The sequence below is a fragment of the Lontra canadensis genome, unplaced genomic scaffold (assembly GCF_010015895.1).
Source record: "Lontra canadensis isolate GAN:19392208 unplaced genomic scaffold, GSC_riverotter_1.0 scaffold34, whole genome shotgun sequence".
In the NCBI taxonomy this organism is placed as follows: Eukaryota; Metazoa; Chordata; class Mammalia; order Carnivora; family Mustelidae; genus Lontra; species Lontra canadensis.
The window spans coordinates 9,341,237-9,485,415 of record NW_022631028.1 but is presented as its reverse complement, the minus strand read 5'-3'; the positions used below and the strand labels follow the sequence as shown (position 1 = coordinate 9,485,415).

Below are 144,179 nucleotides of genomic sequence, written 5' to 3'. Positions count from 1 at the left end.
TGGCTCTGCTGTGTGTTTCTCTTCCCATGGCCTGGCTTCGTTTTCTGCTTCTTTCTCTGCCTCCCCTCCGCCTCTGGAAGCCCGTAAGGAAATCCAGGTTTCCTGGCTTCCCGCCTTCCTGTTTTTATCCCATGGACCTCCGGAGGGTTGGCAGGAGCGGGAGGTGGCTGCCCGGAACGGCTCCGGGCTCCGGAGGAAGGCTTGCCGGGGGGCCAGGGCCCAGCTGGGGGTCTGGGGGCTCGTCTGAGAGCCGTGTCTGTCACACAGCTGTGCTCTCTCTTCCCTGGCTGGTTTGCTGAGGGTGGCCGGCGGAAAGGATGGGAGGTTCAAGCCACGCTTGGCATGGCCCCCAGCAAAGCCAAATTCTTGCCTCTGCCGCCTCCCCACACCTCAGAATCGCGTCCTTGTCAGCACTGTCCCGGCCACCTGGTTCTGCGATTCTGCTCGTTCTCGGGGCTTTGGTGTCACCCCGGGAAGCACAGAAGCAGGAGGCTGGCAGAAGTGTAGACCTGGTTCAAATCAGAAAGCCCCCAACACAGAGCTGGGACTCCTTTCATTTCTGTCTCCTCCAGCTCTGTCGCCGCTCGTTGTTCACTGGAGGTGTTTGATGTCGCTCTCCAGTCCCCGTTGACCGTGTTGGCCTGGAACAGAAGCGGCTCCTACGGAGGGGACGGCGCACCCCTGTTGCTTCATTTGGCACCACCGGTCTAATGAGGTGTAAATCCCACAGATGCCGCTCGGGGCGGCCGACATAGTAATTTATATCAATTGGTGTGATTAGAGGAAGCCCTCAATCATCCTGTGGTGTCTCGTTGCAATCTGTCATAGCCCTAATCACATGAGCTCCACCCTGAGTTTGTGCCGGGAGGAATACACTGCTCTCCGGGGTTCCGCTCAAGAGCCCGCATGTCAGATGCAGAGATGGGCCCCAAGAGGTAAGTCACATTCCTCCCATTTGCCTGGGAGGCAGCCTGGCCAACTGGACCCATGTCTGCCTGCAACCTGTTAGCCTGCCTGCACATGAGCTTTCTGGAACACTGAGGCTCAGCCACACTTTGGGCCAGGAATGGGCACAGTGAGACCCCCATGCTCAGAGCCTCTGGGTCCTGAGCAGAGCCACAGGCCTAGGAGCCAAGGGTGCCACCGCCCTCTTCACCCTCTGCCAGAGTCTCTGCGGGTCAGGCGCTGATGCAGGTGTCCAGGAGGGGTAAAGCAGACCCACACTTGCCCTCAGGGAATTTCTATCCCAGTCAAGGAGCCTGACTTTCACCCACTGTACATGATGCAGTGGTTAACCAAAGCTGTTAGAAGTGCCAAGAGGGAGGCCTATGGAAGGCTGCCTCTGAGTGTATACAGGCGATCTGACCTAGTCCAGGGGGTTAGGAAGATTCCCTTGAGGAAATGACTTAACAGAGACCTTAAGGAGAGGAGAAGTACAAGAGGGGGTGGGGGTTGTGATTCCATCAAAGGAAGCAGCTGTGTGTGTGTGTGGCCCAGCCCGGTCTCTGGAGGGTAACATTACCAGATGGGGCTGGGGGAAGAGGAAGAAGCTAATTTCATCTGCCACGATGAAGACTTAGAACTGTTGAGAAGCATTATCCAAAACATAGAAATACGGGAAAAAGGAAGAGTATAGATTCTCAGTATCAGGCTTGAGCATTATCTACTAGGCCCACCCAAGGATGACTCCATTCTCTGTGGGACCGTGCCTTGATTTTGCTGTGTACTGATTTGGGCTGATCTCTGGGAGGTCACACGTATGTGCATAAGTGGCTGTCGCCCTGCAGGGAAGCCAGTGGTTTCTGTCTGATGGAGAAGGTAAGCCGAGGGGGTATCACTGCACCACCCTGAAGGACTTTAGTCGGTGTTGTTTCTAAGTTGAAAGATGAGCAAGTGAGTTAAACCTTTCTTCTGTCCACCTTTTCTGTAAGCCCCTGTCATCAAATGCTGTTTGAAGCAGATCTACCATATCCCTCGTTCTCTCATGAATGAGTTAAATAAATGTTTGTCACATATTTATTCTTTATGGATCTATCCACTTATGGATGGATAAAGAGAATCTGGTATATATGCTTATATACTATATATATATGTGTGTATATATACACGCACACAACTGAATTACACACACACAACGGAATATGGCACAGCCACATAACAGAAGAAAATGCTCCCATCTGTGACAACATGCATGGACCTTGAGGGCATTATGCTAAGTGAAATCTTATTCAGACAGAGAAAGACACATACTGCATGACCTCTCTTACATGTGGAACCTAAAAGAAGCAAACTTACAGAAAGAGTGACCAGACCCATGATGGTTGCCCTGGCAGGTGGTAAGGGGGAGTGAAGTAGATGAAGGTGTTGAGGAGACACAAATTCTGGGTTATAAGATGCATGAGGTCTGGAGGATGTTATGTCCGCTTACTGTGGGCACGATTTTGTAGCATTTACAGATATCCAATCAGTATGTTATATACCTTAACTAATACAGTGTTCTATGTCTACTATCTCTCAGTAAAACTGGAAAAAAAAACAAAGTTGGGTTTTTCTCCTTGGAACATTACTCTTAACAGAACTTCCTCCTACCAGTGATGAGAACCTGGAGGATTTGAAGCCAGCAACTGCCAAGGTCACATTTGCCTGGGGACACAGTGTTAATGTTCTTTGGAGAAAATTAAGAGACCGGCTCCTACTTTTTTGTCAGATGGGGGCTTTCCCTCTCGGGACAAATAACTGGTTTGGTTGAAGACCAGTCTGCTGTCGTTATCATCCAGCGCAGGTTTATTCTAGAGCCCTTCTACAAACAGAGGAGACGCTAATCATTGTGATGTCCATTTGGTTAAGATTTAAAGCCGTGGATAATAATTTATTGTAATGGGATCTAAACTAATGAACTCCACTTACAATTGAAATGTTTTAGAAAGCTTTCTTTTCTCCGGGGTCTCCCCGGGAGGCCGAGCTCTGGCAGTGGTGGAACCACTCTGCCACCGGGCACGTTGTTCATCAACTGTGTCAAGTGTCAGAAGATGGGGCCATCTCTTTAAAGTGCTTTAAAAAAAAAAAAAAAGGAGGGGAAAATACCAGCATTCATTTCCATAAATTATTGAATATGAATTTAAAATCATCTAGTTGGAGAAGTGTTGAAATTACACATGCTAATTGGCAAGTCGGGGAAGTGGTGTTGGCGCCGCAGAGAGCAGAAGAGTAATTGTTGTTTCTGGAGCGTTGGTGGTCAGATGGGGGAGGCGGGGGGCGCCGTGCAAGGTAGGGCAGCAACACAGATCCAAAGAGGTTCTCAGGAGGAAAGGTGCCAGCAGTGAGGCTAGGACCTTACCTGTGGTATCTTCTTTAGTCGTTCTTGCACTCCTCCGGGACCATTATCTCTCTGAGAGGTGGAAGGCCCAGCCAGAGGTCAGTAGCTGATAGGTGGCCAAGGTGACTTCTGAATTTAGGTGTTTGGGAGTCAATGTCAATGTGCCCACAGGCCTGCCTGTGATTTGTAAACATTCTTCACTTCTGTTGTTGCCTTCTCAGTGTTTATACTGCAGCGTGATCAAACCAATACAGTAGAAAGAGCATGGCATCCCCACAGCCAGCCCTACCCCGCAGAATGAATGCTCATCAGTTTTAGGCAACTGACAAATAATTACATGGGGAAATTATGATCCCTCCTTCCCTGCCTCTCTGGTTATATTTCTTCCTTTGTCTTGTAAGTATGTATCCTTCAAGTTTTTCCTCCAACATCATCTACTCAGGAAAATCTCCGCTGGCTCTAACACTTAAAATTGCAACCTGTGGGGCGCCTGGGTGGCGCATATGGTTAAGCATCTGACTCGATTTTGGCTTGGGGTTCGTGAGATCGAGCCCCGTGTCTGGCCCTGGGCTCAGTGTGGTATGTGCTCAAGATTCTCTCTCCCTCTCCCCTTCCTGCGCATGCTGTATCTTTCCCTTTCTCTCTTTCTTTCAAATACATAAATCAATCTTAAAAATATTGCAAACTGCCTGAGCTCTGACTCAGTAATCTTGTCTATCACCCTATTCTATTTTTTTCTTTTTGCCCCCACAGCATTTACTAACTTCTAACTTAATAGATAATTTATTTGTTATCTTTTTATTATTTGTCTTCCCCTAATAGAATTTAAATGTCAAGAAGGCAAGGATCTTCGCTTTGTTTACTGGCGTATTTCTAGTGCTTAGAACAACACTTAGAATGTAGTAGGTACTTATTAAATATTTATTGAGTGGATGAATGAATGAATGAATGAATACCTATTATATGGCCATTTATAATTTAATGAAAATCAAATCCAATGAAGAAAGCAAACAATATTGTTATGCACACCCATGTTCTAAGTGTTTGCATATATTTTCTTTAATTTTATAACAATTGTCATTATCACCATTTTAAAGATGAGGATACTGAGGCCTGGAAGAGTAAAATAACTTGCCCAAGGTTACCCAACTAGTACTCTTAAATCCATTTTGTTGAGGGATAAATCTCATATAACAAAATATGCCCATACTTGACGAACAGTGGACAGGGGGATCCACCCATGTACCCATCACCCAGGCGAGGTGTGCCACCTTCCCTGCCTCTGGAACTACTATCCTGTGCTGTTCTGCAGTCCGTTCCCTCCAGCCCCTGGGAGCCCCTCATGTTTTCTGTCCTTATCCTTTTGCTTTTTCTAGAATGTGGTATAAAATGGAATCCTACAGCAGGTACTTGATTATGGTCTTTTGCTCAGCATAATAATTATTAGAGATACATCCGTGTTGCTGTGTGGATCGACAGTTTATTCCTTTTCTTGGTGCTGAGTAGTATTCGATTGAATGATTATACCACAAAGTCTTCCTCCGTTTGCTTGTTAATGAACACACGTGCTGTTGTGGCTCTTAGAAATAAAGCTTCTGTGAACATTGAGGTACAAGTTTCATGTCTTCATTTCTCTTGGGTCAACACCTAGAAGTGAAATTGCTGCACTGTATGCTCACTGTCTGTTTAACGTGATCAGAAATGGCCACATGGTCTCCCAAAGTGTTGTACCACTTTGCATTCTCACCAAAATACAGGAGGATTTTTTTGTTCCCCATCCTCATTGGCATTTAGTAGGACTGGTCATTTTACCTTGAAATTAAACTCTTTAACTTCAAGCATTGAAGTGGGTGTCCAGCGTGGTCTCACCATGGCTTGATTTTTCATTTTCCAAATGATTAATGATATCAAACATTTTTCATGTGCCTCTTGGCCAATAGTATGTGTTCTTTGGTGAAGTGTTTGTTCAAATCTTTTGCCCATTTTTTTTTAAGATTTTATTTATTTGTTTGACAGAGAGAGATCACAAGTAGGCAGAGAGGCAGACAGAGAGAGAGAGGAGGAAGCAGGCTCCCTGCTGAGCAGAGAGCCTGATGCGGGACTCTATCCCAGGACCCTGAGATCATGACCTGAGCTGAAGGCAGAGGCTTAACCCACTGAGCCACCCAGGCACCCTCTTTTGCCCATTTTTAATTGAATTGTCTTATTATTAATTTTGAGATTGTCTGTTTATTAATTTTTTCTAGTCATGAATTAATTGATTGCCTTATTAATTTTGAGATTAAAGAATTCTTTTCGTAAGCTAATTGTTTTTGTTAGACATATGTAATGTGTGTGGCTTTTTATTTTTCTGCTGCGTGGCTGGCCTCTTCATTTCCTAAATGGTGTCAGAACTGTTTTTGAACTAAAGTCTGTCCACCCTTCCTTCCTTTCCATTTTCTCAAGTGAGGTTCATCTCGAGGAATAAGATGGACAAGTTTGACAAATAAATTTGCCACCCTTGAGGGGTAACAAAAAGAAAAAGAAAAACAAAAATAAAAAAGAAGTAGTAAAAAATAACCAAAATAGCTAGAGGAAAAACAAAATCTTGGCCTGTGTTTGTGCTGAGAGCTCAGAAACAAATTACCTTAATAGGAGGCTGAGGGAGGTAGAGAGAAAGTTAATCACTAACCCAGGCTCAGCGTTACTTTAATTAAGCATAATAAGAATAATGAAATTATGCACCTCCTAGGATTTATGGCTTAGCTATTTGTATGGCACCAAGAGGATTTCAGGAACAAATAGAAATGATGGAATCCCAGGGACTGCTCCTGTCTTGCTAGATTGCCCTTCCACACCAGTGTGGGTTCCTGCAATGGGCTGGATGCAGCAGTATGGGTAGGGGCTCAGGAGCCCTGGTGTGGGATGCGGGGCAGACGCTCCACTCCCTGTGCTCCCATCTCCTTATATAGGGAGGATTTGACACAGCAATGTGCTACTGAACATTCAATGCCTAATACATGCCTCTCTCCACCAAAGTACATAGATATGTATATCTAAACTCACACGTAGTGCCTATTTATTATACATTTTACTAATATTAGTGATGTATACTAAGCAATTTAGTACAAATAAATATAATATTCTATGCAATTATGGTGTATAAATATACTTCACAATTTAACATAAATTAAACAGACACTATCATACATTCCACATAGCCTGATGATTTTCACAAAATGCTTTTGGTGATGTTTGCCTAACTCCCACCTCAGTATCCAACCAGGAGTTGCAACTGACAAACAGATGCAGCTCCAACATGAATATGGGTTGATAATTTTGCGTATGTTGAAGAGTGAGATGGAAGTGAAGCAGTGAAGACATTTGTTTTCATCAGTGGCATGAGTGACTTCCTTGCTGAGCTGGATAGCAGTGTTCGAATACTGCAAGAACCTGTCCTTGGTTTTTGTGCCATTCACAATGTGACATCTATATATACGATGCGCTTAATTACTGACATTTTCTCAATCGCTTACATACGTCTAGACCGTCAGCACAACAACGGATCAAGCTCTGAGTCAGAGTGTTTGCCAATGTCTATGATGTAAATACACCTGCCTTGACCTAACTTATGCTACTAGCGTGATGTCACTGAATGGGGATTTGGGACGAGACGTGCAGTTGTGTACCACTCTGTGGTTTATCTACTATGTGGATACACGATTGTAGTAAAATACTTAGAAAGGGGTGGTTTTGAGTATTTATCGCCTTTATTTTTGATATAATTTATTTAATAAAAGTTTATGTAATTTACTTTATGATAATGATGGTGCTTGTTGACCATTTTATAGTCAGCTCTCAGATACGTGTGAGCCAGTGGCCTCACAGCACAGGAGATCCAATCCAGTGTTTGCTGTCAGATGAGATTTCCGAGAGGGGCCCGTGTTTCAGACCTTTCCTCTCCAGAGTCTGTCTCTCCCTGCTAGGGCCAGACCTACTCCCATTCTGAGAGGAGCAGGTACATAGTGAGTTATTAGTCTTCTTGGGCTGCCATAACACAAGACCACAGACTGGGTTACTTAAACAACAGAAATTTATTTTTCAGTCCTGGAGGCTGGAAGTCCAAGGTCAAGGTGCTTGTAGCACTGGTTTCTGGGGAGGCCTCCCCTCCTGGCTTGCAGACGGCTGCCTTCCAGTTGTGTCCTTACTTGGCCTTTCTCCTGTGCAACACACTCCTGCTCAACACACTCCTGCATCTCTCTTCCTCTTCTAGGAAGGACACTAGTCCTATTAGATTAGGACCCCACCCTGATGACCTCACTTAACCTTAATTAGCTCTTTAAAGTCCCCATCTCCAAACAAAGTGTCCTCGGAGGTGAGGGCTGAAGCCCTCAACATATGAAGTTATGGGGCAAATAATTCAATCCCTAATAAGTGGTTTCCATTCTTCTGGGGGAGAGGAATAGAAGCAGAGAGGTAAAGAGGCAGTACTTGATACCAGAGGTAGGTCTGGGGAGCTCCTTTCTTGGGGTCAGGACCAGAGGCTTGGCCCTGAGCCAAGGTCAGGACCAGAGCATGGTCAGGACCAGAGGCTTGCCTGAGGGAGAGAGTGTACCAAGACCAATGCAAGACTGAGAACCCAAGCCCGAGGGAGATGGGGTAGTGCCCATGGCTCTCCCACTGTGCCATGGTTAAGACCCTTGCCATTGGAGCCCTGTTGCCCTGAATGGGCAGTGGAGCATAGCGGTCAGGGCCATGGACACTGAGCCAGGCTTCCTGGGCTTCAAGTCCCAGTTGCACCATTTACCAGCTGGGTAACGGTGGGCAAGTGACTGACCCTCTCTCTATCAGTGTTTCCATCTAAAGAGTGCAAGTAATGCTAGTACCTTCCTCCAGGGTGGCTATGAAGAGTAGATGAAGAAAGAGATATATTTACAACTAGAATATAGACTTTCGCTCTTAGTGAACACAGCATTGTGAGTGATATATCGGGGTTAGCAATCACAGCTGCAATTAGAGTCCGTTTCCCTCTCTCAAGTGTGTGTCTTTGAGAGGATGGATCCCTTGTCTCGTCTGCCTCTGAACCCTCTGCCCCTTGCCCAATATCTGGCACTTACTAGATACCTAATACGTGTGCTGAATTACAAATAAATACCAAAGGGTACTGGAGTGATTAAACAGTCAGGAAACAAGAATATTCATTCATATGTGGAATCATCCAATTATTTAATCATTTATTCATTTAACCAATAATTTTTAACAGCTTTATTGAAATAGAATTCACACAGCATACAATTCACCCATTTAAAGTGTGCAATTCGTGGTTTTTGGCATATTCAGAGTTGTGCATCCATAACCATCACCAGTTTTAGAACATTTCATGACTTTGAAAAGAAGCCTAAAACCTATGAGCAGGCATCATCTTCTCCCGGTGTCCCAGGCCCAGGCAATCACCCATCAACTTTCTGCCTTTGCCTATTCTCAACACTCCATACAAGTAGCATTGTGTAGAGTGTGGTTTTTATGTTGTAGTAGGTATTGGTACAAATGATTTTTAAACGTTTTCAAAATACTGTGAGATACACCAGAGAACCTGCCATAAAAATCTTATAGTCTAGAAGACTCATGTTCAGAGGCACCTGGTGGCTTGGTCGGTTGAGTGAGTCTCGATTTTGGCTCAGGTCATGATCTCAGGGTCGTGAGATTGTGCTCAGTATGGAGCTGCTGGAGATTCTTTCTCCCTCTGCCTCTGCCTCTCCCCACGCTTGCTGTCAATCTCTCTCTAAAATAAGTAAATACATAAAATCTTTAAAAACTTTTAAAAGAGAAGACATATGTTCACATACAGGACTGTACATGATTGCTCTTAGCAGCTCGTTCCTAATAACAAAAAACTAGAAACAGTCGCATCAGTGACGAATGATTAAACAAACTGTGGTCTATCCATGCAACAGAATACTGCTCGCCAAGATAAAGGAACAAAATATCAATACACGATAACAATGTGAATGAATTTCAAAATCCTTATGCCAAGTGCAAGAAGTCAAACACTGTGTGATTCCATTCGTACGAGCTTCTTAAGAAAGGCAGAGCTTTAGTGACATGAAGCAGATTAGTGGTTGCCTGGGGCTGGGAGTCCTGGGAGAAGCCCAAATACCAAGGGCCTTGAAGATGCTTCTGTGGTGCTCTCTCTATCCTGATTGTGGTGGGGATCACACTGGTGCACAGAATTACCGAAATTCACCACACACAATACTTAAAATAGGTGAATTTCATTGTACTTAAATAAAAAAGAAAATACATTTATAATAATAATAATAATAATAATAATAAATAAAAATAAATAATAAATAATGTATAACCTATAAGCTACTATTTATTAACTGTTACTTAATAAGGACCAAATACTATAAGAACGTTACAGCATTATCTTTTAATTCTCACATTAACTGAATAGGGTAGATGCTAGCAGCTATGGATCAAATTGTGTGTCCCCCCTGCCAAATTCATTTGTTGATGTAACTTCCAATGGTATTCAGATATGGAGACTGTGGGAAGGAATCAGGGTTCAATTAGGTTATGAGATTGGGGTGCCCATATGAGATTAGTGCCCTTCTTTTTTTTTTTAAGATTTTATTTATTATTTATTTGACAGAGAGAGATCACAAGTAGGCAGAGAGGCAGGCAGAGATAGAGGGGGAAGCAGGCTCCCCGCTGAGCAGAGAGCCCAATGCGGGGCTCGATCCCAGGACCCTGAGATCATGACATGAGCCAAAAGCAGAGGCTTAACCCACTGAACCACTCAGGTGCCCCAAGATTAGTGCCCTTCTAAGAAGAGGAAGAAAAAAGATCTTTCTCTCCACATGCATGCACATAGGAAAGGTCATGTGAGGTGAGGACACAGCAAGAAGGCTGTCATCTTTGAGCCAGGAAGAGAGGTCTCACCAGAACCCAGCCAGGCTGGCAGACACCCTGATCCTGGACTTCCAGCCTCCAGAACTGTGATAAAATAAATTTCTGTTATTTAAGCTACCTGTTATGGAATGTTAAGGAATCCTGTTATGACAGCTTGAGCTAAGACTACAATAATTCCCATTTTACAGAAGGAGAAATTGAGGCATGGAGAAGTTGCTCTTTGGTCAAGCACATCTGGAATCTATCCAGACTTGTACTAACTATTCCCTAATTTCCTTGAAGAACCACCCCTTTCCCCACTGTCAGTGAATGTGCTTAGAAGGTGGTTCTATCCCCAACTGAGACTTAAAGCTCATGGCTTGGCCCAAGCTCATCAGCTCATCAGGATCCTCTGACCCCAGGGATTGGCTCAGGGTTCAGCAGAGATCCCAACAGAGCCACCGAAACATAACACAACTTCTACTGGGACTGCTAGGGCTGAGACACCTTCCTACGCACAGGATCCTGGGAGCATGTGTGGCAGAAACTGTGGCAGACACGTTGCCTCTATGAAGGGAAACTGCATCAAGGATGGACCCAGTGGTCTGGAAGCAGAGCCGTAAGAGATGGAGAAGGAGAGAAAGGACCTGAGCTCCTGGATCAGACCAGATCGAATGCTGGCCTATCCCTGGATTCTTCAGTTAACACCGCCCGTATATTCCCTTTTTTGCTTAATTCAAGGGTGTATATTCAAGGTCACATGGCTAATATGTGCCCAAGGAGTGTGGGTTCAAGCCCAGGTCTCATTCTACTGTGCGCGCTCTTTTGGCCATTGAACTCTAACGGAGGAGAGAAGGAGGGGTGTCTGTGGGGTACAGGAGGGTGGAAACTTGGAAATATTCGGCTGCTTTGGGAAACTAGAGCAGGACTTGTGAACTGTGAACTGTGTCTCTGACAAGGTACCCCATCCCTTGGAGCCTCAGTTTCTCCCTCTGTAAAATGGGGATAATGAAGCATCCACCCCCAAGAATGATCACGAGATTTACACAAGATAACGAAGAAAAAATGTTCGGCACTGCATTTAGGAAGCTCCCCCCCCCCCCGCCCCCGCCAACCCAGTAACTACTGTTATTGACTTGGAACCCCTGCAGCACCCATTAGTATCTGATTACAATGTGAATGTTTTATCTTATGTTGTTTTTACTGAAGGAGACTGAAATTTTTGAGTTATTGTACTGATTTTAGCAAGACCAGCCTCCTCTCTGGTAGCTTCGAATTAAAAGGCTGCAAAGAACAGAGGGATCCTTGGGATCAGAGGAATCAGAGGCAATGATCCATGACCATGTCCTCTCCCCAAAATTTCATTGCTCCTGGAACACTCTTAATGGATCTGTCCTGCTCTGAAAAACCTAGGCTGTATGGCTTCATGAGCCAAAAAGGGGCAGAAAAAGAGTCCCAAGGGTCAGAGCATCCTGCTTCCAAACACCACCCCTGGGGGGTGGGGTGTGCCCTGGGCAAGAGCAGCACCTACAAGCTGGAGAAGCAGCATGGAGGGAGCTGGTTTTTCTCAGCTCTGCCCCCCTTGCCCTGCCTCTCTAGGGGCCCCGGGAAGTCTGTGTGAGGCTGTTTGTGTCGTGGACTGCCACAGAGGCTGAGCAGAGTGCCACAGTCCTCCTTCACTGTGGCTGCCCTGGTGGCACTTGGGGGTGGCTCTCTGTCCCTCCAGGACCCGGCTCTGCATCCTGCCTTTCCCACTGCGAAGTTTTGTGACAGGTGAATTAATGGCTCTAAGCCCCGATTTTCTTCTCACTTGCCAGATGAGAAGAACACTGTCAGGCGTCGGGGTCATTTAGGAAATGAGAACTCTGGCCTTGCAGTCTCCTCTGTCCAAGTGTTTCTATCTTCCTCCCCTTCTTTGCTTCTTCCGCTCACAGCGGGCTCCCCAGACCAGCAGCCCCAAGCTGCTGCAGGGAGCTTGTTGGGGGCAGAGGTAGAGGTGCAAATACAGGGACCCCACCCCAGGTCTACTGAGTGGCACACTGTAGGGCTGGGTTCAACAGGCTCTCCGGGGGATTCTGATGGCATCAGTGTGGCAGCATTGTCCTAGCTAAATCTCTGTATTCCCATCTCGGATGTGGCTGCGCCAGTTAGGCGACCAAAAATGTGTTTCCTAGGGGTGGCTGGGTGGCTCAGTGGGTTAAGCCTCTGCCTTCAGCTCAGGTCATGATCTCAGGGTCCTGGGATTGAGCCCCTGCAATCAGGCTCTCTGCTCAGCAGGAAGCCTGCTTCCCCCTCTTTCTCTGCCTGCCTCTCTGACTACTTGTGATTTCTCTCTGTGTTAAATAAATAAAATAAAGTCTTTAAAAAAAAAAAAAAAAGGTGTTTCCTAGCCCCTCAGGCCATATTCAGATCTCTTTGTTCTGCCCACAGCACATCTAGGACTTAAATTGAAAAAAAAAAATTCAGCACACTTTTAGTTATTTCTTATTTTACTACTTGCTGAACAAATAAATAAATCTGTGGTTATTTATGGAAACAATAGCTTTCCGTTATGGTTAAGAGTATACACGCTGAGACCCGACCCGCGGTGCAAATCCTGGCTTGTCCATCTGGTTGCTGTGTGACTTGCTTCACCTCTCTGTGCTGCCTTCATTCTCTCAGTGGCAAAATGAGGCTAATGAATGTACGTATACACAGGGTGTTGAGAGGATTAAATGAGTTAATCCATGTAAAGTGCTTGGCTCCAGGCAGGGCGCATTTTAGCAACTAATGGCAGCCCTGCTTAAGCATTTCACATTATTTTGTTTATTCCACTTACCTTATCGATGAGATAGGTATTACTGTTGGCCCATTTCACAGATAAGAAAACCAAGGCTGAAAGTCCTCACCTGGCTAGGATATAATCAAGCTAGAATTGCCACTGAGTTCCAAAGCCTGGCTATGCTGTCTCCCTTCTAGCAGACAAAATGTCCAACAAGAATATTCTGCAGATTCATGTAAAAACTTGCTGATTGAAGCTGCGGTGTTGTCTGTGTTCTCAGATTGACCCATGGGCTGTGGGTCTATGGAAAATTACAAGAAAAGGAAGGCGCAGGCTCTGTCAGCTGTTCTAGCCCACCTGCGGGAATGGGTCTGGGTGGATGGAATTAGCTTCATTTGTGTCTCCTTTCCCAAGACTAATGTTTGGCAGTATCTTCCCATCTTTACTTACCTTGGTGGGAATTAAAAATGAATGTGTGTGATACAGTGAGTCCAGCAGCAGACCCCGGGATGCCTTCTGGAGCCCCTTGACACCGTGATCCAACGCTGGGGAAGTGAGTGGTCAAGGTGTCTATTCTAAAGAATGATATTTCATCAGTGACACAGGGCCTGCTTTGAGCCCTCAGCTTTATGGACCCTTTAAGAACAAACAAGCAGTGCTTTATTTCAGTGTGCAGACACCGGAAAGGAGAGTGTCTCAAGGTCAGGTCATCCTCAGGAGACGACAGCACACAGCTTGACCAGGTCATGACAGGAGACGTTTACCTTGGGATTCAGTTATCACAGGCCCCATGGGCTCAGAACTCCGTTCTGCCAATTGCAGTGTTCCTGGGAGGCCAACAACAGCCAGCCAAGCGAACCGATGAGTGTGGCCTACAGAGCTTTCACTTCCTGGACACCTGCTGCACACCCAGCCATTCATGGGCCGTGTCTCTGACACTCACTGCCCAACTACCCTGGTGACAGGCACTTTCCCTATGAGACACTGAGGCACAAGAGATGATGTGACCTGTTCATGCTTCCACAAGTGGGCAGTGGCAGATTTGGGATTTTTAACCCAGCTGATCTGGCTTCCAGGCCAATGCCAAGTGATTTGGTGACAAGAAGAAATAGAAACGTCCAGTGGATGGGAATTTGTAGCTCCCTGTGAGGATGAAATACAGACTAGAGTCACAAACTGAGGATGTGCGTCTAATCTGCCTGCAGACTTGTTTTGTTGGGCCTGGAGAGTGTTTTTTGTTTTGTTTTGTTTTGTTTTTTTAATGTTTGAATTCATTGCTAACTTTTAGAAATAGGGAGTTTTCATACAGGATGCAGATTTCTAGCTTCTCTTGCTAAAGCAGGTGTGGGAACAGTCTGCTGGATCTGAGGACAGCTACCCTCTGTAAAAGGAACTAGAGCCTTCCAGAGTGCCATAGCCTGCACCCCACCTGGGCCTGCCCCACAGGAAGTCGACTAGCTCCACAGCACCATGGAAGGCTAGATCCAGTAGAGGGAGGGTCTTGGATACCAACACATACAGTTACCAGCCTGTCATGTCTTCATGAGTATGTTGGTTTGCTTGGCCTGCTGTAACCACGTACCACAGGCTGGGTGACTTAAACAATAGAAATGTATTTCCTCTCAGTTCTAGGGGGCTGCTAGAAGGCCAAGGTCAGGGTGCTGGCAGGGTTGGTTTCTTGTGAGGTCTCTGCTTGGCTTGCAGATGGCTGTCTCCTCCCTGTGTCTTCACATGGCCTTTCCTGTGTGTGTCTCTATGTTCATCTCTTATAAGGACACCGGGTCATATTGGATTAAGGCCCGCCCTAATGACCTTACATTAACTTGATTGCCTCCTTAAAGACCCTCTCTCCAAACAGTTACATTCTGAGGTGCAGCAGGTTAGGCCTTCAATATTCAAATTTGTGTGGGGACACAATCCAGCCCATGACAATCGGATATCGATTATCTCCCACAGGGACAGTCCCACTTTTGTAGGGTCCAATGTTCAGACCACGTTGGAGGTCTTCTTGATAAAAGAATATACAGTTATGAATGTAAAATTAGGTGCCGGGAGCAGAGCTGCTGGTGTCCTGCCCACGACGTCCCACAGGTCCTGGCATTTCCATATGTTCTAGCCATTTCGGCTGCCAGGACCTCTTTCTTTCTCCAAAGCCTCTTCTTGCCCACCAGGAGTGCTGGGGAAATAGCTCCCACCACCACCACTACCCCCGAAAGCCCTCAGCCAGTGGCTGCCTCGCCCCTGAGGTGGGATGGCTCTGTGGTTCGGTTTATACCCTGTGCATTAACCGTGTCTTTATTTTCTGTGCTGCCATGGTTTCGATTTCTGGGACCTTGCTGACCCTGGTGGGAATAGTCCTCCCAGGGTTAGTCAAATAGTGAAAAAAAAACTCACCCTAGAGTGTGTCTTTCAAATGCACACCAACCACTCTAGAGCTTATACCCCCCACCACCTCCTTTATTGGGTTCTGAAACTCCAGGCCACTGTCCACTCTCCATGTGCCCTCACCCTCTGAGGGCCAGGTACTGGACAACCAGGGACAACCCTATGTCCCAGAGCCCTTCGGGATTGTTCAAACCGGCCCAGCAGAAGCCCGCTCAACTTTCCTCCCCCTTTCTTGGGGCGCCTGGGTAGCTCAGTGCGTTAAAGCCTCTGCCTTCGGCTCAGGTCATGATCCCAGGGTCCTGGGATCCAGCCCTGCCTCGGGCTCTCTGCTCAGCGGGGAGCCTGCTTCCCTTCCTCTCTCTCTGCCTGCCTCTCGGCCTACCTGTGATCTCTGTCTGTCAAATAAATAAATAAAATCTTAAAAAGAAAAAAAACAATAAAAAACTTCCCTTCCCCTTTCTTTCCTGCAGAAACCACAGTAAAGGCCCTCCACACTTCCCCTATCCTCTGCTTCCTGCTCAAAGCTGGAGCTTCCTCCTGTGGCCCATCACAGTGTGGCATGCCCTGTCCTCTTGCGAACCATGGGTGACAAGCTGTCTTTTCAATGGCAGTCGTCCACTGATCTGCTGTCCTTTCCATACCTAAATAGTAAAAAAACCTATATTTTAAATCATCCCGTCCCCACAAAGGCCCCCATAGGATTAAGCTCCAGGTGCTCACCCAGGGCACTGGCCTGTGTTGGCCAACTGCCCTCGCTGGTCGCCCTTCCCACTTGCCGGCCACGGTTTCCTTTCCCTCCCAGGGAACCCAAGTGTGCCTTTGTCCTTGTCCCGGGGTTTGCTTCCCAGGGGACCAAGCCAAGTCGGCACAGTTGGGATTGTTCATGTTCAGTACAGAGATGACATCGAAGTGGAATCGGTGGCCTTCCCTGATGGCTGTTGCTGTGTCTTACACTGGCGCATTTCACAAAATCGTGTGGTCACACGAATGCATGTGACAGCTCTTGGAGGGTCCCCCTGCTCAGACTTCATTAGTTCACAGCGAAGCTGCCTCCTGAGGAGGACCTCAGCTCCGTGAGTGCCAGACAGGGCTCAGCTCAGTGGCTGGCCCATAGGCGGTGCTCTGTGAGTAGAGGGCTAGTGAACGAGTAGCCTAACAGGGTATGCCACAGGGCTGAGCAGAGTCGGTGTACCCACCCCTACCCTGGGTGGTGCTTGGATGAGCGTCCTTTAAATCCTCTTTTTTTTAAATCCTCTTTTTGAAGGCTTCCACTAGTGGCAGCTGAGCTTCCTTCAAAGGGACACAATTTTCTTTTCTTTAAATTATTCTTTTTTATTTTTATTTATTTTTTTTTTAAGATTTTATTTATTTGACAGACAGAAATCACAAGTAGGCAGAGAAGCAGGCAGAGAGAGTGGGGGGAAGCAGATTCCCTGCTGAGCAGAGAGCCCGATGCGGGGCTCGATCCCAGGACGCTGGGATCATGACCCGAGCCGAAGGCAGAGGCTTTAACCCACTGAGCCACCCAGGCGCCCCTCTTTAAATTATTCTTGAAATATGCAAATACTTTCATTCCTACAGACCTAGATGTGAGAGTATCCTTTAGAAACACCTTACAGTTTGCTGATCTGATCTTGTATGGGCTGACTATGTGGTTTAACTCCCAGATGGTGACTCTGTCTTCCTCATTTCCAAGTTCTCTGGGGCACTGGGACAGATAGGTGGGACATCTATCCCCTGTTCCCCTCCCCCACCCCACCCAGGTATCAGTGTATACGGTATTGATTAATAGATGATGTGGAGCTGCACAGACCCAGTTGGAGGCCCCTCAATTCCCTGGCAGAGAGATTTGGGCAAGTTACTTAGACTCTGGAGCCTCAGTTTTCTCATCTGTAAAATAGGGATAATGCTGGGAACCACCTTCCCGATTAATGTGAAGAGTCAATAAGATAATGCGTGCAGACCTTTCAGCACGTCTGATCCATAGTTAGAGCTCTGTAAGGGGATCCTATTTATGGGACATGTATTACTGTAATACTATGCCCAGAGACTGTTAACCCCATCAGCCTGTGTTTCAGTGCTAGCCACAGGCCTGGGGCAGCATGGAGTTGATCCTACAAGTGACATTTTACCAGTCTCTGGGAACTTATGAGGCAGTTGGGCAGTGCTTTGATGTGAATAAGGCAGCATACATGATGTGCTTGGTTTCCTGTGAGGTGGCTTCTAATGCCTCTCTCAGGGCCCCGTCCCCTCCTTCCCAAACAGTGGGCTTCCTGAGGGAAACTGATCCCTCCTGTGGTCAGTCTGTCAATTATATACTGTTGGCCTGGGATGTACTTTTTACCACCAACAGCTTCTGGTAACACAGAGGTAAACTTGGAGGATCCATACAACAGAGAGGCAGAAGAAGAAAGAGAGACCAAAGGAGTGAGAGAGAGCAGTAGAGAGCTCTCTTGGCAAGCTAAGTACAACGAGGATGTAGTCTGTAGGAAATTATTTACAGAGATGAGGAATGTATGTGAAATATGAAACAAAGAAAGAGACAGCCAAAGCCCGGAAATGGAGTAAATAACAGAATTGATAGGCATACATACCATTTTTCTGTTCCTGTGTCTGCGGCAGACATCACTAATCGATCACAGTGTTCTTTCAAATGATCTGAAACCCAGCCTCAGCATCCTCACTCAAAGAGCCGGGTTATCACGACTCATCCACTGGAGTCAGTGTTTGCGTTGAAACCTCTTCCTGTCTGGGTTGTAAGCTCTTGCCTCACATTTAGGGGGAAAGCTTAGATTTGAAGAGCAGACGGAGGCACAGAAGACACAAGAGCAGTAGTAGGTAAGAGGTGTTAGAACTGGTGGGTTCCTGACGGAAGGATAGAAGAATGGGCTCTTCACATTCCCTGAGACTGAAACTCTGTCTCCAATCCTGCTCCACTTGCCAGATAACCCATTTCTCTGGCAAGCAAGTAGAGAGAGAAAGGGGCCACACTGAAACCAGATCCTCAGAGGCGCATATATGAAATCTGTGAAGATGGAATATAGGGAGAGAAAGATTTGTTTTAGTCATTTTTGGCAGTGCTTGGAAAACAGTAGATGCTCAATAAAAAACTATTGGAAGAATTGAACAAGGAATGCTCAGCGGTGGTAAATACAGGGGAAAGAACTATCCGTTCACCACTGTGGGGAGCGGTGTACCTTTTCTGGAGGATGCAATGGTCCTACATAAATCCTTAAAAATGTGTAGAACTTTTGCCCTAGAAATTCTATTTCTAGGAGTTTATCCAAAGGAAATAGACCATGGAAGTGCATAATATTTCAAGAATGTTCATTTCAGTGTTGTTTTTAATATTGCAAAAATAATGAAAGTAACCTACATGTCCAACAGCAGGGTATCAGTTAAATGAGCAGCAGTATATTCAGGACATGGAAGACTACATAGAGATTTCATGGGATCTTGTGTAGGGATGACATGTGACTGTATTTATGATATATAACCAGTGAGTACAGCAACTTACCAGAAAGCAAGTACTTTACAAAAAAAAAGAATTAAATATATTTATGTGCACTAAACAGCCCTAGAAGTACATTGGCCAAAATGTTGAAAAATATTTTTCTGTAGGTCCTTAGATAATAGGTGTGGATGTTTTTTCCTTCTACTATTCTATATTAAAATTTCTTCTAGAATAAACAAATTACTCTTATAATAATTCACGTGTTTAAGAGTGATGGGCAGGGACATATATACCTGGTCATTTTACACCTAGATATGCACCTGTCCACATAGTGTATGTGACTCCTTAGATGTTTGAACTCTTTGGGCTACTTAATAACTGTACGGAAATATCTAATATTTGATAAAGATGAACACTAAATAGATAAGTACCAGGTATTATATTAAGCTGTTTTCATATTTGCCTCTTGTAACTTCATAGCAGCCCTGGGAGGGAGGTTCTGCTTTTCTCTCCTGTTCTAGACCTGATTTAACTGAGGATGGGCCTGAGTTACCCAGCCCTGAGGGGTGGGGCAGGATGCGAAGGCAGGCAGGTTGTCTCTAGAACCCGCACGTTCAACCTCCTTGCTACATTGCTTCCAGTAAAACAAAATCTTAGCCAGAAATTTTTGGAATTCTAAGATCGAACCAAGGGGTATTAAGAAATCCCATTAACAATAATTTTGAGAGCCCTAAATTAAACTAGATTCACATTTTTGTGTATGTGTGTGAGCTCATGTCAGGACCAAAAAAAAATGAGGGAATTAAAGTGTCTTGAAAAGATTCCTTTTTGTAATTAAGCCTTCCTTGCCTGCTTTCTGTTACCCACGCTGACATATTATAGCAATAAACAGCATCAGAGCGTCACGGCAGCTCCTGTGTTATGTCAGGGTGTGAAGGATGAGAGATCTCACCCAGGCAGCTCCCTGGATTTGTCAGCAGTTTTCTGGGTCCCACATGCACATCCTTAAAGTGGCCCACGGTGCTGGAGATCCATCTGGATACATGCATTTTTTGTCTCTGGATGGCATCTGTAGTTCTGGAATCTTCCTGAAGCAGTTCAGAAGGAATTGGGCTTGAAGGGTGGACAGATGGAGGAAAGTCCTCTCTGCCATTGGAGCTGATCCCTGTGATGACTTCGTCTCCCCTTGAACCAACCAGAGCGGCCATGGAGGGAAGGCCACTCTGTTAACGCCCCATTCAGGACAGCCTCTTCTGGAAACCGGGGTTTCTTCAGTCAGAAGTGAAGGGTCAAGGGCTATATTTAGGAACTGGGAAACGTACGGCTGCAGGCTTGCCAGAGGGGAGCATTCATGCACCCAGAAGGAAGAAAGTGTGAAGGAGGGAAAAAAGGGGTTCTTCAAATCCTGGCTTTCACCTTCATGAGCCATGTGACCTTGGACAAAGCATTTCTTTGACCTTCAGTTTCTTCATCTACAGAATGAAAGAAATGCTTGTATCTTAACTTCCCTTCCCGTGGCTTCTTCTGTACTCACCTCTTCCCTCCCTTCCTTCCTCTTCCTCCTTCCTCTCTTCCCCCTTTGCCTCTTCTTCTCCTTCTTCTTTTTCCTCCTCTTCCAACCCCCTCTTTCTTCTCTACCCTCTCTTCTTCTTCTCCTCTTCCGTCTTCTTTTTCCTCCTCCTCCTCCTCCCCCTCTCCCCCCTCCCCCCTTCTCCTCCTCCTTCTCCTTCTTCTTTTCCTCCTCCTTCCTCTTTTTCTCTCTTTTAGGAAGTGAGTAAAATGCCACACACAAAGGAAACACCCAACAACAACCAGTAAAACAGCATACGTTCATGGATATGGCTCAGGGCTCTGGAACCCAACAAAGACAAAAATATGGTAGACAGAAGAAAGTCTATGATATTTCTCTCCCGAGTGGTCACATCTTTGTCCCTGCCCTGCGTCTGACTAGGCTCTCTGACAGGCTTGAAGCAATGCTGTGCCCGCTGTGGGCTCAGGCAGCTTCCATGTGGAGCCCGGAGCGCTGTTACCCTGAGATGGCTTTGCAGGTGAGAGCACACCTCTTCCCTCTGGTGACAGTCCTCACTGAGCCGCCCAGCCTCCCTCCCTGCCAAGGCACCAGCGCAAGGTAAGCCGTCTCAGAACCCCCGGATGAACCCCTCCCCCAGCTAGATACCCAAAGTGACCCCAGTCCACACTGCATGGAGCAATGCCCTGCCCGCATGGTGGTTGTTCTAAGCTGTTACGTTTTGGGGGTAATTTGTTACACAGAAGCAGATAGCTGGAGCATTGGGGTTCATGTCCCTCCTTCATCACTTGCTAACCAGCAGATTGATCGTCAGCTATCACCTCCCCCAAGCTTCCATGCCCTCGACTTTAAATGCGGACAGGAACATCCCTGCCCTGTAGGAGCTTAGCGAACGTTCACTGAGGCAACTCCAGCAAGGGGCTTGGGGCAGGGTCTAGGATCTAGTAAACACTCACAAATGCTTTCCCTGGTACTGTTCCCTTCCCAGACATTGCCAGCAGGACAACACAGCAGTGGCCAAGGGAAGAGCTCAGCCCACGTGCATTTGAGGGCAGTGGGCCTGGGCAGCTGCAGCTGTCTATTTTTCCCAATAAATAGAACTGTCATAATCATACTTAATCCTGTTCTCAGGAAGGTGTTTAAAATTGGAACTGTCATTTATTTGGTCTCCTCTGAAAGAGTTGCCCTAATGAGCCCATGTCATTTGCTAGGGAATGAAGAGACCCTTCTCATATCCTTAGCTCACAGAACGCATCCCCCCGCCCTGATGTGTTAGTGCCGGTGCGTGGGGCTGTCGGCACAGTTGCCTTCTTGGTTTTCTTTCTCTCTTTACTCCAGGGACTGTTCTTGGAGGGAAACTGTTGCTGCTGACTTCTGGCTATAGGTGAGGACCTAGGATGTTTGTCTGGCACTGTGACCTGGGACCCTACCCCCGAGACTGTGCCTGCGTCCTCCTGAGGCAACTCACAACCTGCCTTGGCCTCCTTTTACTACTGACTAAATCTCTAGGAAGGTGTTCTGTCAGGCTGTTTTGCTGGGTAGTTTCAGAGATGGCTGGGCCTGGGATAGGCAGGCGGCTGGGACTGAGGGAGAGGCAGCAGCAGAATACGGCTGGAAAAAGACCGCAAGGGCGCCAGGGCGGCTCGGTCAGTTAAGTGTCTGCCATTGGCACAGGTCATGATCTCAGGGTCCTGGGATCCAGCTGAGCCTTTCGTTGGGCTCCCTGCTCAGTGGAGAGCTTGTGTCTCCTTCTCCCTCTGTCCCTGCTTGTACTCGGGCTCACGCTCTCTTTCTCATAAAAATAAAGAAATAAAATCTTTTTTAAAAACTTATAAAAAAATATCCTAGCATTTTGAGGTCATTCCTTAATTCAACAGCTATCCCTTCAGCACCCTCCAAGTGCCCAGACCTAGGCTAGGCATGGTTCTAGACATGTTTGGGTCTGATGCTCTGCCCCTGTCCCTAAAAGTTATCTGACATCCACCCAGCAGAATGTCTAGAACAAAAACGAGAGCCAATCCCCGGTCATGAGGCAGTAAAGCACATGGAACTTCCCTACTCGGCGGTGGGAGTGTCAATGGGTCTAGCCACTTTGGAAAGCAGAAATGGATACGTGCCCATGCCCATGCACCAGAAGATACGCTCCGGAATGTTCCTAGCCGCACCATTTGTAAGAGCCGCCAGCTGGCAACCAGCCAGAGGCTCAGCTCCACAACAGAGAGCCACTCCGGAGTACTATGCTGTGACTAGCCTGAACACACTGGAAACACATGCAGCAACCTGGGGGAATCCCACAGGCGCAGGGTCGCAGGGCGCAAGTTATGGACAGAGCAGTAAGTCCAACAGGATCTCATTTATGAGCATTTGAGAACAGGCAAAACGAGTTTATGGTGTGAGTCCGAGCCATGGTTGCCTTTGGGGGTTAGTGAGTGGCAGGGACAGGACAGGAGCTCCTGGGGGGCTGATCAGGATGGTCTGTGTCTTGAGGTCTGCGGTTGAGCTGTTGGTCCCATGGATGTGTTCATCTGGCGAAATCGATCCAGCGGGTAATGTGTACCTTTATAATGTATGCTTTTTAAAATGTAGACTTGTATAAAAGGTTAGAAACCCAATAGCCAACGTTGATCAAACTGTTTTGCCTCTTAATCTCAGTTTCCTTGTCTATAAAATATGGATAACACAGCCTTCATCTTAGCTCTACAGAGATTTCATGAAGGTGAACAGGATAGGAATTACCTAAAAATGAACGATGGCTGTCATTATTGTTACTTTTGTTACTAGCAATCTCTTTATCTTCAATCTCTCTGGATGCCTGTGGTTTTTGTTGTTGCTTTTTTGTTGTTTATTGTTTGTTTGTTTGTTTTTAACAATCTGGGGGAAATGTCATTGTTCTTCAGCAGAGGAAGAAATTTTAAAAAAACAGCCTTAAACAAGGTCTTTCTGTGGGTTGAAGTTGTTTCATGATAGGTGTCAAGTCCCTGCAGAAAATGAAAAATAGCTCCCTCTTTTGAAAATGCTCATTTTCTTTCTGTGTTCTTCAAATCCCCTTTCCTAAATGTTCCCTGAGGGTAAAACTTTGGGGAGAGAAAGTCATACCACCTGGAAGAAATTTCCTTCCTGCCTTTTCTCCACACTTTTAGAAAACGTGACCCAGAGCAGATTCTCCAATTCCTCAGGAACCAAGAACATGTTGTAATAAAGTTCATCCCTCTCGGCCAGAATTTTCCCTCACTTTCACAGGACCATGTGTCTTGAAAGGGTTTAGCAATGGAGACCATGCTCACCATGGTCTAAACGCGATCTTCAGCCCCTGCAGAAATGCCCCATGCTTCATTGCCGGGAGCAAGTCTAAAGCTTTTACACTGTGGATATTACATTTCATCAACTTAGAAAGTGTAATCCTGGAATTAGCCTTTGGCAGCTGAAAAACAGACCAGCTGGTCCCAGCTGAGGGAGGAAGAAGGCCGTGGAAGGAGGCCTGGGCTACAGCGCTGGGAGACCCAAGGAAGCATCACGGCTCGACTACAGTCCTGCTCTGTTCCAGATGCCCCAAGAGACAGAGCCAACCTGGGGGCCGGGGGCGGCCTCTGCAGGGTCCAGGGTAGAGATACCTGAATATTCCGCTTATACACTTGGGCAGATGTGATTCCAGTGTCCAGGCAAGGTTAATGTGGCTTGGTCACAGACTGAGAGAGGGTGGAGCCTTTCCTGCCCCCACGGGACACTGGCCATCCAGCTCTTCCTTACAGAGATGGGACTCCAGAGGCCTCACCCTTGTGGCCTCAAGGAATAGCTTTGACAGTTCCAGGCCCTCCCCACCAAAGGCGAGACCAATTAGCTCAGAGAGTGCCTAACTGTGTTTGTGACGGCCAAGAGAAACCAGAATTCTCCCATCTTGTGGGTGGTATGGCATTTCTGGAGGCCAATGCGATAGTATGAATTAAGTCTTTAAAAAGTGTAGCCCTTCCGACCTTAGGAATTTACCCTAAGTTTTTGAATAAAGTATAGCAATATTTAGTGACATTTCTGTTCACTAAATATTTTGTAAGTGCCTGGGAAGTGACTGAGCCCTACCAGGTGCCAGGGCCCCTGCTGGGACTTCACACATTCCCTCAGACCCCGCTCAGGGTTCCCATTGTACAGACAGGAGACTGATGCCTTTGGCAGTTAATGAGCTAATGAGGGGATGTGAAGCCCGCAGAGCGGACTTGGGAGGATAAACTCTGTGACATTTGGTCTCTGAGATTCAGCCCTGCAGGGGAGGCTGACACAGCACCCCTCCCTGTGGTCGCTGTCACAGGGAGAAAAGCACAGGACCCCACAGAGACGGGCAGCTGGAATCTTCCTGCAGCCGTTGATCATCAGCCTGCGAGAAAGGAAATAACCTGAACGTCTGACGATTAGGGCTTGGCTGGATCACATTATGGCCATACTTTGGAACACTGAGTAGCATTAAAATGAATGTTGCAGGGCGATGTTTATTCACATGGCAAGATGCTCCTGTCACATTATTAAAGAGAAAACGGTGATTATGGTAAAACGGGGGGGAGGGGGGAACCTGTGTGTGAGTGTGTGTGTGTGTGTGCGTGTGTGTGTGTAGGCATAGGAACAGCACATTACTAGATTTTCTCTGGGTTTGGAGATTATTTATAGGTTTTGTTTTTTTTTTGTTCTTTCCATCCCCGACCTTTCTGATTTGGGGGGTGGGCAATGAGCATGTTTTACACATCGAATTGGAATACCAAGCTATTTCCATCTGAGGGCCAGATAGCTGCAGCATCTTCGGACACACACATGGCTCGGTGGCACAAAAGTGTTTTATTCCTTATTTCTTACCAAATGGAAAGGAGTGGCCTGCAGGTGAGGAAGGCTGGTCCACGTGTTGGTAGATCTGTGGTCCTCCACCTGTGGCCTGTGGATCTCCTGCTTCGGAATCACTTAGGGCTGCTTGTCTGTCCCCCAGGGCTTCCTGGACTCCACTGTGATATTAATAATAGGTCTCATTTATTGAACGCGTATCGTGTGCTGGCCACTGTTCTAGGTGCTTGCTTCATACTCACTAACTCATTTCATCTTCACAAACCCTATGGTATGTACACAATTATATCCACTTCCCTGATGAGAAGGCTGAGGCACAGAATTAATGGGTGTGGTCTCAGTTACAAAGCTGCTGGTGGCAGAAGGGACACCAGGCCCAGTTCTTGTCCCCAGGCCTCAACTCAAAGTCACTACCCTAAGAGTGTGGGAGTTCAGGAATCTGGATTTTTTAATAAGCTGCCAAAGGAGCTGGGTACACACTAAAGTGTGTAACACTGCTCTGAAGTATTTTTTTTTGTTAAAGATTTATTTATTTATTTTAGAGAGAGAGAGAATGAGAGTGGGTGGGGCAGAGGGAGAGGGAGGGAATCTTAAGCAGACTCCCTGATGAGTATTGAGCACAGAGACCAACGAGGGCCTCGACCTCACCATCCTGAGATCACGGCCTGAGCTGAAACCAGCAGTTGGGCAATTAACCACCTGTGCCATCCAGGGACCCCACTCTGAAGAGTTTTTTTACCTCAGAACCACCTGCATTGTTTAGGATTAAGAAACAGCTGATCCATTTACCCTATGTCAGCTGTTAAAGGACTTTCTCTCCTTGAAGCCATTAGAACAAAAATGCCAGTCGCAGGTTCTCGGCTATGGGAGAGTCATCAAATGTAAAAGGTAGACGAGCTTTAACAACCACCCCACTTCCTCTCTTCCAAACACATCCTTATTTAGAATCCCACCTCTTAAATGTTGAGGAGCTGGGCTGTCCTCCCTGAAGTTATGATGTGGAGGGGGCTGGTAGGCAGGGCCCACCTGGATGCCCTCCCTCTCTGGGGGGACTCTGACACAACCTTGGAAACGCCATCTGGAAAACCAGGGATGGCTGGAAAGTGGAGGCCAAGATTGCCCGTGGGCCCTCAGACTTGGTTTCCTGACTCCTACTTTCAAAGACCAGCTTAGTGTGGCTCTTTGAGGTTGTCCTGATGTGTTAAAACACCCACTGGCTCAAATGGTGGCTGCAAAACGTGGCAGAGTGGCTGTGTTCTAGTATCAGCCCTAAGCCGAATGACACAGTTCAGAGGCCCCACTCACATCCTGTGAAGGGAGCTGGCCTTTGGACGCGGTTCGCATATATTGCAAAGTGGCTCGTGAAGCACCGAGGATCCGCCCTCAGCTCCTCCATTTTGGAATCAAGGTGAAGGTCCTGCTGGGTGAGTCGCTCCCAAAGGAACAAATCAGCTTCAAGCAGTGGAAATGATGGTCCTGAAAGGCAAGTCTCCCCAACCTGAGGTGGCGAACCACAGCAATGGCCCTTCCACTTCACCACGTTCACCCGGTGCCTGCGATGGAAGCTGCAGCGCCGGACGCAAGATCAGGGCATGGGCAGTGGGGTCAGCAAACAGAGAGCGTGAGGAAGAGTCAGTGCCTTTGCTTGGGGCTGAAGAACGGGCCCGAGGGCTACTGTTGAGAAAAGGTGCGCCACCGCAGGTCACGACTTGATGGAACGTGCCTGTTGACATTTTCGCTGACTGGATCACCTCTGGGGCTCCCCTGAGCCCTCTGAGGTCATTCGCTAAGGCAGACAGATGTTATTAAAATTTGTCAGATTTTATTATTCTCATCTCACAGGTTAGGGAGCTGAGGCTCAGAGCCTTGTTTGTGACCACACAGCTAGGAAGAGACAGTGCCACTGGGACATTTGAACCTAGAGGTTTTTTCCTTCTGAGTCAGTGAATGATGCCAGAGAACAAACATTTCTGGGCTGGATTAGAAGACAGCAGAGTGGCTTTTTCTCCCTGAGGAGGTGTTAGCTTTACATTTCCTGGAAGGTTTCCCCAACATACAGCATCTCCCCGCTGCACTGATGATCTAGACCGGGCTGAGAATTCTCTATATCCCTCCCCTACCTCAAGACCTGACTCAGCTGCTCCAATTTACACAGGGAGTAAAGGAATTAAAAAGAAAACCCTCTTAAACACAAAAGAAGTCAGTGTTTCTCCAAAACTAAAGGCTTTTACAGGAGTACAGGGGGGAAAAAAAAAAAGCAAACAACAACAACCAAAAAACCAAAAGACCCTGATGGTTCTTGGCAGCTTTTGAACAAATTAGTGAACTGAAAGAATGGCTGAAAGAGTCAGGGGTGTGTCAGAGGAGAGGAAATCTGCGAGCTCCCCAAGCGAGTGCCCTCTGCCTGCTCTGTCTGGGAAGTCAAGGGGTAGTGGAGGAGTCCACTTGGGAAACATAGCCATTTCCGTTCCCATCTCAGTTTGAACCACACCACCCCAGGGGGACTCCTCTGACTCTAGACCAGACTGGTCCCTCCATCTCATGTGGTCTGCCAGTCCTCTGCACCTGACCTTTCTAACCCAGATATTACTTGTAATTTTTGTTCAGCACCTGCCTCCCCCATTTGACTTTGAACTCCATGAGGGCAGAGGGTGGGTCTTTCTTTTCACCACTTGTATCACTCGGGAATCTTTTGGTTGCAGAGGACAGAAGACCCAACCCATGGGTGCCTGGGTGGCTCAGTGGGTTAAAGCCTCTGCCTTGGGCTCTGGTCATGATCTCAGGGTCCTGGGATCCAGGCCCGCATTGGGCTCTCTGCTCAGTGGGGAGCCCTGCTTCCCCGCTGCCTCTCTGCCTACTTGTGATCTCTCTCTGGCAATAAATTAATAAAATCTTAAAAAAAAAAAAGTAGTAGAAGAAGAAGAAGACCCAACCTAACCTGGATTAAGCAAAAAAGGACACTTTTTTTTTTCCTGCCCAAGTTTAGAGCTGGCTTTGGGAAAGCCTGGATTCATAGGTTCTGCCATATTTGATCTCTCAATCTCTCTATTCCACTTCATTTTCCTCTTTGGGATAGTTTTATTTTCAGGCTCCTCATGATGCCAAGACAGCTGTCACAACTCTGGCCTTGGATGTTTTCAGGAGTAAGCACCCCTTCCTGGTGACCAAAGCAGTATTCTTAGGATTAACTCGGATAGGCTTGGCTTGAGTAATATGCCTGTCTGTGAACCAGTCACTGTCATCCAGAGAGCTTCGTATTGACTGGCTAGCGTCACACACACAGCTCATCGTCCACCCCAAAGCCATTCCCCTCTTCTTCCTTGCTAACAGAAACCCATCAGTTATCAAGCAGGTGGGAAAGATGCTCAGGAAAAATGACTCCTCCTCAATCCAGATAACCATTGACAGTAATCCTGTCCTCTTGGCAGGATTGGTTTAAAAGTGTGCACTGACCCACTTCTGGCAAATAGGACATGATGCCAAGTTGGAGGCTTCCAGGAGAAATCTACCTTCCTCTGACAAGTCACATCTGTAGGGGACGAGCTTCTTTCCCACCTGTTCTTGCCTTTGGATATTGTTAAGAGCAGGTGGGAAGTTCGGTGCTGCTATAGCCATTTTGCAACTGTGAGGTGAGATATTGCTGTGATGTATTGGGGATGGCAGAGTGGAAAATGTTGCTCTTGGCTTCTGTGGTGTTTCCTTTCTACTGGCCTGCACCTGTGACTTCTTCTGAAGGACTGTCCACAGGCTCTTGGAGCCGCTTTACCTGCACGTGTAGAGCACCAGGTTCCCTTAGATTTTGGTTCCTAGGGGAATAACCCATACCAAGAACAGATGCACAGGTGTGAAAGCACAGCTCCTTGGGTTTGACCTGGAACAAATTCTGAGGCGTACTTCTCACTCCAGAGTTCCCTGCAGGATCAGGCCAAGGCTTGGACTTGCTTGACATCAACCTTCACTTGGCATCTTCTTCTTCCCTGTCCCACCCTCCCCCATCTCCCCACCAGATGCCCCCTGGGAGCGGTTCCTTAATCAATCGCTTGCACACAAATCGTTAGCTCCTTCTGGGGGACCTGTGGTATCACCGGGGCTTGCACATCCCAGCTGCTCTGTAAATATTTGTTGCCTGAGTGAATGAATACGTGAATGGATGAACAAGCTGGGGAAATCGCAGGCAGGTGGAATCCGAGCAGGTTATTATACTAATTACAGGCTGTCTACTTTTTTTCCCTTTGCTCTGTGAAACAGGTTGGCCCCTTGGGGAATTTCCCCAACGCTTTTGAAGCAGACAGGGTGTCTTCTAAACCATCTCGTGGGCTTCCTAATTGGGCAGTCCATTAGAAGGTGAGGTCATCTCCCCTGGGAAGGAGGAGAGGTCTTATCGCTCAGGACGAGGGGCCTGGGGTGGGGACAAACCGTGCCCCAACATCTGCAGTGTCTGTCTGTTATGGGAGCGGCTGGAGGGAATGACCATTCTGGAATGAATCAACTAAACCTTTGACCTGAACTCCAGTTTAATTCACTCTTTCCCCTCCATTAGCTAGTGTAAGGGATGAGGGAGGCAGAAGGGGAGGGATAACATATTTTATTTTTATGGCATTTTTATTCCAAATGACCTGCTGGGTCATACCCACTCTTCTTTCATGAATTATACATGAGAGGACTCCTTTTGTTTTTCTAATGGCTTGAGTTGAGTTCACCCTCTAGAAAGATTTTTAAACAAAATCAGGGATTTCAATTAAAGAGTTCACCTCTTGCCATATCAGTTGACATAGTTTTGATTGGGTCATCCCATAAACGCATCTCCGTTAGTAGAGTTTTCAAGCTTCCTAGGGTGTTAGAAATCCTCCAGCCCCATCTTCTGACTTTATACATGGGAAGACCAAGAGCCCAGAGATGGAAAATGACATGCCCAAGATCACACAGCCAGTGAGAGTCAATAACTATTAAAAGATAGAAATGGTGGTGTATTTTACCCTCTCTTTATTTCTAGCCCAGTATTCTTTACTGCAAGTAATATAGTTGCCATGGCTGCAGAAAAAATTACTCTGAAACCTAGTGGCATAAAGCAATCCCTCATTATGCTCCTAGTCTGTGGATTGGGAATTTGATAGAGCACAATGAGGATGGCTTCTTTCTGCTCCACGGTGTCTAGGCACTCAGCTGGAAGCGCCAAAGGCTTGAGACTGCGTTCATCTGAAGTCCTGTTCATTCACATGAGCAGAGGTTCTTGCTGTCTGTCGGCTGAGACCTGCTGTTGGCTGGAATGTCCATGTGGGGTCTCTCCATGTGGTCTGGGCTTCCTAACAAACATGGCAGGCTGGGTTCCAAAGGAAGAGTTGAGAGAGGGAGATGAGGGAGTGGGGAGAGATCCATAGATTAATGAATTGGTGGAAAGTGTGTTACTTTTTATAGACTGAAAGTCACACTGTATTACTTGCCTAACGTTCTGTTGGCCAAAGCTTTTACAAAATCCACCTGGTTTGAAGAGGAAGGGTGGTGGACCCCATATATCAATGGAGGAGTGTCAGTTAGGTCATGAGAGAGCGTACTGAATTGTGTGTATATATTAGTGTGTCCAACTTTGGAGAATTCACTCTGCTACAAGGGGGTTAGGCCTAGTTCCTGTTAAGTTTTGCTGAATTGTTTATTTAGTTTCTATCTTTTCTGCCAGATTATAATTTCCTAAAGGGCAAGATATTTGTCTGTCTTGTTTGCTAATAGGCCTTAGTGTCCAGCACAGCTGCAGCTGACTCAGGGTAAGAACTTAGCACATTTTTGTTTGGAAAATACGTGTCAAAAAGAAAGTATTTATTGGCTAAAAATAGACTCATAGATTTCCTTTATCCTCTTGTGACCTTTCCTTGTCATGGAGAACTTGAATACTAGGGGCACCTGGGTGGCTTGGTCAAGTTGGGTGTCTGGTTTCAGCTTGGGTCATCCTGGAATGGAGCCCTGCATCGGGCTCCCTGCTGCGTGGGGAGCCTGCTTCTCCCTATCCCTCTGCCCCCTTCTCCCCATGGTTGTGCTCTCTGTCTCTCTCTGTCAAATGGATAAAGAAAATCTTAAAAAAAAAAAAAAAAGACCTTGAATACCTCCATCATCTTCTCTAGAGAGCTGATTGATTGATTGATTGATTCATTAATTCATTCATTCATGTTTGACACATGGAAGAGGCGTTTAACTAAGTCTTGGAGTGGGCAGAAAAATTGTGCTGGGGGGGAGTGATGGTTGTAAGAGGAGAACTAGAGGATGAACAAGAGGAAGCTGAGTGAAGAGGCAAGAGGAAGCTGAGTGAAGAGGCAAGAGGAAGGGCACTCCAGGCAGAGGGAACAGTCTATGCGAATTGGAGACAATCATTCGGTGTGGCAGGTGTGTAGAGTTTGAGAAAAGAATGGCTAGGGGTGAGTGAGGCTAGAGGGGCAAGCAGGGCCTGGGTTGTAACCAGGCCTTCAGGGCCACCCCAAGGAGTCTGACTTATCCGTTAAAATCAGTAGGAAGCAACCCAACAAAATTTGTGTTTAGAAGGGCATGTCTGCAGAGTGGGTGATGGATTGGAGTGGAATGAGGTGGGAGGCTCGCTGGGGCATGGTTGGCAGAAATCCAGACATGAGATGATGGAGGCCAGAGCCACAGTGGGGACGGTGAGAAATAGGGGTATTTCCAAGGAGGCCCAAATGATGAAATGGATGTGGGGGTAAGAGAGAGGCTGGGCCAATTCTCGGTCTCTGGGTTAGGCAAGTGCGAGGCTGGCAGTACTGGGCCCCAAGCCAAGAAACCCTAGGGAAGAAGTAGCCTTGGGGCGGGGAGGGCACTGTGAGGAGTTCAGTATTTTGGGCATGATGAGTCCAAGACTCCAGGGTGATTGCCTGAGTGAAGGTTCCAGGAGGCACTTGAATTCACAAAACCAAAACTCAGCAGAGTGGTCTGAGCTGTGAATCTGGCCTGGGGACCGAGGGAGAGATGGAAACTGAAGCCAGCGGAATTGCATGGGCTGGCAGTGGGAGAATGAGCACAACAGAGGGGCAGAGAGCCATGGAGAAAGCAGTTTTCAAAGAGGGAGGCAGTCAGTGGTACCCAGTGATCTGAGAAATGACTGAAGGAAAGGAACGACATTGTCCACAGGACTGAACAAAAGAAAAGTCATTGGCAACTCTCACAAGGACAGCTCCCCTGAGAGAGACAGGAAGAAGCCAGATGACAGAGTCGAGGGATAAAGAGGAGGTGAGCGTGATGAATTCAAAGCATGAATGAATAGTGTTCTAGTGAAGTCTTGACTTGCCTCCTTCCAGGTCTGGTAATTCTGGAAACACTGGAATGGATTTGTCCAATAAACTCCCCAAGAGCAGCCAGGAGGGACCTTTCCCACTCCGCTCTCTCTGTCCTAGAAAATAACCTATGTGTGGGCTGTCTTCTGCATCCCTCCCTAGCAACCAGCATTTGTATTTAAATTCTTGGGGGAGGGGCGTTCTCATTTTTCAGTCATCAACACAGTTCTGTGGTCACATCTGTTGTTTTTGTCTGCACAAGAACCATTTATCAGCATTTGGCTAATAGCATCCCAGTCTGGGGCGGGCTGAACCCTTTTCGTTGGTTCCACCGGTGGCACCTGTCCCAAACCCCATCAATAAGACTCAGGGCTGAGATTTTTTGGAAACTATTGGGGAGGAGACGCACTCTTTAGGCAGGGGTGGCTTTCACATAGAGACAGCCTGCCTGCACTGAGGAAAGCAAATCAGGGACAGGGAGAAAAACAGTTCTAATGACAATTCTTGAACTCCTGGATCCAGCCTTGCCTGAAGACACTTAATCCCTGGATTTTTCAGTTACCTGAGCCAGCAAATTCTCTCCCTCCTTTCTTCCTCCCTCCCTCCCTCTCTCCCTCTCTCTGCCTCCCCCCTTTCTTTCTTCCTCTCTCTTTCTTTCTTTCTTTCTTTCTTTCTTTCTTTCTTTCTTTCTTTCTTTCTTTCTTTCTTGTCAGAAAGAGTTGCATGAATTCCAGTGCTGAACGAGCTGTCCCAAGAGGGGCAACTGCCAAGACATGGGGCCTCGGGGTGGGATTGGTGGAGGAAGTTTACTTGATTTTCTCAGGCATTTCACTGGACATTTCACTCACCAAGATGCTCCCACCTTAGGAATCCTCCCCTTTTCACAGTCAGCCTGCTCATTGTTTCAACTTGTAGTCTTACCTTTTTGCACATCCATCCTTGCTCAAAAACAGTACCTGAAGTGCACAGATGCTGTGCCAAAGGCAGGCCCTCTCCCACTGCCCAGAGGCAACACACGTGCTTATTATCGTTCATAGGAGAAGCTCCCAGAGCCTACGCAGGGAGACGGGGCGTTTGCAGGGATCCCTCCGTGTCCAGTGTCTGTGCCTCCAGTGACTTGCTGACAGCCAGTGCCTGATTCCAGATTCCCCTCCCTCTGGCCCCACCACCCTGCTGTGTGCAACAACCACTCCACCGGTACAAACTCGTGTTCATTTGTTCAGAACACGAATTAGTCATGCTAGCGAGATTCCTGGCCTCTGGACCAGGTTTTGCTGTGTTAGCAATAAACATCCCTTCATCCTGTCACCACAACCTGAAGGGAAAACAGAGGTCCAGAAGTCTCCGAGGCAATGAGGGGACTCCATGGGTCACCCATGGCAGAGGGAGGTAGTGACACATTCTTTGTTTTTCCTCCTTCCTCCCCATATCAGCTGTGATCTTGGTTTCCTTTTTTTTTTTTTTTCTTCTGAGTATGCTTCCTACCTAAAGGCTTCAGTTGTGTGGATCACGTTTTCTGTCCAGCCTCCAGTCAGAGGGCTCGCTGTTGGCGTGGACCCATAGCATGACATCTCCTGGAGGGCGGGGCTTGCGTGTTACAGCTCAGGGCTTGCCAGAACCACCCAGCATCATTTCCTAGCCCTGCTCATTTGGAATTCTCAGGCTTAGATGGGTTTCCCCCTCCTCCCTCCTTTCTTGCCTCCCTCTGACTCACTCTACTTACCTCTTCCTGTTCTTTCTCTTTGCCCTCCTCCTTCCTCTCCCTTTCTCCTTCTCCCTCCCACCTCCTCTTACAGCTTTATCTCTTCCTCACTTCCTCCCCTCTCACCTCCATCCTTCTTCTCTCTTTCCTTCCCCCTATTTACTTTTCCTGCTTCTGTTTTCCCCTCTCTCTTTCCTTCTTTCCATCCTTCTTGTTCCTTTTCATCCACTTGCCCCCTCCCCCGACAATGTTCACCCTGTGGTTTCAATGAAATGTGAACGAAGGGAATAATACTGAAAAGCAGCCAGGCTCAGCCAATAAATCCTCTAATGCTTGCAATAGTTTCATGTTCTTCATGTTCATCCTAGTTTAAGAGTTTAATCAACATCTTGGAAATACTTGTGATTTACTCTGTGAGCTCTAATTTGAGGCATGGCAAGTCCCTCCCTGTCCTCCTCCCTCCCTCCCTTCCTCCTTACTTTCCTCCCTCTTTTCCTTCCTCCCTTCCTCCCTCCTTCTCTTTCTTCCTTCCCATCTTCCTTCCCTTCCTCCTTCCCTTCCTCCCTCCTTCCCTCTCTCCCTCCCTCCCTTCCTTCCTTTCTTCCTACCACTTATTTAATGATTATTTTTTGAGGGTCTATTTACATCAAGCCCTGGGCTAAGTGCTATCTATAGTAAATAGAAAAAAGGACATTATCCCTGCTCTGATGTGTTTACAGTCTACTGTGAGAGGCAGATTTTCACCATAGATCACAAATGAATGTATTCTCATAGCTTCAATGAAAGTTCTGAATTTCCATGGGGATCTAAGTGGATGGAGTGACCCTGACCATGGAGGTGTGGAGGCTTCCTTGAGGAGCTGATTGGAAGGATGAATTCTCTAGGCAGAGACAAAGGAATGCAAATGCCAGTAGAGAGAACGGAATATGCAAATGTCCTGGGGTGAGAGGAAGCAAGTGAGAGAAAGCATTCTGTGTCACTTTCTCAAAATTTGACAAGAATAGTGTGGCTGGGACAGAGAGTGGAATAAATGAGCCAGGGGTCAGCAGTGGTCAGATGTTCAGAGCTCTTATCTGAGGTGAGAGTTTGGGTCTTAGCTCCAAAAACAAGGTGCTGTTATTGAAGAGTTTCACCTGGAGGCAGAGATGTCATAATTGCTTTGGCTGCTGGTGTAGTCAAGCTCGGGACAGGTTCTTTGGGTGAGCCTTCTCTAGTCTTAGGTGATCTCGGTAAGCCGGGAAGAAGCAGATTGGGCCAGACACAACATTAGTGTCCCAGGGCTTGGACTGGAGTCAAATAACTGGTCTGCCTTCCCCAAAGGGTGATTATTCTGCCTGCAGACCTCCTGGTGAGTCAGAGGACCCTATCCGATGAGGAAGGTGGACAGCTAAGAACTTTGGACCTGGAGTCAGCCAGATCTGGCTTTGCTGTTTATCAGCTATGAGACCCTGGACAGGTTTACATCTTTATGGAGACTGTTTGCTCTTCTGTAAAACAAGGATAATAATAGTAATAAATGTGTTGTTTTTGTCTGCCTATCATCCCTTTTTCATGTTAATTAGGAAATTAACATTGCATGTGGTTCTGGTGGCACTGGTAATCACTGTGCCTCATCTACCCATTGGACACATGATGCATACCCATCCAATCAGGGTGCCCCATCTCCCTGTCCCCAGGCTTTGGTATAAGGGTGTAGCCCAAGTAGGGCCTATTAGAGACCTACCATGGGATCTGATCTGGGGCTGTTGGGAGCAGAGGGTCTCTCTTGGTTTTAGATTATAAGCTATAAGATGAGGTGCCTGGGTGGCTCAGTTGGGTAAGCATCCAACTCTAGGTTTTGGCTCAGGTCATGATTTCAGGGTTGTGAGATCAAGCCCCACATCTGAGTTCTGCACTGGGTGTGGAGCCTGCTTAAGATTCTCTCTCTCTCTCCCCCTCTCTCTCCAGCCCTGCCTCTCTCTATTTTTACATACCCCTCCAAATAAAATAAGATAAAATAATGAGCTATAAGAGCATAGGCTTGCCCAGGGAAATGAGTAGGGGAGGGAGAGAAAGAGAGAGAGAATAAGTGAGGGAAGAGAATAAGAGAGAGAAAGGAAGAACTTTCACACTCTGGATGCCACAATTCATGAAGCCTGGAACATCCCTTGCACTTCCCAGTTAATGAGGCCATCAGTGCCCATTCTGGCTTAAGCCAGTTTGAGTTGGGTTTTGTCACTCGCAGTGGATGTGTTATGACCAAGGTGCCGTGTCACTGCGTTTTTGTGAGTGTTAATTTAGCTAAAGAACCAAAAGCAAAACTAAAGGGCCTAGCATGCAGAGTGCTCAATCACTAGCTAGGGGTTTTGTTTGGATAATAATTTATAGCTGTAAGATACATAACTAGAGCGTATCCTGCTTCTCCCTCTGGTGTGTGGTCTCATACTGCCCCACAAAATGCTATGTGCCACCTTAGCAACCTTATATAAAAGCCTCAGATAATGACCTGAGGTCCTCTTCCAGACCTCCCCTTCTCCCCCAAAATTGCTGACTCCTTTGTCCCTTGGGGCTTTCTTAAAGTGACAGTGGCAGCAACAAGAGAACACAATGACCTGAAGGATGTGACTGTGTTTAGACCATTCCCCTTCTACTTCAGACCAGCTGGTTTCTCATGATCTTTTTAATGAAGTGTATTAGTTACCTATCTCTGTGTGATAAATCCAAACTTCCTGGCTTAAAGCAAGCAGAGATTTATTATCTAGTGGCTTCTGGGGATGAGGGATGCAGGAACAGCTTTGCTGGGTGCTTCTGCTCATGAAGCAGAAGTGAGAACCCTGGCCCCAGGCTGCCGTCATCTGAAGGCTTGAGTGGGGCTAGAGGAGCCTCTTACAAGATGGTGTACTCACATGGCTGTTGGAGGAAGACTTTAGCTCCTGGCTACATGAACCTCTGCACAGAGTTGCTTGAGTGTCCTTAGGATACAGCCCCCAGCTTCCCCTAGAGTGGGTGATCCAAGAAGGAGGAAGATGGAAGCAACATTCATTTGACCTCATCTTCGAAACCATGAACATCATTTCTGCAACATTCTGTTGATTATACAGTTCAGCTGTATGCACTGTGGGAGAGGGCACACAAAGTTGTGAATACTGGAAGGCTGGGGTCATTGGGGACCATCTCAAAGGCTCTGGTGGTATTTTTAAGCATCACTAAAGTTTCTTCTTAGCCTCATGGGAATTGTCTTCCTCAAGGAGGCCTTTGGATGCTCAAGATAACATGGCATCTTCAAGGCACTAAAAACACTCTTTCCAACAACCTGTGTTTGAAAGTGCTTTTTTTTCAGAGCTTGCAAAGAGCTCCTTAAACTAGTGAAATGACTAAACTAATTTGCTGGTCTGTAATTTCCTGGCACGTCTGGAGATTTCCTAATAAATACTGGCTTCGGGTTGGCTATCTGCCAGTGTCACGGCCTTCCCCTGAGTGACAAACAAGGATGTGTAAAGCATCTTGGAGGGTTGGGAAGTTTGGTGCATTGCAGGGATAGAGCACAGGATCCGGAGGCTGGATGTTGGGGTCTGAGAGTCAGTGCTGCCCCTTACTCACCATAATACCTGCCAGCTCTACCAATACCTATCATATTTCAAGCAAAACACTTTCCTTTCTATGCCTCAGTTTCTCCTTCTGGGAAACGTGGTGATGTTTCTCTGTGAGTCACGTGACTATTACGAGGTTTGAACGAGCTGATATAACATTTCTAAGAGGGAGGTCCCTGGGACACTAGCACCATGGGCTGTTAAGCCCAAAAGGGGTTCCGTGCTGAAGTGAGTATGGAGAACTGTGTAGAGTAAAGTCCAACTGTTTTCCATTTTTCACGATGGCAGGTAGGGCCAGCCCCATGGCTATTGCCCAAGCAGCCACACTGGGCCGCTTGTTAAGAAGGACCCTACACTTAGGGTTTCATGTCTTGAAATTCTTAATAATTTTGTGTTTGACGATGTGCTTTGTAAGTGAAACTTGAAGGGACAAGAGAGCATGTGCCAGCGGCTTGGTGTCTCAGCTCACAAGAGTGCCCCTCTCCTGCTTCCTTAGGGTAAGCTCTTGGCTGCCGGCTTCTCTGCCCTGCCCAGAAACTGGGTCCCCACGGTACCCAGATCATGGTGCTCAGGAGAGCAACTGGCTTGCATTGGCAGAGTCCTGGGAGGGAGGCCCTATTCTGCTGCTACCCTCCCTGTCCTGGCGGGCCTGGGCCCATGGGAAGGGAGGGCTAGAGTCAGTGACTGCCCCTGGCGTCACAGGGCTGGGCAAGGAGGCAGCCTTCCCAGGGCTGGGCTGGTAGAACCCCTGCACAGTTAGCAGGCCTCTCAGTGGGGGCCTGTCACCGAATTCTGACCCAGGTACCAAGGAGGTTGTAATTCCTCAGGGGTCACCCATCTGCTCTGGGTTGGAGCACCATGGGGAGAGGAGATCCACTCCCCCACCACCAGCCAGGGCTGTGCATTCTCACTTTGCTCTGGGTCCTGCTCATTCTGTAGCTGGTCCTGCCTGCAGGACTTGTCAGATCTTTAAGTAGAAGAGAGAATAAATTGTGGTGGGTCAGAGTGCTGACTTTTGAGCTAGACTGTCTGGGTTTGAGTTCTGGTCCCACTCCTTACCAGTGTTGTCACCCCATTTTCCTACCCTTTCTGTGTCTCTGTTTCCTCGTCTCTGACACAACGATCATGTTGTTCCTACCTCAGAGGTGGCTGTAAGGATTAAATAAGGATGACTAGCCCCCACCATGTAGCAGGTGTTAGCGGATGTATTTGATGCTAGCTTCTTAGGAAGGACCACGGTGCTCCTGGGGCAGGAGTGCCGTCCCTAACATGCTGCAGTACTGACTGTAGACAGCCAACCCCGTGAACACTTGCTGAATGAACGCATCTCCAAGGGGAGGCTTCCAGCAGAGTCCCCGCCCTCTCCCCCTTTTATTCCGGAGAATCAGGAGCGATCAGCAGTCCAGCTTCCAAGGCCGTAGAGACACAGCCTCTCATCCCTGCTCAACCCCGGGTTTCCCGACGCTGGGGGCAGAGCACAGGGACACTTCAGAGACTCTCGCCAGGCCTCCTCTCAGGGCCCATCTATCCTGCTGGGAATAGCTTTCCTAGACCCCCCACGGGGCACGCGATAACTCACTCCGCCTCCCTAGCCTCTCCGTCCTTAATTGGACCAATCTGTCTGCCTGACACTCCGCTCTGGTTCGCTTTCTTCCCAAAGCTGTCTCTTGTCAGTTGACAGATTCTCCACTGTCTTGAGCACATATTTCAATGTGTGCTCTTTCGGTGATTTCCCAAGCAGGTTTCTGCTCTTTTTAAAGCTACTTAATTTTATAATTTCCAAATGATGTTCCTCACCTGCCATGATTCTTCTCCACCCCCACTCCTTGGCTTTTTTCCCATGACTTGCATTTTCTCAGCCCTGAAGCCATGCAGGTGTGTGTGTGTGTGTTTGGCGGGGGGAGTTGGGAAACCCTTGAAGGAAGCCTGATTTTTTTTTTTTTTTTTTTTTGGTCCAGCTAGAGGGAGGATGACCGTCTTAGTTGGGGTCCCTCCAAAAACTGGTCCTGAGATGAGGGCGTGATAGTTTATTTGAGAAGTGATCCAGGAAGCAGGAAGGAGGGGGAATGCGATAGGGAAGGGAGAGGAGTTGAGAATGTGCTTTATTTTCTCGTGACCCACTGGGTACAGCGCAGGGGAACTGTAGACAAGGAATGTTGCTTTGCATCGTCCCACAAGAGGGAGGGGAGACTGACTACACCCCTCCCAGCCCCCACTGGAGGGTTGTCTCTGGAAAAATGTACTTCCCTGAACTTCTTTCTGTGCCTGTGCAACTAAGTGACCTCAACTCATGGAGTTGGGATTGTCTCTTGGAGTGTGGACTCCTTCATTCCTCCATCTTCTCTGGAAGGCCCTGATCACCGTGGTCAGGGCAGACTCCAGCCAGCTGCTTCCCTCGCAGGGGGATGGCTGGGGCCCGGGTAGGGAAGGGCCATTCAGCCAGGCAGTTCTAACAGTGTTTCCATCTCTGGGGATCTCCATTGGATCTGGAGATCCGGCTCTGGAGAGGAAGGTGTTGATGTTTTCAGAGGAGATGAAGGAACCTCTCTCCCCGTGAGTCCCAGGGCCCCTGACAGCATTTGGGTGGGGGCCAAATTGCAAAATTGACGAAAGGTCCAGTACTCCGTGTCCTGACGAGTCCGAAGATGATAAAGCACAAACATGAATTTGACAATTTTTCTTCAACTCATCTGACTTCTTCCCATGTCCCTTAATGACACCCTGGATGGATCCCATAGGCGTCTGCTCTCTTTGGAAAGGTCCAGCTTAAATTTCTAGTCTCCTTTCCTCCCTGCTGCCCTGCCCCGGTTTGACTCAGCCTGAGGGAGTCTGAAGGGGAAAGAGAGCTTGCTCTGCCCAAAGGATCCCTTCACCTCCTCCCCCTCCTCTCTCATCAGGCAACTCGGGAGCATCACTGACACGGTGGCCGGCCCTGGGACAGCCTTCACCCGGGAGACTCTGTGACAGATACTCCCTGGGGTCTGTGTGCTGGGACAGGGAAAAGGAACTGGAGAAAAGAAACACGTTTGTCTTCTCTCAGCCAACACTGGTTCTCCTGCCTGCACGGTGAGCTCCAAATGACTCCGTTTGAGACTTTTTTGAGGTGCGTTTGTGTGTTTGTGGGCAGAGTGGGATGTGGGGAGCTTCTCATCAATGCACCATTCCCCAGCATCAGAGAACCACTCTTGCTTGACCTTCTCCTACTTTCCCTTCAGCAGGAACCCCCCTTCCATCCCTAGCCACTGGCTTCTGGATTCTTGCTTTGGGGCCTCCTTCCCGGTTGAGACTCAAGCCTGTGGGGTCCTCTTCACCAAAGGAGATTCCCTGGCTCATCCCCCTTAGTGGTGGGAGGGTTGGCTGCACCCTTTCTCTGCCTCATTGTCTCCAGTTCTCTCCTGGCCCTTCTTGAATAGGTCTGAAATTCCTTCTGTTCATGGCAGTCCAACCAGGAAGTGAGGCCCCCAGCTCCCCTTGCAAGTGCCCTCTCGGTCTCTATAAGCTACTCTCCTGGAACGTGCCTCCCTTGACTTGATGGAGACACACTCCCTCCACCCCACCTCCAGAAGTCACAGTCCGGCTTGGATCTCCTATGTCTGTTTGTACAAGGTAGAGAGAAGCCCGGATGCACTCTTGGGCTTGCTCTTTCTGGCTCTGCCTAGGAAAGAGGTTCTTACCTTGGACGAGAAAAAGCCTTAATTTTTATATTTACTAATCTAGAAATGGAAGTCAGCATTTCTTTCTGTTCAAAATTATATTAGTCATGCCTCTGACTTGGTGATACATTGAAATCTTTCCATATCACATTACAGGTGTCATAGATATCTGAAAATGACATTTTGTGTTCATTTCTATTTAAAAATTACAGTAGTAATTAGACCTGCTGCTGGATCTTGTTTTTCAATGTGTTAATAAAGTAGCACCAGTATCACTATATCACAGATTTGTTCAATATTTTGATAGCCATATAACTGGTTTTCTCCATAATCCTACGTATTTTATTTTGTGCATTTAAAAACCATTATTCTGCAAAGGGACCATCATTTCAGTGGATGCCAACACAGGAAAGGTCAGAAGGCCTGCTCTGGAATATGTGTTCTTTGTGCCTAATGTCTAGCTCTGGGGCTTTGAATGTTAGAACTCACATATCCTTCTAGATAATTTTCTACCCTGGCTTTCTTTTCTTTTCTTTTCTTTTTTTTTTTTTTAAGATTTTATTTATTTATTTGACAGAGAGAGCTCACAAGTAGACAGAGAGGCAGGCAGGGGGAGGCGGGGAGCAGGCTCCCTGCTGAGCAGAGAGCCCGATGTGGGGCTCGATCCCAGAACCCTGGGATCATGACCTGAGCCGAAAGCAGAGGCTTTAACCCACTGAGCCACCCAGGAGCCCCCCTGGTTTTCTTTTCAACCAGGATCCTGTTGTCCCCAGTCTGAGCCAATAAGAGCAAACAGATTTTAAGTGGTTTTCTGTGCAGGGATATTCCAAAACCCTCTACGTGCATTAGTTCCTTTAATTCCCATCTTTTAAGGAGGAACAGAGAGGTTCAGTGACTTGCCCAAGGTCACACAGCTAGTAAGTAATAGAACTGGGATTTCAACCTGGACAGTCTGACTCTAGAACCCACATTCTTAAACCTCTAGATTGTAAACTAGGTAAGAGACAGCTAGTTTTCCAAAAAGCCCATGTTCCTGGCTTTAAATAGTATGGGCCCACTAGTTCACTCTTTATCACTGCAGGGTGGCCAAAAAACCTTTTCAGCTCCCCAGCTGAGAAATGAGCATTGAATCACAGCGCCCCCTGGCTTACATAGCAATTCTGATTGCTCTCTCTAGGGTCAAGCTGGTCCACAGAAATTTAAAACAAAACATTGATTAGGCACCCACAGGAAGGCAAGCCCTCTGTTGGGCACTGGGGATAAAGAGAGAATACCTATAGCTTCCACCTCCCAGGAATTCCTGCAAAGTCAGGAGAGACATACCCAGAAGTTGTGTTGGAATAAAGAGAGCTGAGCTCTGGTGGACGGTGTGTGGACACAGAGCCCCTTGGATGTTATGGGGAAGGGATTTTCACAAGATTGGGGAAAAGGCTTCAGCTGTCTTCCGGCCCCCTACCCTGATGCCATGTTGGGCCCTCTTTGCCTGGCCCAAGTGCCACAGTTTCCGTTGGCCCTTCCTCCAAACTGTGGTCCTTACAATTCTGGGTCTCCCTGCCTCTTCCCTCAGTATGCTCCCACATGGCTGCTTAGTTCATCTCAGGGCCTCATTCAAAGTCAGTGGCTAATGACTCCTGAATTTTAACAAGAGTTCTCAGTGCTGTAAACCAGGGATCGCAAACATGAAGGGCTGAGGGTCGGGCAGATAATGTCAGTGAACTAAGCAGGCCAGTATTTGCATGTTAAACATGAAGGAATATTCTCTACTCCCACAAAAATAGACACTCACCTATGTTTTTCTGAAACACATTGTCTTCCAGAACTATCTTTCCTTTTCTTTTCACTTTTAATAAAGCTCAAATATGGTCAAACATTTCTTGGCCAGAAGAAAAATGATAGTGCATGTTGATAAAGGCTTACTATTGTGTGGAAGACTAAAGGAGCTGGTGACTTTGGCTGCCCCAGATGCAGATTCTGAAAGGAGGAGCTGAGTGCAGGTAGTTTATTATGAAAGTGATCCTGGGAAATGTTGGGCGGGACCTGGGAACCAGGACAGGGAAGGGAAAGCAGCCTGCTGATAAAAGCTGCATTATGGAGTGAGTTCTACTCTGGACAGCTGGGATGCAAACTCTGGAGGCCAGTGTAACAGGTGTCATCCAGGTATCCGATCTGAGGAATAGGGAGCTGTGATATTTGCATATCAATTCCCATCCGTTGTTGTTTGGGGCCTTCTGGAGGTGGTAGTGCTTTCACTTTCTAGTCCCTTGAGCTAGGCAGGCTCCAGGAGACCAGAGAAAGTCCTCAAGCAAAGGGACAAAGGTTCTAGGTCTTGGAAGTCAGGTCATTGGCCCCCGAACTGGCAAGACCCAAGAGCACAACAATGTCTGTGACAGGCATCGACCATGATGAACCGAAGCAGGCTAGCAGCTGGATTTTTCCGAGCAAGAACGTGGCCCAGGGTTGCCAGACCTTCCAATTTCTCAGGAAAAGCCGAACGTTTAGATTTTTAGGCGAAACTTCTCAATTTTAGAAATATGGGCAACAGATCTAAAATTTTTAAAAATACACTAAGGGATCAACCAAAGCATACTCGTGGCTGGATATGGTTTACCAGTGGCCAGGTTATGAAGGCTGGTCTGTCCTAGAGGTACATCCGATCTTGTCTCCTGTCAGTTCTTGCTCAAGGCAAGCTGTGAAGATGAATTCTGAGAAGGTAAGGTGGATATATTAGGGGGTAGATTGTGAGTTAGGGAGTAGAGTGTATTGATGTAGTAAGAGACTCCGCCCCTCCCCCCCAGGGGGTTTGGAACCAGGCAGAAGTGTGTTCTTTCTCATGCAACAGTCTGGAGGTAGGTGGGTGGTCCAGGCCGGCTGTGTTGCATGTCAGGGACCCAGGTTCCTTCTATCTTGTTGCTCAGCGTGTGATCTTCATCTTTGTGGTCAAGGCCAGCGACCCAGCTCCTTATGCACATTCCAGCTAGTACAGAAGGGAAAAGAGAAGCTCAGTCAGTCTTGGTAAGTGCACAGTTCACTTCCTCTCCCATCACACTGGTGAGAACTTTGCCACATGGTCATATGTAAGGGATGTTCAGAAATGTTGTCTCTCTCTGTCTTTCTCTCTCATTGGCCATAGGTTCAGTTTCAACTTGGTGTGTTTGTGAGAATTTGTGTTATCATAGAATTAAGGGAGGGCTGATATTAGGGGACAGGGAGAAGCCTCTGCCACAGTGAGGGAAGGGTCTGGAAAAGAGGATGGGTTTCAAGCCTGAGGTAGGATCTATCTGAGAGAAATTTTTTCTCTACAAGAATGAGAAAAGTCTGGCTTTCCTCATGAGCTCTCTTTGTTTTGCCTTGGTCAGTCATGAAACCTTAGTAGAAGAAACCTCTCTGAAACCTTAATAGAAAATTAGCCCTACAAGGAAAAAGTCTATCATAATATAAAAGAAGCAAACATAATGAGCCCCTACCAGATACAAGGGGCTTTCACATATATGATCTCAAGTAACCTTCACAATTATCCTATGAAATCAGTATTATTATTCCCCCATTTTGCAGATGACAAACTGAGGACCAGAGAAGCAGGTTGACATTCAGGCTCTCTAATGAGGGTCAGAGCAGGGGCGCTGGCCAATCAGAGCCGCCGTACAGGTTTGTCCCCTCCAAGAAGTGAAGGGCCTTGGCCAGGATTTGAAATGAGGCCCATATGACTGCAAAGCTCACATTCTTTTCTCTGCAATCTGATTTCCTTGCACCAGCTGCTTCCCCAGAGACAGCAACAGCAAATCTACTGGGTTGTTGAGAGGGTAAACAAACCGTGATGAATGAATCTCCTCTCCTAATATGAATGTCTTATTGTTGTTATTCTTCATGCCCCGACAGAGTATTTACAGCCTCTGCTGTTGCGTGGCTTCTGTCTGGTGGATTAAGGAAACTCAGAACTCCGGGCCCTAGCAGAAAGTTACAACCGGGATTTGAGTTAATGAAAAGTTGAAGGCTCAGCAAGTGGCACTTGGCTCCACTATTAACCTGGACAAGGCGATGAACTATCCTGTAATTAACTGGCTTCTTCCATGACACCCTGTTGCCAGGGAAATACCCATATGGGTGTACCCCACATTAAACAAGCCCACCTACGACAACAGACCTGGTGAAAAGAAAAGTGGGAGATCATCATTTAATTAACTACAAAAGACTTGGTTTTGCAGAATGGGATTTCTGTATAGCTATTTTCCAAATAAATACTGAAAATTTGATTCCGGAAGAAAGGGAAGATACAAAAATGCATTCGTTCCCTCCTGGTCTGAGAATGTTCTGGAATAGATTAGATTTTGAGAACTCTGTAATGATCAGAAGGAACTTGTGAAATCTGGATTAGGCTGAGGGTGATTTGTGGTGGGTACATTCTGGGAACCTGACATGCCCTGTCTCTCCTCTGAGTATGTAGTTGCTCAACCCCACTGGAACAAAGGGGGGGTGGTGTCTAAGCAGCCACGTCTATACCATGTGACTGCCACACCCACCCCTTACCACTAGTTGGATCCTGGGTAAAGTGAACCAGTATTAATCCATAGGCTCAAGCCAGCTTCTGCCTTTTAAACATGTGAACTAGAGACACACAACTCCAATTAGCTAGTAAGAGATTGTGCAGAGCTGGGTTGAGGGACTCTAAAGCCATGAGCAATTTCTTAAGAAGGCAGGACGAGAGCACACCAGCCTGTAAAGGCAAAGAGGGAAGGAGCTGACACCCAAGCAGTGGCAAGGCCTGGCTTCCTTCGTTTCTTGTTGTTGGGTGTCTGTCCACAGGACTGCCTGTTGTAGTCTTAGCACGAGCGTTCAAAGTTCCCACTCAGCAGGGATTCCCAGCTGGTCCCAGCTTATCCACCTTGGTGGGGGTGAGAACTATTTTTATGCCCCTGTCTGCTTTCAGTGGATCTGGAGGGCTCCAGGGCCCTCTCTGTCCTGGGAGGCTTTTGTCCTGGCCATTGGTTGGGGAAAGGGTGTTGTCCCTGGGACGCATCCTTGAAAACTGGATGATTGATAGGGTTTGGTGGTCTTTGTCAGGTAAGAGAAATGCCTTGATGTCAACTCAAGGAACTCCCAGATCTTTGAAGCAAAGCTGATCGAGGCTGTGATCTTCATCTTCCCACGGTGCTCCCCTGAGTATAAGGGGTTTTGCTTTGCTTTGTTTCCTTATGGAGTAAGCAACTCAATTGGGGGTGAGTTGGATTTGAGGGGTGGAGGGAGGGAATGAAGTCCTCAGGATGCAGCAGGGAAATCTGTTGCGAACAGAGAAGGGTTGGGTGAACCCACAGTTAATGCCTCGAATGTTACCCCACCCCCGTAAGCGTGGGTGGATTTCTGTTACTGGTGACCAAAGGTGGCATGCAGCATACCAGTATAGTAGTCTGTCCCTTGGTTGTCCCTCTCTTCCCTCCTGAATTTCTACGGGAAGCAGAAGCCCTGTCTGGCTACCCAGGAGCCTTGGGAACATCCTATCCAGATTTACGTCCCGGCTCAATCAAAATCCATCCTGCCTTGGGGTTTAGCAGTTGTCCTTTGTATGTTCATAGGCCTTTATAGACATAACTAACTTGCATTTCAATATTGTGAAAGTTTCTTTTCCAGGGGGTTGGCTGTCCCCCTGACCTCTTTATCTGATCCCTTCCTCCTTTTAATCTCTTAGTTGAACAGCTTCTCTCCACCAATCCTTTACCCTTCAGTTAATAGTATTCCTTGTGTGTTTTTGTCCATACTTTCCATGTGCCCACCACTGTGGTAAATGATTTAGAGATACCCTTCTGTTTAACTGTCACAAACCCCTATGGGGTAGCTACTAATGACCATCCCCATTTTATGGATGGTGAAATTGAGAGGCTAGGTCACTGATGTGCTGTCAAGGCCGGAGAGTTTTACACCCTGCCTGGTTGTCACTCCGGCTTCCCTGCAGTGACAGTGAAATTTCCTCCCATCATTCGAGGTGGCTGAGGGGGAGAAGGCCCAGGTGTCCTGCCTGGCACCAAGGCTCCCAGAACTTGGCTTTTCTCTTTCCTCCTTCCCAGCCAGCACAGCTGCCAACCTGGAACTTAGCCTTTCCAAGAAAGCCCAGGAGAGAAGCCAAATGTTGACTCACCTGCCAGACACGGGGACATTGCAGCCAAGATGCCTCAGGCCACGTGCAGGAGGATTGGCAGGGCAAGCCCATGGTGGGGCTCCGGCACGCGGCTCTGTGGGGCCCTCCAAAGAGCCAGGCCTTCTTTCCCGAGGGCTTCAAGTTCCAGAGGCGAAAGAGATCCAGTTGGGCTTGTCCCCTCTCCGTCCTGCTCTATCCTGCAGCCTTGGAAGTTTCTGGAGGAGACTGTCTTCTCCTCATTTCCATTTGGATGGCAGGCAGGATTCTAGAAAAGCCCCCATGATCTTCTGGCCCCACCACCACCGGTGTGCCCTCCTCACAGGATACCTGGGACTGTAACGGACCGCACCGCCATGATTAGACGGTGGCGCACGATACAGTTGGCCTAGAGAAAAGGAGATGATCCTGGCCGTCTGATCCAATCACCAGAGCCCTTTAAAGGCAGAGTTTTCTCTGGCTCAGAAGAGCACGTGAGAGGTTCCAGGCTGGAGGGTTTGACCCTCCCTGTCTGGCCTGAAGATGGAGGGAACCCGGTGGCAAGGAATGTCGGCAGCTTCTAGAAGCTAAGAGTGGCCATCAGCCCACAGTCAGCAAAGAACCAGGGACTTCAGGCCCATGATGGCAAGGAGTTGTATTCTCCCAACGATGAACATGAGCTTGCAGGTGGATTCTTCCTCAGAGCCTCAGACAAAGGCTCGGTCCTACGGGCACCCCAAATTCAGCTTTCTGACAGGCTGAGCAGCAAACCCAGCAGAGTGCCCCTGGACCTCGACCTACAGAACTGTCCGCTGATGGGGTTGTTCCAAGCTGCTCAGTTTGTGGTAATCTGTTACACAGCAATAGAAACCCAGTACACCTGGGATCCTTAACAGGCTTCTCAAACCTCACAGTCCTACCCATTCCCACCTGCTCTTCACCATCTTCCCCATCTGGTTGACAACAGCTGGCTTCTTCTTGGCTCACTCCAAATCTTAAAGTCTGCCTCAGCTCCTCTCTTCTTGGAGACCCTGTGTGGGTCCATCAGCAAATTCTTTCAACTCTCTTTTCATGAAGGATCCAGCCTTGGACCGTGCCTCACCACTCCCAGTGTGCTGTTTTAACTCAGCCCTGGCGGCTCCCAGATTTATTATAGCTGCTGGGAGGGAGGGTGTCCCTGGGCTGAGCCTGGCTCCCCTCCCCCTCAGCGTCAGTGCCGCACCCCGGAGCACCTGTATTCAAACACAGGCAGTAAGCGGAGGGCGGCAGAAGAGGAGGCTTCCATGCTGAGGCCTATCAGGGAAAGTCAGGGGCGGGATTCAAACTCTGGCCACCCTTGGCCTTGGGAGCTGTCAGGGCAGGCTGCCCTGCACATTTCTGGGTAGAACACAGTTATCACCCCAGAGGAGTTCCCCAGCCTGCTTCAGAACCAATTATGCTCGGAAGTCGTGCTGTGGAATATTTCCCAGGGATTGGGATTTTATTTATTGTTCAATATTTTGAGCCAAGAATGAAAAATTATTGTTGATGATGACTGAAGAATTCCCAGGAGGCCTGGAAGAACTTACAGGCAACCAGTCTCCTGGAGTAGTTAAGATTTATAGCTGTCAAGTGAGCCAGAGTGTAAGTCCAGCTCATCCTTTCTAGTTGGGTTTCCTGGGGCCTCAATTTCCTCAGTGATGATTACATGAGATCAGTTTTCTCTCTGGTCAAACATTTAGCACAGCACCTGGCATACAGTGAGATCTTATTCAGTGGTGGTGATTAGGCTGATCTGTTGTCCATGATTTATTTCTAAAGCCAAAGCATAGATAATATGTTACGTGTGCTCGAGTGTGCACGTACATACATGTGTATGTGTGTGCATGTGCGTGTTAGCTTCCATTCACACTGGAGGGGCAGTTAGCTAACATTTGAAAGATCACAGTCCCACACTCCAGAGGAAGTTACCATAAGTGCTCCAATTATCTGTCTTAGCTCTGCACCCACGGGTGTGTTAATTAGCATAATGGATTTCTAAAATGGTCTTTCATTGATGAAAATAATGGTATGCTGGAAAGGTAGATGGCTGGAAATGTTCCACGGTGCGTCTGCTTTGCCTGAGCTCTGCAATCTAGCAAAATGAATCTAGCAAGACCAGTTGCTTGTTCTATTGGAAAAGCACTGAGCTCGGATGTCCAACCAGTCCAGAGTCTGGATGTTAAAAGGTTGATTTTATCACCTGCCTGAGTAGGTTAGCTAAATACTGCACTGACAGTATCATCACATCTGCCTCAAATGAACTTTTCATGTAGGAGGCTGTTGAAGTGTCTCAAAGGACAGCTCCCTGAGATGTCCCCAGGCTCACAGAACAGCTCAAAGTGCTGTGTATGTGCCTGCTTGCTAATCACTGTTCCCTTTTTGGTGGAATTCGGGCTGAGATGGGCTCTGCTTCTTTCACCCCATCCAATTAGGAAGTCGGGAGGAAACCTGTAGCCTCTGTGGACTTCTGACTAGTGGAGGATGGGGACATCACCATCAAACACCTTGTAACTTGAACAGCCAAATTGCTTAGGATGGTTTGCAACGATTGCTCTCAAAATAAGTAAGAGAATTATAATGGAATCAAGGAACACTGGTTTCCTGTAGCTTAGGAAAGACATGTTATAACAAGAAATTGGAGAATTGTGAGAATAAACCTCTGTATAGAATGTCCTGGGGGTAGAATTCTGGTGCTGTTTTAGACGCAGGTAAAACTCAAAAGAGGGTATGTGTATGTGTGTGTGCGTGCGCGTGCGCACATGCGTGCATGTGTAGACCAATGGAGGAGCAGGTAGAGGATAGGAGATGAGGAAGTTGAGTGGGGAATTCTGGTGCGATTTTCCTCCCAGGACAAGGAAGAAAAAGCTGTGGAACTTTCTAGAAGTGGCTTATCTAATTGAGATGAGCTAGCATTTGGGCCTCAGACTGCAGATTCAGATTGCAATGCTGCCTCTCTTCCTTTCTAAGTGATCTTGGGCAAGAAGCTTCTTAACCCTACTGAATCTGCGTCCTCATTGACAAAATGGATAGAAGCATACTTTGGGTTGTACTTAAGGTAAATGGACTTGAAACCTCTTAGCAAAATGTTAGGCACAGAGTGAGCTTTTGATAAATGTTGCCTCCCTGGACGGTTAGAGCATCAGGGGTCGTGCACACAGAGAACAGGTTACAGCAGCAAACAGGCATACAAGTTTCCTAGAACACACAACCTAGCTGTGATGATGAACTTCATGGAGGCATCCCATGAGAATCCCCTGGGGTGTCTTAAAAATGCAGGTCCTAAGTACTGTTCAGGAGATATGAGGAGATCCGTGGGTGGGGCCAGGAACCCTATTCTTTTGAGCGGGGAGAGGGAGAGGGAGAGGGACAGAATCCCTAGCACGCTCCACACCCAGCACAGAGCCCAGCTCCGGGCTTGATCTCACAGCCCTGAGATCATGAGTGGAAATTGAGAGTTGGTGCTTAACCCACTGAACCACCCAGGTGCCCCAGGAACCCAATTTTTAAAAAAAGATTTTATTTCTTTATTTGAGATAGAGAGCATGTGCAGGGGGGAGGGACAGAAGGAGAGGAAGAGAGAAGCAGACGCCCCCACTGAGCAGAGAGCCTGACAGGGGGCTCCATCCTACGACCCTGAGATCATGACCTGAGCCAAAGCAGATGCTTAACTGACTGAGCCATCAGGTGCCCCCCCCACCCCCAGGAACCCGATTTTATGAAGCTTCCTGGGTGACTCTGATGGGCAGCCAGGTGGGGGAAATACACACTTAACCATTAATTCTCTACTATAACCTCAGATTTGGCAAGGTTTCAGTCTCCTTTCAAAGGCTCCTTGGCATGTGTCTGACTTGACTGCACCTGCATTTGTGGGAGGCCCTGCCTGCTTCACAGCTTGAACCATTCCATTGCAATGGGACAGGAGAGTTACCCCTTGTTTTGCTTATTTTATAGGTAGTGCTCATGTATCATTATCAGAAACTTCAAAGACTTTGCTGAGCATGGAATTGACAGGCCATAACTTGCATTATTCAGTCTTCACTGGCTAAACCCTCTAACCCGGAATAAGGCCCTGCTCTTCAGATCAGTGTCTAAGAATAATGAAAATCTAGTCCAATGCTGCCCTTGTCTGCCTGTGACTTTGGAATCGTATTTCCTACTCTCCTCCCCTCCTTAAAATCATGTGTTGTGCCTTCATTTGCCTAAAAAATAATTCCTACTCACTGTGGAAAATGGAGGTAATATAGCATTGGCACAGGATAAAACGTGAAAAGATCCTGGGGATCCAGTCCCTGGAAGATGAATCCCCATGGATATCTTTGGTGTATGTCCTTCCAGTCTTTTCTCAATGTATATGAATACAGGTGTTGTTTTTCCCCCCACAAACTCAACGTCGCATGTGTGTGCTGTTTTTTGACCTGCCCTTCTCCTGTTATAACATGTTTTTTAAAAAATATATTATTATTATTTTTTAAATTTTAGAGAGAGAAAGAGAGCTAGTGGGGAGAGGGACAGAGGGAGAATCTTCAAGCAGATTCTTGCTGACAGAATCCCACTGAGCACAGAGCCCAGTGCAGGGCTCGGATCTCATGACCCTCGAGATCCACCTAAGCTGAAACCAAAAGTCAGATGCTTAACTGACTGAGTCACCTGGGTGCCCCTTATGTTATAACATGTTTTAAAGTAAGAAGTTAGTGATATTTTTTCATGCCATTAAATAATCCCCTACGATAGTGGTTTTCACTGTCTGGGGTCCAACAAAAACCTCAGGGTTCTTAGGAAGTGCTTAGTGGTTACCTGAGGTGGGGGAGGGGTTGAGGGACCAGAGGGAGCAACTGAATGGGCAGGGCTCTAGCGCCAGAGCCCTCTGTTAGTCCCCGCAGCTCCACTTGTGTCTGGTTGTAACTGGAGGAGCCTATAGGATTGCATCACAAAAAGATCTGGAGCCTTAAAAAATGTGAAAACCACTGCCCTAAGTCATCATAAAACACTCTTTAAAAATCTGGTTTCTTTCCTTCTTTGAAAAAACTTAAATGAAAATGACTCCTTAAAAATTCTAAGACAAACATTTGCTAATTATTTTTAAAAATGCAAGTTTTTATTATGTATTTAAAAAAATGTAGACGAATGATATGTGTTCTTTGTAAAAACACCAAATACAGGTTTGGTGAAAAACCCATTCTCAAAAATCCCCCCCACCCCCATATCTAAGGAACTCAGCACTGCCCAGCCCCGGAGGGCTCTATTCACAAAGAACACCCAGATAAGAGGCACCTCCCATTCCAGACTCTTCTGTCTGTATGGATTGCTTTGGGTTCAGGTACTCCCGAAACCAACCCTGGGACTAGGATTTGAGTGCAAATGGTTTTTGGTGGCGGGGGTGGGGGGGGGTAACATATCCAACTGTCCTGGTTTATCTGCGACTAAGGGGGTTCCCAGGATGAACGAACTGGTCACCCTACAGTGGGAGGTAATGCCAGCAAGCACGATGGATGATGGAGGAAACGGGATGGGCCAGGAAGAGCAGCTGGTAATGAATAGGTTAGCTCTGTGGACAGCTGGGGCTCGGGCCTGTTTGGGACCTCTGGGGAGCACAGCCCTCAGAGTTATCGCACCTGGGGGGCTTTTCCCCACCAATATGTGTCCCTCACTGGTTGATCCTGGGGGCCCAGACTCTGACTCCAGGTCTGCGCACCTCCCAAAGCCCTGCTAAGGGCTGAAGACACAGAAGCAGGAATGCCTGGAAACGGGCAGAGCAGCAGAGCTTCTGTTACGAGACGATTTCCATACATATATATATATATATATTTTAAGATTTCATTTATTCATTTGACAGAGAGGGAAAGATCATAAGTAGGCAGAGAGGCAGGCAGGAGGTCGGGGGGTGGGGGAAGCAGGCTCCCCGCTGAGCAGAGAGCCTGATGCGGGGCTCGATCCCAGAACCCTGGGATCATGACCTGAGCCAAAGGCAGAGGCTTAACCCACTGAGCCACCCAGGTGCCCCTCTGTGCATATATTTAAAAAAGAATAATAATAGGATCACTTTATTCTTGATTTACCGGCCCCTTGGTTTATATAAGGGGTCTAAAGAAAAACCATTATAGGCCACACATCTAACAATGCAGTCACTTCGAGGGACCAGGCTTGGAACTACCCTTAGGTGAATATCACAAGGCTTATGATGTAACTAACCAGCATTGGAACCAGATGAAATATAATAATAATAATAATAATACCTCAGATGAGTTCTCTGCTGGATTTTCTGAACCACTAGAAGAAACTAACAAGGAAAATCTGGAGAATCTAATTCTTCCAGAGCTGTGGTCTGCCCAACTCCCCCAGGAGTGCGCTAGTCCCCAGTACTGACAGGGGCTGGAGGAGGCCTTGCGGATGCTCCTGACCCGCACCATGCCCCCCTCCCGACCCCGGGGCAGCCTAGCAGCACACTGTCAGGTGCCTGCTGCCATAGGCAGCGCTTGCCTCCTCCCTCCATGCTCAGCAGCTTCTAGATTGCTCCCTCTAAACAAGGGAGCAAGGAATAAGTGTTCCTTTTGTAACCGTGTCTCCATGGTTATTCGACACGTGATCGCCTTTTTGGAGTTCTTGGCAAAACCGGCTGTGGGTTTGGCTATGACGTTCCTGTCTGTGAAGAAAAGGGAGGGAGGGAATTATTCATCCGGACAGGCTCAGGCTGTTTCCTAAAACAATTTGCAAGGTGCAAATACCATACCATCCCTGATGTATCAAACTGGATGCTGCTAGGAGAAAAAAAAAATTGAACACTGATTGGCTTTTTGATGATATTAAGGAATCATTACTTTGTCCCAAAGTTGCAATAACGGTCCTATGTTACCCATTTTGAGAAATGCAGTGATATGTGCAGATGAAATGATAGGATCACTGAGGCTTGCTTGGCCGTGAATTGAGAATCATGAGTGCCTGGGCATTGGTGGTCCTGTTTGGTCCACTTTCATATATGTTTGAAGTTTTTCATAATGCAAAAAAGATTTTTTTAGCAGATTTGATTACAGGGGCAATATGTTTACATGTTAGACATATGGCTAAGAGATACACATGGCAAAACTCCATTCTAATCTATTTCCACGTCTCTGTGGAATGGAAAACCTAAGTGTCACAATTATGAATGAATTTGTGAGTATACACAATTTTGTTAAAAGAAAGAGGGTGGTAGCTGAGAGCCGGTTCTGCTTCGTTTTTATTTTTTCCAAAGATAATGACAAAGATCCTATGAATGGGTGTGACTGCAAGATAAACTGTGTCAGTTGTTGTACGGGAGTGATAGGCCAGAGAATTCTACCCTATAGACAGTGAAGGTGGTGGTAGGGAGGGGTGGGGGGGTGGTGAGATGGGGGGAGGCGGTGGAAATTGTGGGGTGAGGACAGGACAGCTCAGAGGATCTTAAACAGAACTGTCCACCTATGACTGGGCAGCATGGACTTTTGAGATGTTAAACCACTCCCCACCCCCCCCCAAACTCCCCAATCTGTGAAGCCAGACCATTCAGTTTTATTGTCTCGGGAAAGAAAGGACCTACAGAATCCAGGGAATGAAAGGGTTAAAGTTTCAGCATGTTGAATTTTAAAGTTACTGTCCAGGGATAAGACAAAGACTCGCTCAGTGAGAGTCACTGTTTTCTTCCCTCTCACCTCAATGACAGTTAACTTCAGTCGTGTGTTTGCGATGTTTCAGCCACTATTCTAAGCATCCTACAAATGTCTTCTTTTCTAATCCTCTAACATTCCTGTGAGACCATTGACTTGACAGATAGGGAAACTGAGGCACGAAGCAGCGTCACATAACTAATCTGACTCCAGTGGTTGGTTGCTAGCCATTCCCTGGACAGATGAAGGAAGACCCCAACTTAGTGTGGACATCAGTTAGGTAGAGACGGCCCATCGGGGAGTTTAGGTAGAAAGAACCTGAGAGAGACTCAGGGTGCCAGGGAGAGCAGGGAAAAAGGTATTTAAGCCTTGGGGAGGTTGTAACCACACGTGCCTCTCATGCCTTGGTTCTCCTGAGGGCCTCCAGCCCTGGCGGTCAGCTGGGGCAGAGTAGAGAAATTCCTAAAAAAGAGCGATCTTGTTTCTGCCACCTCCAGGATGGGGGGCCTGACAAAGAAATTAATTTTAGTGGTCAAAAAAAAAAAAATGAAAAATAGTCTTTCGATGGCAGCCTACAATTTCACATGCATAACTGTGCTCTGGTTTCCGCTATTGTGATTAAATAAGGCAACCTGAAGGAAGCAGGGTTAAAATAGGAGATTTCCAAGTCACACTACCCTGGGTTTGAACCTTAACTCTGTCATTTTGTTGCTATGTGGCCGTGGTGTGAGCCTCAATTTCTCAACAACAGAACAGAGATGAGAGCAATAATGGTTCTGACCATGCCCACCAGGCAGGGTGGTGTGAGGACGAGGCTCAGCTCAGTGCCTGACATAGGGCCACTCCTCACTACTGTGTAACCTATGTTTTCAAGTGTCTCCATTCAATGGCGGGAGAGATGAGAAATGACTTTATTGTTTCTAATCATTGCCCCTAACCTGGCTACCTGACATTTTCCGACAGGAAACACATCCTTAGAAGCTCAGCTGAATTCTATAATTTACCGGTTCCTTTACTAAAACCATCACTTTAGGTTTTTTGGGCACTGTCCTGTACATTTTAAAACATCAGTCTCCTTTTGGATTGAATGCCTTTTTCCTGCTCTGGCCCTGGGTCAGGCTTGAACTGTGATTCTGAGGGTCTGGAGGGAAAAGGAGGATGTTTACCTTTGCCCTCACCACCCCCACCCTGAATTGGCTTGTATAGGGGGAGGGGCAGCAGGAAGGAGAGGAAGCACCATCTATGCCTCTTCCCTGGACCTGGTGAACTTACAGACTTCTCCCCAGTTGCCCAGTGCTGCCATTCCCCCGGCTCTGTGGGCTTTGTCCAGTGGGCCTGGCAAGGAGCCTATTTCCCAGTCTCCCCTACATGCTGTTGGTGCCTTCCTGGATCTGGCCACAGCTTCTAGCTGACCCCACCATCATACTCTGCATGGGGACCTCTTGTTCTCCATGGTAAAGAATCCTTGCTCCTCTGCCTTCCTTGGCAAACTTCAGGGCCTCTGGGGGTGTATGACATCCAACCTCTGTACTTCTCAAGACCTAGGGACTTGGAGCAGCATGTTCCTGACCCCCTTCTTTAATGGTGGTTTCCGCTATGCCATCCTACTCCAATTCTATCATCCTCTTTCTGGTCACACGAAGGAATGCCAGCAGAGCCTCCAGTTAGCAAATGGAATTCCAATCTCTTTTGCCTGCAGATACCTGCGGTCACCAGATCTTCTCTCTGGACCTCCCTTTCCTGGCTTTGGAGATGGGAACACAACTCCTCACTAAGGAGAAGAAAAGAAAAGGAAAGGGCCTCTCTTCAAAAATCCTGCACTGTCCCCAAAAGATGACTTCCTCTCTCCACAGCAGTGGTAGTGGTAATGGTGGTGGCATTGACAGAGGTGATGAAGGTGATGGTGATGGAGGTTATAACGGTAGTGATGGAGGTGTTGGAGGTGATGAAGGTGATGGTGGAGGTTATGAAGATGGTGATGGAGGTGTTAGAGGTGATGAATGTGATGGTGGAGGTGTTGGTGGAGGTGATGGGGATGGAGGTGATGAAGGTGATGTTGGAGGTGATGGTGATGAAGGTGATGGAGATGGAGGTGATGAAGGTGGCGACAAAGGTGGTGATGAAGGTGTTGGAGGTGATGAAGGTGATGGTGAAAGTGATGGAGGTGATGGGGATGGAGGTGATGAAGGAGATGATTAAGGTGATGGTGTCGGAGGTGATGATGATAGAAGTGATGGAGGTGATGGTGGTGGTAGTGGAGATTTTCCTGAGAATTACTCCAAGGACAGCTCTGAGGTGGCTGTTCATTTTGACTCTCAAAGATCAGATCTCAGCACTTAGAAGATGGGTTAATATCCTTTGTCCTTAGCAAACATTTCAGAACAACAGGAAAAATTCCACTAACCATGAACACGATCTTGTTACACGACAGGTAGTACTACCAATAAAAATAGTTCTTTCTCAATCATTTTTAAAGTGGTACTGGAAATATGGTTGCAGCCTCTTGTGTTGGATGAGAGGTCTGTTTTTGTGGTCGCAAAGGAAACACAGGTTAATGACCAGAAAGAGGCTGAACCAAGACCCCTGGCCTCCTTAACTCCGCAGTTTGGTCAACAGGGTGAAGCAGGCTGGAGGTGGTTAGCTGGATGAGGAGGGAATTCCAACTCCTGGTGCCTTATGATAGTTAACTTTCTTTCTATACAACTGGGACCACCTATAAGCCAGGGTTTCTAGACATTGATACTATTGACATTTGGGACCAGATGATTCTGTGTTGTGGAGTGTGTCCTGTGCACTGTAGGATGGTTAGCAGCTTCCCTGACCTCTACTCACTGAAAACCAGTAGCACTTCCCAATTGTAAGCCCAGATGTCTCTAGATATCACCAATAACTCTTGGAGAGGGATCACCCACTTCTGGTTGAGCACCATTGCCGTAGACCCAACTAAAGCCAAGGCTGATCTTTTTTCCAGGAGAGTCTGGATACTGATGTAGCAGGTACACTATTTTTGAACCATGTATTAAAGATGCACATAAAATTTAACTTACTTTGTATTTTTGTTCCACATTCTTGTAACTCATTTCTGTATACTCCATTTTGAGCCTTCATTCTTCTAGATGACATCTGTGGGAAAATTCCCTCTTTTCAAGTGTAAAGTCAGTCAATTTAGAATTCTTGTATTCTCTTTCCATCCCTGAGTTGACCAAAGAAGATTTAAGGGGTTAAATATTATCATGGCACTGGTTAGGGAAGTGTGAGGACAAATTGCTATTCTTATGAAATCTATAATCCTTCTGGATGTTTCCTTCCTGGGATACCAATGACTTAATGGGTCACCAGCAAACTTCATGGAACCAACAACCATCTCTCTCCTTATCTTCTTTGACTTCAGTTGATTCCTTCTTGTCCTTAACAACAGTATTCCCCTGGCCTCTGTGACCCTTACAGACTCTGGGTTTTCTTCCCACCTCACTGGCTTGTCCTTCTTTGCCTCTGGAATCCCCTCCCTCCCCATTGCTAAATGTCAGAGCCCCTGGGAGCACACTTGGAGAACTGTGTACCATCAGGCGAGTTCTTCAAACCAAAGATCGCAGAGTTATCCTCAGCCAGCCAGTCCCACCACGCTCCATCTAGCACCATGTCCTTTTGACTCTATCGCCAAAACATGACGCGAATCAGTTCACTGAATTTCCACTGCCACCACCTGGGTTCAGTCTGCCTGCATTCCCACAGTGGCCACCTGCCTGATGTCTCCTCACTTCTCTTATTCTCTCCACCCCAAGATTCACTTACCACACAATGGTCAGAATAGGCTTTAAAAATATGTAAATCATCAGATCATATCATGCCCCTTAAACCTCCAAGTGGCTCCCGATCACATGAGTGACATCTCACCTGCTCACCCTGACTCACGGGTCCCCCCCAGATCTAGCTTTTGGTGAGAACGCTGTCCAGCTTCACACTCTAACCACTGCCCTTTGCTCTACTTAACTCCAGCCACACTAGCTTCTTTAATGATCTGTTCCTGCCCAATAAGGCATTCCGAAGTATGGGGACTTGCAAAAGCACCCATGGGTCTTTCTCATGGTTTAGTGGCTTAGCTGGGGGTTCATCTGGGAGGCTCATCCCTGTCCCACTGAGGCGTCATTTGTGGTTGCTTATGTATAGCTGCATTTGGCTGGGAGCTCTGCTGGGGCTGCAGACATTTTCTCGCAGGACTGGCTCCTTAGCTGGAGGCCAGCCTCGTGCCTATTCTCTTTGCATGGTCTCTCTGGCAATGTAGCTCTGTCCCTTTACATGTTGGGTCAGAGGTCCAGGAGGGTGAAAGAGGAAATTGCCAGAATCTTAGGCTCAGAACCAGAACACTGTCCCTACACCACATTCTTCTGGTCAAAGTGAGTCACAAGGTGCCCAGGGATAAGAGGGGAGGAAAATAGAGGAAGAGTGGAGGCAGGTGTGGGGGTCCTATTAATTCTTTGGGGTCTCTGAACCCATCTTTCCTCTTGGCGCTGAGTGTCCTTAAACTCCGGGGAGTGGGCACCTTCTTCCTGGTCAAATCTCAGCTCATAGGCGCTCTCGTAAGAGTTGCCCTCGAAATGAAAGATGCCACCAGTCACTCTCATAGTACACTTTGAACACTGCACAACCTTATCTCTCTTACTCTATCAGTTTATTTACTCGCTTTTCACTAGACTCTGCCCTGGACTTTTTGGGAGCCCGGCTGCTTGGGTTTCCCTTGAGCTTTAGCCCTGCAACAGTTGGTGCAGATGAGGCAAAGGCCCCCCGTCGATATGTGTCGAATAAGTGAATGCCAGAGGCCTTGTCACCCTGCAGGCGTGAAGAACCCATCTTTCTGAATGACATGGACTTGGGCTCTGCCCCTTCCTTGCTGTGTGACTGTGGGAGAAGTTACCTAACTTTTCTGGGCTTCAGTGTCTAATACAGTGAGAATTAAGGGAACCCCTCCTCCTCCTCATGGGAATTGTTGGGATAAATGAGAACGATCAAATTTATCAAGGGACCTGGAACTCCTCATTATTTTAGTGGAAAATCTCATTGAGTCCCTTCTCTTTACTTCCTTTCCCTAAGCTCCAAAACCAGGAGAGAAAAATTCCAAGTAACTCTAGAAGGTAGGAATCACATTACGTTGTGATCCTTAAAATGCTTTCACGTGGCTGCCTGCTGGCTCCAGGCAAGAGGAGGTCCTTACCTTGCGCGCAGTGGTGCAGGGCAGCCCGGTGAAGGTCAGGGAAGAACCAGAATGTTCTTCTGCTTTTCCAAGGAGCTCTGTGCTCCTGCTGCAAGGCCCCCAGACCGCTGAGGAGTTGTTTTCAGAACCTCATTCCACCACAGGCTGCACTTGACCCTGGCTTCCTTATTTTTATTAAACTGTTCGGCCCATCTCAATTAGAGCCTTTGGAAACCACTGTACTCAATTTACCACCTAATTACTCTTACCTTGTTTGTTTAATGAAGCTTACCTAATGATTCTGGTGATTTTTATGAAATGTTAGGTGGAGATTTTACTTTTCACTTTATATTTGTGATTTTTATATTAATGTTTTATAACCTTGGGCTCTTAATCATAAAGTCATAAGGAGCTTAATTGATTTGAAACTAACCATGCCCTGAAGTGTGTACATGTCAAATTGATTCAGATTGATCCAGTGAGTTTAAATAAAGCTTAGGCCAGAGAACATGATGGCACCTGATAGAAATTTTCCTGAAGTGCTTAACTTGGGTAACTCAATTACGCTGCCATCTCAACACAGTAAATTATTGGAGAGATACCTTTTTTTTTTTTTTTTTGCATTTATCACAGACTGAGAAGATAGGACAGTTTAAAAAAAAAAGCCTAGGAAAAGTTAGGCAAGTGTAAAATGTTCTATTCATAGTTCTCCCTTCTGGAAAGCTGTGGGGAGCTCACATTTTGAGGGCATGATGATCTGAAATATATGTATGTATGTATGTATATATATATATTTACATGTTTTGTTTTAAAGCCTGACAGTCAACATCACCATCTAAAGTTGAAATGGTTAGAAATTTAGAAATTGAGGACTGATACTAGAAGCCTTGGAAAAACACAGAAGTCATTTGGGATGAAAAAATAAAAAATTTCCCTAAGAGATGATTGATACCAGCACTTTTCTATAGAAAACTTAGAGTGAGCCAATGAAGTCACAGGAGAAATCCTCAGTTATCCAGAACAGGGTGAGTTCTGTTTTGCGTCGCTGCCCAAGACAGGTCAATTTAGTCCTAAGTGGCCCTAACTGGCACCGCTTCCCTCTAGAGCCTGCATTCTTTTACTTGCCTCCCAGCAGCCCTCACAAAGGTGTGAAACGCTTTTTGGGCTTTGGAAAATATCAGACATAATTTCCCAGTGGATCCTATAAAGCAAGGGAAACTGATTGCTGGGTACAGAGCGATGAGCTTGACTCCGGGAGAGATGCAGCTCCCAGGGCTCAGGGCTCCCAAAGGTCCCAGCGGTGAACTGTCACACCAAATTTTTCTGTATCTGATCTCTCCAAAACCATTTTTCTTTGCAAGCAGTTCCAATGGTTCCTGACTTGCTTTTATATCTACCTTCTACTTCTGGCAAAGTCGGTCATTTTGCTTTACTCTCTCTTTTCAAGAGTTTTTGGCAAAATGCTTCTTGGACTTGACCATCCATAGACAGGCTTGTGTGCCCCAGGCTCCTCACCATGCTCCACACATGCTTCCCACTGTGTGCCCCTCGGGGGCAGGATCCCTGTCTGCTCTAGTCACCCCTGTGTGCCCAGGGGTGAGCCCAGCATTTGATACCATTTGCTCAGTACGAACTTATTATTTTTGTTTACAAAGTGCACAACCTTAGGAGGTATCTTAAAAGGTCTCCACTCCAAAAAAAAAAAAAAAAAAAAAGGTCTTCACTCCACAATCACCATCCCTCATCAAGACAGTGAACATTTCCAGCCAGCCCAGAAGACTTCCTCATGCCCTCTCCCTTATAGTCCCAACCCTACTCATTCTGGAAGTAATCACTGTTCTTTTATCACTGAACATCGATTTCCCTTGTTCTGTCATGAAAATGCATCTGTCGGACCTTTGACCGTGGGCATTGACCTACAGCCGATTCTGCTGGGCTCCGAAATATCTCACCTCCTCTGTGGAGAACATACTTCCTCCTGGCTGCTCCTTCCTCTGATTGAGTATGGTAGGAACACTTGTGCACAGTGGTTCCTGGGAGATGGGGAAATCCTATGACCAGCAGTTTGGGCTCAAGGACTCCCCATGAGCCCGGCTGAGTTGCCTTAGAACCACATGGTCCCTTCCTCACCCTCTTCCTTCCTTCCTTCTTCTCTGTCACATGGAGCAGACCGGCATCACAGTCTAATGGTTTCCAGCATTTCCCAGGACCTCCCTATTTTCTCTGGAAAGTTTGCCTTAATCATCTCTCGGACATTTACCCTTGGCATCTTCTTGGAGGGCTCAGACTAACACAACTGTTTATTTTCTTCTGTAGGCTTCTTTTGCCCATCATTAGGGGTCTGATTCTTCATGTGGTTGTGTGTGGTAACAATTCATTCTTCTTCTTTACTGCTAAGTAGTTTTCCATTGCATGAGGATGCCAGCAAATCAGGTCTTCTCGCCTGGGTGGGCATTTGGGTTGTTCCCTGCTTCTGGCTATTATGGGTAAAGCTGTTATGGACATACTTGGAGTGATCATCTGGTGGGCATGTGCCTTCATTCTTCTCGGATGTGTACTTAGCTGTGGGATAGCTGGGGTGTAGAGTAGCAGTATTTAGTTTTAGGAGATATTCAAAATGATTTTCCAAAGTGGTTCTACCATTTTACTTTCCCATGCTTATAAAGTATTTACTGAATGAATGAACTCAGACCAGAAGGGTCTTTTTATTTTTTTTTCAGAAGGGTGTTTTTGGAACGTAACTTTATCTTAGCTGCTCACACACGCAAGGCTTTCCATGATGCCCCATTGTTATGGATAATGTCCAAAGTCTAAACTTACAAGCTGTAAAAGGCCCACCATGTGTAGTAGCCCTTGTGTAATTCTCTGGTGTCATTCTCACCACAGCCAGCACTCAGTCCTCAGCACTCAACACCCAGCACCAACAACATATACTTCATTTACATTGAACATCTTCAAATATGCTGTTGTCTTCCTCTCCTCCAAGTTTTTGCACACACTGTACCCTCTGCCTTGAACACTTCATCATTTTTGGAATTATTTTCCTACTTTGTCTAGTAGATGAGTTAGAAATGGTTTTAATTGTAAGCAGTGAAAAAAAATGAGACTTAGAGGGGTTCAAATAGTGGCTCATATTTGGGTCACATAAGGGGAAACGTGGAGGTAAGCAGTCCCTAGCATGCTGCAGCAGTCTGATGATGACAGGGCTGGCTTTATGCCATTTACTTTCCCTTTGTCTCCACCCTGTTGCCTCATGGTCATAAGGTGGCTACTGCAGCTCCAGACATTACACCCACGTTCAAGGCAGGAAGAATGGGAAAGGGCTAAACCAGCCTTTTCTGTCTCACTCATGAGAAAACTAAACCTTTTTTTTCCCAGAAAAACCTCCAGCAGTCCTCTGTTAGAGATGCATTGGCTGAAATTTGTCATGTAGACCCTTCTGGCTTCAAGGGAGGCCGGGAAGCTTCTAGCTCTTCAAGCCTCCATTGTGGAGGACAGGAGGAAGAAGGGTTTGGAAATGGCTACTGAATGAACCTACCCATGGTGTGTTCCTCATGAAGCCACCTCTGACTCACCCTCCTGGTCTCAGCCTTTCTGTCCCTTCCTCTTGGAAGCCTTCCTTGATCCCCTACCTTTTTAGGACTAATTTAGATGTTTCACCATCATATTGATCTCTCAAGTTTTCTCCAGTCTTGAATTTCTTTTCTAAACCTCACCTTGATGTATGTGTCAAATCAAGTCTTTCAAAACAAAACAAAACATGAAATGAGATAAAGCGTGATAAAATATATACATGGATCCCACCTGTATCTTCTCCTCAGCCAAAGTTTTATCTGTTTTATTATCTAGTCTCTGCAACCACAAAGCCTACGTGGCTTTACTCCCACCAGTTGAATTCCCAGCAAAGTGTTGGTAAACTTGTACCCAACATTTGTACCTGTTAAATACCCACCAATCAAGATTGGATACTTCCAGCCTTTCTGTTTAGTTGCCATTTGAAAGCTATAAAATACCCTCTTTTAGGGGCAATCTAGTTTAGCTGGTAAGTCCTTAGACTCTGGACTCAGAAGACTGGGATTTAAATCCTGACTCTGCATTACCGAATCCATGGCTCTGGGCAAGTCCCTGAACCCCCCCCAGGGCCTCAGTTGCCTCATCTGTAAAATGAGGATAATAACAGCATTGACTTCTTAGGGTTGTTGTGGGGAGGAAATGAGTTAGTTCTGGAAACCCTGGCACAGGACAAGGGCTCAGTCTGCCTCGGCTCCCTTATTCCCTCTGAGCCGTCTTTCTGTCTGCTGATCCCATCCGCCCCTCTCTCCTCTCTTCTTCTTGAAACTCAGTTAGTGAAATGTCTAATGCAATCACTGCCTAAATCAGTGACTATTACATTTCCTTGGAGAAATCTGCAGTCAGGTGGGAGAGCTCCGACAGGCAGCCGAGGAACTAGAACACAGCAGCCGACATGAATCGCAGGCTTGCGCTGTGCCCTGCATAGATGACCTCGTGGCTTGCTCCCACCAGCTCACTGCCTTTTTCCTCAGACTAGGAATCTTCATCTTGGAATGGTTCATCCATTCAAGTGTCCCAGCAGGGGAGCAAGGGCAGGTGTGTCTCATCGTCGTCTAAAGCCAAGGTGCCTGACCATCATGTCCAGCTGAATTTGTGACGCAGAATGGGCTGGCCAGCTCCAGAAGGCACCAAGTGTCCTGGAGGTCCAAGGTGGGAGAAGTCCCAAGCAATCTGGGAGTTTCCCAAAGGACTCCATGGATACAGGAGCCATAGCGTGGAGGGTGGGGTAGATTTTTGCCAGGTTGCCGGGAGAAAGGGTAGGAAGAGCAAGAGAGGCTTTTTTAGATAAATGGAACAACAAAAGCAAGGGCACAAATTGCAAAAGTGCAGGGTATTTGGAGGGAAATGATGGTCAGGGATGCAGGCTCTGGCATGGGCAGACCCTAGACTCCAGTCCCAGCTCTGCCGATTACGAGCTGTGTGACCTCGGGTCCGTTGCTTCCCCTCTCTGCCCTGTCTCCTCTCTTGTAAAATGAGGAACAAGAGTAGCACCTCTCTAGATGGGGCCAGAGAGGAGGAAGTCAGAAGAGTGCTGTGTAAATGCTCCCCCAGTGCGTGCTGGTCAACAGCGTCACCTGCTTTCAGGAGATTAGGAGAAGAACAGAGGAAACTGCTTCTGAGGTTTCTCAGTGATTAAAGTAAAAATGTTGGAAGCGCTTGCCCCTCTTGGTTTGCTCTCCCAGCAAATGACAGTGTGAATCATGCTGTGTGCCGGCTCTTAGCCCGGCTTCTGCAACTTGCCCAGATCAGCAAAATGCAGATAGAAATACAACCATTAAAAAAAGAAAAAAAAAAAAAAAAAAGAACGACACTCATCTAAGTACCTGATTACAAATATTTGGCTTCAACTGCTATTTCTGACTCTTGCCTCAGGGAAAGACTGAGAGGTTGGTTTCTGGGAGAAATTATACAAACTTCGTGTCCAGCCACTACTCTTTCCTGGTCACTGACAAGACCCCAACATCAACTCCATTGTGGGGCCAGGGAGGGGGGCAGATATCAGAAGAAAAGAAACAGGAGTATTAAAAAAAAAAAAAGAACTTTTATATTTCCTTCTCTTCCAAGTCAGCTGGCATGTGGTCAACAAACCGCTTTGAAGGACCAGCTACATCTCAGACCATCCTTCATGAACCAGCTCTGTGTTCAGAAAAATCGATGCTGAATTTCCCAGCCATCCCTCCCTTACCCTGGTCCCGTCCCCCATCCTCCCCTAGGAGATCTAAGGAGAATTTAATCCATATGGTTTTGATTCCCTCACTCATCAAAATGCAGTTTTCCAAGAGCCATTTGATCTCCAAGATGTTATGTGAGTGTCTTTTTGTATTTTATTTTTTCCCTGAGAAAAGAAAAGGCGACAGTTTGCCAAAAGAAAATGAACTCCAAACCCCCGGGGTCTGAACTAGGTTCAAGCATTAGTTCCAGGGAAGCCAAAGGGGTTGTTGCTTAGTCAGAGGGCTCCAATACTCTCTTCAGAAGCCAGGTGAATCCAGGGAAAGTGAGGAGACTTCTTTTGATTTCTTTTCCCGTGTGTGAGCATGTGTGTGTGTGTTTGTGTAAGTGTGTGTGTGTGTGTGCCCACGCTGCCCACTCTTCTATCCTAACAACTGAATGGTAATCCCGTGTATTTTTTTTTAAGATTTTATTTATTTATTTGACAGAGATCACAAGTAGGCAAAGAGGCAGGCAGAGAGAGAGAGGAAGGGAAGCAGGCTCCCCGCTGAGCAGAGAGCCCGACGTGGGGCTCGATCCCAGGACCCTGGGATCATGACCCGGGCCGAAGGCAGAGGCTTTAACCCACTGAGCCACCCAGGTGCCCCGGTAATCCTGTGTATTAAGTAGCTCCTATGTGTCAGGCACTGTGCTAAGGGGTTTATGAGAATTTTCTAATTGGGTCTTTATAATCACCCTTTGCGGGACTATAAGAGGGATGCTCCTTTTCTCCCTCCTTCTTCCTCCCTCCTGTCCCCTTTCTTTCTTTCTTTCTTTCTTTCTTTCTTTCTTTCTTTCTTTCTTTCTTTCTTTCTTTCTTTCGCTGGTGGGCTTGCTGATGGATTGCACGTGGAGGAAAAGGAGGAGTCAGGGACAGCAAGGAGGTTAAGGCTTGAGCCACCTAGACAGTTCAGGGGGTAATCATCCCCATTTTACAGGTGAGAACATGAAGGCCCCGAATAGTTGAATCACCTGACAGATTCCATTGTAAGGGGCAGAGTTAAGACTGAAGCCCTGCGCTTTCTGTCTTTTCAAGTTCTTCTCTCAGTTGCCCTTTCACAACTCAAGGTTATGCCCTTGGGCAGTGCTGGGCATTTGTGTTCAAGGGAGTGAACTCAGCACATATTTTTCCAGACATCCCTATGGCTCCCTAGCCCTTCTAGGTGTGCTTTCCCCTAGCTGACGGTGTTACTTCCTCATGAGAATCCATACACAATGCCTGTTGTCTTTATGTCAAGCTTCTTCTATTTTAAAACAAGCAGAATATACAGATGATTGCTTCTCCCTTTACTGATTTAATTTTATTTTCAACAATTTGTTTGTGTCTGCTGTATACACAATAGGAATTTGCTAAACGCTATTGATGGACTAAATGTCCACATGAGTGCTGGTACTTGTATATGATGGTCAAGAGCTATAGAAGCCTTTCATTCATTCATTTACCCATCCATCCATCTATCCATCCATCCATCCATCCATCCATCCATCCATCCATCCAGCACTTCGGAATGCCATTCCACATGTTAAACAGCATGTTAGGGACTCAAAATGAACAAAACAAATACCTGCTCTCAGCCTCTGATCTGGTTAGGTATGAGTGCGTGTACATGTGTGAATGTACAATATGAGGGACTGTTGTGTAAATAAATAACCTTGATACATGAAAAAACCCTTTAATGGAGATAATGCATGTACAAAGTACTGTGAGTCCACAGAAGATGAGAATTTTATTCATGGGGTAGCTGGGGGAATGGGGATTTCATTAGAGATGGGTGGCTTCATGGAGAAGGCGACATTCCAACTCAGACTGAAGACATGGAAAGGCATTCTCCAGGAATTGAGTGACGATCTGAAGGTGATTGTGTTGAGAGGCATGTATTCTACATTTGCACCCCTTCCCCAAGTTAGAAGGAAGGCTGGGGTGGGAGAAGACTGCTGGGGGAGGTGGAGGGAGCAGGTTACATACATGTCCCAAAATCCCTATGTTCATCTTTCTGGCGATGGTATTGATGACTATGGTAGACAGAGGCTGTTCTTCCCTGTGTTCTAACCCCCTTCTTTGAGCAGCAGTCCTAATACTTCTGTGGGTCTTTTCCTTTATCCAGCCTCTGTCCACATGTTGTAGGAGGGGCCAACCCCACCCTGGCTGATTGGAACACTATATTCCCTTGGTCATAGTGATCATAGGACCCTTGGCATCCTAGGGATCATAGGATCCCTAGTCAGGGCCCATGAGACCCGATTCTAGAATATTCAGTAGAATTACTGAAGTGGAATTCTGCTTTTCTGCTGGATTTGCTGTTGGAAGGATGTCATCCAGGTTGTTGCTGGTAGTCACTTTGCAGTCAAATGTAGCTTAGAATGGGGCCTACACCAAGGAGCAGAGTCAAGATAGAGGGAAGCTGGTTCCTTGTGACATCCTCTGGGCCCTGAATCAATTAATACCTGAAGCCAGCCTTAGCATAGGTCATGAGCCAATAGATTTCCTTTTTAACTTTGGTCACTTTGAGTTGCATTTCTTCTAGTTTGTTCCAACAGAATTCCAACTAATACAGTGGCCAACAATACTTGAAAAGTCATGTTTCAGGGAAGGCTTTTGTTTTTCCCACCAAAAAAGTTTTGGGTTACAGAGAAGGGATGAAAAAAGGAATGTGGGGCATGATGGCCAGGAGTGCAATTGGGAAAGTACAATATGGTGGCCTCTGATTTTAGATTATCTGTGCTCTTCTTCCTAATGTTAAACCACTTCAGTGTCTCCAAATGGAAAAACTTACTGCAGGGGTACATTTCATTGGAAAGAGTTTCATAAATTCAGCACAGATTTCTGTTATTGATGGTGAAGACTTCCTTTTTTTAAAATATAACTAGAGTACAATATCAATACCAGGAAATTGACATTGGTACAATGTGTATGTACACTTCTAAGCCATTTTCTCATGTGCAGATTCCAGTAACCAACACTATAATCAACATATAAAACTGTTCCATCAGAGATCATTCTGCTCCCTTATGCTACCTTTTTAGTCACATATTCCCTCCTTCCTGCTATCCCTTCCTGGCAAACCATTAATCTATCTTCATCTCTACAATTTCATCATTTCAAGAATGTTATATATCAATGGAAGTATATTTTATATAACCTTTTGAAACTGTCTCTATTCACTTAACACAGTGCCCTTGAGATCCATCCAAATTGTTTAATGTGTCAGTAGTTTGTTCTGTTTTGTTGCTGAGTAGAATTCCAAGGTATGGATATCACACAATTTGTTTCACTGCTCACCTATTAGGGGAGATTTTAATTGTTTCCAGTTTTGGCCTATTAGGAATAAAGCTGCTATAATTATGAATGGAACAGCTACAGGCTTTTCTGCGGACATAAATTTTTATTTCTTGTGAGATCAGCCTCAAAGAGTATAATTGTTGGGTTGTGTGGTAGTTACACACTCAATTTTAGAAGAAACCACCAAACTTTTCAAGAGTGTCTCTGCTATTTTATATTCCCAACAGCACTGTATGCAAGTTCTGGTTTCTTTACAACCTTGTCAACAACTGGTGTCATTCTATTTTTATTTTAGCCACCCTAATAGGTGTGTAGTGATGTCTTACTGTGGTCTTAATTTTCATTTCCCTAATGGCTACTTATATTGAACATCCTTTCATGTGTTTATTTGACATCCATATATCCTCTCCAGTGAAATTTCTCTTCATGTCCTTGGCCCATTTTTTAATTGGCTTATTTATTCTTTTATTGTTGATTTTTGAAAATTCTTTAATATATTCCAGATAGGAGTTTTTTTGTCTGAAATGTGGCTTATATTTCCCTCTAGTCTGTGGTTTGTTTTTTTCATCCTCTTCACAATGTCTTCCCAAATCAAAAGTTTTAAAATTTGTGAAGCCCAGTCCATTGATTTTTCTTTTATGAATTGTGCTTTTCATCTCAAGTTTAAGAACTCTTCTCTAAGCCTTAAGTCCTGAAGATTTTCTCCTGTGTTTTTTCCTAAGAGTTTTAGAGTTTTACTTGATCATTTATGAGTTCATTTTTATGCAAGGTGTGAGAAACAGGTTATAAGTCAAGGTCTTTTTTTTTTTTTTTTTTTGCCTATTGGTATGCAATTACCCCAGCTCCATTTGTAAAGACTTCTTTCTCCAGTGAATTGCTTTAGTACCTCTGTGAAAAATCAGTTAGCCATACCTGTGTTGGTCTATTTCTGGATTCTGTTTTGTTCCATTGATCTATGGGTATGTCTCTCCAATAAAGCAGATAGTATTGATTACTGTAGCTATATAATGAGTCATACAACCAAGTGATTCCTCCTACTGTATTCTTTTTCCAAATTGATTTAGCTTTCTGGTTTCTTTGCCTTTCCATATCAATTTTAAAATAAGCTTGCCCTTGCCTTTAAAAAGTCTTGCTGAGATTTGATAGAGGTTGCATTAACCCTGTGTATCCTTTTGGAAAGAATTGATATTTTTGCTCTGTTGAGTCATCCCATCCATGAACATGGTATGTCTCTCCATTTATGTAAATGTTCTTTGATTTCTTTCTTCAGTGTTTCATAGTTTTCACACACAAGTTCTATACATGGGGATGCCTAGGTGGCTCAGTCAGGTAAGCATCTGCCTTTGTCTCAGGTCATGATCTCAGAGTCCTGAGATCAAGTCCCACATCAGGCTCTCTGCTCAACAGGGAGTCTGCTTCTTTCTTTTCCTTACCCAGCTTGTACTCTCAATCTTTCTCTCTCTCAAATAAATAAATAAAATCTTTTTTTTAAAAAAAGTTCTGTATGTTTGGTTAGATCTATACGTATACTTTTTTTTTTTTTTTTTTTTTTAGTGATTTCAAATTATATTGTATTTTTTATTTTGGTTTACATGTGCTCATTGCTGGTATATAGAAACATAATTGATTTTGTATGTTTATCTTTTATCCTGCAAAGTTGCTGAACTCATTTATTAGTTGTAGGAGGTTTTTCTAGATTCCTTAAGATTTTCTATGTAGCCCATCAGGTCATCTGAAAATAGGGACACTTTTATTTCTTCCTTTTTGATCTGTAAGTGGGGGCTTCTTGTACTTTTCTGAGTCAAAAACAATGCTTTAAGTAATCACTGAATTAAAGACTATTTTGATTTCAGAGGCTCTTAGAGGTTATCTGATTTAATTAGCCTCATTAAGCCTCTGCTTCTTCAAAGTAAAATAGAAATAATCATGGTATGCATCTCATAAGGGTGTGGGCTATTAAGCTCTGATGTGGAGTTGTGTACACTTAATAGAAATACCTTATTTTGAGTAGCTTTAGTAATAGGAGTTTTCTGTCTCATTCTAGGGAATCCAAGTTGTACATCTTTATAAAATTACATGTTTTAACTACATAAATGGTTTCAGTATCTCCCTCTCTCTCTCTCAGTCTCAGTTTCCTCTTCTGTAAAATGGAGGTAATGATAATGTCTACCTCATAAGGTGAGGTAGATGATAATGATAATGTCTACCTCATAAGGTGGTTGTGGAAGATGAAAAGAATAAGGCCATGGCCCCTCTAGATTCACTCTCCACCCTTTTCCATTCTGCTGTGTCTGAGAGGCTGACCTGAATGGTCATGGGTGACACTGCTTTCGAGTTTCTGAAAGGTTACAGCCCATGAAAAACATGAGGTTGGAGCAGGAGAGGAGTGAGGTCAGGTTCATTTCTGTAGGGTCATTGTGAGCTGGCTGTATCCTGCCATTAAAAGCCCTGACCTTTGGTTGTTGGCCCTTTCTATGGGATCTGGTAACTGCTCTGTGTCTTTATGGCTTTAGGCTTGGGGGTAGGGGTGACAGCCCCATTGTTACTGACCCCCAGGTGCTGCACTCTCTCTGTGGTTTCACTACATCTTGTCCATAGCTTTGCAAATGGCCCCTCTATTGAGCTCTTAAAATTCCCATTTTGAGTGTGCACTCTGTTTTTGTTGGCCCTGACTGACTCACTGCAAGGCAAGACCTAGAACAGAGCCTGGCACAAGGCAAGTACTCCTTAAGGTCATCTGCTATTGCTTTGGTCATCTATGAAGCAAAGAGGGAAACACAAGATGGATGTGTGGTTTGACCATTGATTTAATTATTTGAGTTCTTCTTTCTTTAATCAGATGATGTGGTTTTACTCTCATGAATTAGTAGTGGCTTTGATGAATGGTGGGCCCTCCCATCTATCTAAGTGCTGCTAGGAAGAATGGCTTATGGATACAATCTCGAATCCCCAGTCATCACACTGAACTTTTATTTATCCAGGATCCTGACTTCCCTTTATCATAACCTCAGGGTTCTTAGCTATAATCCAAGAAATTTCCTATTCATGCTAATCCAATTTAAGCAAATCAACTATAATTAAAGCCTCTGCTAGGATTCATGTGTGTTATGAATGATGTCCAAGGAATTGATAAGCCCCAATGTGATGGTATTGGACATGAGGTCTTTGGAAGATCATTAGTTTTAGATGATGTCATGAAAGTGGGACCCTCATGAGAGGATTAGTGTCCTTTTAAGAAGAGGAACAGAGACCAGAACTCTCTCCTTTTCTCTACCATGTGAAGCCACAGCAAGAAGTTAGCCATCTGCAAGCAGGAAGAGGACTTTTTCCAGAAATCAAATTGCCCAGCACCTTGAACTTGGAATTTTCAGGCACTGGCACCATAAAAAAAATTAATGCCTGTTATGTAAATCACCCAGTCTAGTATTTTGTTATAGCAACCTGAGCTGACCAAGACAATGTAAATATTTCTTATGTGTAATGACAGTGTGAACTCTTCACTGTGAACTCTTCTGAGTTCACTGTGGGTGAGACATTGGGCTCACTGCTCTACACAAATGGTTTCATTCAATTCCCATTGTAACACTCATAGCTACTTGTATTAGGGATTGCCTTCAGTTTCTTAGTAAGAGACCAGAAATAACAGTTATTTTAAAAGACAATTTTTCTCTCACACACAAAAACCCTGTAATTTGTTAGCCATGGGCTTAATAGTAGTTACATGATCATCAGAGTCTCAGGCTTCTTCTGTTTTTCTCCACGGGTTTCATCTTCAAGGTTACCTCATGATCCAGTATGGTTGCAGTATCTCCTGCCATTATGTCTCTATTCCTGACATAGAAAAAAATGAAGAAATCCAACAGATTTTTTTTTTTTTAAGTGCCAGCTTGCTGTATAAACATGCTTTGCAGCCAGTACTTTCCCAGAAATTCCACCCAACATCTTCCCTTTACATCTCATGGGCCAGAGATTGCTCTCCTGGCCACATCTAGCTACAAGGGAAGCTGGTCAACATAGCCTTTAAGCTGAGTTCACTGTGGCCCTCAGTAATTCCAAGACTGTTATTAAGAAAGAAGGGAAGAATAACACAAGGTAGGCATTCTCTGCTATGGTACTGCTTTTGTCTTCATTTTACCAATGAGGAAACAGGTTTGAGAGTCAGGCATCTTGCCCAAGACCACACCAATGTCAGACAGAGCCAATAGCCAGAGGTCTGCCTGAATGCAGTGCCCACGTTCTTCACCTCTACATGCTGATGGTAAAGTTTGCCTAAGAAGAAAGGCAGGAGCCCAAGGAGGCAACCCTGTGTGTGCTCAGAAGTCTCCGCTGCCACTGCGTGGATACCTGCTGAATGGGTACAGAGTTATGAACGATTCTGGCTGATGTCCAAAACTGACTCACAGAAGGTTTTCCAGAGGGAGCCCTTATGTAAATGGAGAACCGTCTTAACTTGTTTCTTGTCTCTCCTTGCTGGTAGACTGCAGGTTTTGAGGGGGGTTATCTCATTCAGTTGTATGTCCAGTAGCCAAAATCGTCCCCTGCACCCCTTGGGGACCCAATAAGCATTTACGGAATAAACGAAGGGAGTGAGTGAGCGAACTAATGAAATTGTATGGGGCTAACAATCTCGAAAGCATGTCAACATGTTTTTTCTGTATGGTATTTACCACCAGCTGATCAACTGTGTCAAAACCACCCTGTAAGAGGTAAAATCTCCCGGAGAAAACCACCCATTGTGAACTGTGAGTCCCAAGAGAATCGATCTGTGAGAATTAACATGTGTGGCCCCCATGAGACCTTTTTTTTTTTTTTTTTCCTGGCAGACTTCTGAATATCCTTTTTTTTCCTGATTGGCCTATAAAGTGCCCTAAGAAATTATGCTAATGCTGGTATCTCTCCAGCCACACCCTACTGAGGATTGAATCTATTTTTCAAAGACAAAACTGAGTTTTAATTTAGTGTCCCTGTGACATTTTCCCTTTTAAGCACATGAAGGATGCTCTGCAAAGGGAGAGGTCTTGGGATATCTTTCACGGATGGCTACACTTCATGCCTGGGTGGCAGAACCCTCAGCACGCCAGCTTTCAATTAGAAGTAAATAAATGGAGACAGCTTTGCAGCGTGCCTGACGGTCTGAAAGATCAACCCGGGGCCTTGGGCCTGGATCTCTCCCACTGTGGCTGAAAATTTTCATTTACATTTTTTTGTTTTGTTTTGTTTTTTTTGGCATTTTCTGAGCAACTTTAATGTGCTAGATTTAACCTTTAAGACTTTCTCTCCTTCTCTCTGCCACTTATTCCCCCGCCCCAGGCTTTGAGAATGCCATGAGCCTAGAGGCACCTTTGGGGAACAGGAACATTCTCTTTTTCCACACAGGTGAATTCTGAACAGAATTCTCTAGATGGAAGTTTAGCCCTGCTGGGGCCAAGTAATGGAGTCGTTTTTGTTTTTTGGGTTTTTTTTGTTTTGTTTTTCCTCTCAGTGATTATAAATCTGTTTGAAGTTAGGGCAGATGGGGACATTCCTCTCCTCAGCCTACCAAATCCGAAGGCACAGGTGGACTGGTGCAGCTAGGGCATGCTCTGGGGAGGGACTCCTTACTATGCCATTTCACCACGTTTTGAGATCTGAGAGGAAGGTCATGGTATCATTTTGACATTTTTCTATAGGGAACTGTATCAGTTAGTTGTTCCTGCCCAACAAACCACTCCAAAACTTAGGAGCTTAAAACAAGACCATTTACTTAACTCACAGATTTGTAAGTCAGCATTTCGGGCTTACCTCAGCTGCTCGGTTCCCTGGTCTAGGCTGGGCTTGGCTGCTCTCAGGTGGGCATGGTCAACTGGTCAGTTGGCTTGGTTGGGATGACTCTGACGGCTTTGGCTGGGATGACTGAGGCCAATGCACTCTCTCTTCCAGCAGGCCAGCCTGAACTTGCTTGCGCGGTGGTTGGACTCCAAGAACGAGTACAGGAGAGTGTAAAGTCTCTTGAGGCCAGGACTTAGATAACATTACTTCTACAGCGTTCCACTGCTGAAAGCAAGTCTAGCTCCAATGCTAGGAGTGGAGAAATGGACTCCACCTTTTGATGGAAAGAGCTACAAAGAGTTTTGGCCACTTTTGCAATCTATAGCAGGAAGTGATTTTCAAAACGTGCTTTTCAAGTTGTCAGCCTTCCATAGAAGAGCTGCAGGAGCCAAGGGAAGGTCAAGACTCAAGTTTGGGCTGCTCCTCCCAACTTCAACCAGAGTAACTCACTTTTATCTGCAGGTTATATTGGACGTCCAAGTAACATTTCACTTGAACAAAAGCTGTCATGGTGAAAAGACATTTAAATACCAGGTAGTTAGACGTAACTGTCAGGATCTCTGCTGTATTTCTGTGCCCTCTATGACTCATAGAATTGCACTTCCTGCTTTCTGATGAAAGAGAAGTTGTGCCAAGAAGGAGGGAGAGTCTGGACTTGGCCATTCACTCATCATTCTTCCCACCTCCAATCCTATACAATCTCAGTTTGAAGAGTAGGTAGAAGACAGTAATGCATAATAGAAGAGTCTAGAGCCTGAAGCCAGACTTTCAGGGTACAGCTTCCTTAGTTGCACTATAGCCTTAAGAAAATTACTTACCTCTCCAATTTCTTCATTATTAAATGGGAATGAGAATCACCACATTTACTTCCTAAGATCTTTGTATGCATTGAATCAGATAACATAATTGGTATAAATTTACTCAATACATGTTTAATTTAAAATTTACTCAATACATGTTTACTATTGTTATTATTATTATGTAGTCTCTGAATTCCCTTAAAGTTCCAGTAGGCTATGCGTCTGTGAGATTCTGGTTGGCAGTGTTTCTTTTTACTTTGAGAACCCAGTTCCCTGTTGCTAAGTGATCTAGTTTCGGATTTTTTTTTTTTTTTTTTTTCCTAGGGAGGCATTAAACAAAACAAAACAAATCTCTGCTTACTGACCTGCTAACTAATGGTAAAATTTAGCTGTTGGGGATTTGTTCCTTTGGCCTAACAAATTACGTGTTCTTACTCATTAATACTTAGTATGACTTGGTTGATTAGATCTTTATCTTCTGTGACTATCAGGCTGAACATAGGCACGGAGAAAAGATGCACTTTGATGGAAAGTTTTGGAGAGGAGGGAGGTATAATGTATATGTGTGAGAAGTAGGGGATAGGTGGGACTGGCCACTTGAGGAAGGAAGGGGGATCAAGGAGCAAGGAGGTTGGTGCCTGGATGAAGGAAGAGACCCATTAGGTTGGTGGGAAAAGGGCCAAGAGGCACCGGGCCTGCTTTCCTGCTGTGTCTGGAGTTCAGGGTCTTTGTGTCTGGAGCTCACAGAAGGGTAATGCATTCCCCAACCTTACCTCACCCATCACGATCCTCAGATGATTCGAGCCCCCCTGCCCCAGACTGTACAGGAATATTCAAAACCACCATGGCCACCATCCAACAGGAAGGCACTCTATGGCCCCAGATGGTGGGATTTTCCCATACTCCCATGGGGCACGTAACTTTGGTTTCTCAGGGAGAAGAGTCTGTCCCACGGTGACACTGAGCAGGCTGCCCGTCAGGCTGGCCCTGCCCGATAAGATCTGTCACGATCACTCAGCTTCCGCTCAATTAGGCCTTGGTGAGACAGACTCCAGCTTGCCATGCCAGGACCTGGACTGCAGTCCTGATGGAAAAGGTAGGGCAAGACGGACACCAGACAGACTCTTTGGAGGCCACACCTAGACTGGGGGGTGCACAGAGTGGTGGTGCCCCATCTTGAGATGACGCAGGTGGCCAGGAGAACAGCTTGGACTCAGGAGTTGTGTGACTGTTAAACCCAGCAATTTTCTGGCTTTCTCAGGTAACAGGGAGAGGTGGCGCTGCCTGGAAGCCAACTGCCTGAATGGAAATATCCCACCCTTCCTCAAGCTGTGTTTCTGTACCACACATAAACTGGGAAACTGTGCTGACCTTACTGGAGGGAGCTTTTTGTTTTTCAGGAGGATTTACCTTAGAATTCTTTTATCTGGCAAATTCTCCTCCAACTTCTAGGAGCTGCGCTTTTTCCTTTCTGGGGAGTGTCCATCATTTTTGTTCAGCAAGTAACCTGTGTGCATTCTGAAAAATCTGAGAAAAAGCAGACAAGTAAGAGTTTTGTTTGGTGTGAAAAATTACTTGTAAATAATCACTTTTAAATTCTCTCTCTCTTTCTCCATGGCTTTCTGTTGAAAGCATAGCCTGTCATTTGTTTATATAATCCCCTTTTGTTGTGATTCTAGGAGTGTGGTTTTGCAGGCCTCTAGCACCTGCAAAAATGCCTATGGGATTAAGCTTCAGTTGCCTCCCTTGGTTGCTGACGGATAACTCACCCTTTGTTAACTGCCTGTCCTGCCTGTCTCATGTCTCCACATCCCTTCTTATTTCCCCTTCAGCTCCCAATAAACCACTTTCACTTAAATCCTTGTCTCGGGGCTGCTTCTCAGAGAACCCACACCAATGAAGTGATTCACTCCCTTTGGGTTTGTAACATGCCTCCCTTTGCCAGTGTTTGAATTGTATACCACTTTTCAGGAATAAGTCTCTTGTCTGACATGGGGTAACCAGAGGTCAGGCTCTGTGGATTCTCTGAGGCTGGTTTGGCTGTGGCTTCTGGCTTTGGCAATTCAACCTTTGGCCCCCATGTTTCTCATTCTTTTGCTGCCCAATTTTCTTGAGACTTCCGCCAAGGCCCACTTGTCACTGATGCGTAATCCTTGTTTTTTCTCTTGGTATTTTGTCCCGAGTTAATCCTCTCTTAACACTTCTGCGATCTCCTCTCTAGGCTTCTCTTATCAATAAATCTTAGCAGCCTCTGCCCTCAGCCTGGAAGCAGGAGGCCCTGTCCGAACTCTGAGGAAGAGTTGGGGATTCTCTTTACCCTGCTCTAAGAGCTCTCCCTTTTCTTTTAAGCCTCCCTGGGAAGAATGTTTTGTTATTGGGCTGTCTCCTGAGGTGCTACCCCATCTAAGCAGAGAGTTTAGGGCTTCTTTCTTATTCCGCCCCCCCCCCCCCACCGCAAGGCATTGCTCATAATCTTAACTTTGATCAAGGGATGGATGTTTTCCCTTCCATTTCCCTACACTTGCCATTTTGATGGTCCAAAGTCTCAGAACACTGCCAGGGTGCAAAGTAGAACGTACTAACTTACACTAGAGCTTGCTATGTCTTTTTTTTTTTTTTTTTAAGATTTTATTTCTTTATTTGTCAGAGAGAGTGAGCACAGGCAGACAGAGTAGCAGGCAGAGGCAGAGGGAGAAGCAGGCTCCCCACCAAACAAGGAGCCCAATGTGGGACTCGATCCCAGGACGCTGGGATCATGACCTGAGCCAAAGGCAGCCGCTTAACCAACTGAGCCACCCAGGCGTCCCAAGCTTGCCATGTCTTGATGCTATCTTTGTTGAAGTTTACTTATAATCTAGGGAACTTAATCCAAAGACAGAATGTAAAAAGTGGGAATTTCAGGCACTGTGGTAGGAAGTTTTGAGTGACATTCCAAATAACAACATTCGCATTTCATTAGGGCAGTGCCTTGGTCTGGGATAAAATTTATATTCCCGTCTCTCCCTCTCTCCTACCACTCCCTCCCTCCCTCCCTCCTTCTTTTGCTACCTTTTGTCAAGAAGGGTAATATGGTTGACTCTACCAGTTACTAGCTCTGTGATTTTGGACAAATTATTCTTTTTTTTAAAAAAACAAAGATGTTTTATTTATTTATTTGACAGACAGAGATCACAAGTAGGCAGAGAGGCAGGCAGAGAGAGAGGAGGAAGCAGGCTCCCTGCTAAGCAGAGAGCCCAATGCGGGACTCGATCCCAGGACCCTGAGATCATGACCTGAGCCGAAGGCAGAGGCTTAAGCCACTGAGCCACCCAGGCGCCCTGGACAAATTATTCTTGATGTCTATTTTCCCACCTGTAAAATGGAGATTATTTTGATCCTGCTTTACGGCGTTTTTGTGAGGATTAAATGAGCCCATACTTATGAAGCATTTAGGACATTACCTGACACAGAGCAGCCCTCCAAAACCTATTTGCTCTTTTTATCAATATACTCATAAAATAAGTAAAGCACCCACTTCCCAGCAAGTCCTGAGGCAACAGGGTGAGTAAGTAAGACCCAAAGAGTCTAGTGAAGAAAAAAAGTTTAGAACACATTTATTCAACTTGCCCTCAGGAAACCACAACTTTATGTTCTTCTTTTTTTTTTACTACAAATTCTTTAGAAGAATTTGGCCTGTTTTTGGAAAGAAGGTAAGCCCTTCTTCAGGAAGCTACTCATGACCGAGTGCAGGCAAGGATGTCATCTCAATGCCAGAGCAGTGGAAAGAGGGAAAGCAGGGGCAGCTTTCTGGTAACTAAGGAATTTTGACACTGGTTTTAATGGCTCCCAAGATCTACTGGGAACAAAACAGGATTAGGATGTGGATAAAAGGGAGGTGTTAGAACGGACTGGATGTCCATGAAAAGGGTTTGAGTAGGACTGGGTAGACAAGAGATGGAGCTCTGGTCCCATACTCAGTGCTCTGTGAGCCTGCTCTCCTCTCCAGCCAACTGCTCCCCTTCTCTGGAGCATGTAGCTGGTTGGTTACAAGCATGAACTCCGGAGCCTGACTGTTAAGTCACATCTCAGCTTTATCCCTTACTATGTCAGACTGTATCTTCCAAAAATGGCTGCAACCCCCACTCCCCGCCAATGCCTCAGGCTCTTCTCACAATGTGACTGGCACTTTTACTGAGAAGGGTGGTTCTACTCCCTCTCCTTGGACACAGACAGAGGCTTGTGACTGCCTTGACCAAAGTAGTAGGCAGAGGGAATGCTGTGTGACTTCTAAGGATAAATCATAAGAAGGGTCTAGGTTTCACCTGGTAATCTCTCTCTCTAGGGACACTTGCCCTTGGAACCCAGCCACCATGTTGTAAGGAGGTCGAGGCCATGTGCAGAGGCTGCATCCGGGCATTCCATCTGACAACTCTCACCAGGCTCCAGGCAGCCGCTAGCATTAATTGCCAGACACGTGTGTGAACAAGCCTTTAAATTATTCCAGGCCACGGTGTTCTACGCTTCCATCTGAGGTCCCAGACAGCATGGAGCAGAGACACCTATCCCTACCAGGCCCTGTTTGAACTCCCAACACACAGAAACTGTAAGAAATAATACATATTTATTGTTGCGTTAAACTGCTAGGTTTGGGGACAATTTGTCATGCAGCAGTAGACAGTGAACATACCATGTGACCTCCAGCAAGGTAAATGATTTTTCTATGCCTTAGTTTCCTCATTTATAAAATGAGGTTAATAACAATATCCAGTGTGCTGGTCAATCAGCTCTCCTCCCCTCCACACCCCCCTCACTAAAGCCATAATTTTTAGCATTTGCTGATTTCTGTGGGATAAATACTTCCACAGTGGTCAATTGCAAGCGATCAATGGTTTAAACACCAGATGGTGAAATTCATAAATATTTAACAATTGGCTCTCGTGAACCAGTACAAGTCACCTCCAACACATTACCAAAATATCTACCTCCTAGCAGTAAATGATTTATTATCGGTAAATAATTTAGACATAGCACAGAGTAAGTGCTACGTGCCTGCTATTAAAACTCCTGCTCTTATTTTTGTCATTATCACATATACCCCAGTTGATGCGCCATTATCTACAGCATTGTCCCACCTACAGATGGCTTCCCCAGCACTGGCTGGCCAGGCCCCTCTGACAGAACCAGGAGAGCTCTGTCCGAGCATGTGCCAGGTTAACCCTGAGTCAAAGAGGAGCCCTCGGCATAAAGTGGGTGATACAGTGGTGAGGAGCTAGTGTGCAAAGCTTTCATGCCATTACTGGTAAGGGGGCGCCTGACCTGGGCAGATGGAAGAGTCCCGACTAGGGTGGTGGTCAGTGATTCCTCATCACACACAGCACAGTACAGTTTGGTAGATGATCAGATGAGCTACACCTGGGGGGCTATGGGAGCCCACGGAGGGAGCTTCTGTCCATGCCTTAGGGGGCATTAGGAGAGGTCTCAAGAAGGTTGAATGGGGAGTTCCCATGAGAAAGAGAAAAAAGAAAGGGCCTTCCAGGTGGAAGGGCTAGCTCAGATGAAAGCCTGGTAGAAAGAAAACATCATTTCTGGGGAGATGTGCAAATCTGAGTGTGGCAAGAAGAGTAGAGGGACAAGTCCAAGGACATTCTCTGTATGTGCAAGTCTGAGTGTGGCAAGAGTGCAGTCTGACAAGTTGAAGGGCATTCTCTAGATGTGCAAGTCAGGGTGGCAAGAGAGTAGAGTGACAAGTCCAAGGGCATTCTGTGGAACTAGTGGTCTGCAGTCTTCAAAATGACACTACTATGAAAGAAAAAGAAAGGCTCAAACACAGTTTCTGATGAAAACAGACTATACAACAATGACAGCTAAATGCAATCCATGATCCCAAACCAGTCCTGAGTGGGGAGAAGCAGGAGCGCTACAACAGACTATTCAGACAATTGGTGAAATTTGAATGTGGGCTGTACGTGAAATAACAGTGTTTCATTGATATTAGATAAAATCCCATTTTCTCTTAATTGGCACTGAAGTGTTAGGAGTAATGGCACATGGTGTCTACAGTGAACCTCAAATGTTTCTGGGAAAAAATCCTGGTTAGACAGAAGAGGTGATAAAACAAAAATGGCAAAATATTAACCATGGAACCTAGGAAAACAGGGTAAAGGAGTGTCTTCTATTCTTGCAATTCTTCTGTAGGGTTAAAATGATCTCAAAATAAAAAGATTCTCTAAATGAGTGGAAAAAAAAAGTATTGGCTAAGAGTCAGGGAGGGGAAGGAGAGGTCTGGAGGTTGGGCTGCTCATTTTATTAGAAAGGGCACTGAGGCATAGACAGGCTAAATGGCTGGTTGAGGTTCAGCGAACAATTAGCACGGACTTTGTGCCCTGAGCCCTTATTTCTGAGACCCAAGTGTTGGCTCTTTCTAGTAAACTGGAGGATCCCAGAGGGGAAGTGTGTGTGTTAATATATGGCCTCTGATGTGGAGAAGACCTCAGGGGTGTAGTTTCTGCTTGCCGTACAGGAGTTATCCACGTAGCTGCTATTATTTCAGGTTATCATTAATGTGAGTTGTGACCTGAATTCCCTGTATACTGCCCTGAAATTTGCCCCATATGTTTGTAAAGGTTGATTATATCTTTGGGACCTTTTTCTAATGTGAGCAGAAGCTATAAAGTTTCAATTGTCGCAGCTTGTTGGGATCAAGTGTCTTTTCTTGTGTGCCATAAAAAGGCTCTGCCTCTGATATCTGACGTCAGACAAACACGCATGAGCAATCTATTGATTTTGGATGATGTGGAAGGCCAGCATCTCTTAGATAGGAAATTAGGAGCACATCTCTCCTTCCCTTTTTCAAAAGAGAACAACTCAGTACAGAATAATGGAATCCTGGCTAGCTATGCGCCTAGAACTAAAGAGGAGTCCTCACTCTCCCTTGCTTTTGGTGGAAGTAAAAACTGGTACAGTCACTTTGGACAACTATTTGACAGCAACTAATAAAGCCTACTGTATGCTGAATAAAGCAATTCAGTGCTTGTGCATTTATCTCAGAGAATATGAGTGCATATGTCCACCTGAACACATGCACAAAAATGGTCACAGCGTCTTTAATAATAGTAGCAAAAAACAAAAAAACAACCAAATGTTCATCAACCCTAGGACACACAAACTGGTATCTGGTACTGAGCAATCACAAGGAACGAAATGTTGAGATAACACAACAATCTCATGGCTGATAGACACAAGAGAAAACATTCTGCATCATTCTATTTATTTGAAGTTCAAAGTTAGGTGAAGTGAATTTAGGAGGATAGTCTTCAGAAGAGTGAATATTAAGGAAGGTGTTGATTGGAAAGGGAGCTGTCTAGGGTGCTGGAAATGTTGGCTAGCTTCATCTAGGTGGTGGTTACAGAACTAAGATTTGAGCACTTTGCTGCATGTAAATTATATATTATTAGAAAAATAATTGAAAAGAAAAAAAAAAGGAGTTTCTTTCTACGTTATCTTGAGAGGATACAGAAAGAGCCATCCCAATAACAATGCCTGATAGTAGTAACCTGGGGTTTGTTGTATTTTCAGGCCCCATTTGGAGATAGCCGGTCACATCTGCTTTTGCTAACATGCGCTGGGTAATAGGCACCACTCAGCCGAGGCTCAGCTGATGCTGGTGTGCCAAAACAATGGTATCAGGACTGCTACCTTCTGCAGGACAGAGGCTGAGACCACTCAAACTCCAATGTGAAAGAAACACCTGGTCATGTTCAAAGGCAAATTCTGATCCGTGTCTTACATGGGGCCTGAGAATTGGCATTTCCAGTAAGTTCCCAGGTGATGTTGATACTGTCAGACCAATTTTGAACTTCAAGGCTTCGGAGGCAGACAGACCAGCATAAGAATTTGGTTCTGCCACTTACAAGCCTTTGATCTCTGCTCAATTCCTCCATCTCTCTGAAGATCTCTTAATTTCTTGTGTACACTTGAGGAGGGGGGAAGGGAGGGATAGGTGAGACAACAATCTCCCAGAAGGGGAGTGGATTCAAAGGGGTAAGATGCAAAAAGTGTTTAGCACAGTGCCTGGCCTATAGTAAACACTGCTGACTGATAGCTCTTGTTGTATTTGTTATTGTTAGCAAAGAAGAAGATGGGGGCCACGATTTGGAGAAAGGTGAGTGAGTATGGTTTCTAAGGGCAGGAGCTAGCCAGCATTTCCCTAATAGACTGTTGAAGGAAGACATTTTTTTTTCTCACTTCTCTTCTCTCCTAATTCATCCCATAATCCTTGCCTTGGTCTCCACTATCAAGATAGATTTTCTCTTCACTCTTCTTCCCATAGCAGTCTACCCCAGATCTAGTAAAGACGGAAGAACTTAAGCCGAACTGAAGCTTGAAACCAGGCAGGTTGTCAAATTGTTGGATTGTGCCAGAAGGTGATTTTTTGAGGAAATATCCTCCCCACTTGGCTCTTCCTATAGGGGCGGGATTGGTCCCCGGGAGGTGAGGTCCACAGCCGGGTATCCATGCGTGCCCACACTCAACTACCATCTTCAGAATCTGCCCATGCTTCTTGGTGCACAGGGACCCCTCTGGAGGAAGACATATGTTCCTCAGTTTGCGGGGCTGCCAGTTGGTGTCTTTTTTAGGAATCGAACTAACTTGTTGTCAAAGAAGGAAAAAAGGAAATGCTTCATTCTGTGTTGTCTGGACAGTAACTGGACTGGACTGGGGCTGGATTTCAGGGGAGCCCTCTTCAGCTGGGAGGTGAGAGCACCATTTGATTGGAGCCTGGAGTAGACTGGAGGCAGGCGGAGCTCCAGATCACAGCACTGTTCATGGATGAAGCTGTGTTCCATGAGAGCCAGCCACTAAACTGGCACCAAAGGCTCAAAAGCAACCAACCAGAGGTACTCATAGTGGAGTGGGGAAACAAAAAAAGAAAGCATGCATAGTGCCACGAGAGAGGTGCTGAGCTAAGGGGCATACGTGGATCCCATGGGAGCACAGAGTGGGGGGAGACAGGAAAGTGGTAGCCAGTTTTCAAGATGGCTTCCCAGTGACCCTCATGGCTCAGCAAACACACCCTTGTGTAGGCCTTCTGTGTATTGAATTTGGGCTGCCCGGTGTAAGCAATAGAAGTCAGTGGAAGTGACCTGTGTGACTTCTGAGGCTTGGACATAAAAAACCTAGCTTCTGCCTTGTCCTCAGGAACACATGCTCTGGGAGAGACCAGCTATCATGTAAAAAGTCTGAGTATGCTGAAACCATGTGCTATGAGGAATCCCAACCAGCCCTGTGAAGGCCTCACAAGAAGACAGAAAGATACCCACCAAGTAGCCGTCTCAGCTAAGCAATGGGAAGGTGCATGAAGGAGCCATCTTGGGTGCTCAGCACAGCTGAACCTTCAGAGAGCCCCAGCCCTGGTCATCTGGCTACCACCGGATAAAGGACCCCAAGCGAGACCACTCGGCTGAGCTCGGGCAACCCACAGTACCTTGCGTAACCATGAACAATAATACTAAATTGTTGCGTTGAACTGCTAAGTTTGAGAGTGGTCTATTATGCAACAGTGGATTTCTGGAAGAGAAGAGTATCTGGTAGAAAGGGCACCTGAGAGCAGGGCGTCGAAAAGCAGATGGCTAGCTGGGGAGGAGGACCATCCCACAGAGAGGTGTGTCTGGAAAACCAGAATGGAAAAACCGAATGGTCTGCTGAGGAATTAGGAGCAGCTAAATATCAACAGAGAACAAGAGAGAGCTGGGGGCTGAGCTGTGAGAGGTGGGTGGGGCTGGACTCAGAGATCCAGGGCAAGGGCTTCTAAATGCTACCCCACACGCTTTGCAGGAGCTTTTGAGAGGTGGAGATGTGAACATCCTCTAGAAATCTCTCCACGGCTGCTGCTCTTGTCCTCGGCAGCTGTGGCAAAAACCACTCCAAAAGCTGGGTGAAAGCGAGCACTCATTGGCCCCATTGACTCACAGAAAGATGGGAAAGGGTTAAGCTCTGTTCACAGCTCTGCAGCCGCTCTTGCCAAGTCTGAGAAATGTGATGCGCCCAGGAAGTCCTAGATTCTATTTTAGCAGCAGTCGGGAACCACTCTCCTTGGGTTGGTGATGCATCCACAAAGTACCTACCCACAGAGTTGGGAAATGTGTGAATTAATTTAACACCAAGCCGGGTTTTCCCTGAAGTCCGGGCTCTCTCTCACGTATGTCCACTTCCACCTCCCCCTCCAGCTAGAAAGGGAAGAGCCAAAGGGAGGACAGTCCCCACAGCTGTTTCTTCCCCTCTGCTGTCACATCTGCTGTGAAATGGGACCAATAATGTCTACCTCACCATTGGTTGGGAGAATGAAACGAAATAGCGTGAGTCAGGTAGGCAGGCCGGAACCTATCTACAGGATACACTCCGGAAAGGCAGACTTTTGTGAATGTCGTCCTTGTCGTGGTCTGCTGGTCTCACCCCAAGCCTGCTCTTGGGGTAGCAGATACAGAATAAATGAGCTGTCATTGGCCGACATGGCTAACGGACCAGGTCACTCCTTGCCCTCGTGTGCAGACAGCCTCTCGGTCTCTGGCAGCCACTAATCGTAATGAATAGCTAATATTTCTTGAGATCTCACTATGCTACAAATGAGTTTTTCCTTTTAATCCTCATAAAAATCCTGCACTCTGGAAGCATTTTACGTTCACAGAAGTTGAGGTGGAGTGAGGGTAGCTTGCCCGAAGCTTCACAGCCAGGAAGGGCCCAGGCTGGAGTCCGAACACTCCAGGGGCTGCTGTCTAACCAGAGCCTTGCACTGCCTCCCAAAGGGACCTGTCCGAAAAGGGAGCCCTGAGATGTGTACCACCTCTCGTTGTTCTCAGAAACTGAAATAAGCTGAGTTTGGTCTTTGCATAGGCATAGCCCTTTCAACTAGCATGTCTGGTGCCTCTGTCTTCTCCTCCAAAGTCCTGGTGTAAAAGGAACGAAGAAAGAATCCTTTTAATCCTGGTTCCCTGTAATTACTGGGGGAAAAATCCTCAGAAAATTCCATTGCTTTTTTGAGGAATGATGTGGTGCTTGTGCTAGACAATTAGCCCAGTGAGGGGACTCTGTTTATTTATGTAATGGGTGCAAGGCCGACCTCTCCATTAGGCCCCATAGAGGCAGTACCTAGGGCCTCAAAACTGTTAGGGGCCCGTGATAATGCTGCAACTTTCATGTCTTTTTTTTGTGCAAAAACAGAAGAGAATAATAAATAATATTAAATATATAATAATGAATCCAGCTCAGATTTTATTCATTTTTATACCAATGCAGTTATAAAGTACAACTTTTAACATTTTAATTAATTAATTAATTAATTAATTTTTAAAGATTTTATTTATTTGACACAGAGAGAGAGAGAACAAGCAGGGGGAACGGCATAAGGAGAGGGAGAAGCAGCCTCCCCCACACCCCTCCACCAAGTAGGGAGCCCGATGCAGGGCCTGATCCCAAGACCCTGGGATCACAACCTGAGCCAAAGTCAGATGCTTAACCAGCTGAGCCACCCAGGTGCCCCTTAGCATTTTTTTAAATGGAGGAATGGTCCCCAAGCCCCAGCCCTGAATGGGTGAGGGTTATGTGTAAATGCACAGAGTCTGATACGGGGTAGAGCTTAGACAAGGTTCATTTCCTCCCATCTGTGCTTTAGGAAGAAGAAGTGCAGAGGGGACATGTGACACCACGCATACATAGGGGCTCAATCCATGCCCACTGACGCCTTCCCCATCCTCTCCACCCTGGAAACGGGCAGTGCAGTGCATGTACCATAGGGCCCTCTCCTGTGTGCCATGGCTGATCGGTCCAAAGGGCACTCTTGACCAAGGACAGCCAATAGGAGCTGCTGAGGGGGAAGGAAATGCTGTCCAAGAGGTACTACCATGAGCAGTGGCTGAGCCAAAAGATTTGAAGCAGAAATATAAGGAAGGAATCAACAGGCAGACAGAGCAGAACCTAGAGAAGGCACAGAAAATGGAGATGGAGTCAATGAGTAGTGGAAATGGTGATAAGGAATAAGGATCCATCAACTCACACTGTGGGTAGGGTTCGGTGATCTGGTTCCCAGATGAACTTCAAGCACAAAACCCACCTGCCTTCACTGAGCACCTCCCATTTTCCAGGCACCAGGCTAAGTGTCTTATATATATCGTTGCATTTAGCCTCCCAATAACCCTATAGATTCTGTTTTATCTTTATCCTATCTCCCAAATGTGAAAAGGAAGCTTAATCCATTTTCTCAAGCTCAGGCAACTTGTAAGTGAAAAACCAGATCTCAAACCCACACTGTTGGACTTCAGAGTCCACAGTTGAACCAATAACCCATCTTGCTTGGCCAAATCTCAAAGTCCATTCCAATGTCCATGACGCTCAACCGTTTACCTTTCCTGGGTTCTCTTGGGATCCCAGCCCCCATGACTTGACATAGTCCTGTTGTTTTAAAAAGACAACAGCCCAGGGGAAGGTCAAGAGGGAGAGAGCTGGTGGGGTGAACAATAGGGACTAAATACAAAAAGAGAAGCCAGGGAGAAGCAACGTGCTGGTGAAGAGAAATAGCCCGTTTGCCAGATCTTGGTGAGAATGAGCTTCAGTGGATTAGGAAATGCCGGACCAGGAAGAGACTGCAGGGCCCTCAAGACCGAAGAGGTTGTTTTCCCCCCAGAGACAGTGTCTTAAATGGGAAGAAAAGTGTACAGAGTGGTGTTTAAGAAACTTCATCTGGTCGCTTAACGAGGATGAATTTGTTACAGAAGGGATGAGGCAAGAGACAATTTTTACAACAGGAATGAAATAGAACCTTTGAACTTGGGTGGTAGCACGGGGAGTGGGGAATAAGGGTCACTGAAAAGAAAGACTGCCCCCGAGTATGTAGATGTAGGCAGAGTGGGAAGCAGAAGGCGGAGTCTTCTGTGATTAGGTCCAGACTAGTTCCCTGGAAGCACCAGATAACAAAGGCTGAGATTCCTAGTTGTCCGCACCATCTCTAGGATAAAAACGCAACGTTTCAAGCCAGGTTGAAGGAGGTTGCACAGGAGACACGCAGTATTCTTCATCCTCACTAGCAGGGTGATGTGGCAACGGGCCTCTCACAGAAACGGGCCTGTACTAGTGCCGAGACACGCCAGCCATCGGCGGAGAGCAGCCACCTCAGCCATCGGAAGAGAGGTGATGGCAGATTCAGACTGCAATGGCTGGGCCATCAGTCCACTGTCCTCGTCCCAGCAGATTTGAGGAGAGCCTTTTCATAGGTGCTACATGCTTTCCCTTCGTTTTTTGTTGTTATTGTCGTTTTTGTTTGTTTCTTTCATTTTGCTGCTTCTGTGCGGGCTTCCTGCTTAGGCAGCTTTCCCCTTCCTGACCGGAAGAGGGCTGCCATCGTTCCTGTTTCACACCTCACCCCACAAGCCAATGGGAAAGAGCATTTGCCATTTCCCAGCAGGCCTAGCAGAACCCTTATTGTGTATCATTGGGTCTAACTGTGTCACGTGCCCACCTCTGACCCAATCACTATTACTAGGGAAATATACCTTGCTGACTGGCTGAGGCCCAGGCCACAAGCTCCATTTTGGAAGGAGGAATGACCCTCTAGGCAGGCTGTTTGGTCGGTCCCCAGGCAGCAATGGAAAAGCGGAGAACCAGCGTTGGAGACACGACCGCGAAACGTTCTCGGTAATAGCGTTTAACGTCTTTGCACTTATTTCATCCTAGAACCCTGTTTTCAGAAAGCATTTTGCAGAGTTACGTCTGCAGAGTGCGAGGTGAGAAATGCTGCATCTAAGAAATAGAAGAAGTGTATTATATCTGCATCATTACACCTTCTGGATATTCTATGGAAATGGGTCATTTGAGTGAGGGATGTTAGCAAAGAGAAAAAGAATCTCCAGATTAAATGAGGTCACACGGTTGGTTGAAACATTCAGTTGTCCTTTCTTGATAGTCTATTCTCTTAGAGATTGTATTACAAAACAGATGCCAAATTTGCCAGATGTTCCGTGTTTTTAGGAGAAAGGCCAATTTGACCCCATACATTTCCTCCACAGTGTCCTTAATCACTTTTCCATTGCATCCTGAAGCCTCCAAAGTAGGAATCAATTAGAGGTCTTCATTCTACTCTTATCACAGATGACACCTATGGGAAAAAAGGGTCATGCCCTTCCCCTCCCTCTTTCCTCCAGGGAGTAATGCCCAGATGAGTTCCTAACAGAAAGAAATTCAGATCCAGCAGATGTGAGCCAGTAGGGCTAGGTGGCCAGTATTTCAACGTGCCGTGTCCCAGGCGTGTGTGAAATTTAATCTTCATTAGCTCTGAAGAGTTACGCGAGGATAAAACCATGTCCAAAATATCCATCTCCGAGAACTGTACTTAGCAGAATCCATTCTGAAGTTTATAAAAGACAAATAGTACCATTCCCCATGTTCTGTAGTTTCTCATTAGAATAAATGATAAGATTATCAGTAATAAGAAAAAAGATACAAGCAACAGCTATTATTTAGGGAGTCTTTTTCTGTGTCAGACACGCCACTGAGTACTTTATATGCACAATCTTGTTTCATATTCACAGCCATCCCATGGGGTAAGTAATGTTATTGTTTCCCATTTTAAAGATGAAGAAATTGAGACCTAAGAAAATTAAGAGCCAAGTTCAAGACCACATAACTAGTAAGTAATAGAGTCATAATTTGAACGCAGGTCTGTATAGTTTCAGTATATGTGTTCTTTAAATTAACATGCTACCCTGCCACTTAATGAAGGGACCTTGTCTCCACCTTGTATAGCTGTCTCATAGGGGTGCTGGGAGAATCAAATGCATCAAATTAATATGCATGAAAACATTAGATACCTCCTTACCTGCAAGGATTGGCCCATTGGAAGCTGTGGGTTTTGTTGGGACTAAACACTTTTTCTTTGTTATCATCATCTTTTAACTTATGTGGAAAGGCATTGCCAAAAATCTCTGATGCTCATGTCTGCCTTGAGCTGCCAGACCAGCACTAGTGACAGGTACCAGGGTTCTGTAAGCTCTGTCCCCCACTTATAAGTCGGGACCCTGACTTCTTACAGAATCTCCTCCTAATGAGCATTCATAGAAATCACCATATGCCTGTGTGCAAGAATATGGCCAGTCAGTACTTCATAGCATAAGCCATTCTGTGTCCTCTGCTCTGGGCCCCTTTTCCTGGGCACCTTTGGAAAACAAGGTACCATTACATTGTCCTCCTGGTGAATGGAGGACGTTCTCACTCCCTCTGTCTGGTTTGCCGATGTTCTCCCAGGAACCGAAGCTCCTGTGTTTTCCACTGCCCTCAAAGGGCTAAAAGGAAGTGGGATTGTGAAGAGAACGTTTTTGGGGTAATTTTACTGAAGTGTTGCATGCATATAGCAAGGTACACAAATCATAAGTGCTCGGCTCCAGAATTTTTAATAAAATGACCCCGCCATGTACCCAGCGCTGAGATCAAGAACCAGAACCTTTCTGGAGCCACAGACTTCCTTGTGAGTAAGGTTATTCTCTGCCCAGGTACAACCCCTCTCCTGAATTCTGACACTAGACATTCATGTTGCCGGTTTATGAACTTGATCTGAATAGAAACCATAGAGTATAGACTTTTAAAAGGCAAATTTCTTTTACTCATAAATTACGTTTGTGGTATATATTTGTAGTAATGAGTATAGTTATAGTTTATCATTCTCATTTCTGTATTGTATGCCGTCGTATGAATAACACAGTTTAGCTATCCATTCTCACGTAGATGGATATTTTGATAGATTCCAATTATGCAATAATTCAGAAGAGAAAATCCAGTTGTCTGAGCTAACACAGTGGGCCTCTTCTCTGGCCACACTAGAATAGGGAGAGGGAAGTCTGTCCCTTTGACTTTTGTAGTGGGACTTGGTTGTCAGGAATTTCCCTGCATCAAGGAGCCAATAATTTCTTCCAGAGAAATCCTGGTGTGGCTAGAATGAAAAATGGATACAAGGCAGCCAGAAATTGATGGCTCTTCATGCTCTAAGAGAGATATTTGTGCAAAGAATAATGGCCAATAGGAAGCAAAGTCATGCTTTTTGGTAGCTGGGGCTAGCATCCTAAACTATAACACAGACAATTCTAGCAGCTCATGTGTTCTAGAACCACGTGGAACACTTTTTTCGAAACTGGTATAGTAGTTTCTTAGAGCTGCTATTTAAAAAAAAAAAAATGACCACACACTAAGTGGCTTAAAACAACAGAAATTTGTTCTATCCGAGTTCTGGAGACTTCATAGGAATAGGAAATCAAGGTTTCAGCGGGGCTACACCTTCTCTGAAGGCTCTAGGGGAAGATACTTCCCTGTGTCATTGTCTCCTCCCAGCTTCTGGAGTTTCCAGCAGTCCTTGGCATTCCTTGGCGTATACCCACACCACCCCCATCCCTCTCTGTTTTGGTCTTGTCGCCTGTGCGTACCGCTGAGTGTCCTCTCCTCTCTTACAAGCCCACCAGTTACTGTATGTCCCGCCCACCCCAATCCAGTGTGAGCTCACGTTAACTAATTATACCTGCAGAGACCCCATTTCCAAGAAACTCCACAGTCTGAGGTTTTGGTGGACATGAATGGGGGGCGGGAAACATTGTTTGGGTTTCAAACCAGAACAACTGGTGGGTTCCTGCCCCTTTTAATTCCCTGACTACTTGCTGGGACCAAGACTGATAGATTTTTTTTCTTTTTAGAAAGATCAATTTATTTATTTTAAAGAGAGGGAGCGGGGAGGGGCAGAGGGAAAGGGAGAGAGAGAATCCTCAAACACCCTCCTGGCTGAGCATGGAGCCTGACACATGGCTCAGTCCCAGGACCCCGAGATCATGACTTGAACAGAAATCAGGAGTCAGCCACTTCACTGACTGAGCCACCCAGGCGCCCCTCCCCCCAGGTCTGATATTTTTTGCATCCTTGCTACATGAAAGGAAACAAAGATAGGAATTATAATCATGACCTGCTCTTTTAGTGATCTCCTGTAAACCCCCTGGACTGTAAACTTGATCTGATCAGATCTAAGAGCTGACCAGTCAGATCTGTAGGGCTCAGCGGCCAAGGGCCAGAGGCTGTAGCCAGACTGCCCAGGTTCAAACCCTGGTTTGACCTTTCTCCTAGCTGGGTGACACTCTTTGTGCCTTGGTTTCCTCTTCCATAAAATGTTGCTGACGAAAGAAGTTCTGTTTTGTAAGGTTGTAGTAGTAAAAGTTAACTGAGGAAATGGGACTGCCTTCTCAGTTGAGTGCCTGATACAGCGTCAGCACCAACTAAATGTTCTTCGTTTGTGTCTTCCTAGGGAAGTAGGTTTGAGAAAAGAGTCTTAAAAATACTTTTGCCTCCGAAACGCCTTACCCCAACAACCTTTTCCCCCTCCTCCCTCCTGTCCCAGGACTGACCCAAGCCCATGGGACCTTGGGCTGGAATGTGAAACCTACAAGACCTCCTGGTCTCGGTGCCCTTCTGAACAATCAAAGCTTTGTTCTGAGGTCAGACTTAAGGCTCCCAGCTCTGTTGTCCCTTTGGATGGGCCATTTCCCCAAGGCTCTCAGAGCTCATGAGCAACTAGACTTGAAGAGGCCCAAGCCATCAGTTTACCAAGCGCGCTCAGACAGGGCTCCAGCTCAAGCGGGGGGGGCGTGGCTACGCCCACTAACAGCTAAACACACACTGCTGTTTCTAGATTATCCCTACCTTGGGCTGGAGACCCAGCCCGACGGGGGCACCTGAGGCCCGAGCAAATCCCGAAGTTATAAATCAGGCCATGCCAGTATCACGCAGGGAAAGGTTTTGGGGCTGCCTCCTGTCTGAAGGCTCCCGCCCTCTGCCTTCATTTGGTGAATGGCAAATAAGACTGGCTTCTCCCAAGTAATGGGAGGCTGGCCAGGGGCCAAATTGCTATTGATTTTTCCTGCTAGGGTCTAGGCTGAGACAAGAAACTGCTTTTTGCATCAGCTGCGTGGGCCAGCTCGGGAAGGCGGGGTGGAGGGGTGGGGGGGTGGGGGTTGTGTGGGGAACTCCTTTGCAAGAGCCTGGGCCCCTGGCTGATGTCAGTGGAGGAGAGGGCACAGGGCACGTGTCAGAAGCAAGAAAATGACTCTGTAGCCGTCATGTGTTGGGTGCAGTGGGGGATGGCTGGGAGGACGCCGGCCTGCTGCACTCCAGCCAAGGGGCCAGTGGCTTTTTTGTTTTGTTATAGTTTGCAAAAATACCCTTCCGTATCTGGTCTCGCAGTAGGAAAGGGATTGACACTTGCAACGGCTCTTCCTTCTCCGGCCAGGATGATAGCGGCTAAGCAGAGGAGAACAGAACCAGAAGCTCTGCGTTCAGGCTGTGGGCCCCTCATACTGTGGATCCTGGAGCAAGAGTAGGAAGAGGGGCCCGCATGCATTATCTCTGAGCATTCTAAATTTGTAAATCTCACCAGCAAAATGTTATGTAAAATACATGCTACCCTCCAACCTTGACAATACCTTCCCGATCTCTGTAGCACCAGGACTGAATTTAGATTTCTCAGGATCCTTGGCGTTCTGTGGCAGAATATGGAATCTGGGGAGAACCACTCCCTACCACCCTGCCCACTGGTCTTCTCTCACCTCTGGCCCCATCCTGGGTGGTTGAAGAGACTCTTCCACCCTTGCTTGCTGGTGGTCACTCGCAGCTGCCCCAAAGTGAACTCAGGCTTGGGGAGTCCTTGTTGCTTGGCAGGTTTGGTCTCCCAGTAAGGAAGAAGGGAAGGGATGTGCTCTCATCCTGGAAAGAGGGTCGGGGCCACGGGACAGGACATTTTGGAATCCCACATACCCAGAGTGGGGACGAGAAGGAGCAGGGCCATGGGACCCAGATGGGTACATCCCCTCGTTCCCGGGGACTCTGTGGAGGGAGGCAGCAGGCCAGGGGCACCCTTTAACACTGGGGCCAGGGCAAGACCCTCTTGCCTAATTTTAAATGCTGTTCTGTCCATGCTAACAGCACTGTGAAATTCCAGTCCTGTGCCAGTGTGCAGACGAGGCTCATACGCCAGGGAGCGGTGCTTTCTGAAGTTTGGGGGATACGAGTCCTTGACTTGCCCTACCCCGCAAGGAAAATGTTCACTGGGACAATAGGGACCAACTCAGAATCAGGGAAACCAGAGGTCTGCACGGCAGCCACAGGGAGGGAAGCACCCCCGAGAATGGGGCCCGTGCCTTCCTTCTTGCCTGCTCTGGTCGGATGATCCCGGGCAGTGCTTCCTGCCACCATCCATGTGTTTTCTGTTGTTTCCTAATCCTCGGTTGGCAGGCCCCGAGGGCTGCATCCATAGTTTCGTCTGCTCTTTTGTCTGATGGGTTTCTTCCTACTTGCCTGAGCTGGCTGCAGTGAGCCCGTGAAACGAAGCTCCTCTCTTTCACAAAAAGATTCATCAAGTTCTTCTCTGAAAAGGCCTTTCCATCCTTCATTTTTCTCCCTCTGGCCTGCCATTTCCCTTTTCTCTGGGTCATATTATATATTTTTTAGCAGCCTTGGTGTTCCTGCATTTTCTGCTACGAAGTTGATGGTTACCTAACAGTCTCATGGACCTGCCTCCCAGAAGCTGAATGTCTGTTGCTATAACTACAATGCTCATAAATTCAGCCTCACTTAAAATTATGCATTTTCCAAACTCCCCCAGTGAAGACTCAGAAGGGTTGGGCTAGCTGGATTTTTAACCATAAAGTTCATGTCTAGACCCCCAGATCTGTACTGTTTAAAGGGACCTGGGTTCCTTTTCATTCCCGCAGAGGCCTTCCAGGCTAAGTTTCATTTCCGCATCTGGAATCGCAGACATTCAGTGCTGTCCAGGAAATAGATGTCACTTTGCCACCGGATCCTCCAAGAGAGGAGATGGAGAGGGTGGGAAAAGAGGAAATGTGGGATTTTTGAACGAGCCAGTGGCTTTGTGTCCCCAGTCTGTTTCTCTTTTACATCTGTGTTTCTGATCTGAGCTCCTGTTCAGGAGCTCTGTGTGAGAACAAGGTCATGTCTGAGGGGCGGAGGGGATCTTGCCAGTTGGTAAGAAGCAGTTGCTCCTGAGCAAAAGGAAGCCAGTTCTAAAAGAAATAAGGGGTCAGGAATCCATTTCCTGCCTGTCATTGCTTCTGTCACAGCCCTGATCCAAGACTTCAGCTTCCCCTCTCAGGAATACTTCCATGGCTTCTAGAAGACAATGCTAGCTACTTGGCCAAAAACATGCTTCCTCCTCGTCCTTTACAAATAACCCCAATCCATTGGTAATGGCAAGATACCGCACTAAATACTACTGTCACAGCCTCCCTGGGAGATTAGGGAATTCATGAGCTATCTGTTGCTGTGTAACAAATCACCCCAGACTTGGCCTAAAACAACACACCATTGTTACCGTAAGGTTTCAGTGGATCTGGGATCTGGGCACATTCTCCCTGGGTCCTTTGCCTCATGCTCCTTTACCCGGCTGTAGGCAAGGTGTCAGCCAGAGCTGGGGTCAATGGAAGGTTCCACTGGGACAGGCTGTGCTTCCAAGCTCACACGGCTGTTGGCAGAACTCCGTTCCCTTGAGGGCTCTTTGATGAGGGACTCAGTTCCTTGCTTACTGTTGGCCAAAGGCTGCCCTCGGTTTCTTGCCACATGAAGAAGAAAATATGCTCTCCCATAGGGCTGTCTGCATCATCAGAGTGTGCAAGGAAAAAGGCAGTAGCATCTACTAGCAGGACAGAGGGTAGAGTCTCTTGTAACCTAATCATGGAAGTGACATCCTATCGCCTTTGCTATGTTCTGGTGTTTAGAAACAAGTCACTTCTAGCCACCATGGCATGCTGCTGTTGTTTGAGCTTCTGGGCTCAGCTCTGCTTATGTTACAATCCTTGGACTTTCCAGCTGCAGGAGATAATAATCCTCTCCCCCTGCTTTTTGGCTTAAGCCCACCTGAGCTGAATTTTCCATCACTCACCACCAAAAGAGAATATTCTCATACTGTAGGCTTTAATAAATATTGGATGAGTGAATTTAAAGGAAGTGCTGAAGAATTGATAAGCAATTTTAGAACTCTGAAGGCTGGAGATCCTAGAAATAACACCCAGGGGTTGGCAGACTTTTTCTGTAAACAGCCAGCTAGTAAATATTTTAGGCTTTGTGGGCCACACAGTCACTGTCACGACTGATCAAGCCTGCCACTGCAGGACAGAAGCTGCCATAGAAGATACACAGGTGAGCATGGCTTTGTTCCAATAAAACTGTTTACAAAATCAGGCGGCAGGCGAGAGTCATCCCACAGGCTGGAGGTTCCTAACCCCTGGCTTACGGCACTGGCGCATGTGACCAAAACTGTTAATGGTGTCAGATTAAAAAGAAAAAAAATCTGAGTAGACTCGTGACCTTGGGGGATGGCACTGCAAGGTTAGGTTATGTTTCTTTGCAATCTCTGCCTGTCCATCAACCATCTCTTTCTTTCTTGGTATGTTCAGAACCTGGAGTGATCTGGCAGAAGAGAGAGGGGAGCCAGTACTTTCAGCCCCGTGTCCAGTCTCCATCGGGAAGTTGGCCACAAGAGCCATCATCCTGAGACTTTCCCTCTCCCTTCCCTTCCTTTCACACGCAACTGTTTGCCTTTCTTCCCCTTTCTCTGCAGGCACATTGTATGCCTTCCCCTCTTTTCCCCCTGCTTCTTCCATCCGAACAGCAAGACAGGGGGCCTTCCCAGGGCCTGACCAAACCTTGCAGGCTTCCCCAAAGTGCCGGGGGAGTGAGGAGGCATCTGAGCTATTCTCCAGGGTAGAGCAGGGCAGAGGACCCACACCCCGAGGAGACATAACAGGAAAGTTGGGATTCCTGATAGAGTGGGCACTTTCCCCTAGACGTAAGCTGCAGGAGGGCAGCAGCCATGTCCCTAGTCTATCCCCAGGGCCCGGCACAGCATGCACACTCGGGAGATGTGCAGCAAATAGTTGGTGAATGAATCAGTGAACTGAACCCTTGCAGCTGGTATCCTGAGTGATTTCTCAAATGAAGGTTCACTTTATTTTCAGGTTGCTAAAGACTCGGCTTCCTTAGCTTAGCTCCAGGCCAGCTGCAGAGTCTCCCTAAGCTGCAAGCGGGAGGGGCAATCCTGTCCTCTGTAATCTTTTTAAGTGACTTCTTTGGAAAAGGCTTTGCATGCATTAAACACTGGTTTGGCAGAGTCTTAAGCATCTTTCAAAGACAGTGTCAGGCAGCTGCTGCCAATAGGGACCGCAGGAGGCTGGGTAAAGGAGGGATGAGGGATTATCTCCTCTCTATGGATCCAAGGAGGGGCAGAGCCAAGGGCTGCTCAGAGCGCTGTCCAGAGTGATCAGGCCACTCGAGGTTTCCATGAAGCACCGAGCGCCCCTCTTTCTTCTGCATCAGGCACAGCGTGGCCCTGCCATCAGGAATGGAGTCTTGGTACCTCCTTGGCCCCAGTTCACAATCCTCCCACCACCCTGATGAGCTGTGTAACCCTGAGCGGGTTGTCTCCCCTCTCTGAGCCGAGGCTCTCGTCTTTGCAACGAGATACTGACTATGTCACAAACCTACCCTTTAACACAGGGCTGGATTCTACAGTCAGCTGGAATTCATGTATAGTCCAAAATACCCTTGCAAAATGACTTAAATCACCATAAAATTTAGTCTATGTGATTTTGTGTATCTACAATGCTGCACAGAATTTTCCAGGCCCATTAAAGGACCAATGGAAAATCTGAGTGCAAGTTTTTGGGAAGTCAGATCATTCTGCCTTCCAGATAATTATCAAAGCCCTGGCAGTGAGTGGAGGTCTGTAGGGTGGGTGGGGTGAAGACTTCTCAAGGGCTCTGGCTTGCCTGAAGACTGTTCTCCATTCTGGTTTCCTCATAAGCTTCTATGGTCATAATACATGTTAATTGTTTTGTTTACAGTTGGAAAGATCATAGGTACAGTGGCAGTTGTGTGGGCTGGGGGTGGGGTGGGAGTTAGGAGAGTTGAGAAGCCCCCAGAGAGTTGTCCCATCGACGAAATGAGATACTGTGTAGTTACTGGGTAGGGTAGGGCTTGGCACAAAGCAAGCACTCAATAAAGGGAACATTACAGCCTCACATTATTACCGTTATTATCTCCTAAGAACCTCAGTTCAGCCTGGCCTGTACTTATTTAGAGAGTGCAGTGGTTCTGGTCAGGGCTGTATCCATACACCCAGAGTTCTTTGAGGTTCTCCTGCACCCCAAGTCCCATGGTCTCACTGCCCTGCAGCCTGCCCCAGAGCCCTCGTGGAACTCACGGGCTGTCCTCAGGCTGCTGGAGCCTGCTTGGGCTGTGCCATCAGAGAGCTGAAAGTGCCTGGAAGCTTCTGGCCCACCTTGCTCCCTATCCCTGGCCATCCCCACCAGGACTGAGTGGCTCCTTGCAGGACGGAGCTTCTTTGTCCCCAGTCCCAGCTCCCACTCCCCACTTCCCATTCACAGGAATCTTCATTTTCGCTGTCTGCTTCTGGGAGCGTGGTCTAAGACAGCGAGGGTTGGGGATTTTCCCTGCTGGAGAGAAGGCAACCGGAGAGAAAAGGAGCGGAGGAGGGGTGAAGAGGAAAGAGGGAAGTACCCAGATAGCAAGGGAGTGGGGAACGGAAATGTTTGCGGTGGAGGTGACTTGAGGTAAGAAGACACAATGATCTGGACTTGACACATGGAGAAAGTGAGGGCCGAAAGGGGAGGTGACGTGCCTGAGAGCTAACACCATTCCTAGGGCAGAGCTTGGCATGGCATTTGGCCCATAAAAATGCCTCCAAAATGCCTGTGGAATAAAAGAGTGGGCGGGTGAAAGGCCAAGACTGTACCTCAGTCCCCTAAGCCAACAGGCTCAAACTCAGCTTCAGAGAACATTCTGTCCTGAAACAGCTACCTTCCAGTGCCTCTGGGGCTCTGCTCCCCGCACTCCTGGTTCTGCGAGCATGCCCCAGCCAGAGACCTGGCACAATGCTCTTGTCATCAGCCTAAACATGCAGGGAGGTCATCCCTCCTTCCTTCCTTTCTTGGACAGAAGTGCATGTCACAGAGATCAGAGATCATCATCAGCCCTTAGCGCCTCAGACCCATGTGCACCTGCCCCTCTTCGTTGTTCAAAGGGTTGTAGGTGGCCCCAAGAGTCTGCATTTCAAACAAGCTCCCAGGGGATGCTTGTTCCTGAACCCTACTTTGAGGAGCAAGGTTCTAAGAATATGGCTTTCTTTGCCCTTTCCCCTCCTCCCAAAATGACCCTTTCTCCTTCCTGTCCTTTGAGGTTCAGCTCAAATGTCACTCCCAATCCCCTTGTCTTCCTTCTTCTTTCAATGGGAAGAAATCTCTTGCCATGCTAGTTCTTCTGTGCCTCTTGTAACATTAATGCCCTCTCCTTTATGGCATAGTTATTTGTGTCCTAAACCGGGAGCTCCTCAAAAAGCTCTGTGATTTTGTTTTGAAGTTCCCGTAGCACTTACTTTACTCCCTGGCACACTGTCTCAGCTGCTCCCTTGTGTATGTCCGGCACCAGGCTCGGTCCCTGGTGGGCGTGATCTCAGTAATCCTCAAATAGTCTTGGGCGGTTGGCATTAATATCCAAAGTCTCACAGAGGTTAGGTGAATTGCCTGAGGTCATAGCTAGTAAGTGACCAAACCCAGTGAAGGCATCTGTCAATGGCCAAAGCCCAAGCTTTTATGCATTTTGTATGTGCTGAATGAAGAGTGGGTGGGTGGATGGATGGATGGGCATTTCAGATGCAAGCACTGATTCTGGATGAAATGTTCCACGTGAAGTTGGGAAATTCACATGCTCTGGCTCAGGGCAGGGCTGAGTCTCCCTGACCCCTCCTTCCTTCCAGTGCTGAGATTCCCAGGAAATTCTGATTCATAATCCAGACCCACCTACAAAGAAAAGGAAACTGACATACCCAGCCCCTATTGCATTTTCCTACACCCTCAGGTTCAGTCCTCAGTATGTCATCTGTCACCAGATAGGGTCTCCCTCCTCCCAAAGTGTGCAAGAGTGCTCCACTCCCTGCCTCCTGGGGGTGGGGTGGGTGGGAGTGGGTGTCGAAGCACAGAGCAGCCTTTGAGAAAAGCACAGTGGCTGGCTGACGTGAAAGCAGGCAGCTGTAGGCCTTTATTTCACTGGAGCAGCTTATCTCAGATCATCTCCTCAATCACAGGCCCTTAAACAGCTTCTGACAATCAATTCATATCCCTGCTGCTGTGGCTGGGAGGGGGAAAGAATTACCGTATTTACCTGTGTATCAGCTGCAGCCTTCCTGTGGCCAGTGGCTCCCTGAGAGGACCCACCTGCTGCCCCTGCAAGTTGGTTGGGAAGCCAGGTCCTTCCTCTTAGTCTTCTTAGGTCCTGCCATCGCCTCATGATGGGCATGGAACAGGTACTCTTATGGAAACAGGTTGTAGTTGTGGACCGTGTGAGATAAAGCATGGGGGCCCATGTTTCCCATGCCTGCAGGGGGAAGGTGCTCAGTAAAGGGGGCGGGTGTGCTTGAGACTGATTTCCTGGGAATCACAGTGTATCAGGGCAGCTTCCTTGAGTTCGTTCCCGGGCTTCCTACTCATCCTTCAGGAATCTTCCTCCAGGGAGCTCCTCAAGTTGGGGTCAAGTGACTCCCATGGCTGAGTTTCGGTGTCCTCTCCTATTCCAACCCCATGTGGGATACGTTGTGGGATTGCTGTAAATACTTGTGTAAAATGTATCAGATGGAGGAAAGCTGCCTTCCGATGAGGGCAGAGGGGCATGGAGAAGCAGTCGCATCAGGAAAGCATGTTGAGTGGGAGCGGGGATGGAGTGGGAGGGCCTAAGCCTGGAAAAAGGTCATTGCAACCACATCCCAAGGGGTGAGCTGACACCTGTATGGAGTTTGGACTTGCCACTGGGGAGAATGAAAGGAGGCCTGTGAGAAGCTCAGTTCAGGGTTTAGGATGCTCTTTGGCAGCTGTGTGAGGGATGGACTATGGGGTGTGAGGGACAGAGTGGAAAGAGGGAGAACAGATAGGACACTATTGCTAGAATCAGGATGAAATATTTAACTCTTGGCCCCAGAGCAATAGGATAGCTGATAGGTTATGAGATCAGCCAATCAGAAGGGGCTGGAGCAATGTCTCAGTGCCCCTCCTGTGCTGCTGTGTTCATCATTAACTCTTGATTGGCTAGACAGTGGCAGTCTGGGGATTCCAGGAGGGGGGCCTGGGTGGCCTGGGTTGGGAGGAGTCAGGCCAGTGGATACTTACTAGCAGATTCAGCAATAATGCGATATTTAACAATGATAGTGGTCAGTGGCTATGCGGTGGAGGTCAGCACTGTCTGGTCCCTAGGGCTTAGAGAGGCAGAGGCAGATTTCAGAGAGATTGCTCAGATAAAACTGACAGGAGGGCTCAGTGACTGCTTTGGTTCCCACATCATCATAAGGAAACTGCTCAGAGCTCTCAGGAGTAGGCAGAAGACATGGCATCACCCTCATGGCTGTGTTGGTTTTTAACTTTTGCCTCTTCATATCCACACTTCCTTCTTCTGATGCCAGCCCATCATTTACCTCCAGGGAAACATCCTTCTCCTACTTTTAATCCATTTGGTCCCAGAGTTCTCATGTTACTAGGTCTGGCCAGCCATTTGTTGGACAGTGACTGGTTTCATGATGAAATTGTGATCTTGGCTGGCTCCATGAGAGTCAATTCTAGGAATCTGATTGGAACTTCTGGCAGAAAGAAGTCTTCTTTCTACTGAGACTGCCAAACTGGAGGATCTAAACTTGGAGCTTGCTTGAGCATGAAACCCACACAAAACAAAATAGGGCTAAAAGTCAAGAGTTCCCAATGAAAGAGCTTGAGCCCTTGGACCCAACTATGCCTGAAACCTACATCTACTTTTACACCCGAGCCAACAAATTTGGTTTTGTCCTAAAGCCAGTTTGAGTTGGGTCTTCTATTATTTACCAATTGGATTACTCTTTCCTGAGAATTAGGAATTGAGACAAAGACTGAAGGCCATTAATATTGGCTTAAACTAAAGCCAATGATGCCAGGTTATGGTGGACCTGTGCTCACCTAAACAGAAATCTCAGAGAGAGAGAAGAAAGGAATAAGACCAAGAGAGAGAAAGAACAAATGGATAGAGAGAAGAAAAGGCAAGAGACCATGGGGCCTCAGAGAAAAATGAGAAAAGCCTTCTCTGTCCTCCTGGGGGCTCTTCCCGGTCCCTGCTTCTGAACTGGCAGGGAGGCTGACTGCATTTCCTGCCCTCGGTTCCTTCCCCAGCCCTCTTCTTTCCAATAATTTAGCCTCTGGACTTGAGTTTGTTTGAATGGATTTCTTTTCCTTGCCCTGAATGAATTCATAAACAACAGAGCAGCTGATTTGATGGGCTTGAGAAATTGGACAGGGAAGAGAAATGGACCAAGGATGATGTCGGGGATGATATCATGGGGAGAGGAGAGAGGAGGCATGAGATTGGGGCTGGGGGAATGACCCAGAATTAAAGCTGGTTCACAATAGCCCATTAAGCTTCTTTGTGAGCCTGCTACAAATAATGCAACCTTCCCTCCTGGAAACTCAAGGGTCCAGGGAAGTTGAACAACCAGAATTCCCTGATTCTGCCCTGCATGGACGCTAGAGGGGTGTTGGTGGGCCCCTGCCTGCAGCCGTGCTGCTCTTATCCTGGGTTTTAAGCTTCCCTTCTAATGGCTCATGCCCTCCACCAGCATCTGGGAGGTTATTTCCTTTGCTCCCTTTGCCTCCTCATCACCACCCCCACCCATCATCCCACACTCACCAGCCTCTCCCAGGAGTCATTGGCCTCAATCTTTTGTTCCCTAACTCCGTGGGTAAAGACCTCCTCACAGCTCTGTGGCAGCTCTCCCCAGTTCTGTTGGCACTCAGTGTTCTCACATGCACGGATGGCTTCCTATAGCTTGCACCTGGCACTCTCTGCCAGGGAGCTTTCTTTGGCCGGAGCATTCTTGAGAGCAGGGACGGGGCAAGCCAGAATGCTGGGGAGCTAACCCCCAGAGGAGCAGCCTCAGACCAATGCCAGGAGTTAGTGGGCATATACCCCAGCTTCTTTGGTCCTTAGGTGGGGCAACTCTGACACCTTCCCACACCGTCTCTCCGGGTCTGCTCCCTACCTAAGTTGGACCAATACCTCCCTAGTTCCATGCATGGTTATTTCTCATCTGGATTCCAGTCTGGCTGCCCTCCAACCCAGTCTATAGCCACGGAGCTTTCCAAAATGTAAAGCTAAGAATTTCCCTTCTGTGCTCCCCATTGACCTTATGCAAGTTCTAACCCCTTAGGTGGATGACGGACCCTGCCAGTCCCTGGGCACTGACCCTTCCAGCTTATTCTCCCCCATCCCCTATGGCTTCTCTCCCCCGAAACTCCAGCTACGTGAAATTCCTAGAAAGTCTACTGGCGATTCTCATCTTCAGTCTGGGCATTTACCCGAGCTGTTCCCGTCTCCTAGAATCTTCTCCCCCTTTCTCTTTTTCTAACATCTTTGCCTGGCCCATACTAACTTGTTTTTGTCTTAGTTCCTCCCGAGAGCTTTCCCCACTCCAGTCATAGTTAGACCCTTGTATACACAACCCCCTGCGCCTGCCCTCTTCACTCTGGGGCATAGCTGTTTGCTCTCTGCCCTTCCCTGGAGAGCCCTGGTGCTCAGCCCTGATCAAGCATTGGAAAGAATGCAGACCAATTAAATTGGAATCACTGGGGGCGGGGCCCAGCATCAGCTTTTCTTAAAAGCTCTCTTGGTGATTCCAGTGTGTTGGCTGGGTAGAAAACCGCATTCTGAGAGCATGAGTTCCGTGAAGGTAGGGGCTAGGTCTCATTTATTTGTCTCCAGTTCCTGGCACACAATAGGAGGCCCCTGGTAAATGTTGGCAGTGAATACGAATGACACCTAGGGACATCTGTCCTTGTGTGCCAGGCACTGTTCTAGGAAGATGGGAGAATGTGTAAAAGGCCCACCACAAGTATATGGGAACTGTAGTCTCCAAAGAAATGTCTGTTGCTAAGACGTCTCATGGTCCAGCAGGCAGCAGCGAGCCTCTTGCCAAAGCAGAGCTAAAGGAGTCCTCTAGCTTGGGGGCATGCCTGTGGTGGTCACTGCTGAGCTGCGAAGTCACCAGCAGGTCCCCTCTGGTAGCAGACACAGGACTGGAAACGAGCTGGGAGGTAGAGGCCGGGGAGTGGGCTTCTGATTTACAAGTGAGTTTTGGGGGTAGGGCTCTTTCCGATGCTTCGTTTCTGGGGCTGCAATGGAGCTGGGTCCAGCCCCAGCTCCGAGGCACTGGAGTGGGATCACAGTGGGGGGAAGGGGGCGGGGGGGGGCAGCACTCCTGTCAGTAAAAATGCACCAGAGAGAACACCAGAGAGCCTCCAAAGTCCTCTCCCAGCTTCGCTGGCAAGAATGAAAATATATGGTTTAATAAAAACGGCTGATTCAATTTCAAACAAGTGGCTCATACCCACCTCTAAGTAGCTGCTGTTAAAAATCCAGGCTCTGCCCTTGTTTTAAATGAAGCCTGAGAAAGGAAAAAAAAAAAGAAAAGGCTGATGGGGGTGGTGGGGGTAGGTCATGGATCTTCGGTGAAGCCTGTTTTAGCTTGAGTTTTTAAAATGGAGTCAAAGCCAGGGGTTCATGTTGTTTATTATTTTTCCTGCTGCACAAAGCAGGCTCTAAATGGCATTAGCTGTAATGAGGCGGCCCCCTGTGCTGCCAGGTGGGGGGCCTGGCAGGGAAGTGGTTACAGGCCAGGGTCCCTACGGGGCTGGTTGCCGTCCTTGGGGGCGGGGCTCTGAAGCGCTGGGGGGGGCAGGGGGGAGCACTGCTTCCCTTTGTTCCAGCTCCCAGGCCAGACGGAGCCTGGATGGTGCAGGGTGCATTGGGGGCGCTCCCCTAGCCCCAGCTGCCAGTTCCCTGGTTATCTGAATTGAAGAGGTCAGAGGTTAAGTGAGAGATCAGAGTCCTCGGGTCAGGGAAAGAAAAACAAATCCCCAGAGCCTTTGACTGTGCTCTTGAAGCGTGTAAGCCGTGCCCTCCAGTACAGATGGGGGAATATTTTATACATGACCCTGTCCTTTTCTGTTACCATGTAAATTGATTGATTTTTTTTTTTTCTTTAATCGAGTTAGGGGAATTTCATGGAGGGAAAACAAGGATTGGTGGGGCATTTGGATTTTGTTGGAGGCCAGGAAGGGCAACCTTGGCTTTGGCTCCCACTTCGTGAAAGGGAGCCATCCACAGTGGCATCCCTCAGTTTTCCTTTTTGCAGACGACAGAGTGGAAGAGGTGATAGGAAAAAAAAGGATCTGAGAAGCACATGAGCTGATTCAGAAACCGGGGGTAAAACCAGCCTTTATGAAGGAAAGAGGCACATTTAAGAGCTTGTTACTCTACGGTTCTAATAAGCTTCTCATCGCTAAGGCTCATCAGCCAGGAAGTGATTGGGGAATAGCCAGTGGGTTCTTAGCCTTGTGCAAAGGACTGGAAGGGGTACTGAAGGATAAGATGAGATAATGCCTCTCAAGGGGCCTGCTATGTTGCTTTAGAGCCAGAAGGACTCCAGAAAATCATGGCACGACATCTCCTAGCCGCGTGCCCTTGGACCAGTTTCCCCAGGCCTCACTCTTCTTGTCTGTAATATGGGAGCAATGAACCCACCTCATGCCCTCTCTGCTTGAGTTTCTTCTTCTGAGGGCTTCCTCTGGCTGCTCATGCCTGTATCATCTGCCCTGCAGAGGCCAGAAGTGCCCAGCAATTAATGCCGACCCCACCTTCACACCCAGCTCTCAACCAGCCCATGCCTGATGGGAACTGGGGAGCAATTACACTGACACCCTGCCCCCGTGGGTATGACGACTCTGAGGTGTGTGCATTCCACACCATTGCCCAGAATGTCCCCAGCAGGATTAAGCTCCGGTTTCCCAGGAGGTTAACTTGCTTGATACCACTCCTTTTACGGACTGCCTTCCCCACCAACCTGCCCTGATTTCTTTCAGTTCCCGAATAAACTAATTATACCTGATCCCTGCTCAGGATCGGCTGAGACCGGGAGGGGGGGGCAATAATGAGAAGAAACAAGGTTATCATGGGGGGTGTTGTAATTAGTGAACGGCACTCTCATGCATATGGTGAACTTGAGACAGACTGAGCCCTCAGATAAATAACTATTGTTAACAAGCCTCTTCCAATTGATCTGGGAGAGATGGTGGTTTGCAGGAAGAATGCTGGGAGGAGGAAATGGAGGAACCAAAAGGCAGGAATGCTTAGGTAGAGCCTCACGAAGAAAGTGGGGTATGAAGACGGAGGGCCGTTATATCAGCACTCCTATCCATGGCCTTCCAAGGGTCGCCAGCTCCTGGAGGGAGCTCAGTACTGTTCTTATGGATGTATTTTAAGCTTTCAGCATGCCTGGAGTCTCCCTCTTAGCACTGGGAAAAGTTTTGTCAAATATTTGAATAATGTCTGTGTTTATCCTTAGAGTCTGAGGCTCCAAAGGGACAGATAGGCCAGGTCTGGTCAGCACTGTGTCCCGAGCACCTAGCACACAGCCTCACATATATTAAGTCTGTAGCAAACGAGCAGATGAATAAGTGGAAGAAGGAAGAATGAATAGATAGGCTTAGTCAGGCGGCTCAGCTGAGCAAGTCTAGAAACAGGCTGGGGCAGGCTAGGTTAAGGCACAAGCAAAGGGAGCCGTTTGGCAGGAGTGAAGGAAGCATTGTGAAAAAGGAGACTCAGGGCAAATAGTGCAGGGCTGGATGCTGGCTTAGGACACTGGGCTTTTATTCTGACTATAAGTGGGAGCTGTCAGAGATATTTGAGCCAGGAGGTGACATGGCAGAAACAATTCTTGTAGGAAGACTTCTGGCATTTTTCTTGGCGATAAAATGAGGTTTAAATATCGCTGAAAACATTGGGTTTCAGAGAACTTAAATGGGATCATACACGGGCAGTAGTGAGCACAGCGCCTGCTATCTAGGATAGCAAGCACCCAATAAATGTTAGCTAGTGTTCTTGGTTGGTTCTCCTTGGTAGTGATTTACAAAAAGGTGCTTGGCTGGGCACCTGGGTGGTTCAGTTGGTTAACTGACTGCCTTTGGATCAGGTCATGATCCTGGGGTCCTGGGATCAGGGATCAAGTCCCATGTAGGGCTCCCTGCTCAGTGGGAAACCTGCTTCTCCCTCTCCGTCTGCTGCTCCCCCTATTCAGGCTTGCTTGCTCTTTCTCTCTTAAGTGAATAAATAAAATCTTAAAAAAACAAACAAAACAACAAAAAGGGACTTGGCAACAGAGAAGAGCAGGAGGCCATAGGCCGGGAGTAAGGCATCAACCATGACCAGAAAGCAGCAGTCGGAGAGAAGGTAGGTACAGGGAAAGCTGTCCTGTATCACCCACAACCCCCTGCTCCCCACCCCCCCAAACTCCTGGTAGGGAAGACTTGGTTCTCCTGCTGCTGGGATTGCTGTAAGAATGGCTTCTGGCTAAAGAACACTGCGCACCCGAGCCCTCGCCTACTGCCAGGGGCCGCCCCCATCCAGTGGTTGATCTACAGAGACCCTAAGGATCTGGCTCTTCTGCTCCAATTTGAGGCTCAGAAGGTCTGTGCCAGCAGCTCCCCAGCTCCCTGTGGGGCTGGCTGAAGTCTTTGCGGAGACTGAACGGCACCTTCACTTCTCTTGGCCTAATCCTGCTTCCTTCCCCTCCATTCCAGGAGTGCTGCTGCGGAGAGAGAGCACTCCCCCATCCTCTCCACCTCAGAGTCTGGCTTCCCAGGGCGTGGGCTTGTGCTCCTGGAGCTCTGTGGGAGGACTGAGGCCTGCAGGCCTTGGAGAGACAGAAAGCCAGGAAGGGCTGGGTGGCAGGACCTAATGTGTCTCCGAGCCCAGGAGAAGCAGACCGGAGAAAGGCTATCTGACTGAGCCACTAACAAGCCGGCAAGGACCCCAGAGCCAGCGATTCCAGTTAAGGGGAGAGGCAGGGAAGAATGACTGCAGGGTGCAGAGGGTCTGGAAGGTGGGCCAGGAAAGGGGGGGACATGAGAAGAGAGTCTGTCGAGTCACCTCTTTATTTGGCTTATTTTGTGTTACATCCCATCATGGCTTCCCATCAGATAACCCACTGGCTACATGCTCAAGAGACCTCAAATACGTCTTTAACCGTGAGACTTAAAGACAGCAATATGTTTGGCAGGATTGTGAATGCAAGCCTTGGGGGGTGTCATTTTCCCAGCATTGAAAGGCACCGCCATCCCGATTTGAGGCACTCTGTAAAATGACAGTGAGTGGCAGCCTTGCATACACGTTTCCACTCCTCTCTCTCACGGGCTCTTTGCTCTCTGTCTTCAGAACCCGAGCCCTGTGCCTATTTCCCATTCAGCCTCCCCTGACATGCATTTATTCATTCCACAGATATTTATTGACACCAGCAAAACTGCATCGTCACAGCCGCTCGTTAGAATTTTCGTTCCCCTCGGCTTCCACGATGGCTCACAGGCTGGGCTCCCGGGCGCATGGCCTGGACGCGGGGCCCACCACTGTCTGGTCAGAAGGGCCCTCCCCACTTCCCTGTGGACCTCTGCTGGTTCTGCCCTCATCTTTGCATCCCCTGTATTTACCCAGCTCTGCTCTTCAGATGCTTACATCCAAGGCAGTCCTCCTAGGGACTTCTGCCTGGGTTCAAAACGAAGTCAAAGCCCCCACCCCCTGCAATTTGGCAGTTTCTTAAGAAGTTAAACATACTGCCCGACCCAGCCATCCCTAGATGTTCACCCATGGGAAAGGGCAGTGTATGTCCATACAGAGACCAGCACTTGAATGTTCATAGCAGCTTTGCTGCTTTTTAAAAAAATTTTGAGAGAGAGAGAACACCCACGCTTGTGAGTGGAGGGAGGAGCAGAGGGAGAGAATCTCAAGCAGACACCCTGCTAAGTGCAGAGCCCGATGGGGGGCTCGATCTCACAACCCTGAGATCACGACCTGAGCCGGAATCGAGTCAGATGCTAAACAGACTGAGCTCCCCAGGTGCCCCCAGCAGCTTTGCATCTAATAGGCCCAAACAGGAAATAATCCATGTGTCTATCAGCCAGTGCATGTATAAATAAAACGTGATCCATCCCCACAATGGAACGCTACTCGGCAATCAAAAGGAATGAATCGCTGACAGCGGCAACAGCATAGAATTCTAGGGAAAGCAAACTAATCTATAGTGATGGAGAACAGATGTGGTTGCCTGAAGGGGTGGAAAGGAGAGAATAAAAAGGCATAAGCAGGGGTGCCTGGGTGGCTCTGTGGGTTAAAGCCTCTGCCTTCGGCTCAGGTCATGACCCCAGGGTCCTGGGATCGAGCCCCACATCGGGCTCTCTGCTCGGCAGGGAGCCTGCTTCCCCCTCTCTCTCTGCCTGCCTCTCTGCCTACCTGTGATCTCTGTCTGTCAGATAAATAAAATCTTTAAAAAAAAAAAAAAGGGCATAAGCAAACTTTTGGAGGGAGCAAGTCTGTTCTTTGTCTCGGCAGTAGAGTTGCGCAGGATACCAAGATAACAGAACTCCTCTGGTGTGCGGTTTACTGTACGTCCGTTACACCTCAGTCAAGTTGTTTGAAACAGCGTTTGTAAGACAAAGTCCAAGAGAAGGGCCTCATGGCCTCCTTGGGGAGGAAATCTTTCCCCTGGAGAAAGCACTTTGTTCCGGGGTTGACGGAAGCTGACGCTTCGGCCTCTTCTTCTTCCTGCAGACTCGACTGCGTGGTATGTCCTTGGAGTGGCCCTTTCCCTTCTGGCACTAAGTGGATTTGCTTTCCCCTTGACACTTAGGTTCTGCAATAAGCAGCCTAAGAGGAAATACTCGGTTTGATGAGCTGAATAACGCAGAAACCCGGGTGATTTTTAAGAGGCGAGAGCATCTATCCCTTTAGGTCAAAGTCCCGCAGCTGGCTGCATGGTCAACTTAGTCGAACTTACTTACGCCTGTAACTCTTTCCTTAATGTTCACAAGGATTCATCTCCTCCTTTCAAGATCAATGGGTACATACGCGGCTTTAAACGCGCACGTGGCACTCATTCTGACGAGCCATGATTGACGTAGCGTTCTTGATTCACCTTCTCGTCGGACGTTTCAGGTTATCTTGGATGTTTTCCCGTTACACATCAGAGCAGACAATTTGGTCGGAAGCAGTTTGGCCAAAAGTAAATTCATTAAGCTGCCAGCACAGTTAGGATGTTGAATTCATTGATAATGAAAAGTTTTAGTCATTCTGTTGATGCAAAGAAGAGATTTTTGTGTGCCAAGGGGAAATTTTGCCTGGAATGATTTTGTAGCTTTTCATGCATCTCTCAGCAATTTCTCTCTGTACTTTTTCTTTTAACGTGAAGTTCTTGTTTGTTTCATACTTTTCTACTTTTAAATGTCTCCATATTTCCAATCAGGGATGCTCTGTTTGAGATCGGATTGAGAAGGAAACAACATAAGCGACCGTCACCTGCATGCTGGAGACAATTTAAGTGTTTGTCATTGCACGCCTTGTAGAGAGCCCTCAAGGTTTATGATGTGTGCACCAGTGATCGGAAAATTAGCCTTGGTTCACTTTGCTAAATAAAAACTTTCAGGAAAACATGGTTAAACAAACAGAGAAAGAATCAGTTGCTAAAAATAAAGCGCCTTTCAAAAAAATGCAAATAAAGCTCCTACTCTCTTCCCTATCTGGGTTGAGAAAGGAAAAAATGCAACTTCTGACATCCGGGAACATTCACAGCTAGGCTACATTGTTCTCCTTTTGGACAGACACAATCTCACAGAACACCGACGTCAGACAGGGTCACTCTATGACCATAATAAAGTCGACCAGAAAACATGGTCACTGTGCAACCCCCAAAAAGCCGAACATCTCCCTCTCTCAGCCGACAGGAGTGACTGCTGATGCTTTATCCATTATAGTTTTACTTTGCCTTTCATATAGGTAGGATTTATTGTCATGACCAATTGTAGAATTCCCCCACTCTCTGAGTGAGCCTGCTTCCTTCACAACTTCCCCCAAATTACCCATCTGAAGCCCAGACCCCACACTAGGTTCTTTCTAACACGCATGGTGTATGTTTTTCCTCACTGCAAGGGTAAACCCAGTTTCTTCAACAACAGGTGTATTTCTGGTGGGCTTTGGCTATAAGGCATTAGCAAGATTCATTAATTCAGTGTTTCTTTTATGTACTTGTCCTTCAATAGCAGAGCCTTCTCTTTACAGGCAAAACAAAAAAAAAACCAGACCAGGAAAAAAGAGACCAACAATTATCCAACCCTCCTCGAGACAACCGTTGTTAACATATTTGTGTATACCTTTCCTGATGTCTTTTCTGTATACATATGTTATTATTTTTATCTTTAAAAGTATGCCTAAATTATTCTATTTTGTAACTTGATTTTTTTTTCCACTTACCCCATGACAGTGATGATTATGCTTGATATGATGACTTGGTTAGGCTATGAAGCACTGGTGTTTGGTCAAACACTAGTCTAGATGCTTCTGTGGAGGTGTGAAGGTATTTTGTAGCTGTGATTCGTATCTATAAGGAGTTGACTGTAACGAGTTGGGTGGGCCTTATCCAATCAGTTGAAAGCTGTAAGAGCAAAAACTGGGTATTCCTGGAGAGGAAGGATTGCTGCCTTGAGACTAACAAAGAAGTCTTGCTTCAGTTCTGCCAGTCTGTCCTACAAATTTCAGACTTGGCAGCCCCCTCAAAACATGTGAACCGATCCCTTAAGACCCTCTCTCTCTCCCTGACTCCTTTCCCCCTCTTCTGTTTCTCTGGAGAACCTTGACCATCTTTTGATGTAAACAGAGGCATAGATCTACCATATCGCTACCATATTATATATATTGATAAACATTCCTTTTATGCTTGTGTAGCCATTTAACTCATAACTGAGTGACACAGAACTTGTTTTCTCCTTCATCTTATTAGCAGCCCAGAAGCATGATTAATTGGCTGAAAGGGAATGTGAAATTTTAAAAGTAGAAAAAAAATAAAACCCTAATATTTCTGAAAAATATTAAAATATTATGTGTCTAAAGATACAATAAGGTCATAAAGCTACCTTACTGTGAATCAAAGTTATCCATACCTGTGATTGGTGATATTCTTTCCAGTCAAATTGTCAGAGATGGAACCACAATTGCAACCGATGTGTTTTCAACCAAATCAAATGAAACTACTGTAAACAAGGCTATGATGGGACATTTTTGTAATTAAATTTTTGCACACGTTGGAAAATATTTCCTTAAATTCTCAGAAGTGTAACTGCTGAGTCAAGCAATATGTGTTTTTAAAGTTTGAGGTCTATAACTCTCCCCCTGGGATCTACTCCAAGTCATGTATTTATAAGACAAAGTTTTTGAGTACATCCTATAAGCCAGACTACATTAGGCCCAAGATACTGAGACAAATAAACTACATCCTTCGTTTCAAAAGGCCCATGGCCGAAGCTCACTTGCCTTTGTGCCCAGCATTGTGACCCCATAGGAGGCGCTCAACAAGTATTTGTTAACTGAACAAATGGACGAATGAATGAATGAATGAATGAGTGAGTGAGTCTCAGTTAGCTGTTGCTATGTAACAAAGTACCTTACTGGCTTAAAACAACAAGCAGCTGTTATCTTATATGATTCTGTGAGTCAGTTGGGTGGTTCGTCTTGTCTGCGCTCCCTGACAAACGCTGGGGCTAGCATGGCCTCACTTGCATAGCTGGCAGAACTCAGACGAGTTGGTCTTGAAGGACCTTGGGCTGGGCTGGGTCATCTCTGCTCCCCAAGGCCTCATATCCTCCTGTGGGCTAGCCTGGGTTTGTTCACATGGGGCTAGCCTCGGGGTTCCAAAGAGCAGCAGAAGAGAGCAAGTGCCAAGTCACAGGCACTTTTCCGATCTTCAGCTAGGTCACACTTGCTCCTGTCCCATGGGTCAAATCAGGTCTCATGGCCACACCCAGACTTGGACAGACCCTGTGTGGATATAGGACTGGGAACAGCAGCCAGTCGGGAATAAAATTTCTTCCAATTCTAAGCTCACGGTCTGGGTCCTTTTACCTAAATGCCTGAGCTGGAAACTCGGTTTGGAGTTTTTGAAATTACACTTCAGGCCCTGAACTTTTCTACTAACATGTGTTTAACCCAATGTGTCTGATTCTGGAAGCCATGGCTAAGTAAAGCGTTTCTGGGGAGACTGAATGTGAGCCTCGAATGCATGATGACTACCCTGCGTTCTGACCTTTTTCTTAACAAGCATGGAGAATGATAACTCCGTGGCGCTGGGGCCACCGGTGACTCATTCCCTCTCTCCTCACGAACACAGATAAAGTTCATCCGTTACCTGGGTCCCCAATCACGCAGCCCCTTGGCTCCACGGACATCATTTTTCTACTTGCTCAGCACTTGGAAGGTGATTTAATGTGAAATTCCTTAGCATCCATTAAATGCTGGCCTCCGGATGGCACCGTGAGGGGCCACTTGGGGAACAAAGCAGCGCCTCTCATTACAGAAACTTTGTGCAGATTTTCAAAGAACAGTTATCGAAATGATGCCTTCGCTACCACTTTTGTCCTGGAAATCTCTGTCTGCTTTTAAATGCACATGGCATGTTCAAACCAGGAGAAAATAGCTGGTGGAAATCTCCTGCATTCTTTACTTGCGAGGGCACAGAGGTTAATTTGCGAAATAGTTCTCTAATGGAAGCCAGATTTGGGGAAAGTGAGGAAACGAATGTAAAAATCATGACTGGGAGTGGGGGGAGGGACAGAGTTGGATGGTGTGGGTCCCCTGACATGGGGCTATCTGGGTCAGTTAGGCAAATAGGATGATCTTAATAGCTGCAATTTATTTTCCCTTTTGGGGCTCAGGGTTCAGTCGACTATTCTATGAGCTGTTTATTGTCTGAGCTTTTGAATTCTGAGAAAGTTTCTTTGATGGTATCATATGGGAAAGTGTTCCCCGCAAACTTATATTCAGGCAGGTTTAGCTTCTAGTCCTTACCATTTCTATTGTTCCCCCATCCCACAAGCAACACACACACACTCACACCCAACATTATCTGCCCCCCTTCCCCACTTCCCATGTTGTCATCCCAGGAAGGGTGTGGAACGGCACTTCTCAAAATATTCGTGTGAAGGACCATTTTTTTAAAGATTTCTAATCCGTTGCAGACCAGTACTTTCATAAAATGGGAAAAACTGTATATAGGAATATACATATTAAAGGCGTACAAAATACATGACTGACTGTTTTACTATCTGACTGGGCAGGCATGAGAATGGTCAAATTGTTGTAAAGGTTTCTGAACACTTACTCTCCATTTCTATACTGAATTTGTTGCGAACTTGTGACCAGGGGGCCGAGCACACTCCGCACAGCATTGGTGTGGAGCCCCATTTCAGCAGCGGACTGAATGCATAGCGTTTGTTTCTTTACTCACCCGGTTACCCTGCATGCTTTATCTAGCCTGCATTCCCCACCAGGAGCTCTGTGAAACAGTGCCGGTTAAAAATAAGACAGAGAGCCTGTCGAGTAGAGGGTGGACAAGGGAACCGGCTTGCCTTACTTGTGGGGCAAGGTTGTGATCAGGTAGCTGGTGTTGGTGGGGGGAGCATCTCACCCAAGCCTAAGGGCTCTGGGAAGGCTGGTGGGAGGAAGCGCCATCTAAGCCAAGTCTCCAAAGGAGAGGAAAATGGGTTCAATGGAAAGAGGGGTCTAGGGTGGTAAGAGAGATTGGAAGGGAGAAGTCCTTTCCCCGGGAGAGGGGAGGGCGTTTTTGGATGTCGCAGTGTCTTTGGGGCAGAGCAGGGAGTTGGATTTGCCTGAGTGCAGAGGTGGAGAAAGGGAGAGATGAGCTGGGAGCTAGAGCTTGGGGACTGGGGTGGGGGTGGGGGTTCGTGCTTCAAGGCTGTGCCAGGGAGTAAGGGCTTCATCCCAGGAGCACAGGAAATGCTGGAGGCTTTGGGCAGGGAAGCCCCCAGAAGCATATATGCATTTCGGGAGGTTCCCAAGTCTGCTGTGCTTAGAGGTTGCAGCGAGGGGCTGGGGGCTGGGGGCTGCTGGGGGCTGCTGCTGACAGCCAGTTCAGGTGACAGGTCCTGGCCCAGCTTTGTCCAGTGGCCCCGAGAAGAGGTGCCCAGCCTGCACAGATAGATGCAGAGCCCGCAGAACTCAAGGCAAATCATTTGCAAAAGGAAGGGAAAAGAAGCTCCCAGACCATTGAGCCCAAAACAGTGTTGGGTGTGGGCTGCGCTGAGCTGGCCAGGTAAAGGGTGGGGCTGAGCTGACCTCCCACCGCTGCTCCTCCGGCCACCCCCCCACCCCCCCCCCCCCCCACCCCCGCCTGGCAGTGGCAGAGCCCACCGCTTGACCCAGAGAGATGGCTTTCCCGGAGACTCTTTTTTAAATTGCTAGATCTCCCCCACCCCCAATCCAAATTACAGGAATGCAATGAAGGCATGACCAAAAGAAAGGGATTCACTCCTCATCACGTTGGGAAAAAACCAACCTGGATTAAGTAGGTTTGCAATCCTCAATGCTGTACCTTCTGCCGCTCTCTTTGTTGTTGTTGTTGTTGTTGTTTTCTAATAACAGCCCAAAGCCCAGGGTTCGATGTCTGTAATGTGTACCACAAGGGTGTCTGCCTTTGTTTCCTGATGGACAGATGCTGCGACCGAAGACCAGCGTTTGATGCTGAGATCACACAACATTCTGCCAACATCAGTTAAATGATGAATCTCATACAAATAATCCGTTTGGTGTTAAGGAGGGCGTTGAGCCAGATTGTGGTGATGTCTCCATTTTTTTTTTTTTTTTTTTTGCATGCTAAGGAGGCAGCGTTTCAGAGTGCCAGAGTGGCTGGGCAGAAATGGAGGGAGGGGTTCCTGCAGGTGGACCTGGGTACCCTCCTCCCTCTGGGGTCTTGAGGGCTCTGCAGGTGCCACGCCGCCCCCCCCCCCCCCCCCCCCCCCGCCAAGCCAGGGTCTCAGGAATGGAGCCAGAGTGTGTCCTTCTGCTGCATTTCTTTCCAGGGCCTGCGGTTTAGTGAAGGTCATTCCTCAGGGTCAGTACAGACTGAGTTAATACCCTGGGCACAGGGAGGGTTAGGGGACAGGGCTTCTCTAACCAAATGTGAATCGTGGGCCCGTTCATTACGTGTGCCTGCAGCTAGATTTCAATGCCTCATCATCCATCTGGAGCAGGAAGGACTTTTTTCCTTAATAATAATAATTTAAAAATTCCTAAAAACAACAACAAAAAAGAGTTGCTTGAGGGCTCATAATTTTTACTTCATCCCCATGTTAAGAATTAGGACCACCATATGGTAGGTGCCTAGTAAAAATTTGAGAACTAGATGAATGGGTGAATTGTCATTTCCCCACTCTTGTCATTTTCTGTAGACTCAGTTTTTATTTGTCTCCCCCACTTTTTATTCCCCTGTGGGAGCCAGGATTATACCTGTCTTAATGAAGATTCTTTCCCCAGTGCCTAGCACAGAGCCCGGCCCTGAGGTTGAATGACTGAGTGTTGGATGGTGGAAGAGGAGAAGCCAGGGCTTCCCCTGCGGGGCCATGCCCAGCCCAAATGCTGACTCCTGGGGGGAGGCTTTTGTGGGCTGCCACAGCCTTCCCTGCCCACACCCACGGGGCCGCCCACAGCCTGGGACTGCCCTACTGTAGAGAAACCCTTCTGGGGCGTTCCGCATAGCTCCAGTGTTCCCCGGTAATGTTTGACTTAGTGATGTTCTTTTTATTGGCCTCCTCCCCTCATCTTGCTTCCCCCATGATCACCCCCAACTGAACGATTTGCACTTGAAACTTTATCTCAGGATCTACTTTTGGGAAAACCCAAAGTAAGACAGAGGGACCACGTCGTGCCTCCCTGGGGAGATAACCTCACTAGGAGAGATAGCCACGTCTCCTCCCAATGTTTCATTTTGAAAAACAGCAAACCACGAGGCAGATGTGAGAGTGTTTCCCGCCCTAACCTTGCTGGCTTGTATACTCATTGGACAAATGTTCTGCTACATACCTTTGCCCCCCTCTTCCATCGGGGCTGGTTTGACACAAGCCCCATCCCCACCCCACCCCCACCCCCTGACCCGGCACTGTTCCTCAGGCAAGCTGCATCCTGTTCCCTTCGGCTGTCTGTTGCATTGAATATTCCAGAAGCGGCCTCAGTGGTGTTGGGGAAGAGGAAGGGTTCTGTCTCCCTGGTTCCATTCTGCACTAATACAATTTCCCAGGGCAGGAGACCGCAGAGTCTGTATCGGCAGAGTAACACACCCAGTTTTGTTAAAGAAAGGCACGTCTCTCCTTGGAGCTGTTTTACCTCCAAGGACTCAAAAGGACAGACCTGCTGCCACTACTTCAGGCTGAAGCCAGGACCCTGGGAGGGGGAGAGCAGAAAGGGGGAACATGGCGGGGGGCCTGGTAGGGCTGGGAGGGGAGAGCCCGGGGAGGAAGGGGAGTCCAGAGCAAGAAAGGCTTCCAAGTGTCTGTTTTTATGCACCAGGGGTTGGTGTGCTGGGGAAAAGAATGTTTTATTCTTCTGGATGCTACCTCTGATTGTAAGACTGTCTGCCTTTTTGTGATAGTCTCGATGTAAACCTGTCCCCACCTCTCCCTGCCCCCATCTTGCTGGTTATAACCGAGAGGTTGAAGCTGAGACCCGCGGGAGCAACCAAAATCGATGTCATCCCTTGATCGGAATCTGTAGAGGGTGGGGGCCTAGCACCCTCACGCAGGCGTGTAGTCAAAAAGCAGCTGTGAGCTCCTGTCGCCACTCCCTGTCCTCAGCAGGGAGCCATACAAAGCAGAGATTTTTAACAGAAGCCTGGAAAAAGTAAACACTGCCAGCGGGGAGAAACTCAAAACTTCTAGTCAACAGGAAACGTTTCTCTTTGGGTCTGTCAGAAGCAGTCGGGAGCAGTGTGTGGAGCCCTAATTTTTCTTGTCTTGGGATGTAATAAAAATAGCCTCTCTCTGGGTGTCAATGAATGAGTCCTCCTGCATCACCACCACTATTTACAGCAATAATGAGAACTGGATGCCGCTTTGAGCTGAAATTTTGCAAAGTCGTGTTGCCGTTTTCGTTTTCGATTGCGGGGAGATTTCCAATGTGTTGTCCTTCTCCCTGGGACTGGAAGGAATTTGTGTCTGGAAGAGAGAAGAGGAAGGCTCCAGGGACTCAGAATGAAGAGAGACCTGGGGACAGACAGATGTTATCACTGGATCTACAGCAAGACCTTCCCAGGCCTCTAGACTCTTCTTTTTGGAGCCTCTACCCCCCAGTGTTGTTTCCTGGCCACTGGCACACCTCCACAATACCTGAGAGCCCCTCTGCCTCTGAAAGCCAGTTGACTTCAGGAAAGGTGAGCCACGAATGAGAGCGCAGACAAGTTCCTAGCTGATGTGTGAATGACAGCCAAGGTTATGATGGGAGAGACCATACAACGTCAGCCACTGCGGAAAGGTAAACGCATCCTATGAAAGGAGAGGCATGCTCACCATCTGAACTCCAGCACTGAGAAACCCAACAGCTGTCAGAAGACCCAGAGGCTACAGAAGACAGGGGTGCAAGCAGAGAGGAAACTGCTGGGGAGCAGGAGAAGGCAGGGATGCCACGAGAAGATCACATGCACAGTCACTAGCTCCATGATTTCTGCATATGTAATGGCTATGTTAGCCAGAGTCCTGTGTTTCTCAGGCACCTGACAGTGTTCTAAGGGGGACTCCGAGAAGCAAGGCAGAATCCTTGCCCTCGAGGTACTTACTCTCTGGGAGGGGGTAGGGAAGCAAACCTCAAATGAAAGCTGTGCCCTACCAGTCAGTCTTCTGGTTATCGCAAACTTACGGACACCCACTATGTGCTGTCCTGAGGAGGGTAGGGATGGAGGGTGTGGGAACAGATAATACTTTAAAACATTTTAGAATAATAAATATTTTAAATAGTAAATGTTTAAAACAATAAATATTTAACATTTAAAAAGATGACTGTAGGGGTGCCTGGATGGCTCAGTTGGCTAAGCATCTGCCTTCTGCTCAGGTCATAGTTCCAGGGTCCTGGGATGGAGCCCTGCCTCCGGCTCCCTGCTCAGTGGGGGGTCTGCTTCTCCCTCTCCCTCTGCCTGCTGCTCCCCCTGCTTGTGCTTTCTCTGTCTCTGTGTCAAATAAATAGAAATCTTAAAAAAAAATTAAGATGATTATATCCCAGTCTCACTTGGATAGAAAGGAGGTGGCCAGTTAGCATACTGGGGCAGGCGGATCCTGGCGCAGTGCGGAAATGGAAGCAGAGCTCATTGGGAGCGGACTTGTGCAGTGGCCTGTGCCCTGGGAATCTGCTTCTGTTCCCAGAGGACACGCTCTGTGCCTGGATCCTGGGGTTGGGCAGGTGCCCGGCTGCGAGAGACTGAGGACAAGACCGTGCACTTCATTCAATTAATCACAGTTTTGTTCTGCTTTGACTTTGTATTAGCCACGTGTGTACTGCCAATGTCTCTTCTGTTTCTCACCTGTCTTTGCAAGTAACCACGTGGATGCAGATTCCAGATGATGATATTTGTGCTCATTGAAACCAAGGAGTCTGGGGGTCCCCGGGGGGGCTCAGTCAGCTAAGTGTCTGACTTGTGGGTTTCCACTCAGGTCATGATCTCCTGCTCAGTAGGGAGTCTGCATGAAGATTCTCTTTCTTCCTCTCCCTCTGCCCCTCCCCTCCCCGTTCTCATGCACTCTCTTTAAAATAAGCAAGCAAACAAACAAATAAATAAAAATATTTAAAATTAAAAACAAAAGCAGAAAAACAAGGAGTCCAAAGGCCCCAGGCCCTTTCTCGACCTGGCTCCAGAACTTGGTGGGGGGCATGGAGGTTTAGCCTCATTAACCAAAACATGGTGAGAAGACCGAGAGCAGGAGCGCTGATGGAAGTGTGTTAGAAACGCAGAGCATCGACCCCAGCCCCCAGACCTGCAGAATCACAATCGGCCTTGTAACAAGATCCCTATGTGATTTAGGTACACCTTGAACTCCGAGACAGGCTGGTTAGAGCACAGGCTTGCCAATCAAAAGGTCATGCCCTATATGACTGTGGACAGTCCATGCAAGCTTTCTGAGCCTTCAGTTTCCACATCTGGAAAGTGGGAATCAAAAATAGAATCTGTCAGATAGTGTTGTCTTCTGTGAAATAAATGACCCATATCCAGGGGCCCCAGGATAAGTGTTTAAAATATTATCATTATTAACCAGAGGATGACATCGTCTGGCCATGCAACTGACCTTGAGCCAGTATCTTTTTCTAGGGTCCAGCTAAGGGCACTGTTTGCTGAGTCCTTGTACTAAGTTCTTGCTTAGACAAAGCCCTTTCTCCCTAGCTTAATAATTGGTAGAATTATAAAGGGCTGGAGCTGGAGAGAAAGGAAGTTCGAGTTTCTAGTGAGTGTGCCCTCCTTCCTTTCCACCTGAGGAAGCTGGGGCCCAAGACTTGAATCACAGGACAAAGGGCTGGCCCAGCCCGGGAGCCTGTTTCTGAATTCCCTGTTCAAATCTCTCACCATAACAAAAACAAGAGCTTCTGGGCTTTGGCACCTGCTTGGTGCCAGACACCAGACTGAGGGGTTTATCAAAAGAAGCATCTCATTTAATCTACATAACAATCTTCCACTTCAAAGACCAGAAACCAAAGCTCTCAGAGTTAAGTAATGTGCCCAAGGCCTCAGAACCTCAAACAGCAAGCAGGGGCAGAATGGCATTCAGGGTGGGATCTGGTTTGCGGACTCCACTGTTCCCAGTGGATCTGCCCCTTCTGCTCCACCCTCCTCTGGAAAGCTCCCTGCAAGAAAGACAGGCATGTGTGGGGGTGCTTCTGGGTATTGAATGTTCTGTTTCTTGGTCTGGGTGGTAGATAAAGGGCTATTCCTTTTACTATTCCTCTGTAAACTGTGCAAGTAAGTTTTCACAAACACACACACACACACATTGTATACAAAATACTGCACCTTCCTCACATAAAAACAAATAGAAAAGAATAGGGTCATCTGGGTGGCTCAGTCGGTTGTGCCTCTGACTCTTGATTTTGGCTCAGGCTTTTATCTCAGGGTTGTGGGATTGAACCCTGTGTCGGGCTCTACGCTTGGCAGGGAGTCTGTTTGGGTTTCTCTCCTCCCTCTGCACCTCCGCCTGCCTGCTCATGCTGTTTCTCTCTCATATAAATAAATCGATAAAATCTTAAAAAAAGAAAAAAAAAGAAGAGGAATCTCTCAGGTGTTTGAATACAACCCTGGGGTATCTCAAGGTAGGAAGAAGGGGCCTTAGGCTTGACATAAAAGCAGGGGAAAAGTATCCTGGGTTTACTAGGAGCCCGGAGTTAGCACCTTGACTAGGGACCAGATCTATCACGTCCTGAAGGGGTACAACAATAGGTGGGGCCTAACCTTTAGAAAAGTTTCTAAAACCAGGCCATGAAAAGAAGGATGTCTTTCGCTTCGCAGCTTCCTGGTTAGGACAGATGGGTTAGCATATTCTCTTTCATTGGTTTCCCAAGACTAATGGCAGGGTCATTTATGCTCCTGCAAATTAGGAAACCACCTAAAAGTCCACCAATAGGGACAAATTTAATAATGTATGGTGTCTCCATGTGAAGGACGGCCACTACAAGCCATTTAAAAACCAGGACATAGCGCACGTGCCAAGGATTTTACCTACAGCTCTGGCCCTGCCGGGGGTGGGGGGTGTGGGGTGGGGGCACAGACGTCCCTTCTGGTAACTCATTCTCAACAGCACATCCCCATTCTACCAATGAAATGGAGGTTCGGGGTAGAATATTTTGGTCAATATCCCACAGCTGTGATGTGCGAAGACATTTGTGACATCTTAAATTTAAAAACCAACTTCTGTCTCAGGCTGTGTGGGATCATTGCAGTTTTGTACATGATGGGGGATGGGTAGTATAGATTATGTCACGTGTGAGCAGCTCACGGCCCTGCCCACTGTTGCCGATATTGCTGTGGATTTCTTAACAGTTGATATGGAAGGAGTTCATGGCATAGTCAAAAAAAGGAAAAAGAAAAAGCAGAATTTGCAATATGATTGCAGTGTGCGTGTGTATGTAATCAGTGATTTTACACTGAGGGTGACATGTGCCTTGGTGGGGGGGGACATCTGGCAATGTCTGGAGATATGTTTGGTTATCTACAGTGTAGAGACCAGGGAGACTGCTAAGCACCCTATAATGCACAGCATTGAGCCCACAACAAAGAATTATCCAACACAAAATGTCAGTAGCATTGCTGACACACATACACACACATGCAGAGAAAAAGAAAGTCTACAAGGAATATTTCAGAATACCAATTGTTATCTTTGGATGTAAGATGAATTTTTTTCCATTTTCTCATAGTTTTTTTCTAAACAAGGAACATGATTAAGTGTGTGTGTCGGGGGCGGGTGGGGAGGGAATCACCTAGTTAAAATAGCCTTAGGAACAGTTCAGCAAAGGGGAGGAAGGTTTGGGGGAAGTTTCAAGCTAATGCCATGTCAAGCCCCGCCTCCAAGCGTTGGTGGATCCGAAGCTTGGGTAAAAACCCAGCCCGCAAGGCCACCTGTGGGGGAACGCGTCTGAGGGCCGGTGTCCCTGCGGTGGAGGCCGCGCCCACCCTCGGGGAGGTCAACGCGGAGCCGTGGAGGTGAACTTGCTGGATTGCAGGAGGCGCTGTGCGAGCAGGAGCGCGCAACGCCCCGGCTTTGTTGCCCGTACTAATGATGGGGCGGCAGTCCCCTCACCTGCTTCTCATGCTGTGTGATGGCTCCGTCTGCTCTTTGCCCTGTTCCGCACTGAGCCGCGCTTCTGTAGCCACCTGGGTCACGGCTCCTTAAGGGAACTAAAGAGAGAGACAATAGTGTCCCAGCTTAAAACAGAAAGGCCCGACAGCTGCTGAGCAGCCCTTGTGTAGGCTCCCTCCCAGGGCTGAGGAGCAGACATAAACCATCCAATATAAAGAGGGCAAGAGGGGCCCAGACAATGGCTGGAAGCTCGAGGGGCTCCTGGCAAGTTTCCTGAAAGCACGGGTGAAGAAGCAGACAGTGCTGAACAAAGGGCCACCCCCAGGGCCACCTCCTCAACCCCGCTCCTCATCAAGGGGGAAGCAGCATGTGCCTCTGTGCCGAGCCCCTTACTGAAGAGTTCCAACCTTTGAATCAGACCACAGGTTCTCAGGGCTAAGTGCTGGTCAAGTGCTCCTCCTGCCCCGCCCCCCCTCCCATCCCCCATCCCATCATCCCGGTTCAGTTATGGACTAGATAATAGCTGGGCTCAGCGCTTTCTCTGAGCATGCTGGAGAAATCTGTTTCTTGCCAAGATTTTCCAAATCAGTGTTATGGTCTGAACTAAGCAGATTCCCGGACCTGTGGCTGTAGATCAAGTACGGCAAATAGGCTTCTAGTCTCAGAATGATGGGAGGTGGCTGTCTGCAGTGCTGGGTCAAGAAGCTCCCCGGGACTCCATCCAAGAGAGTGAGGAACGAGCTGCGATTGCTGAACTCTGCCTGTCACGGGTATATGTCTCTGGAGCTGTGCCCAAGTGCACCTCCCTGCCTGCTTTTAGCCCTTGACCAGACTATTCACATGGTTATACCCAATTGTATTGGATTTCTGATCCTGCCATTCCAGTGGGCAGTTATGACCAATTCCAGTGGCAGGGATATGACATCTCACCAGCATCTGAATAACTTTAGGGACTTGTCAAATGCAGATTCCTGGACCTCAGTAACTTCTGTTAGAGTATCCTGGGGGACTTACCTAAAAATGCCAGTTTCTGGGTCTCACTCTGGACCTCCTAATATGGAGTATCTTGGAGGTGAATACAGAAATCTTTATTCTTAGCAAGCACCCCCAGATGATCTGTAAGCACATCAGAATCTGAGAACCATTTATCTAGAGATATTGTTTCTACCTGGAACAACTAGAAACATTCTTAAAAATCGCTATTGAGTTATGGTGGTTTTAAAATATGTATGACATTCTTTTTTCTTTTTTTAAGATTTATTTATTAGAGGGAGAGAGCACACAAGTGTTGGGGGAAGGGACAGAAGGAGAGGGAGAGAGATAACCTCTAGCAGACTCCCCATTGAGCGTGGAGCCTGACACAAAGCTCAATCCCATGACCCTGAGATCATGAATCAGGAGTCAGATGCTGAACCAACTGAACCACCCAGGTGCCCCTATGTCCAATATTCTTTAATATTCCTCCCTTGCAAAGTTGGAGCCTAATCTCCACCCCCTAAGTGTGAGCCATACTTAGAGACTGACTTACCATAGATAGAACGTGGAGGAATGTGTGAGGACGTGACATCTAAGATGAGGGGATAGTGGCATATGGCCTCCTCCTTACTCTCTTGCCTCACTGCTTTGAAGGGAGCCAGCTGCCAGGTCATAAGAACAGTCTGACAGAGAGGCCCCCGTGGAGACAAACTGAGGCTTGCCACCCACAGCCATGTGAGTGAGCCATCAGGAGGCCCCGGTCTAGCCTTCAGATGACAGCAGCCCCAGCTGACGCTTTGAATGCACTTAGCTGGAGGCACTTAGCTAAGCTGCTCTGAGGGTCCTGACCCACAGAGACTGAGCTAACAAGTGTGTCTTGTTTGAATCCTCCGAGTTCGGGGGTTATCTGTGATGCAACAACACAGGACGATCATGTGAGTAAAAAGATACTCTCCACTGATCTTTCCCAGGGCTCCGCCATTCACCTAGTGAGGTGAACACCAGGATCACCAGCCAATGCTCTGGTCAGAGCCAGCCAGACTCTGTGGGCAGGCTGTCCCCAAGCCATCTGAGACTCAGGAAGGCTGAGGGACTTGCGTGAGGCCCCGAATTGTGCTTGCCCAGAGGAGTTCTGTTTGATGTCCCACCTGTGTGTACATAACCTTTGCCCTGCCTCCCTGCAGGGGGTTTAAGCCCCTATTGATGCTCACAAAACCTGAAATATTCAGCCCCAGTCCTCTCCCCCAGCTCACATCTTCCAGCATTTTGCTTCTTTACACACTGGATGTTTCACTGTCCCCCCAGTCCCTCAAAATCCATGCCCGCATGCATCTGCTCATACTCCCTCTGCCAAGGATGTCCTTCCATGCCCTTGTATCCCTGCTCTACAACTCTTCTCAGCTTCCCCGCATCCCCTCCATGAGTGTGGGGGCTTGGCCTCTGTTCCCCCAGCACTTTGGATATCCCCGGAATGATACAAACCTTATCTTACAGTGTTCTAAGTTTTGCTTTTGGGGCTTTAGGTAATAGTTCTTTTAAAGGACAGTCATTTGAGCACCCAAATGTCGGCATGGAGAATTTCTCTTTGTTTCTACCTCAAGTCTACCTCCATGGTTCTCCATGTCAGTGTGTTAAGAATTCCTATATGTGGGGATATATTCAATCTGAATTTAAATACAACTATGAACTTTTTATGCAATTGAAAAAAAAATCACCTTCCCTATAATCAATCCCAGCTTCCTGTGTCCTTAACACCTTGACTTATACAATTTACACTGTATGTACTTGGGCAGACTGCAGTCCTTAGAGGGATTCCACTGTAGTAACTCATCTAGAATCTCAGACTGCCAGCAATGGAAAAAAAAACCTTTAAGATGATCTAGGCCTGTAGTTCTTAAATTTGGTGTTCTATACTCCTTTAAGAGTATAATGAAAGCAACAGAAATCCCCAAGAGAAAACTCTGCGCCACCCCCCCCAAGATTCCTACATGGATCTAGTTTAAACCCATTTTATAGATAAGGAAAAAGAGGCTTAGAAAAGGTAAGCAAACTGGCTGAGATCTCACCAGCCAGTGGGGTAGCTGGGACTAGAACCCAGATCTCTTTATTCTTCCATCCCTGGTTTGTTCCCTAGATGAGGGTGCTTCCCATAAGCAGCCCAAGTCTGATCCAGCCTACTCTCTGCCTGTGATGAACAGAGAGGCAGAACCCTCACTTCGTGTCTCTAGCCTGTGACACTTCATCTTATTTGGGACAGTTGAGCAGGATCCTCTAACCTGGGGCCGTTTCATCACTCAGAAGTTTGGAGAATGTCAGGCCTTTCCCTTCTTCCTTTGAGGGATGGGTTAGACCCAGAGGTTCTGACCACCAATATGTAGGTTCTAGGCAGAGGCTTTGAGCTGAGTCAATATTGGCCAGTTAGGCCAGCTGGGATTCATGATGAAGAAACCCAAGACAAAAATAGACTTCAGCGGTAGAACAGAGAGGAAAGAAATATGTGCTGATATAAAGTAGGAAAATTGTCTCCAAAATGAGCTGAGCAGGCTCAAACCAGATGTTAAGGACAAGGGAAGCTGGGGTTGATTAAAGGGAAGGTGAGAGGTATGAGGACAGAGATGACCAAGAGCCAAATGTCTCCCCCAGGTAGCTAACTGGTATCATTGCTGCTTTTTTACGTAGGTATCTTAGAAGTGACTGATTGGTGTCTGTCAGGATAGTTTTGCTTAAAACACCAAAACTATGTTAAAACCATATAGGGTGGGGGGCCTGGTGGCTCAGTTAGTTAAGCCTTCCACTCTTGATTTCTGCCCAGGTCATGATCTCAAGGTCATGAGATCCAGCCCCACCCCTCCCTGCCCCATTCTCCACCCTTTGGCTCTGCACTGCCTGTGGAGCCTGCTTAAGAGTCTCCCTCTCTCTCTGCCCCTCTCCCCAACCCCCTCTCTTTCTTTAAAAAAAAAAAAAAAAAAGCAAAACCATATAAGGAGTTTATCAGGTTTAGTAACTTCAAAGTCCAGAGGTGGGTTAGACTTTAGGAATAGTTCGATCAAAGATCTGGCTCAGTTTCTCAGTAACTTTGTCAGCTCTGCCCTTGTTTGGCTGCTGGCTTTGTCCTCAGACTGGCTTTCTCATTGTAGCACAGTGCATGCAGCAATCCCAGGTCTCATACCCATATACCACGCTCTGGAGAACAAATGCAAAACAGGTAGCCTTTCTTTCTCCAATCACTGAATAAAAGTCCCGGGTATCACTCTAATCAGTACTTGAATCAATCATTGTGGCAGGAGAGCTGAGATTACACGGAAGGGTTGGGCCAGTCACAGCCCATCCAGGGGCTGGGACTAGCTCAATTCTCTTCAAGCAGAGCTGCCACCACCGCAGAGCTGGGGGGATAGGAGGAGGGGAGGCAGCTACGATGCTCGCTCCATGGATTTCAGGGGCTATCGCAGGATCTACTAGCTTTGTGATTATCTTGTATTTCTCAGAAGTCCTAGTTTGATCTGGTCCACACCATGTATTTCCAGAGTTTTTTCCCAAGTCCTTCTCTAGGCATGATTGAGCCCCTCTGAGTCCCGCCTGGTCCTCTTGTGAGCTGTGAATCTGACACTGAAATATGCCAATTCAATGTTTTAGAATCATAGAAAAATCTGAACAAGAAGGGGGTGGTTTGAAGGCATCTCATCTTCATTTTTAGAGAGGTGTTTCCCATCCGGATTCCATATTCAGTGCTCTTTCTCTGACCCACTGGGAGGTTCCACAGGGTAAATTTTGGAAGAACAGATTTGATGGAGTTCTGTGACTTAAGAGCAGGGCAAATCACTTAAACTCTCTGAGTCTTGTTTCCCTCATCTGTCAAGTGGAAATGGTGACCGTAGAGCTTACTTTATAAGGGATGGTGAGGATTAAGTCTGTATGCATCTCCTAGTTCTGCTGTAACAAACAGCCACGCATTGAGTGACTTAAATACACACCTTTATCATCTCAGAGATCTGAAGGAATGAAGTCTGAGACCAATGTATCTGCACACTGTTCTTCTGGCAGCTCCTGGGGAGAATCCATCTTCTTGCCTTTTCTAGCTTCTAGAGGCCCCTCCTCCATCCCAAGAGGGTTTCATTCCACCCTCTGGCTCCATAGTCCAATCTCCTTTCTCTGACCTTGACCCTCTTGCCTCCCTCAGTCAAGGCCCTAGAGATGACATTGGACTCAGCCAGATAATACAGGATAATATCTCCATTTCAGGATCCATAACTCAATCATATCTTGCAAAGTTTCTTCTGCCACCTGTGGTCATGTATCTACTGGTTCTGGCAATGAGGATATAAACTTTTTTTTCTTTTTTGTTTTTGGCAGTGGGAGGGACATTTTCTTTTTATCACAAAATAATACAATCAACGCAAAACCATGTTGCATAGTAACAAGTACGCCGTAAGCATTCACTACATGACATTATCATGATGTAGGTGCCACCTCCTGTGTGCCCAGCACTGTGCTAGATGTAGAGACACCACAGTGGTCCAGACAGATGTGGCACCTACCACTGTGGGGCTTGGCCAGTCTCATCGGTATAACCTCTGAGTTCTCAGATTCTTATGTATAATGATATACTTAAATCTATTTCAAATATGCTCAGGGACTGTCATCAGTCAGCTTTTGCTGTGTAACTACTCCAGAGCTTACCAACTTCAGACTACCCAGTGAGCTCTCAATTTCGTAAGTCATGAATTCTAGTTTTCTTCTGGTCTGGGCTGGACGTGGTTGGGTATCTGCGGGCTCAGCTGTGGTCATTGGGGGCTGCTGGTTCATAGTGGTCTGGGTGGGAGGCATGGGGCCTCTCTCCGTATGGTTTTCATCACCCAGCAGGTTGTCTGGGCTTGTCCATGTGTTGGCAGAAGGAAGCAGCAAGAGTAGAGGTTGCAAAGCCTCTTAAGTCCCAGACTCAGAACTGATGCACTGTCACATCTGTCCCTTCCATCGCTCCAAGCAGATCCCAAGCCCCAATTTAAGGGGTGAGGAGATAGACTTCAGTGCTCGATGGGAGCAGCAGCAAACCATTTGCCATCTACCATCCTGCCATGGCAGGGAAGAGGAAGGGAGAACAGAGGTTGCATCCCTGTGGAACAGTTACTGGAGGAGAATGTTTCCCAGGAAAGGAGGCAGCAAGGCCACAACCTGTTCAGGAGTGGCCTTGGGGTGGCTCATTATTCTTGTGCTCTCTGTGAAGCACAGCGAATTAGCATATTTCTTTCTCTCTGTGCTCAAATGCCAGGCCCCAAGATCTCTATTATAAATGACACAATTAAGTCGTTGGCAAGAAAAAGTCAAGTTCACCAACCTTTCTTCCCTTTTTCAGGAAGCTAGTGAGGACAAGCAGAGCAAGCACACCAAAGTCTGCACAAGCAACAAAAGACATATAAATCTGGAGACATTAAGAGAGGTCATTGGAACACTAGGTCTCCTTAAAACAAAGGCTTCTGTTTGTCATTGGCAAATGTGAGTGGAAAAAGCAGGATATAAAACAGTTGATTCAGCCTTACCGTATCCCAACATTTTAAAGAGAAAAATATTTCCTTATGTATAGGCCTACAGAAACAATTGAAAAGACAAATACACCACAGTATTAACAACAGTTGGTCATCTTTGCTGGGATTAAAGGTGATTTTAATTGTTTTTTCTACTTCTCTGAACTTCCCAGATTTTCTCTAGTAAACTGGGTTACTTTAGTACCAGGGGGAATTGGCTCAGTCAATTTAGTGTCTGACTCTTGATTTCAGCTCAGGTCATGATCTCAGGGTTGTGAGATCAAGCCCCATGTTGGGTTCCACACTGGACTTAAGCCTGACTAATGTTCTCTCTCTTCCTCTATCCCTCCATGCTCCCCCCAAAATAATAGTAATAATAATAATAATAATAATAATATCATCTGACTCTTAGCTCTTATCAGTGTCAATATATACACAGAACAGGCCTGCAAAGAATATTTCTGCATCTTTTGTACAGAGCTTGTCTGTATTTGGCTCATGGTACTTTCCATGGAGATCCCTTTGGTAGATTCCCTTTTTAAAGCTTATGGGTAAGTTTGGTTTCCATGATGTATGGCCGTGCTTCCTGTTAGGAAACAATAAAATGAGGTTATTTATCTTGGTTTCTCTTTGCCTTTGCTGCTGGGAAGCTTAGAATCAAATTTTGTGCTCAATTAAGGGGGGACTTCCTTTAGCCAAGTTTTTCTATCTTATTAAATAGTACCGCCATCGATCTAGCCGGCTGTAGCCAGAAATCCAGACAACATTCTAGAATTTTCTGTCTCATTGTGGCAGTTACCCATCTGGGAGCTTTTTCCTTTGAAATGTCTCTCTCTGATCCGTCCATCCGCCATTTTGTGCCTGTGTTGCTCAAATAGCCTAACTGGACTTCCCAAATCTTACCATACCCTGCTCCTCTACCCACTGCCTCAGCCCAAACCAGAAGTCTGTCTTCTGCACTGACAGGCCAGTTTCTAATGCTCCAGCCTAATCCCGTAACCTCGTCATTAAAAATCTTTACGTGCAAAGTCTCGGCTCCTTAGCTTCTCTTGCGTAAGTCTCCATCTGTCTCTCAGCTGCCATCTTTCTTCAGTCCAGCCACACTCAATCAGCAAGGCACACCCTGTCTGGTCTCTGGGATTCTGCACATTCTGTTCCCCTGCCTCAAATGTTCTTCTCGCTTCCCCACCCCTCTTTGGCTTGGTCACTGCCATGAATCTTGCCTCGGAGTTTCTTTCCTGAGGCCATCCCTGGTTCCTTCCCCTGACCCCGGCCTGGTCAGGTGCCTCTCCTGTGAGTTTCCACGCTTCCCCACCGTTCTCCTGACTCAGCTTCAGTCATGGTGAATTGAAGGGTGACTGACGGTCTCTGTCTCTCTGTCTCTTGCTCTGACATGTCAGTCTGAGAAGGACTGCTCCCAGGTCTGTCTGTTGCAGCATTCCCTGCCTGACCTGCAGCTGATGCTTGCTGAATATTTTTAAAGGAATGAATAAACTAGTTTTCTGGCATAAACATTTTCCTTCCCACCCCCTCTGCTCATCCTCTTTATTTATGTATTGCTTGGCCCTATTTCTCTATATAGTGCCTTTCAGTTACCTAAGCCAGCCTCTAGTAGATTGTTTTTCAAAAATGGTCACAATGGGGGCGCCTGGGTGGCTCAGTGGGTTAATCCTCTGCCTTCAGCTCAGGTCATGATCCCAGGGTCCTGGGATCGAGCCCCGCATCGGGCTCTCTGCTCGGCGGGAAGCCTGCTTCCTCCTCTCTCTCTGCCTGCCTCTCTGCCTACTTGTGATCTCTCTGTCAAATAAATTAAAAAAAAAAAAAAAAAGGTCACAATGTCCCTTGCCTTGCAGAACATCCTGTGGAGGACCCATTTGCCCACCCCTTGAACCTGGGCAGCCGCCTGATTAATAACATGCAGCTGATGGAATGGGGCTGGCTTTGCTTTAGTTTAGGCAGCCTTGAATGCTTCTATTCCTCTCTTGGAACTGACCCGCTGCCGTGTGCACTAGCCCGAGCTGGCCTGATGCCAGATGGCAGACCCAGCTCCAGAGACCCTCCACTGCGCCATCAGGCCCCCAGACACACGAGACCATCACAGACTCAGCCTTGGGCAGCCCCACACAGACTGCCTGAGTGAGCCCAGGGGAGATTGACTGACCTTGGCCCAGATCACTGGGCATGCCTAGTTTGGACAAATAGGCTGAGGAGCATAGTAACAAAGGCTTGTTGTCATAAACCCCCATGTGTGGAGGTGGTTTGTTACAGTATGTCTTGGTATTGTTCTTGGTCACTGACCTCAAGGGACACACTCTCCTTCCACCACAGGTTACTACATCACCGTCTCCAGAGGCTTAGGGTAGTCTTGTCTTCTTTCTGTCTAGCACCATAGGGTACATAATCCAGATCTGTTTTTAAGGGCAGAATTATAAAGCATACCCCAACTATTAGGCCGCCAAAACCTTCTTACACAATTCTTCTTCCAACATCTCCCACCTCTATCCCTAAAAACAAAGCAGATTTTAATTTAATTCCTCCTCCCTGGACTCTATCCAAGGTATATCCGTATGTTGCTTGTACTGCGATCCTTTGAACTAGTCCAGGGACTAGCTCTGAAGCCTGTGTGACCTGGTGCTAGTAACTGAGTCCTCCATGACCTCCAGTGAGTCACTTCTCTTCTCCGGGTTTCAGTTTTCCTGTCTGTGAAATGGGTGCTATAATTCCACCTACATCCAGGGCCTTTGAATATTTATCCATTCCATGAATATTTCCTGAGGGCCTCCTATATGCCAGACATTGTTCTGGACACTGGGGACATACCAGTGAGCAAATGCAGGGGAAATAGGCTTTGTCCTATGAAGCCTACCTTCTACTGGAGGGAGACAGACAATAAAGAATGAATAGAAGAAAATGATGTAGTGTGATTGAGAGTAAGTACAATTACAACACATAAATATGGGTAAGGAGGATCAGGAGGGTGAGAGGGGGCTGGCTGTGTGGGTCCTGGTTGCCATTTCACACATCGTACTGTTAGAGTAAGTCTTACTGAAATGATATTTGAAGCAAGGCTTGAAAGAGGGGGCAGTTGGCTTTGCAGGTATGTAAGGGAAGAGAGTGCAGGGCAGGATGGCCAGGGCCAAGGCCCTGAGTTGGGAAAATGCCTGGTGTGTTTAAGAAGACGAGAAGCATGTGTGTCTTGAGAGGAGCATGAGGCAAGAGCAGCAGAAGCAGGCAGAGAGAAAAGGGGCCAGGGAGCTTCTGGGGAGAACAAGAGAACACTTTTGAGGCTTAAGTAGTAAGTGCTCTATCCATGGCAATGGTACCCCCTGAAGTCAGCTCCCAGGAAAGATAGCAAGGAACACACCCTCCCCGCCCCTGTCAAGAGGACATCACCTTGGGGCAAAAGGAAGCGTCATGTGCTTTTTGAGTTCAAGACTCCACGCTATAAACCTGGAATTCCCCCCCTCCCCCCTAGAGCTCTCTGGCCAGGGGTGACTGCATAGAAATGTGATATTCCCTCTCAAGAATCAGGGAGGCTGGTGTGGGCACCCGGATACCAAGGGCTTTTTCCAGTAGCAGCCAAAGATACAACACGTCAGGTGGAACCAATTTTCTAAATCAAACCCACAAGAGAAAACCATTCCATCTGGGCTGTGCGTAGACCTGTCAGTTTCTCCATCCTCCCTGCCCTGGGCCCACAAGAGTGGTGTTAGGCATGGGTTTGATCGCTCTGGAGTGATAAGGGGGGGGTTCTTGAAAACGGGGCACAGAGAGGGCAAAGGAGGGAATGAGGTAATGGGCATGCTGCTAATCAGACAGGAAAAGCTTGGAAACAATAATGTGAGCATTAAGAACTGATGTGTCCTTATTCATATCTTAAGCTGCTGGAAATGGTCAGGTCCACTGATCATTGACGCTCTTGCTCTCACACATTCTGGGGGGTGAGTTACCATGTTACCCTTCATTACCCCTAAGCCCTCCCTTCCAGCCTACATCACGGTGCAGACTCCTGCCCTCACCATTAACCAGGCGGGGAACCACAGGGACCTGCTGAGGTAGCACCGGGCCTGGGAGCCATGGCCCCAGGTAAAGCTCCAGCTGCCGAGCGCTACTGGCCCAGTCATTTCAAGGCAGTCTCGGGCCCAGCGCTCAGTCTGTCTCGCTGTTTAAAGCGAGCATGCGTGAGAATGCCTAGCGGGAGGCTGTGGCGACGTAGGGTCTCCGGTGGGACCTGAGCTTCCGCGTGGGGTCTCCCAGGTGCTGCTGATGAAGGGTAAGCTCATCCCACTGGGGTTGCAACTCTAGCAGCACATTAGAACACCCCCACCCTCCGACCTCTGCCTCCCCCCAGGTGAGCTGGAACCCAATACGATTTCAGGCTCCATCCTGACAAATATTCTGATGTAATTGGCTTAGGGCAAATTCTGAGCTTTGCGAGTTTAATTTCTCCCAGTGATTCTGTCAGGCAACCAGGATTGAAAACCACTGGTAGGGCCCATGCTCCTCACCTTCCAGGGCTTTAGGTAGAGAACTATGTATTTTATCTTCCAAACTGGAACACAGTTTTTAAAAAGATTTATTTATTTGAGCAGAGAGAGACTTCTCAAAGAACACGCACGTGAGGGGAAAGGGGCAGAGGGAGAGAGAGAGCCTCCAGCAGACTGCCGACTGAGTGTGGAGCCGGTTGCCAAGCTCAGCCCCATGACCCTGATCATGACCTGAGCCGAAATCAAAAGTTGGACGCTTAACCCATTGAGCCACCCAGGTGCTCCTGGAGCACATTCTAGAGTGCAAGGGGTCACAGATGGTAATCACACAGGCTCAGCAGGTATAAGCCAGGGTAATCCTGAGAAAATCCCCATGTGTAGTCAATTCCACTGTAGCCCAGTGGGGCCTAAGCCATGCCCAAGGTCACGCTAGTGATAATGATAGAACCCAGACTTAGAACTCAAGCTCCTGACTCTTGAGTTGTCGTTTCACTTTCTCAGAACCTTAATTACTCAGTCTGTGAAATGGGAATAGGAATGCCTATCCTATCAACTCTAGAGTGACTGTAAAAGAAGGCCATAATCCATGAAAATGTGCTTTAAAAGCTTGAACAGCTCTATGGAATGGGAAGGCATTTCTATTATTGTGAGTCTGTGGCCACGAGAGCCAGGCTGGGATCTACCCGTCCTGAGTTAGAGCAACCACAGATCTTTGAATAATAAATAATAAATGGGGCGTATTAGGTAAAATGACCTTGACAAAGTAGAAAAGTGGGGAGATGGGAATCAGAGAGGCATTTGATAGAGAGGAGTGTCATTCCCTGAATCCAGATTGAGCAGAGGCAGGCTGGGTGAGGGAAGATAAGAATCTCAGAGTGGCCCACAAGCTCAATCGGAATCAATAATGTTGTCTCCAAAAATAATGAAGATATATAATAGTATTATATATATAAATATATATTATAACCCTATAATAATTATTATTATTTTTATGACACATAAATAGAAGCATTTTTAGTTTAAACCATGAGCTCATCCTAGTGGGCATCTCAGACCTGAGGCTGGTGTCAGCATGAAGAGGGTAGATAGGACATTAGAGCTGAAATTGTTGCGGTTGGGGTGGTAGAAACTGGGGGGAGCTGCAGAGGAAATCCTGTCTAATCTATACATTTTGTAGATGAAAACACTGAGGCCCAACAACCAGCAGTTTATTGTTGAAGCTCAGACTGGGCTCAAGGTCTTGAAACAACCACTCCAAAGTCTATCCCTATGTGTTTATGTCAAAAGCAATACCAGTTAGGACTTAATCAGTAATACTGACGACATGCCATTTTAATATCCCCCCAAACTAATGGCAATCTTCTATTATCAGTGAATTCCCAGTTTCTGTTCAATTGCCCCCAGTCGTCTCAAAAGCATAGCTTTATGATTGGCTCCTTCAAATCAAGAACTGAATTCTTCTCTTCATCCCTGCACTGCATTTGCTTGAGTCTGTTTTAATCTTTAACAGTTTCCCTCTCTTTTTTAATGCTATTCATTAGGTGAAAAAAGAAACCGTAGGGGCGGAGGGGTGCCTAGCTGGCTCGGTCAGTGGAGCAAGCAACTCTTGATCTCAGGGTCATAAGTTCAATTTCCACATGGAGCGTAGAGCCTACTTTAAAAATTTTTTAAAATAAAAAGTACATAAATAAAGAAAAAAAGAACTCCTGGGTTCTTTGTCCCATAGAATGTGCCATGTTAGAGATGTAACTGAGTGTATCCTGGTGGTGACCTTGAACACACCTCTCTATTCCCTGTAGCTCCTGTGAACTCCAGAGCTGCTTTCGAGCTCCGTGTCTGTGGCAACACTTCCTTACGGGTGGTGCCTGGTGCTTTCTGTCACATCATCTGTCCTATCAGATGCTTGTAATGTAATATGGGGCTGTCTCTGTCAGAAATACTGGAGTATTTAAAAGAGAAATAGGTACTCCTAGGTGGCTTAGTCGGTCAAGTGTCTGCCTTCGGCTCAGGTCATGATCCCAGGGTCCTGGGTTTGAGCCCTGTGTGGGGCTCCCTGCCCCAAGTGGAAAGCCTACTTTTCCCTCTCCCTCTGCCCTTCCCCCCTGACTAGTGCTCACACTGTCACAAATAAATAAATAAAATCTTAAAAAAAAAAAAAAGAAAAGAAACAATTACATGCTGGTATACATTTATCCAAACCCGTAGAATGTACATCAAGACTGAATCCTTGCCTGAACTCTGGGCTCTGGGTGATAACGATGTGTCAGTGAAGGCTCAGCAATTGTGACAATTGTGAGTGTGTGTGGGGGGAGGGATGTTGGTAGTTGGGGAGGCTGTGGGTATGGGGGGCAGGAGTTATATGGGAAATCTCCATACCTTCCCCTGAAATTCAGGGTGAAACTAAAACTGCTCTAAAAAAACAAAGTCTATTAAAACACACACACACACACACACACACACACACACACAAAGTAAAGCAGTGCCTTTAGAACACTCTGGTGGGGACAGCAAGGAGGTGGCTAGCAAGGGAGGACAATGGGCTAAGAATGGTAAGAGCTGGTTGTTGCCGCGGGGCAAGGGGATGTGGGGCTTCTTGGACAATCCTCTCGCCTGTTGTGTATTTGAGAATTTCTGTGATAAAAATTACACACAATGAGATGCTGCTGGAAATGCCCCTAAGAAGATGTAGCAGATACCATGGGTCAGCTTCTGAGCCAGTATTCATTCCCTGTCACCCTGTTCTCTCTCTTCCGCAGACAATCTCAGTTCTGCCCAAGTGAGCGTGCTCTCTACCTGGCTAACTCCGGCCCCAGCAGAGAAGGCGGTCTTTGGCGCTGGCTGCTCTCCGACATGGCCCACGTGATGCATTCAACAGAGGACGTGCTCAAAAGATATACCGTATGTTCATTACAATCTTTTGTCTTCAAAAAAAACCCAATGAGAATATTATCGTCCCCCCTTCACAAGTGAACATGAGACTTTGAGAAGTCCTGTGCCTTGGGTCACTGGCCTATGATCTTAGGTCCATGCAGCAGCAACAAAGCCCACATTATTTATTTATGCGAGAGAGTGAGCGAGATGGGGTGGGGGGCATGGGGGGTGGGGCAGAGGGAGAGAGAGAACCTCAAGCAAACTGTGTGCTGAACACTGAGCCTGACTCTGAGATCATGACCTGAGCCCAAATCAGGAGTTAGCAGTAAAGCCCATGCATGCTTTTAGCCACGCCATGTCCCACTTCAAGGTCTGGCATTATGTGTTGCCACCATGTTTTCTCTCTAGGTTGGGTGAATGTCACAGGAATGTGTTAACTGGGGGACGGATTTGCTGGGAACAGTGGGTCAGACTCTTTGACATTGGAAAGACACTGTGCTCTATGGTTCTATTTCCCACAATTTTCTGTCTGTAAGAATCTCCTGGAGTGTTTGTTAAAATGCAGAATCTAGAGAGGGGCCTGGTAATCTATATTCTTATCAAAACACTGTCCTCCCCTGTATGATTCTCACAGTCAAGCAAGTTTGAAAAACTACGCCTCATGGCATTGAATACAAGCCCAGGTAGAGCGGATTTATTAAATCTAAGCAGAGAAAGGAATCTTAAAGCATTTTTGGATGCCCCATGACCTGCCGCCAGTGGGCAACGAGTCCTGATGACATGTTCACAGTGGACCCAATGACTGGCAGGTGCTCTGGCTGGCATCTGGTGACTAACTGCCCAGTGACTAATACCTGATAACCAGCCTGGCTTCTGGGCTTACGGCTGATTGGACACCTGATCAGGCTGACCCAGTCAAAACTTTCCTCCCAAGGATTTTAAATGAAAAATTCTAGACCAGTTGTTGCTGCGCACCTGATCAATTCATCACAAGCTAAGTGATGGAGAAGCACTGGAGAGAAGCCTTATTTTATTTTATTTTTTATTTATTTATTTATTTATTTATTTGAGAGAGAGTGAGAGAGAGAGAGCACGAGAAGGGGGAGGGTCAGAGGGAGAAGCAGACTCCCTGCCGAGCAGGGAGCCCGACTCTGGACTCAATCCCAGGACTCCAGGATCATGACCTGAGCTGCAGGCAGTTGCTTAACCAACTGAGCCACCCAGGTGCCCAAGAAGCCTTATTTTAAAAAGACAATGGAGAGGGGCTCCTGGGTGGTGCAGTGTGTTAGAAGACTGACACTTAGGTTTCGGCTTCGGCTGTGATCTCAGGGTTGTGAGATCCAACAGCACGTCAAGCCCGGTACTCAGAAGGGTGTCCGCTTAAGACTCACTCTGCCCCTTCCCCACCCCTCCCTCAAAGAAATAAGTAAATCTTTTAAAAATAATTTTAAAAATAAAAAGGCAATGGAGAGAGAGAAGGCGAAGGGGAGACAAAGGAAGGAGGTGAGATGGCAGAGGTGTGGGGACAGATAAGGTGGAGTGGATATATATTTAGATGGGGGGGAGAGAAAGAGTTCAGTGGCTTATATAGTGGCCTCAAAAGACACCTAGTCACCCAGGACCTCAGAATAGGACTTTATTTGGAAAAAGGGTCTTTGTAGATGTAATTAAGTTAAATATCTAAAGATGAGGTAGCCATGGGTTTAGGGGGACCCGTGTCCTCAGAGATGAAAGGAAAGGGACTTTGACACAGAGACAGGGGCAGGGGCTGTATGTAAAGATGGAGGCAGAGGTAGAAGTGACGTGTCCATAGGCCAAGACATAGGGAATGACCTCTAGGAGTTAGGAGAAAGACAAGGGACTAGTTCTTCTTCAGAATGTCCAGAAGGAACCGGCTCTGCACACACCTTGATTTCAGACTTCCAGTTCCAGAACTGTGAGAGAATCAATTTCTGTTGTCTCAAGCCACCAAGTTTGTAGTTTAGTGGTTATGGCATCCTAGAGAATCTAGCTCATTCTAGGAGACGTGAACTCTTGGCCTGGAGATGGAGAAAGGACGGGGAAAGAGAAGGAAGGAAGGGCAAGGGCAAGGGAAGCAGAGTGAAAGCGGGAACGAAGAAGGAGAGAGCCAGAGCTGTGGGATGGGAGGAGCCAGGGAGCGGATATGCCTGCCCTCTCCAGCCCCTCCCCCTTAGGTCCATGCCCCTTGACCTTGGTTCATCTGAGGACTCCCCCTTAGGTTCCCGAGGACCTTCTACATCCTGACATGACACTGCCACCATGAGAATTCCTCCCATGCCTGCTGGAATACTCCAAAACAAAAGCAGTGGGACACACACTTGAGGGTTTTACTAAAGACCAAGGTCCCTTCTTGCTTTCTGTCTCATGCAGCGTTATTTTTTAATTTTTTATTTTGAGAGAAAGAGAGAGAGCGCGACAGAGCGCATGTGCAAGCAGGGGCCAGGGAGGGTCTGAGCAGAGGGGGAGGGGGAGAGAGAATCTTAAACAAGCCTCCAAGTCCAGTGCAGAGCTCCACTCGGGGCTCCAACTCACCACCCTGAGATCCGCACTTGAGCTGAAATCAAGAGTCAGACCCTTTACCCACTGAGCCACCCAGGCCCCCCCGGAGCGTTATTTTTTCTTACGGATAGCAGCTAACCCTCCCAAAACCCTTCCCACTTGCCAGGCACTGAGTTAAACGCCCTACAGGAATCATCTCAGTGGTTTTCCCAACCACTCCGTGAGTAGATAGTGCTCTGATCCCACATTAGAGGGAGCAAATGAGACGGAACAGGGAAGTGATGACTCTGTCCAAGGCCATCAGCAATACAGGGACATTCCTGGGATTTAAACCCACAGGCTGAGGGTTAGCCATGGGACTCTGTGGCTTCTCTTTGTGTGCATACTTTGAATGAGGATAACCAGGAATTCCCAACGTGTTTTCACACTCTTTTGCTAGGTAGGGAAACCATAATAGATTGGTATTTCAGTTGGGAGAATGAGCACCTGAGTAGTTCTTACCTGGGCTTCTAGCCCTGGGAGCCCCCGCTGTGTTCCTGGGGTCTGCATGGGGGAGGGCTGGGAGGGCCAAGGGAAATGAGTGGGAAGAGGGAGCCTGAAGTTTTTACTTGACTCTGATGTGAAAGTCTGGAACGCCAAGCCCAAACATAGGCTCTTTTCTTCACTTGCCCTCTGCTCTTCCCCAGACTTCGGGGCCCATACTGCAGCTGCCCCCAGTCACCCCAGTCTTCCTGCCAGCCCAGAACTCTCCCAGCCCGGCCTCTCCAGGGGCATTACAGTGTCACCTGTGGTTTCCCTGCTGGGGGGTTGGAGTGGGGTGCGGGGAGCAGGGACAGGGCCAGAGCCCGGCAGGCAAACCCACCCTCCTGGGTGTGGGACCCTGGAAGAGCTGGCCTTCCCTTTCACTGTCCTCATCTGACAAATCAAGACAACAATGATACCAGCTCAAAAACTGCCCTGGAAACATGCGCCATTTGTTGTGTGGCAATCCGATTTCAATAGAGATTTTCAGAAGCACAATTGTCCATTGTTTAGGGAGGCGTGCTCAGGTGGATAGGACACATTAGGAGAAAGGAAGACCTTGGTCTGGACTAGTTTGTCGGTGTGGAAATGGGGGCAGCCTCCTGCCTCCTCCTGATACCTAAAGCTTTCGGTGCACTTTCCCTAAAAGGGAAAACAGTAAAAGCTGTCTCCTCTTGGAGCTTTTTAGGATCTGAGTGTTCCCCAGTTGAGCATTTAGTCTTAGATCTTTCTGCCACAGTCCAGCTTTGTTTTCTACTAAATAACACACATAAGCCTGGTTTCAAAAAAAATCATGCATGTAAATGGGCACATGCCTGCGTTTACGTGTTCCCCCTGCCTGAGTAGTTATTTGCATTTGGACCAGGCTGTTTTCATGACAATGAATCCATGGAATGATGAGAATTTCAGGCATCTTAGCCAATTACAATAAGTGGTAATATTAGGGTCCCTATTTTCCAGTAACCTCCCTGGGTAGATCGCCCATCTCTCTGCTCCCTCGTGCTTTTGTATGGCATTGCCAACTGACATTATAATGTCTATTCAGGTCTGTCTCCTTTGCTAGATGATGAGGTCCTTGAGGGCAGAAGCTTTGAGCTCTTCTTACTGTCCCTTGCGCACAAAAATGTTTGATGAATGAATGCATGTTTGTGTCTTATTATTGCAACCTACTTTAGAAGCATTTGAAAGAAATCTGCATTTTTTTCCTTATATCCTGGCAACCCTTCCTGACTTCTTAGACCTCTGCAGGCCACCAAGCACATATGCGAGTGAGGCACTGAAATGTGGCTATTCTGAATTGACATATAAAACACTAGACATCAAGCATGGAATTTCCTTGACTTTCTTTAAAAAAAAAAAAAAAAGTGAAATATCTCATTGTATCAAAAATGTCTCACTAATATTTCACTTATAATTTTATTCTGACTTAGGTTAAAATGATACGTTGGTTATTTTTAATAAACAAGTACTAAAATTCAATTATTTAATGTTTAATCATTAAGGTGATTAAAGTTTATTTCCTCTTATTTTGTTTAAGGCAGCTACCAGAAAACTTCAAATTATACCATATGGCTTGCATTATATTTCTACTGGACAGCTTTGCCTTAGCTCCCTAATCACATGTGCAAGTTTTCACTTCCCTAGGGAGTAATTCATATGAGTCTGGATGCAGAGACTTATTTCCAGGAGCAAAGGAGCACCCAACAGTAGCTTCTCTCTCGGCCTTTGATTCCCTCCAACATGGCCCTTTTTTTTTCCCCTCTTCCAGTTTCTCCAATGGGGAGAATGCCATCAGCCTGTAAATGCCAGCAGCTCAGTCCTGCTTGAACCAAAGCATCATTTCTATCAGCGCTGGGTCTGTAGCAGAGGTTCTTTCCAGTCCTGGTTGGTTGAGCAGGTCTTGTTCCTAAGCCTAAAAATCCCTATTCTGGGACAACTTAATAAGTGGGGTCGACAGGCATGAAAAAGTTAGCAGAGGAGGAGAGGGTAGCCCTGCCAGGAGAGCGGGCACCCCTGGAGGCGGGGCTCTCAGGGACTGCCAGGAAGCTCCAGGAGGCTTCTAGGGCCATGATTGTGCTGATTTCTTTTTTTTTTTAATTAATTATTTTATTAACATATATTGTATTACTAGCCCCAGGGGTGCAGTTCTGTGAATCGCCAGGCTTGCACATTTCGCAGCTAATGTGCTGCTTCCTGATCCACATACCGGTTATGTGGGTGCTGTCACATTATGAAAACTCTTTTTTTTTTTTTTTTTTTTGAAGATTTTATTTATTTATTTGACAGAGAGATAGCAAGAGCACAAGTAAGCAGAGTGGCAGGGAGAGGGAGAAGTGGGCTCTCCATTGAGCAGGAGCCGGATGAGGGGCTTGATCCCAGGACCGTGGGATCACTACCTGAGTCAAAGGCAGACGCTTAACTGACTGAGCCACACAGGGGCCCCTGAAAAATCTTTTTCTTTTCCTTTTTTTTCAAAGATTTTTATTTTTGAGTAATACCTCTATGTAACCTGGGGCTTGACTCCCCCAACCCTGAGATCAAGAGTCACGTACTCCACTGACTGAGTCAGCTAAGTGCCCCTATGAAAGTAAATATGCATCTTCAAACTGTATACATCTATGATTTGTTCCCTTTCCTGTCGATGTATTTCACTAAAAATTTTACATAGTAATGTCAGTAGAATGTGAGTGAGAATCTCAAAAAATACAATAAGGGAAGAATTAAAGGCCTTGGAAAATAATTGTCTAGGACAGAATATGAAAAATCTTCCACTATTTTAAATAAATCAAACGTGCTAAAATTAAATACAGCATTTGTGACAGATGCTTAAGATGGCCCCATGATCCACCTGTGGCTGTGCCCTTGTGGGTCTCCACTCCCCCGAAGTTGGGGGAGATATGGGGCTCGGTACTGTCTGTGGTTTTAGACATCCCCTGGGGTGTTGGAACATAACCCCAAGGATAATGGGGGCTACTGTTCTGATGCTCGGGCCGACTGCAGATGAACAGAAGCAGATTGCTGGTGGAGATCCAGCCAGTGTGTCCTCTTTAAACTCCCAGGTGCTTCTGATCCACAGAGAGGGTTGAGAAGCACATCTGTGGCCCCTCTCTGACACCTTGCAGCTGTGCGACTTTGGGAACATTCCAATGGCCACCTTGATTTCTGAGTTTTTAGAAAAGGAGTGATGATTCCTAGCCTCTTGCCCTCCAAGAGTGTCGTGTGTAATAAATAAAATAACAGATGTGAAATCTTGTAACTGCTCTTAAAATTATAAACAATATGAGCTGGAAGGCCCAGTTCAAGAATAGTGAAAGACCCAGAATTTCTTTCAGGAGCGTGGGGCAGGTGCAGTGTCAGAGGGGAACTGCCCTCCCCTAACCTCCTGAGGCTCTGACTTTCCATTTAGATTTACTTCTCCATCTTTGCCTATCACACATGCTCTGTCCTAGCCCAATTCTCCTCTAGCCAAACTTGCACCAATTCAGGCTCTAGGCCGTGGGTCTGACAGACTCTCCTGAAGGTCAGGACCATGTCAAAAGCCTATAGCAAACCATAGCAAACAT

The 144,179-nt window shown here is 47.0% G+C and overlaps 1 long non-coding RNA gene across 1 annotated transcript; it reads left to right on the top strand.

The window, feature by feature from the left end:
* Positions 1-35,348: 35,348 nt before the first annotated feature.
* LOC116873601 lies at positions 35,349-137,598 on the top strand. The gene is made up of 5 exons (XR_004383856.1): positions 35,349-35,453; positions 40,572-40,777; positions 80,249-80,380; positions 90,526-90,580; positions 137,460-137,598. It is a non-coding gene; the product is annotated as an uncharacterized LOC116873601 (long non-coding RNA).
* Positions 137,599-144,179: the final 6,581 nt, after the last annotated feature.